The 144,179-nt window shown below is 41.3% G+C and overlaps 4 protein-coding genes and 1 pseudogene across 5 annotated transcripts; 2 read left to right on the plus strand and 3 right to left on the minus strand.

The window, feature by feature from the left end:
* Nucleotides 1-12,673: 12,673 nt before the first annotated feature.
* Nucleotides 12,674-57,355, minus strand: CUL4A (cullin 4A). Its single transcript, XM_075265239.1, has 21 exons — nt 57,296-57,355; nt 54,141-54,360; nt 53,449-53,564; nt 51,712-51,816; nt 51,395-51,463; nt 50,863-50,936; nt 48,317-48,479; nt 43,298-43,387; nt 41,965-42,047; nt 39,863-39,930; nt 37,901-38,019; nt 36,324-36,516; nt 33,201-33,305; nt 31,182-31,292; nt 29,497-29,582; nt 27,077-27,184; nt 26,443-26,556; nt 25,506-25,611; nt 18,012-18,184; nt 17,775-17,927; nt 12,674-13,914 (listed from the first exon to the last, which is right to left on the minus strand). Exons 2-21 carry the CDS (start codon nt 54,268-54,270, stop codon nt 13,819-13,821), a joined length of 2,262 nt encoding a protein of 753 aa, XP_075121340.1. The 5' UTR covers nt 54,271-54,360; nt 57,296-57,355; the 3' UTR covers nt 12,674-13,818.
* A 97-nt stretch (nt 57,356-57,452) lies between these two features.
* Nucleotides 57,453-84,882, plus strand: PCID2 (PCI domain containing 2). 2 transcript variants are annotated; one of them, XM_075265255.1, is made up of 15 exons: nt 57,453-57,469; nt 60,304-60,372; nt 62,113-62,202; nt 64,097-64,170; nt 65,869-65,934; nt 70,571-70,612; nt 73,385-73,439; nt 74,331-74,434; nt 76,654-76,729; nt 78,493-78,634; nt 79,329-79,429; nt 80,090-80,163; nt 82,097-82,222; nt 82,871-82,994; nt 84,728-84,882. In XM_075265255.1, the coding sequence occupies exons 2-15, from the start codon at nt 60,337-60,339 to the stop codon at nt 84,815-84,817; spliced, it is 1,200 nt and encodes a 399-aa protein (XP_075121356.1). In that variant the 5' UTR covers nt 57,453-57,469; nt 60,304-60,336; the 3' UTR covers nt 84,818-84,882. The 2 variants fall into 2 exon arrangements, with proteins under 2 accessions (XP_075121356.1, XP_075121355.1); XM_075265254.1 differs by having other exon boundaries at nt 65,869-65,929; nt 70,566-70,612.
* LOC142196373 (U6 spliceosomal RNA) lies at nt 59,570-59,682 on the plus strand (annotated as a pseudogene).
* Nucleotides 84,883-89,466: 4,584 nt separating the features above from the next.
* On the minus strand, nt 89,467-121,028 carry PROZ (protein Z, vitamin K dependent plasma glycoprotein). Its single transcript, XM_075262824.1, has 8 exons — nt 120,959-121,028; nt 115,691-115,854; nt 112,333-112,357; nt 98,755-98,868; nt 96,600-96,737; nt 94,747-94,835; nt 92,117-92,234; nt 89,467-89,981 (listed from the first exon to the last, which is right to left on the minus strand). The coding sequence occupies exons 1-8, from the start codon at nt 121,026-121,028 to the stop codon at nt 89,467-89,469; spliced, it is 1,233 nt and encodes a 410-aa protein (XP_075118925.1).
* A 7,197-nt stretch (nt 121,029-128,225) lies between these two features.
* On the minus strand, nt 128,226-141,625 carry F10 (coagulation factor X). Its single transcript, XM_075265214.1, has 8 exons — nt 141,417-141,625; nt 139,512-139,672; nt 136,177-136,201; nt 134,052-134,165; nt 131,706-131,837; nt 130,470-130,711; nt 130,096-130,213; nt 128,226-129,202 (listed from the first exon to the last, which is right to left on the minus strand). The coding sequence occupies exons 1-8, from the start codon at nt 141,484-141,486 to the stop codon at nt 128,655-128,657; spliced, it is 1,410 nt and encodes a 469-aa protein (XP_075121315.1). The 5' UTR covers nt 141,487-141,625; the 3' UTR covers nt 128,226-128,654.
* Between the last annotated feature and the right edge of the window lie 2,554 nt (nt 141,626-144,179).

Raw genomic sequence — 144,179 nt, forward strand, 5'->3', positions numbered from 1 at the left:
GCAGTGCACGACATTATATTATATAGCCATAGACTGCAATGCATGCAACTCTATATCATATAGCCATATAGTGTGTGTGTGTATATATGTATAGACAGTATATAGCCACACAGAAATCAATAGGTTCTAAAAAATTTAATGTGGAAACTGTTACATGGCCATTTGTAGGAGTGAGTCAAATATTCTGGCTCATTTCGGTGTAATATAGCTTACATACACATATGAAAGTTTTATACATGAAATCAAGTAAATATACATACTATCCATGTATCTTTGGCTTAAACCCCCTTTGACTTTTTATTACACTAGGGGCTTTGTGGGTCATTTGATGTGCTGACTTTGTATGCTAATGTTTGATGCTTCTTTTGTTTGGGGATGTCCTATCTATTTACCATCCTTGGGCCACTGAAGTGTATGTTTAGTGGCCCATTAAGGTGTGTAGTCGCCCTCCTTTGGTACAATAGAAATGTTTATTAACCTTTGAAGTGTCCCATTGAAATGTCTAGTGAGGTGTTGATTAACCCACCTTGGGACAATTGCAGGATTTATTCCATTGTCCATTGTGTAGCTGAAGGGAGACACTTGCTCAAACTAGTGGGAATGAGATCATTGTCTGCCCCCATCTAACAAGATATAAGAGCTGACATCTGACATGGGGTAGCTTCAATCTGGGACAGAAGCAAGACATCAAAGCTGTGTCCAAATATTGCTGATTTTGGGATTGTCTTTATTTATTATGCAAGTATTGTATGTGGTGTATCATATGCGCTGCGTTGCAGTACTTTGCAATACTTTGCTTGACGACTGATTGTGAATAAAAGTTATTTTCAATCAAAAAATATTGCTGATTTTTCATATTTCTGGGCCATAAGGAGATGGGCAGGGCTCCCCAGAGAACTGTGATGTGAACATATTTCTTCACCGAAGCTAAGTATAATAAAATTTTCTACTTTTCTTTTAAGTGTGTGACTTTCATTATAAAGTAATTCCCTTATTAAAAATCCTATTCATATGTGGATACATATATTCATATATTCACAATTTTTCACTGCTCAGACCTATTACATGGCCTGATTGTCACGCCAATTTTTGAGAACAAGCATTGATAGGAATGTTCATCCCAATCATTGGCCTGTGAAACTATTATTCTGATTTGCCAAAAATGGAACAAACTCTCATTTTGATGGCTGGTTCTTTCTTTTTTTTATGCAACATAAAAGAAGCAAGATTATTGGTAGCACTATACTATTCCAACAGTTTCCTAAAAAAAAAACATGGTAAAAGTATATATATATTTTTTTTATGGGATCCAAAGAGCGAGGAATGCCTCTGATTGTAAGACTCCTACAGAAGCGTCCATTTAACAGATATACCTTACCATATATGTTAAGTGAAGGCCATAACGTGTGATGTGAACAGACCCTAAGACATCTCTTTATTACTGCATGGTCGGTATGGCATGGATGGAGGGCAGGCAAATGAGCGCACAACAACACTAAGCAAACATTTAGTGGAATGTAACATATTTTAGATATTGCTCTTAACACCCATGTATAGAATTCTGAAAACATAAGCTATGTAAATAATATTTGTTTGGATAGGATGGGTGCAAATTGGTCTCCCTTTACCCTTTGTGAAATGTATTTGCATTTAAATTGAGTCAAATTCAGATTCAGACCTGGACATTTTAAGATTCTTATAGTCATGTAATGCAAACCATAACTGCAACAAGTTAGCTGAATAGCCTTACATCTCAATGCGATCCTTGTCCCTGAAAATGATGTGTATTTGAGTTGAACATGGGGCTAAATCTGCAATAAGCCTGTTTGTGGGGAGGCAGAGGATGCCCGTTACACAGCTCAGTCTTTTTGTTGAAGAGATTCCAGTTATTTTAATCCAAATATTTCCAGTCTTATTGAAATGTGTGAAGCCAAGTTTAGGTAATTGCTGTCCTCTGACTAGGCTACAGGCCTGGACAATTGGACATGTGGACAACTGGACAATTGGTCTCACGTTCTCTCCCACCCCCCAGTCCATCTTCCTCTATGATTGTATTTACATAGTCAATTAGAAAGAGATTGCCACAAGGAGCAGCAATGTGTTTAAAATATCAGAGAGAGTCCTGTACCAGGTAAATATGCCTTGGTTACCAACTTGGTCCCTGATCCCTGATCTAGTCCCTAACATTTGTAGTTGACTCTCATGAGAAATCTTGTAAAGGCCTAGGGAATAAAGCATCTTATGAAAGCACCCTTAGATGGCTTGCATTCATTGCTCTGCAACATGCTTGCTTTCACCAGTGTTTTGATTGTGCTGTCCTAATATGATCACTGATGGAGGGTCACAGCAGTGTTATTCAATGAAGGCTGCTGATGGATGGGTGGCGTCATATTGTCCTCCAGCAGCTCTACTGAGACCACAAGACTGCACCATTGCACAGTACATCCTGAATACTGAGGTCGTTGAGTGATAAATACAAGCCATCAGCCCTGATTGCGAAATGACCACTTAGCAGAAATCCCTTCCTGTGATGATTTCGGAAATTCACTTTTTTTTTAAGTACTTATTGCCAGTCCTTGAAGAGTGGCAAACCCCTTAACAACTAGTTAGAGCTATATACAGCGTTGCAGCATATGCTTTTATGTTCTTTGGATGATATCTGCGTGTTTTGAATAAAATTATTGTTTTCAATTTTACAGGCACTTTTAGTTTTTTTAAATGGGGCTAATAATGTAGCAGAGAGGTCACAAAAAAAGTCTCATCCAAAAGTGAATGAGGCCTTTAAAAAATTTGTGAACCACTGCTCTATGTAATATTATTGTCAGGATCATCTTTGCACACTTTATAATACAGGTAAGTGACATTATTGCTGTTGAACTATGTCTACACTCACCGGCCACTTTATTAGGTACACCTGTCCAACTGCTCGTTAACACTTAATTTCTAATCAGCCAATCACATGGCGGCAACTCAGTGCATTTAGGCATGTAGACATGGTCAAGACAATCTCCTGCAGTTCAAACCGAGCATCAGTATGGGGAAGAAAGGTGATTTGAGTGCCTTTGAACGTGGCATGGTTGTTGGTGCCAGAAGGGCTGGTCTGAGTATTTCAGAAACTGCTGATCTACTGGGATTTTCACGCACAACCATCTCTAGGGTTTACAGAGAATGGTCCGAAAAAGAAAAAACATCCAGTGAGCGGCAGTTCTGTGGGCGGAAATGCGTTGTTGATGCCAGAGGTCAGAGGAGAATGGCCAGACTGGTTCGAGCTGATAGAAAGGCAACAGTGACTCAAATAGCCACCCGTTACAACCAAGGTAGCCAGAAGAGCATCTCTGAATGCACAGTACGTCGAACTTTGAGGCAGATGGGCTACAGCAGCAGAAGACCACACCGGGTGCCACTCCTTTCAGCTAAGAACAGGAAACTGAGGCTACAATTTGCACAAGCTCATCGAAATTGGACAATTGAAGATTGGAAAAACTTTGCCTGGTCTGATGAGTCTCGATTTCTGCTGCGACATTCGGATGGTAGGGTCAGAATTTGGCGTCAACAACATGAAAGCATGGATCCATCCTGCCTTGTATCAACGGTTCAGGCTGGTGGTGGTGGTGTCATGGTGTGGGGAATATTTTCTTGGCACTCTTTGGGCCCCTTGGTACCAATTGAGCATCGTTGCAACGCCAAAGCCTACCTGAGTATTGTTGCTGACCATGTCCATCCCTTTATGACCACAATGTACCCAACATCTGATGGCTACTTTCAGAAGGATAATGCACCATGTCATAAAGCTGGAATCATCTCAGACTGGTTTCTTGAACATGACAATGAGTTCACTGTACTCCAATGGCCTCCACAGTCACCAGATCTCAATCCAATAGAGCATCTTTGGGATGTGGTGGAACGGGAGATTCGCATCATGGATGTGCAGCCGACAAATCTGCGGCAACTGTGTGATGCCATCATGTCAATATGGACCAAAATCTCTGAGGAATGCTTCCAGCACCTTGTTGAATCTATGCCACGAAGAATTGAGGCAGTTCTGAAGGCAAAAGGAGGTCCAACCCGTTACTAGCATGGTGTACCTAATAAAGTGGCCGGTGAGTGTATTATTGCAGTGGGTGTGGTTTTGCAACCTGGGAAACATAACTTAAGGCTAAAGCCCCACGAAGAGAAGCACAGCTAAAAAAAAAAAACGCTGCAGAAAAACCATGGCAGATACACATCACATTTTTTTCAGCAGTTTTTCATTGCAATTTCGCAGGGTATTCCTCTTAGGACATTCTGCCCCTATGATATCTAGACTTAAAATGCCGGTGTTTTCGCAGGTATAATTGACATGGTGCGATTTTCAAAACGATTTTTTTCTGCAGTGTGTGGATGGGATTAACCAGAATCCCATCTACTTTCAGCTACTGTAAAACGAAACATTTTTTGCAACATGGACCCCAGCCTAAAACTTTGGCAAAAAAACAGCAAATTTTCAGTAGTAGTTTTTTTTTTTTTTGCTGAGGCCATGTCTGCTGTGGTTTGCCCGCTATAGACATTCAGCAGTGAACCTGTGGCTGTGGCCCCATTTTGTAAAAATATAGTGCTCTGAATGCTGCCGAAAAAAAAAAAAAGCGTTTAACAGTACCTAAAAACGGATGGGATTCTGGCTATTCCCATCCACACATTGCATACAAATTCTGCAGTGGAAAAACTGTGTTTTAAAGAAAAAAAAAAGCCAGGCCATTTTCTGCTGTGTCTGTATGGGAGCAGGAAATGGAGCACAGGGAACAGGGACTGTTGGAGCTGCAGGGGCAACTGAAATATGAAATGAGTAAGGCTGGTCTTACACGACCGTAGTGGTTTTTGCGGTCCGCAATTTGCGGATCCGCAACACAAATTTCACTTTAAAAATTAATTCCGCAGACATCCTCAAAGTGCATCTGCAACGTTCCGTGTGTATCAGTATTATGCGGATTCGCAAAAAACAAAACACACCACAAAACACATATGTTGACATCCGCAATTGCGGATATACACTGATGTATGTTTAGTGTATATCCGCAAAAATGCACGTGCCCGTAGACTTCTATTGGACCTTCCGTGCTGTGCCGTAAATGCACGGCCATTACGGACATGCGGTATACTGTCCGGACCACGGTTGTGGCGCGCCACACCACTGACAAAATCTACGGTTGTGTAAGAGGCCTCATAGAGAACTATGGGACCGTAAATGGTCCGCAATTCTGAACCCACAATTGCGGACCATTTGCGGTGCAAAACTACGGTCGTGTAAGACCAGCCAAAAAGCAATTTTTTTTTAACCAATACATAGTACAGTACCGCACATATACACAATACTGGGGAAATCTGCCAACGTGTCGACAAACCTGCAAAACTAGATCTAGATTGTGAAATTTTTTTGAAAATATTGTGGTTTATAAACCACAAATTGTATTGTTAACAGCGAAACATACAATAGTGTCTAGTGAATGGAATGAACATGTTCAATATCATTTATTCTTACTTGCCATTCTTGTATTTCTTAACTTTATCTATAACAGTAGGACAGCCCAGTCAGCCTTGACTTGCAGTGTAAGGATCTGTTCATTGTAACCATGGTATAACCTGGAGCAAAGTCCAAATTCTGTCACCAGAAGTAAACATCAACGATTTAGCCATCTGTCATTCTACACTACTTGTATGTTGGCAGGATCTCTTTCTGTTAGGTATATTCAGCTTGTGAAAGCAGACATCACAGCTTCCAAGTAGGCAAATATGACTGTTTTATTATAGAAAATGTTATAAAACTTCCTGCAGTAAAATATATTTGCAAGAAGACTACAATCGGGAGTGAGACACCATGCTTATATATATAAGTGTAAATAATAAGGCCTCATACACAAACATGAAAGACACGGCTGTGGAAATCAGATGCAACATCCTTGTTTTTCACATCTGCTTGGCATTCGTGAAGCATCCATTTTCATGGATTCCTCATTGATTCGAGTCTATTGATGGATCTGTAAAACAAAAAAAATTAGGACTTGCCCTATTTAAAGCAGATTGTCAAAAAATGAATGGACCCAATGAAATCAAAGGGTGATATTTATGAAAAGTGGTGTATTTAACACAAGTCTCCATATCGCTGGTGCTCGTCTCTTCATGTGAAGGCTCTTCTGCCGAGGCATTCTGCCGAGCCATTCACCTGTGCTGATATCTACACCAGTTTGTCAATGCAACTCCCACATCGCTTTCCCCCTTGATAAAAGTGTTATGGGATGCACAAAATTTTGACAGTTATTGATTCTGGGAGCCCACCCATACAGGCCCAGTCTATTCAAAAGTATGGCATTTTGGTATGTACTAGGTGAAAAAGGACTATAAATATGTTCAGTGTATGTATCTGGAATTTATCCAGTGCACATGTGGATTGTAGTTTGCAAACACTAAATTAACATAAAGTCTTATTGAGGGCCTCGTCCCCCACTACTCATACGTTTACTAAGGGATCCTTCCCCAGTCACTCATACATATACTAAGGCACCCCTCTCCCAATCACTCATATATTTACTAAAGAACCCTCCCCAAGTCAATCATACATTCACTAAAATATGAAGGAGCTGCAATAAGGGCCCTTACTTTATGGGGGGCCTGTAACATGGGCCCTTACAGTATAATAACCTGTAATTGGGAGCCCTTACTGTATGGAGACCTGTAACAGGGGCCTTTACTGTGTGGAGATGTGTAACTGGAGCCCTTATTATATGGGGGCCTGTAACAGAAGCCCTTACTGTATAAGGGCCTAAAACATGGATCGGCAATGAAAGGGCCCAAGTTTCAGGTCACCATACAGTAAGGGCTTGTAATTCAGACCCCATACAGTAAGGGTTCCTGTTATAAGCCCCACGTCATTACTTTTTTTTTTTTTTACTATGTAGATTGTGAGCCCCATATAGAGATCACAATGTACATTTTTTTTCCCTATCAGTATGTCTTTGTAGAATGGGACCCAGAACCCAGGACTCCAGCGTTTCAATATATATTATGTCTGGACGCTCAGTGTTATGACTCGATAAAAGGCGATAGTGGACGGGGAGCAGGGAAAGGTAAAAGTAATCCAGCGGGTAACGGCCTATTAACATAAAAAAAATTCAAACCTTCTAAGTTCATGGGTCTCCCATACGGGTGAATGGAAAGTACAGACGAAGTATAGCTAAATGTGGTGTTCTGTTTTTGTAGCTCCTATTCACTTCTATTGGATTGACTGAAACAGCATAGAACAGCACAGCTTGACTCTTTATGTAAGTCTCAGCCTGGTGGTCAGGACACACAGCCATTTATACCTATCTCAGTCATGATTGGCCCAAATGAGAATATTTTTTTTAATACCTCTGAGCTCATATTCACCTGAATGGGAACTGAACTGTAGTAACCCAGCACTCCTACTACACAGTGAACGGAGCTGTGTATTTCCAGACCTGTACACTGTTACCTCCAACACTGCAGACCTTCCAACGATCTAAGGGTAGGTCGTCATCACTGAAATCCTTGAAACTCCCTTTAGCAGCTCCTTTATCCTGTGTTTGTCTGAAGGGAAGGGTACAAAGTGCAGAAAAACTTCTTATAAGAAACTGGTCATAATATCAGTAAGTTCTGCATGACGCTTCCCCACCAATGATGATAGACAGGAAATGAAGCAATGCATGCTGGCAGAGTGAATAACAATAGATAATAACATTTGGCTAAGTTGGCCGCTTACCCAGACATTTTCTTAGAACAGAACCCATTCTTATCAACTCTAATTTTCGATGATCTTTCTGATGAAGTTTACGCCCTACATCAGAGTAACTGGTAGATTTTCAGGAATGACAGATCAGTGCAGGCTTTTAGCTGATAACATAGATTTCAGTCATGTGAATTGACAATTTACATGTATCATTTATTCATCATCGGCTGCTACTTACTACTGGCCACATGGCAACTGGCAAAACTGAACAGCCAATAAGTGAGCTGCTGCACAATGTACAATGTAGCGCACTCCATGACGGAGTTGTTCATGCTTTCAGTAAGTAATAGCAGTAAGCGGTTATGGGCTTATACTGGCTGTGCAAAACCCTATAACCAGAAATGAAGAAAATATAATTGATCAGAGATCAATGAGCGCTGTATACACACCTATAGGCACCACCATGATGTGGCTTCCATCTAACCTGGCAGTCATGTGATCTGCCCGGATCAGAGTTTGTTAGAGCTGCTGCATCCTACAGGACCTAGATCAGCTCTATAGTAACAGGCAGGAGGCTGTATTCCTCCTGCAACTGGGGCTAAATGTACAGGGGAAATCAGCCTCCCCCCACCAAAAAATTGTTATCAGATGTCCTCAAAGGACATAATGCAAAAAAATAAAAAGAATAGAAAGTAAAAAAAAGTAAAAATAATTTAAAAAATAAATAAAATAATATGTCAATAACACGCCCTTATTACAGGTTCTAGCCTCACCCCCGACGACACCATGCAAAATAAAAAAATACCATAATGGAGAGGAAAGACTATTTTATAAAGTTGTTCATATGTTCCCGGATATATAAAAAATTTAAATACATGCAAAAATAAAATAAAGCCCTATGTTTTTTTTATGTAAATTTGAGCCCTATATAGGGATCACAATGTACATTTTATTTCCTATCAGTATATCTTTGTAGTATGGGAGGAAATCCACACAAACATGTGGAGAACATACAAACTCCTTACAGATGTTGTTCCTGGTCGGGATTCGAACCCAGGACTCCAGAGCTGCAAGGCTGTAGTGCTAACCACTGAGCCACCGTGTTGCCCCTTAAAGCCCTGTGTGTCACTGAAAAAAAAAAGATGCAGAAATTAGTTGAATACCCAAATGATAAAAATGTTATAGTTCTCAAATCCACACATACAAAAGCCCCCCCAAAATGTGTTTGGCCCTGTGACCACAAATTGGCCTGGTACAGAAGTGGTTAAGTGAAAGCACCAGCAGTTATTTATACACCAGACACGGCTTATACTTCACCTTCCAAAGTGTAATTTATCTTGGACTTTTGATGGAAAAATTTTAATCTCTTGGGTTCTTCCTCTGTGTGCAGATGTCCTGAAGGCCTCATGAAAATGCTGCTCTGTAGTTATACACTAACCTGTCAGAACCCATCTTGAGAGCTCTTGAGAGTTATCTTTCCTTTGTAACATAACAGACAAGACAAACTATTATGGGTACAGCATGATATAACATTCTGAATTACAGTACATTACAGACATTTAGATCCATCTTTATAAACTCTTCCATTGTAATATTAAGCCTAGCTTGTGGATTTGTACATATCTGGTCTAGGTTTTATAACTATTGAATAGCTTGCACAGCTATTAATCCATTTATTGCGTCTGTTTTCATTTACTGTATGTTAACATGAAATCCTCCAGGCCACAGAGCTGAGTCATGGGAGTCAAGTGCAGGGTGGAGATCAAAATGATACGGAAGTAAATAGAAAGAAAGAAAGGTAACAACAATGTTACACACTATTTATTTATGTTCGATCCTAATGGATCTAGTAGAGAGAGTGTACATAGCTGTAAGATGACCATTCATTTGAGTGCTGAAGCTACAGCTTTTCCATCAATTGCTATTTATTCCATGCACCTCATACACGTGAAAACTTGCCTTAGCTGTGCATATATTCTGAATCGAGAGAGATGCTACCAGTCAACTCTGGCAATGACTTAGTTTCAATTGAGAGCAAAAGTTAGGATTTCCTAAACATGTTAGGTTGGCCAGTCCTCCCAAAATTGTTGGGTTAGTGCAACATTAATGTAACATGTATACCACCCTCTCTCTCCATATTCATTATAACTTGTGCCAGTTTTCTGGTGTGAATTATAATGGCAATCTATGCTATTTCCTAACTATTGTATTTCCATTCTGGCACTGTGCCGTGCGGGTGATTTCAGAAGAGGCCACAACCTCCTCATAATCACTTGTTCCCTGCAATGGTCAGGGCCTTTATTAAGATTGGCATATGATATCCCATTGTGTCGGAAAGCTTTTATTCAAAAAAATTTTTTGTACTAAACATGAAATCCTTTTCTCGTTATACTCATTGGTGGACACCATAGGTATAGACCTGGCCACTAGGAGTACTAAAAGATGTTGGCTCCGCCTCTAGGCTATACCGTCTCCACATGCATTGTACTAACCAGATTGTACAGAGGCAGTAGGAGAAGACGATAAATAAACAAAAAAGAACACGAAACCAATAACCATGTCCTGAACACAAAAAGGAGCCAAAACAGCTTGGGGAAGGAACAACAAGAAAGCAAGGGTGGGATCATGTGTCCCCAATGAATACAACGAGAAAAGGATTGTACGGTGAGTACAAAAATCCAATTTTCTCGCTTATTTCATTGGGGGAGACAGCACCATTGCAGGGTGATAAGTGTAGGGTGGGAATACATGGCCATGGAAGCACCCTAGAGCACAGCCGCTTGCAGAATCCTGCAACCCAAACTGGCATAGGAAGAGGCCACAGAATGGATTTGGTAGAACCTGGTGAAAGTGTTGACAGAGGCTCAGGCGGCAGCCTTGCAGATCTGGATGGTGGATGCCTGATGCTGAACAGCCCAGGAGGCCCTAGCGGTCTTCGTGGAATGAGCAGTCCCAAGGAAAGGTGGTGGCCTGTCCTTGAGTCGATAGGTCTCCCAGATAGCAGACCCAATCCACCTGGAGATGGAAGAATTGAAAGCAGCCAAGCCTTTGCGGGGGGCCCCCAGGAGGAATGAACAAGGCATCCAAATGACGGAAAAAGTCTGTAAGAGACAAATAGACCTAGATTGCCTGCACCACATTCAGGCAGTGAAGAGAACGCTGATATAGGTGCTTGGGATCTGAGCAGAAAGATGGTAAGACAATGTCCTCATTTATATGGAAGAAAAGACCACCTTAGGCAAAAAAGAAGGTGGCGGATGAAAGACAACCTTGTCCTTGTGGAGAACAAGAAAAGGAGGCTTCCGGGACAAAGCAACTAGTTCGTAGACCCTGCGGATGGAAGTAATGGCCACAAGGAAGGCAACCTTCCAGGACAGAAGGCGAATATAGATCTCAACGCAAAGGCTTAAAAAAGGGAGCCTGAAGCACCTCAAATACAAGAATACCCCCCTTAGTGACCCAGGGCGTAATAGTACATCGTGGATCGCATGGGGATGTATACAGCCGGCACCCACCTCTAACAGCAATGGTAGTTCTTTTCAGACTAGGGTTTCTGGGCCTTGTGAGGGGCTGAATAACAGGCTCTGAAAAACCGCAATGTGTCAGAACCTCGGTTTCAATAGACAAACCATTAAACGCAGCTGATGTAAGGTCACGAACCCTCCATGAAACAAAGAAAACACTGATGGCACAGCGCAATGGGAATATGGAGGGAAATGTCAATGGTCGACAGGAATTCACCAGATTCCACCGAACTACTAATCACAAGGACTCCATGTGGAACCTGCAGACACAAGATGCTCTGAAGCAGGGATGGGGACAATAACGCTCTGCCAATGAAGAGTGGAGATGGCCTAAAGAAAGTTGGCTGCTCAGCAGGGAAAGAAGGCCACGTGGATGGAAAAAATATCTTGTTTGAAAGAGAGGTTGGAGTAGCCAGTCGACGCCACCTTTCAGACTTGGGCATCAGCATCATTGCCAAACCAGATCTACCGAAAGGTGAGTAGCCGTCCCCCACCCGAAAATCTCTAAGTGTTGGAAGACCTTCATGCAGAGGAGGGTTTGGAAGATGAAGGCTTGGCAGACTTGGTTTGTGACTGAGCTGAGAGAAAGTGTATTATAAAGTTACATAACTTAATACAGTATTATACAATGTTTAAGCTTTTTTGTTTTCCCTAGAAGACTAGAAATTTGCTGTAGGTTGACAAATTATTGAATCCATCAGATAACCCTTGCAGACATTTTATAGCTGGTAGATGCAGTCCAAAAGGGGTTCCCCTATTAGGGGATATATAGACTACTAGTTAACTCAATTTTGCAATGATACTGTTCCAATGTAATATCAAATTCTACAACACTGGCATTAAGCGCCCATGCTCTTGACCATATGGTAATAAATTGATAACTGCCATGGATATATATATTTATTAGCCTAGCCTAAGCTCAGTACTAAAGCAACGGCACCTTGTCAGTAGAACTTCATAGCCAATGCCTGTTATAGGTACAAAAATATCCTACAACTGAAACCACATAAAAGGTAGCAGTGGTTGAGCAATACACTCTAAGGCTCCATGTATGTAACCATATTGTTTTATCCATGTGTTATCCTTTCTTTTTTACAGATAGCACACAGACTCATGACAGGCCCCATGTACATGACTGTCTCACTGGTCTGTGTGGTTGGCCCATAAGCCTCGACTGCAAAACTCAGGACAAGTCCTATTCCTGACCAATTTGTAGTCCGGGCTCATTCATTAAAGTGTAAGTGTGCATGTTATGCATGGACGGCACACAGATGCTGTCCGTTCCATTGTTTTCACCAACCTGTACATGCACATGGACATGTACATGTAGCCCTATTACAATAAAATGTAAAAGTGGAATGGGAATACTATTGTCTTCCACCTGACAGTATACATATTCATTACATTCTATATAAATATAGACAGACAATCGTGCCTTAAATAATTTTATTAGCAAATGCAAATACCCATATCTTTTTACATTGTTTACAGTGTACAAATGTCCTCATTCAAATGTCATTTACGCTTAGAAATTGCATATTGAAAGCTCTTCTGAGAACGGCAGCAATAACTTATTTGTGGTGAGGCTTTTCTTTCAGAAACCCACCTAAGTGCTCCGACAGGAATGATTAATTAAGGTCAATTACATCTCAAGGCAGCAATAACGTCACTACATTGTATGTGCAATGGTAAGAGACCTGTAAGACGAGCAGCCAGAATGCTCTAGTGCAGTAATAGGAGTGACCTTGATTAATCACCCACCCTAGTAATCTTTACCAATGGCTATTTGCAGTGTTATGACATCAGAATGAGACAATGGCAAGTCAGTTGCTGTCCCAGGTGCGGATGTTTCGATTCGACCAGAGAAAAGAAATCATTACATTTTACATTACAAATGAAAGTTGGGCAGAATCACTGGTTTATATGTTTATCAGCACACAGACATGGAAAAGTTATGTCACATGTCAGAGATTGTCCAGAAATAAAGTAACTGACATTGAAAGCCGAAATGGTTCACCCTACATGAAACATGGAGTAAACGCGAGCAGCACTGCGCCACATAATGGCTTTATTATGCCAACAGTCTCCCAAATTTCTCATATACTTTTGAGGATTAGACTATAAGGTAGGTGCTCAGCATTACAGCCAAGATATACAGTTGCTAGATAACTTGTAGGTCTGTATTTAAGAATACAAAGTATATAATCGCTGGGTCTCCTGCACTGTAATTCTTCTACAGCCGGTACTAAGGATTGCAGCATTCAGGGCCTATCTGTTGTTGCAGTGGTGATGTGTGTGACAAGCCAAAACAATATGGTAGAGTATGAAAGGAATAAAGTATGTCACTGCAGTCTGGGGAAACCAAAGTCTACATGTTATTATGCTTTTATGCCACAACTCATAAAACATCCTTTAAACAGTCACACAAACAAAAACATTATTATCTAAAATGCTAGTTGAATATTACTAAGGTTTATTGATACGGGGGTGTCAAACAACTGCTGTGTTAAGCTTGCCAATAAACCTTAGGTGAGCACTCTACTTCTTTATCACACTACAGCCGCTGCATTAGGTTCCTCATGCCAGGTAATGGTACTGCTTTGAGTTTTCTTTGTCCCTTTCCATGTAGTCTCGATCAATTAATGATTCAATCCTCTTCTTCAGGTCTCCAGGCTGGAAAAGCAATGTAAAAAAGAAGATTCAGTTTCTTCCCTTTTTTAATTTTTTTTTCTTTTTAACAGCACCCCTTTTTGCGTGACCGCCCATAACAAAGTGTCAGCCACAGACATTCTATAAGAGCATTCTTGTGGATTTGGGAAATACAGATGAAAGAAATTTAGTTAAAAAAAAAAAATACTGAATTTTCTTAAAACATGACATGGGAAAAGTATTTTTTAACTAAGCACATCCTTGCGTAGCCTTTAGAAAGTCTATTCCACACCTACCTTTTGTATGTAAATCACCTCAGTGGTTTTTGAATGAGCCTGGTTTTATTCATATGCTAATTAGCCTGTCGGTGCACCCCGGAAGTCTCATTGTGCACCCTCTGCCTATGGTTTCCTATGTATGTGTACAGCACAGGTGGCTGCTAATGATGACTTCCTGTTTCCTGCTTGCACACACACATAGCAGATAATAGCAGAGAGGAGTGCTGCTGGGAAATTCCTGTGCTGGCTGAAAGCTCATTAGAATATGAATAAAAAAGGGCTCATTCAAAAACCACTGAGGCAATTTACAAAGAAAAAGTGAGTGTGGAATAGCCTTTCTAAAGCCTATGCAAGGATGTGATTAGTTAAAAATGACTTTTCCCAATGATAGACCCCCTTTAACTCACTGTTTATAATTTCATGTTCCTAATCTGTTCCCACTCTGTGCCATACATACAGTTAACACTCAGCACCGTAATAAAAGTAGATACAGAATAATAATACAGTAATACAGAAGCTGTACCTGCAGCATTACATCCTGCTCTTGGCTGTGTTATACTGCCAAGGGCTGGGACTAGCCGCCGGAGTCGAAAGATACTCGGATTAACTCCCTGGATGCTGTGATCATTAGCTATCACGGCATCCAGGGGGCAAGATTGTCCCCCGTCACCCCTCAGACTCCCCATGACTGCCTATAAATAGTTCCCATAGGAACTAATGTGCAATGTTCTGAAATCCTATGTATTGCAGGATATTGCACTGAGGATCTGAGATTCCATCTTCAAGTCCTCTTGTGGGATATGTAAAAAAAACCCACAAACACATAGTAAATACACACAAAAATAAAAAACACAAAGTTAAAAAAACCCACCCTTATATTTTTTTAAAAAATACATATAATATAAACAAAAGAAAATGCGCAAGCATGTTAGGTATCCCCACATGTTAAGTCCCCGCTATCCGAAAACAGTGTTATCTATCCCATATGATGTATATACCGCATAGTGCAAAACTTAGGTATTTTGGTCAAAAAGTAACAATAAAAAGTGATCAGAAAGTCATGCATACCAAACATTGGTACCATTATAAAGTACAACTTGCCCTGCAAATTAAGAGCCCTGACATATTTCCATTAACAGTACAGTAAAAAAAAAAAGTTATAGGTGTCCGAATACGATGAACCCAGGAAAATAGTTCATTTTCAGAAAGTGACATTATATTTGTAAAAGCAGTAAAACGTAATAAAATTCAATATAAATATGGTTTAATTGTAACGACCCGCTGGACAAAGCCACCATGTCTTTTTTTATTGCAGAGATAATGCAATAATTGTGTATTTCCCATGTTCCCCCCCAAAAAGTAACTAAATGCTAAACGAAAAATTATATGTATCCCAAAATGGTGACAAATGAAGGTACAACTTGCCATGCAAAGAATAAGCCCTCAAATAGCTATGTCCACAGAAAAATGAAAAAGTTATAACTTTTTGAAGACGGGGAGGGGAAATCTGAAAACAGTCACCGAGCATTAACGTGCTAACTACCCTGCGTCCTTAAGGGGTTAATCTATGGACTGATGCATCTTCTGCCTGGTCAATTCCCTTGTCCTTTCTGGAGTTGACTGTACGATACAGCTGTTGGTCAAACGCTCTTTTGGCTTACAGTTATCTTGCCAGACTTCCAAATTATAATCTAAACATGAATGCTCAGTGTGGCAAATTCTATAGAATCGGGCAACTGAAATCCTACTGTGTTATACTAATTTACCATCAGACATCTATCATCACAGCAGAGCCCGGTCTCAGCCAAAACTTTCAACGTGTTGTAGTCTACAGTTTTTTTCCATTATCAAGACTTATCCTCTATGTGATTGTAGCTGTGATGCATATGCTTAACCATTACTGCATGGACCCGTAGGGGGCTAATGGAAATAGCTGAGTCCAGCACTCTCCTAATAGGAAATAGACCGGTGATCACATGCACCATTTCATAAGGGATCCTGTTATCATGAGCTATGAAGGTTCAAGTAGTTGGAAATACAACTATTTGTGGGGAAACCCTTTAAAGTGTCAATTTCAGACTGCAAATCTCTGTAATTTAATATGCCGTATTTTCCGGCGTATAAGACGACTGGGCGTATAAGACAACCCCCAACTTTCCAGTTAAAATATAGAGATTGGGTTGGGATATACTCACTGTATAAGACTACTCCTCTTCTGTGGGGTACCTCTTTTTAATGCATACTTACCCCTTGGCATACTCTTTAATGTTTTTTTATTTGCTTTCCAGTCCCAAATAGAGATCAGCGAATAGGAATGAATGGAAGCGGCCGAACACCAAGTGGCGCCGGTCGCCTCCATTCATTCCTATGGAGCGAGGTATTCGAAACTATAGTTTTGAATACTATTTGCTCATCTCTAGTCCTGAACCATCTTCTAGTCCTGAACCATCTTTTATGTAAAGGAGGGTTCACACTACCACCACTGTCCACCCTGGGATTTCCGCTCTAAACCCTGGAGAAACTGGACAGGCGGCGGCTTGCCAGCGGTCTGCTTTACAAGCCATTTATTTGAATGGGTTGTATAGCAAACCGCCGATGTCCGTATGCGTCCTCTCCGCCTGGATAACCGTTTTTTTTTTGTTTTTTTTTTTGCACGGACAATCTGGCGGGGCCAGATTTACCATAGATATACCATTTTGGGGAATGTCTATTGCTTAGATCACCTTTTATTTAAATTAGAGGCGAAACAGTGAAAGTAAAAGGGGTTTGGCACTTCTGATTTTGACGTTCAAAGTAGAGGAAAAATATTTTATTAGTAGACCGGGCATTTTCAGACATAGGGGTAACTAATATGTATATGTATTATAGTAGTTTTCTGCTTTTATCTGTATTCTAGGGAAAGGAGGTGATTTAGAACTTTTTTAAAATCTTATTTTTTTTTATTTTTTGTAACTATTTTTATTTGCCCCCACCTAGGGGGCTTGAACCTGCAATCATTTGATTGTAAGTCCACATACTTGTATGTACACTTGTATTGCCGTCTATGGGAGATTCTGTATCATAGACCAGCCGCGATAGTAATATTGCTATGACAGGCCTGGGAGCCTTCAGTAGGCTCCCGGCTGTCACCGGAACAGGTCGGCTCCTGCGACCTCGACGCGCAGGAGCCAGCCTGCAATTTTAAAGGTATGGGGTGGGGGGGACCCGCTCCAGGGGGTGTTTTTACACTTTGTGGACGGGAGGGGGGGTTAAGTTTTAATGCCTGGAATCAGAGTGCATTCTGATTGCGAGCATTAACATCGGGCCTCCACGTATAGCGGAGACCCGGTTACTATGGCGACCGCTCTGTAGCAGAGCTCCTCCAGCCCCTGCCCCACCGAATACCCGGCGTATAAGATGACACCTAACTTTTCAAAAAAGTTTTGGGGGTTAAAAGATCGTTTTATACGCTGGAAAACACAGGCATGTTACTAAGGACAAGTTACTAAGGACAAGCTGCCAGACATTTCACCATGTTGCTACCAACTAGAGAGGTATAACAACTAATGAGATGAAATAGCTAACAAAGAAGAATAGCAAGGAAACTTAATACGCAGCTTTATTTACCTTCACAGGGAATTTCAGCTGATTATATAACTCTGAAACCAGGAGGTTGTGTGTGAGGGTTTTTCTCATTTTCATAATGCGTACAATTGCTGCATCAATCTGGTACTGTCTGTCTTGGAAGACTCTTTCTGTTGTGGTAACCTGTTCTTCCACCTGCAAGGACATCATGGACAATAGTGATCTGCCTTATTTGTTGAGAAAATGGAGGTAAAAAACCCCAAAAAAGATAATGCTTACTGTTTCCTTCATCTGAATTTGGTTGATCTTAATTCGATATAACTTGTGCTTAAAGTCTCCATTAAAGATAAACTTGTCGCCATCTTCTACATCCTTACTCTTTGGTGTTTTGTTTAGAACTCTTGCTTTTCCACATGCGAGTGACTGTAGGGTCCGTCTCAGCTCACTATCCTCTGTCACCATAACATTAGAGAAAGGAGTAACCATGTAACTCTGCAGTATTAATAACGGTGTACTGAAGACTGTATAGGACGGACACATCCTCTCTATCTACGTTGTATCAGACTGTGTTATATACTTCCTACTATGCATTAAAGGGATCCTATCACTCAGACACAATTTTTTCTAGGTACCATGTCATCTTCTCTGCACCACCGTCCGCCTACAAGCCCAGTTTTTCTGGGTATGCAAATTAGCTCTCTTGCAGCACTAGGGGCGGGCCCCAGCACTCAAACAGCACTGGGGGCGTCCCCAATGCTGCGACAGAACTCTCTCCAGCGCTGCCTCCATCTTCGTCAGCAGCGTCCTCTACTTCCGGTGGTGGCTTGTAACTTCTAGGCCTTGGGGCTTGGGCAGAGCAGACTGCGCATGCCCACAGGCCACGAGAAAATGGCCGCTTGCACAGTATTATAAGCGGCCATTTTCTTGTAGCCTGTGGGCATGCGCAGTTTGCTCTGCCCAAGGCCTAGAAGTTACAAGTCACCGCCGGAAGTAGAGGACGCTACTGACGAAGATGGAGGCGGCGCTGGAGAGAGTTCTGTCGCAGCATTGGGGATGCCCCCAGTGCTGTTTGAGCACTGGGGCCCGCCCCTAGTGCTGCGAGAGAGCTAAATTGTATACCGAGAAAAAAATGGGCTTGCAGGCAAACGGCGACGTGGAGAAGGCGATGAAAGGTAGGAGAAGAATAGCTTTTCTTAAGGCTATTCCGACATGGTACCTAGAAAAAATTGTGTCTGGATTGATAGGATCCCTTTAAAGCTAAATAATGTGCATAACTGCACAGTTAAAGGAATAATAAAACTAGATATGAATACTAAAACAGGCAAAAGAATCTGTCAGTCTGTAGGATGACCCTAACAAAAAGAAATCCTGCAGAGAACAAAGGGGTTGTATACTTCACCCAGAGTAACCCCCAAAGAAGATTCTAAAATTCTGCATAAGAGAGGGAAACTTCATCAAAAAATGTGTTTGGGTCACTGATTATAAAATTGCAATAAATATGTAACCTGTGCTATTACTGCTAAAAACAGACAACAGCTGAAGGACACTTGCTTATACAATATATGCGTTCCTAAGATAACACATAAAAATTGAGAGTCTTCAGTAGTTGATTCCTTTTAATTGCTGACTAAAAAGATGATGACAAATAGCAAGCTTTCCAGACTACGTAGGTGTCGTCATCAGGCATGTTATAACACAGAATCTGAAGAGTCATATTTTCATACACAAAAGGGCATAAGAACATATTAAACCAAAAGGGGTGTGGTCCAAAACAAAAATGTGTAGGTTAACCGGTTAAGGACCGCCGTACGTAAATTTACGGCCTGCGGTCCAGGTACCTAAAGACCGGACTATTGTAAAAATACGTCCTGTCTTTAGGTACCTATTTCACGGGGGGAGGGGTGCGGGGGGGACAGGGGTTAGGTGTTACTAACACCTAACCCCTTCCTCAATAACGTCCAGTCGGAACTGAGTCCGACTGGACGTTTTAACCCTTTCGATCGCGCCGTGAAACATCACGGCGCGATCGAAAGGCATCCGCCAGCAATTGAATCAGATCGGCACCCCCCGCGGCGAGATCGGAGGGTGCCGATAGCAGTAAAAGGTAGTCTGGGGTCTGGCCAGTGACCCCAGACTGCCCGAAGCCCCCACATACCTGGTGATCCTGCCAGAACTTCTGATGTCAGGCTGTGCGTCTACACAGCCTGACATCCTGCTACGGAATGCCATGTGGGACACCTGCATGCTGTGTCTCACATGGCATTCTATATCAGCAAAGTATTGCTGATTGAAGTGTCCTAAATGGACACATGAAAAAGTAAAAAAAAATGAAAAAAAAAATAAAATGAAGTGTATGAAAAAAATTAATAAAGTTATAAAGCTCAAAAATCCCTTTTTCTCAATAGAAAATGAATTATATAAAAAAAAAAAAACTAAAAAGTAATAAAAACAATGCATATTTGGTATTGTCGCGTCCGTAACAATCTGTACAATAAAACTGAAATAATACTTAATGTACACGGCGAACGCCGGAAAAAAAACCCGGAAAAAACTCGCCGGAAGTAATGATTTTTCGCCATCTCTCCATACAAAATATGCTATAAAAAGTGATTAAAAAGTCATATGCATCCGACAACAGTACCAATAAAAAGCGCAGGTTGTCCCGCAAAAAATAAGCCCTCAACTAACTCTGTCAACCGAAAAATAAAAATGTTACGCCTCTTAGAAGATGCGATGCAAAAAACATTGATTTATGTCCCCAAATGTGTTTTTCCTCTGCAGAACTAGTAACACATAAAAAAAATAATATAAATGAGGTATCGCCGTAACCGTACCGACCCGCAGAATAAAGGGAACATGTTACTTATACTGTACGCTGCATGGTGTAAAATTAAAAAAGTAAAATTCAATGCCAGGATTGATTTTTTTTTTTTTTAAATCCAGCAAAAAAGGGTTAATAAAATGTATTCAATAAGATATAGACACCCAAAAATGGTGTCATTACGAAATGCATCTCATCCCGCAAAGAATAAGCCCTTATATGGCCACGTCACCAGAAAAATAAAGAAAATATAGCATCTCACAAAGTGAAGACAAAAACGCTCAAAAATTGCCAAATTATTAGAACACAACTGGCTGCGTCAGGAAGGGAATATATAAGCTGTGTGAGCGAATGTCAGGGGACATCCCAGATTTACAGCTTATGAGGGAAAAGACACCAGAAGTGACCCCCAGAGTGACCCCCAGAGTGACTCCCCCAATCATAGGAGCTACGGGGACATAGTAGGGAATTTGGTGTCCCCAATGCCCTCCGCACCGCTTATACATTCCCTCTTCGCCATCCGCTGTGCAGTCACGTCCGGGATACTAATACTCACTACACCCACTGATAAATTCTTTGAGGGGTGCAGTTTTCAAAATGGGGTCACTCCTGGTACCCCATGGAATCCACTTTTCTGGTACCTTACAGGCTCTACAAACATGACATGGCGTCCAGATACCAAACATCTGACTCTGTATTCCAAAAGCCGCATAGCGCTCCTTCCCTTCTGCGCCCTGCTGTGCCCAAACTGCAGTTTATGACACATGTATGACACATGTATGACACTGGTGTACCCCGGATAACGGACATAATGTCATATGTGGGTATAAACTGATATTAGGACACAGCCGGACACAGAAGGGAAGAAGGGTCATTTGGTTTTTGGAGCGCAGACGGTTTGGTTTTTGGATGCCATGACACTTTTGTAGAGCTGAAACGCTAGTAAAGTGGAATCCCCTGATATGAGACGTTATTTTGGAAACTACACCCCTGAAGGATTTCTCCAGGGGTACAGAGAGCATTTTTAACCCCCAAGTGTTGCTATAACTTATTATCCATAAATGAATACGAAGCTGATTGTGAGAGGTGAAAATGACCATTTTTCCAGGAATACGTCCTTTCAGTGCGTAATATGTTGTGCCCACCTTGTATCAGAGATGAACGCTCTAAAAGCTGTTGTGCCTGGGATACCCGTTTAACAGTTTTTGGAGTGTCTCTGCTGACATAAGTCGGGCACAACATGTTGCACACTGAAATGGCAAATCTGTAAAATTTTCATTTTTAACTTCTCTATCAGTTGCGATTTCATTTCTGGAAACTAAATAAATGCAACACTCAAGGGTTAAAAATTCTCGCTACACCACTTGATAAATCCCATCAGTGGGGTAGTGTCCAAAATGGGGTGACATGTCTGCGGATTCCACTTTATTGGCAATTCAGGGGCTTTGCAAAAGTGGCATGACGTCCAAAAACCAAACTGTGCTCCAAAAACCAAAATAGCGCTCCTTCCCTTCTGTCCCCGGCTGTGTCCAAACAGCCATTTCTACCCACATATGGTATTAAGTCCGTTATCCGGGGTACACCAGTGTCATACATGTGGGCATACACTGCTATTTGGGTACCCAGCAGGGTGCAGATGTGAAGGAGCGATATGTGCTTTTGGAGTGCAGATTTAGATTCTTCGTTTTTGGACACCATGTCACATTTGCAGAGACCCTAAAATTGCCCCTACAAAATGGGGTCACTTCTTGGTGAATTCCAGTTTACTGGAACCTCCAGGGCTCTGCAAAAACATCATGGCGCCCAGAGGGTCCCTCTAAATCTGTACCCCAAAAGCTAAAACGCACAGTGGTCCTTCCCTTCTGAGCCCTGCTGTGTGCCCAAGCAGCAGTTTACACCCACATATATAATTTTTTGACCCCCGGGATGGCCCACTTAATAGTTTTAGGAGTGCAGGTCTCTGACAACACAAAGTGGGTGCAACGTATTGGGCACCGAAATGGCATATTTTTAAAAATTTCAATTTTCATTTTGTACATTAATTTTTGGGAAGCATTTTAGGCTCAAAATGATAATACCCCTTGATACATTCCTTGACAGGTGTAGTTTCTAAAATGGGGTCACTTTTGAGGGGTTTCCATTGTATTGATACTTTAGGGGCTCTGCAAATGCGACATGGCCCCTGAAAACTATTCCAGCAACATCTGCCCTCCAAAATCCAAATAGCGTCCTTTCCATTCTGAGCCCCACCATGTACCCATACAGCAGATTATGGCCACATATGGGATATTGCCGTGTTCAGAAGAAATTGTGTAACAAACTGTGGGGGGCTTTTAATTCTTAAACTATTTACAAAATTAAAACTATGGCGCTAAATGGACGATTTATTGTGAAAAAAAAGTAATTTTTTATTTTCACGTCCCAATGTTAATAAAATCTGTGAAACACCTGTGAGGCCAAAATACTCACTCTACCCCTAGACAAATTCTATGAGGGGTGTAGTTTCCAAAATGGGGTCACTTATAGGGGGTTTCCACTGTATTGGTACTTTAGGGGCTCTGCAAATGCGACATGGGACCTGAAAAATATTCCAGCAAAATCTGCCCTCCAAAAGCCAAATAGCCCTCTTTCCATTCTGAGCCCCGCCATGTTCCCATACAGCAGATTATGACCACATATGGGGCATTTCTGTGTTCAGGAGAATTTGTGTAACGAACTTTATGGAGCTTTTTCTCCTTTATCCTCTTGTGAAAATTAAAAATTTGGGGCTAAATTGACAGTTTGTTGGAAAAAAAGTAATTTTTCATTTTCATGGCCCAATGTTAATAAAATCTGTGAAACAGCTGTAGGGTCAAAATGCTCACTCTACCCTTTAATATGTTCTGTGGGGGGTATAGTTTCCCAAATGGGGTCACTTTTAGGGGGTTTCCACTGTATTGGTACTCTAGGGGCTCTGCTAATGCGACATGGCACCTAAAATTATTCCAGCAAAATCTGCCATCCAAAAGCCAAATAGCGCTCCTTCCATTCTGAGCCCCGCCATGTTCCCATACAGCAGATTATAGCCACATATGGGGTATTGCCGTGTTCAGGAGAAATTGTTTAACAAACTGTGGGGGGCTTTTACTCCTTTAACCCCTTGTGAAAATGAAAACTTTGGAGATAAAGTGACATTTTAGTAATTTTTCATTTACACATCCCAATGTTAGTAAAATCTGTGAAACAACTGTAGGGTCTAAATGCTGACTATACCCCTTGATGAATTCTGTGAGGGGTGTGGATTCTAAAATGGGGTCACTTTTGGGGGGTTTCCATTGTTTTGGTACTCTAGGGTCTCTGCAAATAAGGCATGGCGCTGAAAATTATTCCAGAAAAATCTGCTGTTCAAACACCCAGTGTCGCTCCTTCCCTTCCATGCACTGCCGTGTGCCCAAAAATCAGTTTACACCCACATGTGGGGTATTTCTGTGCACGGGAGAAATTGCACAATAAACTGTCAGATGCATTTTCTCCTTTAACCCTTTGTGAATGTGTTAATTTTGGGTCTAAATGAATGTATTAGTGAAAAATAATGAAATGTCTAAATTTCACTGCCATATTATTTTTATTCTTATGAAATGCTTAAAGGGTTAACAAACATCCCAAATGCTGTTTTGAATAATTTGAGGGGTGCAGTTTTGAAAATGGGGTAATTTATGGGGGTTTCTATTATACAGGCCTTTATAATTACTTTCAGAACTGAAGTGGTCCCTAAAAAATTGGTTTGGAGAATTTTCTTGTAAATCTGGAAAATTGCTGTTACACTTGTAAGCCTTGTGACGTCCAAAATAAATTAAAAGACAATCAAAAGATGATGCCAATATAAAGCAGAGATATGGGAGATAATATTTTTTCATGTATTTGGATGGTATGACTATCTGCCTGAAAAGCAGAGAATTTCACATTTTGAAAATTGCAATTTTTTTCAAATTTCCATCAAATTTCCTAGTTTTTTTTTATAAATAAATGAAAAAATATTGATTAGTGTTTACCACTAACATGAAGTATAATGTGTTACGAGAAAACAATCTCAAATTCATTTGTGTAAGTTAAAGCGTCTCAAAGTTATTGCCATTTAAAGTGACACATGTCAGTTTTGAAAAAAGAGGCCTGGTCTTTAACATACTTTTGGGCCTGGTCCTTAACCGGTTAAAAACTTTTATTGGAACCTTATGAATGGATATATATATGGCTTGCATCCTCTTCCTAGTTGGGAATTGATACTTACTTACCTTACATCTAAGGAAGTCCATTTAGAACTGAAACAACCTAGATTGCTAACTAGATGACTCCAGCCCCGTCATACTCCTTGTCTGGAGCAGCGGTGCCCGCTGAGTGTGCTGGTTGGTCACCACTGACAGGGGGCAGAGCCTGATATGTGTCAGCCTTTAAAAAGACCGGCTCATGCAGCTGACAAGCGTCGGCCACACTAAGTACTGGAGGCTACCACACGGCCTCCAGGAACTGTGGTTGTAACCGCAACTCCATCTGTTAAGGTTCCAATAAAAGTTATATTTTAACCTGCACATTTTTGTTTTGGACTACACCCCCTTTGGTTTAATTTAAAATGATTCTGGTGTTTCAGTTAACACCTCTGAAGGGCATAAGAACATAGTGGTAAATGACACAAGTGATGTAAAACAGTGCTATTACTAGAAGGAGTAATCATCTATAGAAGGAAAGATTGTAGCTGTTCTTACATAAAGAGAGTGGAAATTTTATTGCCCCCCCCCGGTTGTGATACCCTCACTAGATCTTATGTCCTTTTGTGTACAGATACGTGACTCTTCAGATACTGTGTTATAACATATCCTAGGACCTAAGTAGCCTTTAAAGCAGATGGCCATTAGAACCCTTTAATGGCTCATATGGGACAAAGATACATTTTTTTTTACTCAGAAACTGTCTCTCACCTATTCCTGTAGCCAGTTTAATTTCTTCAAAGCTGAATTCATCTCCTTCATTGAACATGAGTAGCACCAGCGTTTGAAACAAAGAAACCTGAAGCTCTTTTTTCTCCTACAAATTCCCCAATCCCCCAAAAGAAAAGAAAAAGAAAAAGAAGAAATAGAAGTAATTAAAGAGGTTTTCAGGACATTAAATTTGATGACTATCCATCTGACTCCTAGCACCCACATGACTAGTTCATTAAAAGGGTGATGGAGCTCCAGAATTGGCAAGTTGTATACGCTGTTTAGTGGACATGAACCATTCTGAATTCTTCGCTTTGCCTGTTCTGGATTGCCAAGGCATCTTCAATCAGCTGAGCGTGGGCTTCCAAGAGTGAGACATCCCCTAATCTGAATATATTCAAATCCCAGTAAACCATTTTAAATTGTCAATTGCTGTTTACAACCAGCAAAATGTCTGCCAGTGGAAAAAAGGCTCTTCTTAGCATTAGCAGATTTATAGTGTTAACAACTAATTTCAGAAAGGATGTCTGCTACGGCAACTTCATGAAATCTTTTCGTACAAATTTATTTTTAGATAGCTCAGCTTGAGAAACTTGTTTGACCAATCGTATGACTAAGCTGTGGTTAAACCAACAAGATGCAATAAGCGTCATGTGACATGACTTTTACTCTGAATTCAGTCGCTGGTAAAAATGGAGCCTGTTCATTTATGTAGCAATAGCACTTTGACTTCTACTACCTCTAAACGCCCCTTTAACAAGTCAGATACACATTTATCCTGCTGAAACCTTTACCACAGCAGCATAAAGAATCATATAATAAAAAAAGCCAAGCAAATTGCAGGCAAGTTCATTTGTGCAGGAGGATACCAACACAAAACCTAAAAAACCCACATGAAACCATGAAGCAAGCATATACAAGAAAAGCAAACACTAACTTGTTTAAACTCTGCCTTTAATACTGCGTGCCCCAGGGTGGACTGCCACTGAAGTCTTCTGCCACTGTGTTTTCCAAGATAAAAGGTCTTAAATATTTCCTGAAGTTTTACCATCTGAAAGAAGAAAATGTACAGAATAAACTATAGACTTGACAATGTGAATAAACAATGAGTTTTATAAGAAACTTTTACAGAACTACAAATACAGTTTCTACAAGCAGATGTATAAAAGGTGTAAATGAGAAGTACCGACAACTCGTATATTAGGGCATGTTCACACTATTTATCATCAATGTGGCTTTTGGTGTGTATTGTGTGCCAAAATGCAATCTACATCAGTGCTGTAGTTTGTAGATGAATATGTACATTATGGGGAAAAAAAGGTACCAAACTTGATAAAGTTTCTGCAAATAGCCACATGTGGGTTATCTCCATGCATGGGGGTGACCAGCATGTAGATGTGCACCAGGCAAGCCGCAGCATTTCTTTCGCTGTCTGAACATGCCCTTAGAAACTTGGTTCTCTATCTTAGAAATGATTCATTCAAACAGGAAGGTTTAACATATCATATGAAAATACTGTATATACAAGAGAAAAAGTTGTTTATAATAGAGAAATCTTTATGCTTGCTTACCTCTGCTGGTAAGTGGACATCCATTGGTGTATAGGTTGGCCAGTAACCCATTGTTAGAATATTGACTGTCAAGTCTATATTGCCGGGGTCACTGTGATTCTGCATATACTGTAGACAAAATACCACATCATTTATCTCTCATTCTTCTTATGCTTATATTTAGTACTGTAATGGCATAATGGCTCTACAAGGCCCCTTAACACTAAGCTGCAACATATTAAAGGAACACGATCCGAGACAGAATAAAGGTTTCCAGGTACTAAGAGATTTCATTTTAGAACACACATGCTAAAATAAACAGAGAAGCCAATGAAAACTTACACACATGCTGGATTTCACATCTGCTAACTGTACAGACAGTGTGCACTAAAAGTTGACCATCACTTTAACCCATTAACAACCAGGTTTGTGTGAACCTTAAAGGAGCAGGTATTATTATTATTATTATTGTTTTTCAAATCACTGCTTTCAAAGAGCCTTAAGGTTTTATTTTTCCGTCCACATATTGTACGACGTTATGAAAGAGGACCTTTCATCACTTGGGGCAAACGCGGTTTTATATACCGCTAGAAAGTCGACAGTGCACTGAATTCAGCGCACTGTCGGCTTTGAAGATCAGTGCCGGTACCGTAGCTGTTCACAGTCAGAAGGGACATTCCTCCTCACCGCTCTCACAGTACAGCGCCATAAACGCTGCTGTGAGGTAGGGCGTTCCTGACTGTCAGGAACGCCCTTCTGACGGTGAAGAGCTACGGTACCGGCACTGATCGTGAAAACCGACAGTGCACTGAATTCAGCGCACTTTCAACTTTCTAGCAGTATATAAAACCGCATGTGCCCCAAGTGATGAAAGGTCCTCTTTAACTCAGTTATAGCGTACTATAAATATTCCTTGGGAGCAGCCAGAGAAGGGACAGAGGTTGGAGCGGTAGTCAGCAGAGAGGGAGTTGCTGATGGATGACATCAAGTTTAGCAAGGGAAGAAACTGACTAAAAGTCTATTTTGTTAATAAAGCATATGTTGTCTGTTCCCAGTTTAGCACTGGGCCTGGTGTCTGCCCGGGTTTGCCAGGTGCTGACGCCTGCGCTGCCCAAAAATCTTCAACTGATAATCTATCCTAATGAGAGGACATCTCTTTATAAGTCCCAGAAAACCCCTTTAAAGGGGCTCTATCAGCAAAATCATGTTGCTAGAGCCCCACATATGCGTGAATAGCCTTTAAAAAGGCTATTCAGGCACCGTAAATGTTATATTAAACTACTCCCCCCCCCCGTTTTAAAATAATAACCTAAAAAAGAATGTGCTCTACTTACGGATCGTGCACGCTGGGCGGGCATTCAGGGTGTGTCTTCATCTTCGTCCACACCTCTTCTTCCTCCGATGTCTTCGGGTCCCGTCCTCCTCCGGCGCTTGCTCGCGGACACTGATAAAAAAAAAAAATAGCCTGGGTGCATGCGCAGTAGCTGTAGTAGAAGCCGCGTGCTACTGCGCATGCGCCCAAGCTATTTTTTTTTTTATCAGTGTCCGCGAGCAAGCGCCGGAGGAGGACGGGACCCGAAGACATCGGAGGAAGAAGAGGCAGGGAAGAAGATGAAGACACACCCTGAATACCCGCCCAGGGTGCACGTTCAGTAAGTAGAGCACATTCTTTTTTAGGTTATTATTTTAAAACGGGGGGGTTGTTTAATATAACTTTACCGATGCCTGAATAGCCTTTTTAAAGGCTATGCACGCATATGTGGGGCTCTAGCAGCATGATTTTGCTGATAGAGTCCCTTTAAGCTCAGGCAGAGCATAATAGTAATTTTAAAATTGCACACTAAGGAGCCTTTACAAGGCTTATACCTGCCAGAGCAACTGAACAGCTCCTGCAATTTTGTTTTGGGGAGGCTGCTATGTGATAATGCCCAAAGTGACAACTCTATTACCATTTGTGTTTCTTTCTGTATCTATGTTATGTTTCTCCCTTTTTAATAATCTTTAGCAAAATCTGCATATACCAAGCATGAGCGCAGCTGTCTACTTTCTCATGTAAGGCAAAGGATCTATCAGAAATCGCTGGATAAAAAAGTCCTGCAAGTCCACCCATTTCAGTTTAAAGAATGGACATCCGACAGTCCCCACAATAGTCAATACAGCTCTGTTCTTTTAGTCTGTCTATGTGGGACAGGTCAGCCTTGTAAAGTAGCATAAACAAAATAATAACAGGATTTAGATTTGACTATAGTTATTAAGTCTCTGCATTGATATTCTGTTAAACCATGTAATACTTTGATACTGTCCTCAAAATATAAAGCTCAGTTAAAGAAAAAAAATTGCTAAAAAGTTATTATCATTTACAGTTTATTATGATGCCTATACAATATTCTATGCAGATTACTAACTATTTGGAAAAAGTTTTAAAAAACACTTGAGTTTACCTGCTTGAATTGTATCATAACATCTTTTGATAGTTCCATGTCTTTAAACATCCCCTCCAATTTACTAGTAAATGCTGCGCCGCACTCTACAAGTAGAAGAATAACAGGAAGGAAAATAACAATAAATTCTTAAGATAGGTATATCCTTGTCGGTCACATTAAAAAGTTTGGGTATCAGGGCTTAGAAATTTTGATTCAAAGTAAAATTTCATTTCACAACAAACTCAAATCTATTAAGGAAAAATATAATCGATCCCAACCACTCCCTGTGTGCACATATTATCATATAAGTCTTCTCTTAGCCGAAACGCCACATGTAATGTGCTTTTTGGGACAGAATAGTCTTTCTTCTTTACAACATTGTGACAATATGCACCGACTGCCTCATTTGCATATCGATTCTATGGTCTCATACCCCCCCCCCCCCCCACACACACACATCTTCAGCAGTCACATATATAACAGTGGAAGGACATACACTATAATGGTATACTGTTTATCACAGTATAGCACTCACTAAAGTGGTGATGTCAGTTGAATATGCTTGGTATGGTGGTAGACTCCCTTATAACAATCTTATTGATGGCAGTCAGCTGTAAGGACATAGTGGAGACTCTTGATACAGTATGTTTCACATGACTACAGTTTTAGGCATATTGCACATGGTATTGTTATCAGTAAGTGTACTCGTATATGTAACTGTTCTAGGAGTAACAAATTAGATCTGCATTGGAAAAGTAGGGCATAAGAGGTGTAGCCAAGCTTGTCATTAATTTTAAGCGCACTTCAGATTATAAAACCATTTTTCTTACATGAATAATATTTGTGAATATAAAGAAACTTTGTTATCTTAATCCGTTTCCTTTTTCCACATATTAAGCAGCTCTTTTCCTCTATATCTTTACAGTAGTCTTATCTGGAAGGCAGAGCTGTGTCAAAATGGTTCCCTCACAAGGTACAAGAGTGTATCAGCTGTACCAATAAATGTGCCTTTTCCGGCCGATTCCTCTTCAATCTCCCTAATATGTAAAAACTAATTCCACTAGATAAATGGAGAAGGAAACATATCTCTTAAATATGATATATTAAGAATAGAGATGAGCGAGTACTATTCGAAACGGCCGTTTCAAATAGCACGCACCCATAAGAATGAATGGAAGCGGCCGGCACGCAGACTTTGCTGCCGGCCAGCCACTTAACCCCCTGCGTGCCGCTGTGCCCATTCATTCCTATGGGTGCGTGCTATTCGAAATGAGAGTTTCGAACAGTACTCGCTCATCCCTAATTAAGAACTTTCTTGTAACATGACCATTTCTAAAACTATACTCAACCACACAGACAAAAGAACAAAAAAAATTACCCTGCATACAGTTTAGATGTGTCCCACAATAAAACCTTTAATCCAGCTGCACACAGACTTCCAGAAAATATGGTCCGTATATTGGCCGTATTTCATGAACTTGTAGTATCTACGTATGTCATGACTTCACCGAAGGACTACTGTCCTTTCATGTGTCATGAATAAATTATTGTGCATTAGTCCCTAGTTAAAGCAGTGACTCACAGCATCATAGATAACCAGGATACTGTGAGTCTGGGTAAAGTGCTGTCATGGAAATACAACCAATGTACAGACCGGATTTCTTGGATTGAAAAATCTTGTGCACAGCTGACTTTATACATACCATGTTTAAGTTTAGATAACATTGATTTCTCAGAGTCAACAGATGCACTTTTTCCCACCAACAGTCTTTTAGCGAGGTCTTTCTTATAAAATGCCTCAAACACATCTTTACCTGCAAGATAAATGAAAAGAATAACCTGTAATTGAAGGATAGCGCTAAATAAGATTTTGGTTATGTCACAGATACTTTTCGGTACTTTTCACATTTGTCTTATGCGTCTACAGGAGAATCCTTAAGGGCTAGTTCACACGTGAATAGGGTGTGGCGGAATTTGGTCCGGAAAAAAAAACGCATCAAGAATTAGGAAGCAGATTTTGACATTGAGGCGGTTTTTGGCAAAAACTGCCTCAAAAACCACCAGGCGGTTTTCCCCTCCAGCACAGTGAATGGACCTGAAAAAAACTTGACGGTTCTTGGCACAAACCGCGACATGGTTTTTTGCATTCCCATTCACTTGTATTGATTTCCTGAGTTGGAATCCATCTCAAGAAAGGGCATTTCGCTTCTTTTTTCCGTTAGCGGAAAAAAACCTGCTAGCGGTTTACATAGACCTCTATTGTGAGGAGGTGGATTTTGAGGAGGATTCCGTGCCAAAATCCGCCCCCTCTTGCCCCATGTGAACGGGGCCTTATAGTCAATGATGCCCTGACTTTCAACATTTCCAGCAGTCTGAATGTTAGGGCATGCTTACAAAACAGTGTTCTATTCAGTATTGTTATCCCAAAACCAGGAAAGGAATGGTAAAATTTGCACCTCATCTGTGTTTTAAATACACTGGCTTTGAGGAAATGGCCGCATTTTTTGTCTCTTGATAAAAATTATTTGGTAGGGGTGCCCTGAGGAATTTTTTTCCCCAGGATCTTAGCTTTTACACTTCTTGATATCGAAATTGCAAAATTTGTTGGAAAAGTCTTGAAATTATGAGAATCATGGATAGTTATGCCAATAATATGCAAATTATCAAAAAATACAAAGTATTCAAAGCATTGTGATTTATTCAGCATGGAGTATGAAATCCATGTGCAGAAATCCACAAAATTGCATGCTATCAGCGACATAGCTATAAGGGGTGGAAAGGCAGCAGTCTGAGTCCCGTCTCTGAGGAGGTCGGAAAGGTCCCTCTGTCATATAAAATATACCACTATTCTAAACTGTACATGGTAGGTAGATTTAAAGATCTTGCATTAGGACCCAGAAGCTTCAAGTTAACCTCACTGATGAAATGCAGAGGCTATTAATGGTTGTCTGAGGAATGTTATGTCACCCTAAATGCACTTGGGCACAGCAAACCATCAAGATTAGCTGCTGGCAGCTCCCTTTACAAATGAAAACAATGATGTCCTTAAATGTGCTAGATGGGAGAAAAGTTCAGAGAGCTGCAGGCCATCGTAGAACATTTCAGGCATGTAGGCTGCTCACTGGAACATGAGCAATATGCAGTCTGTGTGTACCTGTTGAAAACTGGATCCTGGCACACTTTGGGAGAAATGGCCGTACCACTGGTTCCACATCCAAATCAATGAAACATTACAGCAGAGATCATTATTACAGACCCGGCATCCGACATAATAGCACAGCGAATGCTGGGATGGATTGACACCGCCATGAATACGTCTCTTCCAAGCCCAGGGTTCGCATATTGTCCTACTCCTTCCGCTACAGGAAGCCGGCGGCGGCAAGAGTGGGGCGATGCTAAAACCGCGCTTCTCTGCTCCCTCCACATTTGGACTGTAAGATGCACCTCCCATTCTCCTCCCAAATTTTTTTTTTTTTTTTTTTTTTTGGGGGGGGGGGGGAGAAGTGTGTCTTATAGTCCGAAAAATACGGTATCTTATCAGTCACATTATACCATTCACGGAAAATATGTGCCACTTGTCCTTCTGTTTGGCAGGGAGCTCTTCTTCTCTACAACAGGAGTGAGAAAATGAGCAGTTCCACATCTAACTTATACTTTGTACCTAATCTGGACGTTTGTCAACTCAAAAAACTGTTAACTGTATAAAAAAAAAAACAACATACCATGGATGAATCTAAAAATGATCATAATTTTATCAAGGCATCGCTCCAGTTCTTCATCTGTAGCCTCCTTGTTTCCAGACCGTAGTTTAGAATCAACATATTTAGCTGCAATTAAAAAAAGAAATGGACATATAACAACTTGTATAATATGACATCAGGCAGACAAACTGTAGCAAGTTTATGTTATGATAACAGTATGTGGTCACTACACGACTATGTATACTTTAGTTTTCGCTCTACATCAATGTTTTGCCCACACAGCCCCTGCATAGTGTAATATTTTTAAAGAAATAAAGGCATATCTACAAAGTAGCACCTATTAACATTCACGACCACTATAAAAGACATAAGGAGAGATTAAGCACTTGCAATAAAGAAAAAAAAGTTGCACATTTTAGCGCAAGTCTACATTTTACTTGCCTCTTCTTTCTACTCTGTGTTTCTAGCGTTCATCAAGAACCCCCCCATCTCAACATGGTTGGGCCCTTTGTGTGTTTTAAGAGTCAGTGGGACTGTGTTGTGTTGTAAGACAAGTCCTTCCATTACCACATATTTTCACATTTCATCTAAAATTACTAGAAGCCACAACTTCAAATGTGAGCTTGAAAGACCCAACAACAGATCTTAGTCGATTATACATTTTTACATAGGGCCATCGACTATTCCGCCTCTGCGTGCTCCCTCTGATATTAAAGGCTGTAACTCATTTGCTACCTTACCTTCGGCTTGCTTCACAAATGTATCTATAAATATGCCACTGCTCCTATGTCACCCCATGTAGAGGTCATAAGATGGGGATATACAACACACCCCATTGTAAGAGATGTCAGGCCTCCGATGATGGACTCTGTGGGACTGCTCCATGGTACAACAGTTGTGGAATAGGATAATATCCTTCTCAACCACCCAACTGATAACCTATTTCATGAAGACTTGTGCACCACACCACCTCGCATCTTACCACTTTATGTTTGTTGTCCCAACCCCCACTTGAACTTTAAGCTATTTGTAACCCTCAACAAGATTCCATTGTGTAAAGGCTCAGATGTCTTAGAGTTTGTTACTGACCATACTTGATATTTAGACACCTATTTTTTTCCCCTTTTTTTGTAAAAAGCGGCAACGCTAAGAGTGTTTTTTGCATAGCTAATCCTGTATATTTTCTGTTATGTCATGTACCAATGACTCAATTTATAAATAGTATACTCTGTTATATGTATGCTTATTGAAAACCTCAACAAAACAATTTAAAATTATTTTTACTTGCCACTATAAATACAGACACCTCCCTGTGAGCACCGTTTGTTACTGTTGTTGCTCAGCAATCTAGAGGTGTGTTTGTTGTCAGAGCATCCTGCTAAGACTACATGGTAAGCCGGGCGCAGTGTTGTCTCTGGCCTGCTCACAACTCCTGCATGTTACAGTGAACAACCCTCTCTGCTGATCCACTAAAGACAGACATGAATAGTAATAAGACAACGGTTCTCTCCCACCTCTCAAGGCTGCTGCTTCACCTCCCTTCCTGCATTTCCAGGCCAACCTCCCCATGGCACTTATCTCACCATGCTTACCTGTTTTCTGTTGGGAGGAACCAGGGAAGTGAAGGCAGGGAAAGGTGTAGGTACACCAGACAGGCTTAGGGCTAGTTCACACGTGGGCAAAGGGGAGTTTTTTGACAGCGGATTTCGCTTCAAAATCAGCCCCTTTACAATGGAGCCCTATGTGAACAGCTAGCTTTTTTTTCCCGCTAGTTATTTTTCAGCTAGCAGAAAAAAGAAGCGACATGACCTTTCTTCAGGCATTTTCCGCCTGAAGAAAGCAATAGAAGTGAATGGGAGGCAAAAACCGCGTGTTTTTTTTCCACGCGTTTTTTTGCAAAAATAAGCAACGCGTTTTTTAAAAAAAAAACAAAAAACCGCTAGCGGTTTTTTCAGCCCATTCACTTTATGGGAGGGGAAAACAGCCTGGCTTTTTTTGGAAGCGGTTTTTACAAAAAAAAAAAAAAGCTCCAAAAAAAGCTTGGCAATGTCAAAAAAAAGCTTCCTAATTAGGAAGCGTTTTTTTTCAGGACCAAAATAAGCCAGGAGGTTTTTACGTGTGAACTAGCCCTTAAAGGGAACCAGGTGGTTTTTCTACTATAATCTAACCCCATTATGTGCCTGCCTGTAATCTTTATATTGTAGCAAAATCAAGTTAAAAATGTTTGAAAACATAAAAAGTCAGATGCAAATTAATATAAGTTGCCATGGTGGGTGAGAAGCAGCTTCAGCCAAGCCACACTGTCCCCTTGCTAGTCACACGTCCTGGGCGTGATCAATATCTCCCTCACAGTCCCCTCAATGTATGACGTCATGTGGGAAATGACAATCATGTCCAGGAGGTGTTATTAGTAAGGGGACAGAATGACTAGGCTGAAGACGCTCCCCACCCACCATGACTACTTAGGATAACTTACATGTAACTTTTTATGCTTTCAAACACTTCTAACTTCAAATAAAAGGGAATTAATTCATCCTGCACATTACAGGGACAGTTTATGATGGAAAAACACCTGACAGGTTCCATTCCAGTAACAAAGAGTCCATCCTTGGCACTTTTAGTCTTTGGGTGTATCATTAGGATTTATGGGGGATGAGCTCAACCCAGATATTCTCAATGTCCAGGATCTTACATAGCTGTCTTGCAGAGTGGGGGATTGTGCAAGGTTGTGTCTTTTTTATTGGTTTCTGTATTGGATTCTTAGAAAAAGTCTTTCTGAAAATAATCTGATTAAAAAGAAAAAAAGGAAATGTTGTAAACTGACTCTGAAGGAAAAGATACAGTGGTGGGATCTGGCAATGAATCTGTGGAGGCAGGTGCTGCATATGTCGATGGAAGACATGAACTCAACTCCAACAATATCACCACTGAAAGAAGGGATTCCAAGAACCAAGACTAATTGGTGGAGAAATTATATGTTAAAGGTTCCTGGTACAACTTTCTTACGTACAGCAACACTTTGCCACCCTGTTCAGCTGCATGGAGCAGCCACAGATAGCCTTTTCAATTTTAGCTCCAAGATATTTTGCATATATAGTATAGGAGTTTGATATTACTGAATAAATATAAGAACACATTGAGTACCTATCAATTCTGCTGGTTTATTTGCTCTCCTGTTGATAAATGTTTCAAATGACTCCTTCATCACATTGACAAACTTCTCATTTTTCAGGAAGCAGACATCAATGATACAGTCCACCTTATCCTTGAAATCCAGTAACTCCTGCACCATGTCCTTATCCTTTTCTGGATTGATAACTATCGAGCTGCCAAAATTCTATAAAATAGACAACAAATACATATCACAATAATAGAAATATCACACCAAATCTAATGCTACATAAAACAAATACCTATATGGTTTACATAACTGATTAGTATTCACTGAACCAACACACCATATCCAGATGTGCATTAGGACTTATGTCCAGCCTCTGCCAGTTGGTTTGCAGACCTGCTCTCTCTTTGCAGGACTTTGCTTGTCTGTTCATTTAGGAGGTAGTGAGAGGAGGTACTAAACTGTTACTAACTGGGGAGTAGGGGGAACTTTACATCTGAGACATACAGGACAGTGCTATGAGAACATTGGTGGAGACGGTATTGACTAATTTACAGATCAATATCTGGTTTCTGAGATGTTCTTGCACCTTTTTAGACGGAACACTATTGCGACAATTTGAAAAAAGGAGGTTGATACTGTGATTTCTCTTGTAATGGAGGACAAGCACATTTACTTGTTGTTCACAAAGCTAAACACGTACGTCAACTAATAAAACAACATTTCATAAATGATTAATTAATGATAATTAAATGATAAAAAATTAATGAATTCAATTTAGCCAATTGCAGAAGTTTGGGTTAACTCTGCTACATCTGTTTATGCAAGGTTCCTCCATACCTCACTTTGTATTCAGATAATGTTTTAGGGGGAAAGAGGTGCACATTTTTTAGTTCTATCTGTCCTAGCGAAATACACAATAGTCTATATTTGATCCATATACTTATTTTATCCATTGTGTGAATACCATATAACATAGAACTATGTGGCTTGTTAAAGGAAGTCTATCTGGCTATAGTGATTTTTACCTAAGCATGTATTTGCATAGCCTTTAGAAAGGCTATTCTAGACATACCTTTTATTCATTAATCCTCCCAGTCATGTTTGAATTAGCCCGCTTTTATAAATATGCTAATTATCCATTACGGAGCACTGGATGTTCACTGCGCAGTGTATATGTGTAAACATGGGGAGGTGAGAGCAGGGAAGGCTGCTGCCTCATCAGACTCCCCTGCACTCACCTCCCACTGTTTACACACATCACACAGTGAACATCCGTTGCTCCGTGGTGGATAATTAGCATATCAATAAAAGCGGGCTAATTCAAAAACATCTGGGAGGATTAATGAATAAAAGGTATGTCTAGAATAGCCTTTCTAAAGGCCATGCATATCTAAGCTTAGGTAAAAAGCACTATAGCCAATAATAGTTTCCTTTTAAATTACTGTAAAAAACAACCTAAAATACCATTTACAAGATGGCATATCATACAGTGCATTGAACTATCCATTTGTGGAAATATATTTAGATGCATTTAGAAGACATGACATACATATTTGGTGGAATTTTGATGGTAAATATGATAAAAAAATAGTTTTCATACTTTAATGTACTCCCCCCAGTGCTGCAATAGGATTGACTGACCACCTCGGACTCGACTGAAGAGTTGATACATAAGAGTCAGATCTGGAATTCTGTTCTCATCCAGCATGCTCTTCAGACCTGTGTGTAAGAAACAATACACAGCTATTACAATCAAGCTATAATATACAGGTATACTTTCCAAAGAGTTATGTGTGCAAATGTTACTATATACAAACTAGAATCGCAACACATTTATGGAGTGCGACCTAAAAGGCGTATTGTAAAAGGAGTAAACAACTGAAATAAAATATATGTTCTTGGTGGTATTTAGGGCATGTTCACACTGTAGAAACTTGAAGTTGATTTGGGGGTGGATTCCTCCCATAGTTTTCAAAGCAAAACGTTGAATCTCATCAATCTTGCCGCAGCGTCCGGTCCATTCATTTGAGGAGCCCACAACCAAAAATGGAAAAGGAATTCCTCTTCATTGTCCACCCTGTGAACAGCCCCTTAAAGTGCCACTATGTTAAGAGAGAAGGACTTTGCCCAGGAACAGTCTCTCAGCCAAGGACAGCGGTTTCGATGTGTTTCATCTCATCAGCTTGGCGCAGAGAGGACTGATCTGGCAGAGGTGAGAGGCTTAGACAGGGTTGAGGGGATATCATCACTCCATAGGAAGAGAACCACCATTTAGGTGTGTGGAGTCTTATTAAGCCATGAGCGCTCACCTGTGCAAAGGAACATGGGAAGAATATGGAAATCTGACTTCAATGATGTAATTAGGAAGCCAGTGCCTGGTAAAATCCCAACATCATTGCAAACAAAGGCCTCTGAGAAGGTCGGAATGATGTTAAAGGGAGCGCCTTCTATTGGTTTGCTTGACTGTGACTCTGTCTTCCTAATTACATCATGGAAGAGAGACTTGCACATTCTCAGTGAGCGCCCTCTCTTGGTGTGCATTCTTGGCACTGGCTTCCTAATTGCATCATGGAAGTCAGATTTGCATATTCTTCCCATGTTCCTTTGCACAGTGGAGCGCTCATGGCTTAATAAGACTCCACACACCTAAATGGTGGTTCTCTCCCTATGGAGTGACGATATCCCCTCATCCATGTTACAAGGGAGATACTCTTCTGTTTTTGTATACTGAGTGATAGTGCATTGCTGTCTGATGTAACATAATATTTACAGAACAATTGATGCGATTGTGTCATTATACTTAAGCCTTCAATAACTTTTTTCTGTTTGGCGCTAATTAGTCATACATATGAGAGAGGAGAACAATAATATTGCACTCAAAGGGGTTGTCCAGGATAAGAGGTTTTTTTTTTTTGCAAGGGGGCTGGGGGAAGGTGAATAAAAACCCCCACACTCACCTGTCCCCGATGCTCCTGTGTCTTCCACCACAGTCTTATCCTGTTGGTCTGGTGTATTGTTTTGAGGGAAGACCCCACTGCATGTGACCACTGAGGCCAATCAGCGGTCTCAGCTGCCTGAGCACTGCTTACGATATTCCATGTCCTTTCCTTAGGCTCTGACTGGCCTGAGAGGACATGTGTGGTTGGGACTCCTGCTGAAAGACGACCCTGGAGCAGCAGGACCAGACCGCAGTGTGAGACACCAGAGCAAAGGGGACAGGAGAGGATGTTTCTTTTTTACCTTTCCCCAACCCCCTTGCAATAAAACTATAGCTAATAGAAAGTTTTGTACTTTGTGTTTTATTCACATGACTAAGCTTATAATGCTACTGCTTCTGAATAAGTGAATGAAAAAATTAGGAATCAGAATTCCCTATTTCCTACATGACCTGTACATGTAAGATATTACATCTTACAGTCTAGTCCACCCACTAGTCTGCAGAGGGGAAAACTGATAAAAATACAGATACACATAACAGCTTATCCTTAAAAAAAAAGTCATCTGAAATATTGAATATACTTTAAGAGATGACACATGAAACACATAAAAAAATAAGGATTACCTTTTTGTAAGATGGCAACCAAGTGCTCTCCCAAGAGCTGTTTCTCCACACAAGCTATCAAAGGTTTACTGCATGATAAAATATAGGACATCACTTCTTTAAATGTATACAAACGATTCAACGCCAGTAGATAAAGTGTGTAATCCTGAGCCAACAATTTTGGTGTGAAGATGACATAGCAAACTCTTGGGTCTAATCACACATTACAAGGCAGCTCACAGGTAACAATACTTTAAGGCTGGGTTTGCGTATACGGTAGTAGCATGCCATGTGGGCAAGAGCCACTTGAGGTTTGCACAAGATCTGTAGCAAATACATGACGAACACGTAAAATAATGCGTTTTACCTGCACTTGATGTAAATTTGTGGCAAAGTACATGCAGATGCCGTACAATACAAACCCAACCTAGAAGGGTTTTATGAACAACTTGATTTCTTAAATTTATCTCTTAAGATATATTGGTTATGAGAGCAGTGGATGAGAGTGGGGTTGATATTTCCTGGCTCATAAATGAAAAGCCCTAAAAAAAAAATTGTATGGACAATCCATTTGCTCAAATGGTCATTAAAGGGATTCTACCATTAAAACCCTTTTTTTTTTGTGGATAAGATGTCGGAATAGCCTTTAGAAAGGCTATTTGTCTCTTACCTTTAGATGTGATCTCCGCCGCGCCGTTCCTTAGAAATACCGCTTTGCAAATTAGTTCTCTCGCAGCAATGGGGGCGGGCCCCAGCGCTGGAAATGCAATGGGGGCGTCCCACTGCTGCTCGAGAACAGGCCGACTGCATATGCCGGCCGGCGGCCATAGTTCCAAGGCCGCAATTGCGCACATGCGCAGTCAGCTCTACTAGTGTCTCACTGGAAGAGCCAACTGCGCAGGCGTCGGAGGTGACGCCGAAGAAAGACGACGAAAGAAGGGGAGGATCCAGCCAAAGATAGAGGCATCGCTGGAGCCTGTTCTCGAGCAGCAGTAGGGACGCCCCCATCGCATTTCCAGTGCTGGGGCCCGCCCCCATTGCTGCGAGAGAACTAATTTGCATACCGGTAAAAACCGGTATTTCTAAGGAACGGCGCAGCGGCGATCACATCTAAAGGTAAGAGACGAATAACCTTTCTAAAGGCTATTCCGACGTCTTATCCACATAAAAAGGGGTTTTAATGGTAGAATCCCTTTAACTTTTCAACAAAGTTTGCACAAATCATTAGTTTTGGCGAAGATAAACCTTGTATTTTATCTTATCAGAGAAAAATGTTCTTACAAGGCTATTTTCTTGCTCCCCCTTCCCTCTGCTATATCAGTCTCAAGATGAACTACAGGTCACATGACTCAGACTACACAGGTCTATAGAAGCCGATGGAGAGGGAAGGAAGAGAAAGAGCCACAGAAACACAAAAATATGCTTTCTATAACAACCAGAATACTTTATTCAGTACATATCTATATATGTCCTCCATAATTCTTTGTTTCTGGGTGACAGAAAGTTATAGAGCAGTTTATCCTTTAGTTATTGTGTGCAGTGTATGGCAGCAGCAGTTTATCCTTTAGTTATTGTGTGCAGTGTATGGCAGCAAGTCTTCACCCACCAGCTCAGAGAGAGAAACACAAACTACAGATAAAGCTTGCACAGGAAAAAAGCAACTCAATAATGCAAAAACAAGTCATAAAATGGCCAGAAGAAGTTTTAAACCCCATGTAAACTGAGCTACAGCCTTATGCAAAGGTTAATCATCTACTGGCCCAAAAGGCCGTATTTATACATCAGTGATTTGCATCTGTCATTGTGAGCAAAAATCAGAAAGGTAGAGACTACACAGAGGTAGAGTTTGATGGAAATATTTGGAACTATCCTGTGCTTTCAATCTGCTTTTTCCAACAATCACTGGTGCAGATCACTGATGTGTGAATAAGGTCTAATTATCCATACTTCTACATCAAGTACTGTATGGTACACACATCATAGAGCTATTCATGTAAAGTAGAAAAGAGGGGAGTCTTCAAGATGGAAGACAAGTAGCTAACAAGGGGCCCCTATTAGAATTTGTTCTAACAGGGCATATAAATAGAGGTCATCTAAGGTAGATAATAATTTACACAACTTACTGTGTCCCATGGTCCAAATATGTAATAACTCTATCTGATTCTTCTTCTAAGCGCCTATTTACATGATGTAAATATTCAGGAACCTAAAAACAAAAAAACATGGCAAGAACTCTAATCAGGCGAATTGTTTACATGCAACACAAACACCCAAACTTGTTTCTAGCAGTAAGGTTTTCATCATTTGTGCATGTTTAGTGTGTATGCTGGGAAAGCTGACAACATACACCCTAATAATGTCCAAAGAGTTACATTACCCAGACCGAGCCCATAAGAGGGCCAAAAAATTTATTCCATTTCATTCATAAAATACTCAACGGTCAATCTGTCAACTAAGCAGAGGGTGAGTTGCAAATGGCTGTATTCTGAGGAGGGTCCAGGCAGCTTGAGCTTAGCCTTCTGTTTAGGGGCAGATTATTTATCTTCGAAATAAATCACATGGATGATTTTATAAGAAGTTATATAAATAAAAACCAGAGCAGTGGAGTCGGGGCCAGAAAAAAAAAAGTTATTGACTCCAGCTTCAAAATAAAATGATTCATTATTATAAACAATACTACACAGTCATTAATATTGTATAATTAGTTAGATACATAGTTTGCTGCAGATTTAATGTAGCTTTTTCATGGAACAGAATCTTACTGCGTCTGGCTGACCAATCTCTGCACAATGCTCAACAGTAAATGACAAGTTCTGGACTTTAAATCTTGAGCTGCAGATCAAGTTTCACCCCAAAGTCCACAGAACATGGTTGAGAGATGTAAAATCTCATCCACATCGATTTTGATCGCAGACATATTCTTACAGAGCTCTTACTTAAAGAATTTGCGTTGTTAAGGACACTTATTCCCTATCGGCAGAACAGGGGAGAGTGTCTGATGGCTAGGAGCCAGACCCTCAAGAGCTCCAGCGATCAGGAGGATGGAGGAGCGAATGTCACTTTATGGCCTCTTTGTGAATGGAACATCAGTGCACTTGAGTGAGCGGTGATCCATTCACTTGTATAAGGCTACCAGGACTGTGATCTCAGACAGAACCTTCAGCCCTATAGAGGTGAATGTAACACACTATTCACAAGGGGAATGGAATACACTTTAAGGGGACTTTTGGTCACCCATCCTCCTGGTCGTTGGGAAACCCAGGGGTCAGGCACCCAGCATTCATACACCATCCTGTGGATACGGGATAAGTGTCCATAACATTACAACCGCTATCTGTGAGAGCCTTGTCACCAGAATCCAGCATATCAACAAAGTAACATGCCAGCATCTTAGAAAAGGCTTATGGTTCCTCTGTTAAAGAAAACCATACAAAATAATAAAAGATATATATGTACCTCTCTTTCCTGCATTAACCTCTGGCCTTCAGCTGCATACAAGCAATTTGTTTCCTCCAAAAACCTTCCTTCAAAAGAATCTTTATACACCTATACAAGCCAAATACAATAGTTAGAGGTAAGGAAAAAATAAACTCAATATGAAAATTGGTTCAGCAACAAGATAAGATATAGGCTTAATATGAAATATTTACACCCGTTCTAAGGCCCAATTCACATCTGCGTTTGGTATTCCATTCAGGGAGTCCACTTGGGACCCCCCAAATCGAATACCAAATGCATTAAAAAGTGGTGTGCATTTTGATGATTCCTGTGCAGACAGGAGTGCATCTGGGCATGTTCAGGGTTGGCTGAGCATCGCCAGATCTTCCTCTTTCTTATTCTTTGGATATGTCATCACAATTAAAAATCAATTTGAGCTGGAAAATTCCTTTATCCCCTTAGTGCATTTCCACATACATGTACATGATAATGATCTTGTAGGCTCAGATGTAGAGGGAGACAGCAAGGCGCCCATTGCAACAGCTGAATACCCCTAAAGATGTAGAACAGTACCATAGGATCTTAGGTGTCTGTTATTGAAACTAACACCTCCCATTGTTCCCCCACAATGTGATCAAGATGGATTGCTATGCAATCAGAGCCCTAACAATGGCCTCCAAGGCTGCCATCGTAACCTATTAGGACCTACCACAGGCATGACCTATACAGGGGTAGGCCACCTTTTTTGTTCAGCGTGCCGATTTAAATAAAAAAAAATTCAAAGATGAGGGACTCTGAGTGCCAGTCAAGAATTGTAAGGCTGACATCCCCTACACTAAAGTCATATACCACAACCATAACACAGAAGTGCTGCCACCAGATGCTTCAGGACACATGCCCTTACTGCTATTTCCTGAGACGCATCTGTACTTTCCCATTAGAAGCAATGAAAGTACAACACTATATATCTGGATGCAGCTATGTTCTTAGGCTACTAGAACTTTTACTGTGATGTAAAACTACATTCGTATGGTGCGTTATTGCACAAAAAAAAAAAGAAAAAAAAAGCATTTGCATTTTTTGTGCCCAAACACACAGTTAAAGATAATGATGTGCCATAACGGCTCCCGCACCCAGTATTACCTCCCATAGTGGCTCCTGCACCCGGTATTATGTCTCATAGCGGCCCCTGTACATGGTATGTCCAATAGGAGCCCCTGCACACGGTATTATGTCCCATAGTGGACCCTGCACATGGTATTATGTCTCATAGTGGCCCCTGTACACAGCATTATGTCCCATAGTGGACCCTGCACACGGTATTATGTCCCATAGTGGACCCTGCACACGGTATTATGTCCCATAGTGGACCCTGCACACGGTATTATGTCCCATAGTGGACCCTGCACACGGTATTATGTCCCATAGTGGACCCTGCACACAGTATTATGTCTCATAGCGGCCCCTGCACACAGCATTATGTCCCATAGTGGCTCCTGTACACGGTGTTATGTCCCATAGTGGACCCTGCACACGGTTTTATGTCTCATAGTGGCCCCTGCACACAGCATTATGTCCCATAGTGGACCCTGCACATGGTATTATGTCTCATAGTGGCCCCTGCACACGGCATTATGTCCCATAGTGGACCCTGCACACGGTATTATTTTCCATAGTGGACCCTGCACACGGTATAATATTCCAACTTTTATAGTATTCCAATTTTCACCACTCACTAGCTATTATTATAATTTCTCCATACCCCAGAGTATAGTAAACAGAGGGCCAAGAGAGGTAACAAACACTTCCCCGCACTCCTTAGCGGCTCTCTGTTCTCTTCAGCGCTTCTGCCTGATGTCAGCTGATTGGATCTCACGGGTCACGTCAGCATTATTATGCTGACGCTTATGTGACCTCTGAGGCTCTATCAGCAGTCCCTTCAGACAGAAGCGCCGAAGAGAACAGAGCCGTTGTGTAATGCAGGTAAGGTGAGTGACCTTATTTTTTATATTTGTCATCTCTCCTGAAGAGACCCCACAGTATAATGATAGCAGTTTTGTTTTGGCCATGTTTGATCCAATCAAAACAACTGGGCAAGGACTCGGGCTGCCCGATCCAGGAAAATAAGCCCGAGACCTAATAGAATACCTGTTACAGTTCAGTAACAGGCACAACACACTACAACACATGTATTGTAGTATATTGTACAGGTCATCGAGCCCCCTAGTGGTAAAGTATCCTTACAAGATACAAAAAAAAAAAAGTAAAAATAAGATTAGTAAAATTTTAAAAAAATAAAATAAACTTTACACGTGAAATAACCATGTCCTTATCAATCTCACACAGTATATAATATAATATACTATTTTACCTTTATGATGAATGGAAAATAAAAAAAAATATGCCAAAAATCTGCATTTTTGTTTATCCCACTACACAAAAAAAGGAATGCAAATCAAATCAAAAAGTTGCTTCAATCCCAAAATAATACCACACATATTTGGCATCGTCATAATTGTACAAACCCGAAGAAAAAAATTAAGAATGTTATTTATAAAATACAATGAATAGCGCAAAACTAGAATAGTGCAAAAATCAAATGGCAGAATTGCTAATAATTTTTCCCCTATGCTCTTCTAAAACTGTTAAAAAAAAAAAGTTACGTATTGAATTACTTATGTTGTAACAATTGCCACATAATTATGAAAATAAAGTTACTGCTCTACGAATAGGATGATGAAAAAAATGGCCTTAAGGACAAAACATGGATTTTGTACTCACTGTAAAATCTTTTTCTCATTGTATTTATTCACAAAAAATAACACGGAACCAAAACCACCACCATGTCCTGAAACCATTTCTCTCGTTTATTTCATTGGGGGGTGGAGATAGCACCATGGGATGTCCTAAAGCAGCCCCAGAGGCCACAGAATGGACCTGGTAGAGCCTGATGAAAGTGTGGACAGAGACCCAGGTGGTAGCCTGCCAAATAGCCAAGGAGACTCCGACAATTCTCGTGGAATAATCAGTCACCCAGAGAGAAGACGATCGATCTTTGAGCTGATAGTAGATGGAATTCATCCGGAGATGGAAGCAGCCATGCCATTACAGGGCCCTCAGGGAGAACAAACAGGGCACCCTAACTACGGAAAGGGTCAGTGAGAGACAAATAGATGTGGAGTGCCTCGACCACATACAAGTAGTGAAGAGAGAGCGTTCTCATGGGTGCTTGGGGTCCAGGCAGAAACATTTTAAGACAATACCCTGTGGATGGAAGTAATGGCCACCAGGAAGGCAATCTTCCAGGACAGAAGATGAACAGAGAGATCACGCAAAGTCTCAAAAGTGGGAGCCAGAAGCACCTCAAGGACAAGATTAAGGTCCCACAGTTCCATGGGAGAACGGTAGGGAGGAACACACTGTGCCACTCCCTGCAGTAAAGTCTTCATCTCAGGCCAGAAGGCCAGGGTCTTCTGAAAAAGTATGAAAAGGACAAAAAGCTACCCCTTAAGAGAAGAAAGACCAAGTCCTTTGTCCAGAAAGGAAAAAAGCCAGATCCTGGGAAGAGAAAAGGAGAGTGAATGGAAGTCATTACTCTCACACGACTGTACGTAGGCCTTCCACATGCGATGATAGATTTTTGCAGACTGGGGTTTCCAGGCCTTGAGCATGGTTTGGATAACAGACTATGAAAAACTGCAACGCCTCAGGACCTTGGCTTCAATAGCCACACTAGCTGAGGTAAAGTAGCATGGAACAGCAGTAGTTGAGATAGAAGTTTGACATGCAGAAAAAGAGGTCAAGGAGCATTCGCCAGCAGGAACATGAAATCCATGTAGCAGGACTGGTGGAGCCAATCTGGAGCGGCCAGGATGGCTGGAACCCCCTCGATCTTGAGTTTTTTGAGAACCAGAGGGAGAAGAGGAAGAGGACGGAACAAGTACAGAAGGCAGAAGATTGAGGGTCCTGGGACTTGGCCACATAGTGGGGAGAGCATGTGGTTCAGGCAGGACACAAAGAGGTCAACATTGGGCATGCCCCACCAGGAACAAAACTGCAGAAAGATCTTCTAATAAAGCAACCACTTCCTCGGGTCAAGCTTTTCTCGGCTTAGATACTCTGACGCCCAGTTATTCACGCCTGGAATGTGGACCGCTGACAGGGCTGGAACATTACGCTCAGCCCAAAGAAGAGAGCGGGAGGCTTCTTGCATGGCCACATCTCCTAGTGCCTTCCCTGATGGTTCAAGTAGACAACCACGGTGGAGTTGTCGGTATGTGCTCTAACCGCACACCTTTTGGAGGAAAATGCTCTAATGAGAAAGGGTTAATAAGTTGGCTTTCAGTTCCAGTAGGTTTATATGGAGGGAATTTTTGGCTTTGTACCTCAAGCCCTGAATGGTCAAGGCACTGAAGACCGCTCCTAAGCTGGAAAGACTGGTGACAGTGGAGATCACATGCCAATGGAAGGTAAGATAGGACTTCCCTTGTGAGATTCCTGGGGAAGAGAGCCTCCAAAGAAGTTCTCAGTGAGAGGCAGGAGAATCAGGCGCTGGAAGCTGGACAGAGACTTGTCCCAGCAGGACAGAATCACCAATTGCAAAGGACACAAGTGCAACTGAGCAAAAGTTTCCACCACACACTGGTTAAGTCTGGCAAGGTCGCCTAACGCCCGGATAAGGAAAGACGCCCAAATCCTGGGGAAAATCCATTGGTGAGGAGCAGGGAGGGTCCTGAACTTGCTTAAGGCGTAAGGCAGAGAAACAGAGGTAACTTTTTAATACAGCGGGCACGTGAATAAAATATGGCCAGGGGGTGGGGATGGACATTTCTTGGGACAGCAATGGATGTATTTATTTACCAGTACTTATTTTTTTTTTTTTTCACCTGAACCCTATACAAATAAATGCCTTTCTGTTAGCATCCATTTGTATGTGTTTTTATTGGATCCATGAAACAGACCTGCTTAAGGGATACAAAAAATATAAAGTGACGTGAATACACACTTAAAACAAATCCGTCTATTTAAGAGACTTACTTGTAAGTCAGAGAGCATGCCAAGTAAACTTCTCAACAAGCTTCGGTCCACAGCCTCTCCAGAGCGTTCTTTCTCAATCAGAAGAAGAATGCCATCTATTGTTTTTGTCTGAACCAACTTATCACTTACAACATGGCAACGGAATAACTCTAAGCCCATATCCCTACATGGGAAGAAAGAATAAAAGCAAGCTTTACTTCAAGCAAGCCATATGGTTTCTCAGTTTAACAGTGTGTTCAGTAGTTCTCACAGCCCCTCATAATGGCAACTCGTGGCGTTCATCACCCCACAAACAACTATTATACTCTGGGGTCTCTTCAAACATTATTCAGGACGCCAGGGATCCATGCTGGAGCCCAGGAAAGTGAGTAAAACTGTATATTAAATAATAGTAGTCCTTCTGTGGAAAATTCTTAACGAGAAGCGGCTCAGCCTATGTATGTGGGATTTTTTTTTTCATGTTATTAGTGATAAGGTCACTGTGAGACATTATACTGCGTGGAGGGGCCACTGTGTGATATTATTCTATGTGGAGGTACCAGGTACCACCTGCCTGGTGGTAGTAAAGGCAGCTTACCACTCACTCCTTAAACACTACTGAACATGGGGCAGAGTTTGCAATAATGCCTGTAAAAGCAAATTTTACACATTGAAAATAAAAGTACCCTTATGGGAGATGTTGTAACTTTAAACATAGCGCCATAGCCATCGGGTCTCCACTGTTTTACTTTGATTGTGGGCATTTTATACATCTAAAGCACCTTCTCTCCCAGTCCCTATCCAAAACCCTCCTCTTACATTTAGATGCTGGACCGAAGGAGATTGCAGGAGCTACCTAGTATGTAGGACAACAAGAAAAAGAAAACTGTGGGCACCATTACATTAGCCATCATTACTTCAGCAATCTTTTTTGGTGTAGCCTGCTGGGGGAGCAGAATATCAACCAAGGACAGAAACAGACTTGACAGGCTGATCAGAAGGGCCAGCTCTGTCCTGGGGAGCCCCCTGGACCCATGACACGTGGTGGGTGACAGAAGGATACTGTCAGTGATGAGCTCCATGTTGGAGAACAAATCCCACCCCATGTATTAGACCTTGACGACACTTGGCAGCACGGTCAGTGACCGACTGCTTCACCTCAAGTGTGAGAAGGAGCACTATCGGAGGTCCTTCCTTCCAACCGTGATCAGGCTGTATAATCTACATCAGACCAAGCGAAGATCACTCTGCACAGAGAATTAAGTGACCCTGAAGTCTTCCTTCTCTTACTTAGCTGCTATGGACTCCTAGTATATCTTCTTTTACTCAGTATATGTGTGTCTACTTCCGTAATATATTACTGTTTTATTATCCTGTATCTGTATTACTATGATGCTATAACATACTGAAATTTCCCCAGTGTGGGACTATTAAAGGACCTTATTTTATCTTATTACATGTGTAGGTATTGTGTGGGCCATTATATTACATGTGGGGGCCATTACATAACAGCTCAAGACAAAGCCTGATTTTGTTAACATTTAGAAGTGATCACTGATAGGTTGGGATGTTTTCTCACCAGGGGGTATGTTACCAGAAAAGGTCAAGAAACACTGGTGTATTACATATGCTACTATTTCAGCGGATGCACAGTTCAGTACATGGAAAGAATGATTTCTGTGTTATAGTTGCACCTTATCACTTCATCTTACACTAGGTTCAAACCTACGCCTGGGTTTCCGTTCTTCGGATCGGATTTGGGACTCAAGAATGGAACCCTATAATCTGCTTAAAAAGCGGTTCCCCAAGGGCCCCGTAGACTATACTGGGGTCAGCTGTGTTTCTGAGCGAAAAATGCAGAAAGAAAAGTCCTTCTTGCAGGATTTTTCTCTCTGCATTTTATTGAGCGGATTCAAGGATGGAAACCCCAAACGGAATCCAGGCGCAGGTGTAAACGTAGCCTTACATTGATCAGGACATAAAGAAAGAGAAAAGGCTTTTGACAATAATTTGCTTTGATTTTTTTGATATATTCACTTGAACAGTTCCCAAACTATTTTTTTTTAAACAGTATCCTTATACAGGGCTTACACATGAGGGCGACCCTATTGCCCAATCCCTCTACCCTTCCCTCCCTGTTATAACGGACATGTACACTTTCTGGCCTTGCCAATGATAGCATTATGGAGGGCATCGTCATTGCACTAAATAGTTCATTAGTATATCAAGAAACAAAGCTAACACATCAGCAATGGAAGCATCAATCAGGTAGTGGGAAAAAGCCCACTCTGCTGTAGGACTGCAGGAAAATTTAAATCAGCATTTAAAGTAATACTTGTGAAAGATACCCATCTCCATGAAGTGGGCACCTGCTGACAAGTTCCTCAATTTCCCTGTTCTCCTCTACAAAGCTACTAGCTGGCATAGATCTGATGTATAGTTTCATCTATTTCTAGACGCTGTTGTGGATTCTGACACTTTGAAAAAATGTAATTTCTGAACCTATGCTTCAGTCCTGTATGTAGTCAAATAACATCAGGGGATGGGGTGGTGAAACGTGCTCTTACCAAATAGAAGGCAGCATAGAGTTTTGCAAGACGTAGGTTCGATCCAAGAATAAAAAAATGCTTCGAATCATGATCTAAAAAATTAAAGAAAGGCCTTTTTTTAAGCTCTTCATCATACTGAATTGCTCTACAAGTAAAAGACTGCTTCTGAGACAAACCCTTTAGCCACCAGGAATGAGTGACAGTCTACCAGATCACTACCTACTTGGGAGAATCATTGGGACAGATTTATAAAAACTGTCTACAAGAAAAACTGACTTAGTTGCTAAAAGCAAACAATCACAGCGCAGCTTTAACTTAGGCCTCTGCTCCGTAAAAGTAAAAGAGGAGTTGTGACTGGTTGCTATGGGATATATATATATATATATATATATATATATATATATATACACACACACACACGACTATCTTTTTTTTTTTTTTTTTTTTTTTTTTTTTATAAGTGAGTGTAAGTCATTCAAACATCTTGATATACTTCACAACAAGAGGTGGTGTGGATAAACCCTTCACATCAGCAGTGAGGTAAACTTACCATTTGTCTACAGTGATCCTTCCAGCACATATTGACTTTTTTTAAAAACAGAAAGCTGTCAAGAGATTCTGTACACAATCACATGTGTTAAGGAAATGCAGTGATACGATTTGGTCATTCAGCTAGGAAACACAGAATTTAACATTATGGGTTCTTAGGAGCAGAAAATACAATAATGGAAAAGAATTCAACATTGTTTTATTTACTACAACATGCAGTGACAGACCAATGCATGCTGATAGAGAAAAGCTACAAAAGGCATAATCTGTATCTGTAGAGGCATGTACTGTATACATGTAATAAAGGAGTAAAGGATATTCTCTGAACTGGTGGATTTGAGACTTCATATGTTCCTCACATACTTGGCGGAGCTGTTTATATAGGGTGTGTGAAACTTTATATGAGCATAAGTTTTCCACGGCCTCAGAAAGAAAAACAGATATAGAATTAGTAATGCAGTGAGACTACAAATGCTTTCAGGACAGAGTATACAGAAACAGACAGCATCCAAACAACCATAATTTAATATTACACAGCCCTTATTAAAGAGGACCTTTCATGGTTTGAGGCACAGGCAGTTCTATATACCGCTGAATTCAGTGCACTGTCGGCTTTCCAGCAGTATATAGAACTGCCTGTGCCCCAAACCATGAAAGGTCCTCTTTAAGACCACAAATCCTGTCTCTTCCATGCTTCTAATGACTCTAATTAGATGCATCAAAGATTCCTATGAGACTGCTTAGTGCAGTTCATTAGACCCAAGGTTACAGTTGTGTGAATAAAACCTAACCTATTCACATGGCTTCTTAAAGGGATTGGCAACTTTCAGATTAATATTAAGAAAGAAATGTTAATGTTTGTCTAATCAAAATCTCTAAAATTTACCAATATACTTTCTGTATAAATTCCTTAGTTTTCTAGATCTCTGCTTGCTGTCATTCATTCTGGAAAAAAAAAATCAGTCAATGGCAACAGCTAGTCATAGACGCACGGCTAGTTATAGTCACAGCACAGTAATCAGACATCTGCCTGGTAACGAGCTGTGCACCTGTGTGTACGTCACATGACCATGGACTGATTTTTATCCACTAGAGGTAAGCAAAATGAATGACAGCAAGCAGAGAACTAGAAAACCATGAGGAATTGATACATGAATATATTGGAAAATTGTATACATTTTCAATATACAAACAATAACATTTGTCTCAATATTGGCCTGAAAGTGGACAACCCCTTTAAAGAGGACATTTCATGGTTCCTCCCCGCTCACACTGTACAGCGCTATTGGCGCTGCTTGTACAGAAGGACGTTCCTGACAGAGTGTCAGAAACGCCATTCTGACTGTGAAGAGCTACAGTATCGGGACCGCTAGCTCTTCACCCAGGGCACAGATCGGGAAAGCCGACGGCTTTCCAGCAGTATATAGAACTGCATATGCCCAAACCCATGAAAGGTCCTCTTTAAGCCTTATGGGACAAAAAGGGAAAAAAAAAAAAAAGTAGTTAGCGAATCTCATGAGCCACATTTAAGTGTAGCTTACTTAAACTGTCAACTTCCTGAGCAAACTTTGCACACGAGGTGTCAGTATGTGACAGTTGTCTTCCCTACAATCTTCCACACCTTTGCTGCAGTATGTCCTGAAATCAGTTCTAAGACTTATTCAGGAGAGAGAGCTGGTATTGTAAACAATCATGATACAGTATAAATTGTGAGCCATTATCGGGTATTGGAAGGCATCACAGTTTCCTTGCTTTTTCCTGCTGTATGAACCTAAAATATTGATTTCAGCATGGCCAATGGGAGGAAACACTTCAAAAAGAGGGACAAGGCTTGAGTTCACTGCTCCTGTTAGCTATCCACAAAGTCACTATAGTCATTTGTGGGAAATATCTCAAATACTCCTTGAGGACCATTGACCAGCCTCAAGTTCCCCACAGCCAGCAAGTAGGGGGCCACTGATTTATCCAGATTATTTTTATTGGTCATAACCAAGTATAACTGAAGCAGCAGCCACATGAAAGGCCTGCTGACAGTGTTCTAGAGCAATGTCACACCTGATAAAGTTCCTCCAGGTTGTACTTTATGGAAGTGCTGCTTTCTATGGCGTTTACGGCTTCGTGAAGCTTCTGCCACGTGTCCTGAGTGTAATTATCGGGCAGCTTTGGTTTATCTAGAAAAACAAACATTGTACTAAATGTACAAGCCACTAGAGGCAGGAGACAGTCAGCACAGAGTAAAGGGAAATCTGCAGTGGACAAGCATGCTGCGGATTTTCTACGCAGACTTATGCAGAGAAAATACAAAGCAGAATACAATAGCAGGCAAGTGGATGAGATTTTTTTAAAAAGCAGACATTTTTCCAAATGGAGGTGTCTGGCCCCAAAAAGATTTTTCATACTGCTGACACATCCACAGGATAGGTCATTACTATGTGATCTGTGTGGCATTGGACACATGAACCACACACAATCCTGCTGTTCTGACATTATAGCAGTAGATGAGGAGTGTGGAGTCCTGAAACCACCACTATACAGCGGACAGAACTCCATCGTCACCTTTATTACATGAATAGGAGCAGCAGAAGGCACTTCCCGTTCAGTGACTTAACTTCTGGCGCCTTGATGCTGCAGGAGTAGCTGATCTGTGCGGAGTTTGGATTGTCAGACCCCCTCAGGTCACATAGTGATGATGCAGAAAAATCCTTTTGGGGCCAGAAAATCACTGTAAGAGAAAACCAAAATCTTACCTTTAAAATTTTTAATTATCAATTTTTTCGAAGCTGAGGGTTTGGCAGCTAGGGCAGAATTTTTAGTCAGCCCATTGGTATGGCTAACTAGTGTTGAAAAGTTTGCTTTTCTCTGAGAGTCTTGTTCCATGGCAGCGCAGTTCGGCACACCACACAGTAGAAGATTTCAAGTAGATGTCTTCAAAGGCGGGATTATTTTTATTAACCACTCATTTAGAGTCTAGTGCATAAAAAAAGAAGAATAGAACAATATTAATATATCTGTTTTCTTGATGCTTGTTACTAAATCGGTTTCATAGTCACTGTGACCCTAGACATCTATCAATAAAGTCTATGAGAGAAGTTTTTTTTAAGACTAGCATTCAGTCTCTGCAAGTCTCTATTTGCTTAATAATTCTGGTTCCCCATGGAAAGTGCTGCGTAGATTTCAGGTATAACAACACTTTTTTTTTTTTTTTATCCCGGCCCAACAGAACAGAAAAAAGCTGTGTGCCAAAGACACCTCACATCTAGGTGGAATAGTAAATCCCAAGCCCATGTAGCAGAAGTATCAGCAGGAAAACAAACCTACAAAGGGAGGTTTCAGTTGGCAACTACGTGTACCACACAAAAGGTATATAAAAGTTTCGCTTTAGAGTCTCTCTTATTTTAGTAACTTGGAGGTAAACAAAGTCTAAACTGCAAAAAAAAAAAAAAGTTGCGTAGGTTAATATTAAATCCCGGGCAAAGTGCAATAACAAACAGGACAGAATACGGCTTGGAGATATATCTCCCTCTAACACAAGAAGCAGATTTGATTACAAATCGCACAATATGAAAATACCTGCTCCCCCTTCAGCTGACTGACAGGTGTCCTGGGTGTAGGAATCTTTGAGATGGATGATCTATCTTATGCCCCGTTCACGTCTGCGTTTGGTAATCTGTTTGGGGAGTCTGCATGGGGACCCCCCCCCCCCTCGAACGGACTACTGAACACAATGGCAAGTGGTGTGCAGTGAAAGCACACAAACCCCATAGACTATAATGGGGTCCGTGTGCTCTCCGCATGAACCATGTGGACATGAAAGTAGATCACAAAGTACTTTTCTGTCTACATGTTCAATGGAGACTCTGTGCGGAGAGCACATGGGCTCCATTATAGTCTATGGGGACCATGTGTTTCCACTGCTCACCGCTTGCCAATGCGTTTGGTATTCCGTTCGGGGGGGTTCCTATGCGGACTCCCCTAACGGATTACCAAACGCAGATGTGAACGAGGCATTAAGCATACTGTTTGCCCAGGAAATCACTTTAGGCTAATGCCGCACGTAGTGGACCGCAGAAAATAAGCACTGCGGGAAAAACTGTGGCTGCAACACACTGTAGTTTTTCCTGCAGCATTTCTCACAGGTTTCCTCTGCGGACTTTCTGCTTCCATAATACCTATAAGGAAACCGCCTGCATTTCTGTAGATATACTTGACATGCTACGATTTTCAAAACCACAACGGTTTTGGAGAACGCAGTGTGTCTGCTATACATAATTTTCTGCAATGTGTGGATGGGATTTGCAAGAATTGCAAAATGTTGCAGCATTTACACCACCTGGGGCACCATGTTGAAAATCCCAAAATTCTGCATATTAAAGTTCTTGAAAAGTGGATAAGATACCTCCTGGTGCTTCCAGAACGTTTCTGACACCGGGTTGCTCTGCCTCCCCCTGTTTCCACAGGTAGTTAGCTGTGCTATAGGGACTAGCTTTACTAAAGTTAGCCAGGCCCCATACCACAGATAACTACAGTTGAAAATAGGATAGAATAGAGCAAGTGGAGAAGGGGGGGGGGTTTTGGGGTCTGATTACGTGACCTAGGGATTGCCACCAGCCCTATACCCCCAGGTCCAGCTTCATAAAAATGCAGAAGATAGTAAGATGAATTAAACTCACTGGACAGCCCTTTTAAGCCATAATTGTAATGTCACAATACCACATTACACCTAAATTAAATGTGGTCATGTTGTGACCTGCAACACAATAGTCAGCAGAGATCCAAATCTGCAGGATTTCTGAACAACTATTTATTATTCATTTCAGAGAGCCATTAATTCCACAGTGGTGTACACAGGTTTGCATACACAGTACAAAGAACAAGTACAATAATCATGAACTAACTTAGTGTCTGACAGGTACATAGGGAAAGGACCCTGCCCCCGAGGGCTTACAATGTTATCATTACTCAGGACAGCATAACATTTGCAATCTCTCTGTTATGTGGCCACAAGTCACGATGCTACACAGAGGAAACAGAAGATTAATATCACAATTTTGTCCTGTTAAATCACACCTTATGAGCCACCGAAGTCCCCATTCACTATTACGGTAGCTATGATTTAGCAGTACAACATTGCAATCTTACTGTAGCATGATTAAAGTGGTCATGTAGCCCAAGCCTAAAAGCAAAGCTTTCTATGATGTACGCAGGCTGTGTACCACATGTAGCTAACCTCTGACTTTGAGTAGGAGGGTCACTTAACCCAGAATCAACAAAAGGTGGATCCAATATTGAGAAAATCGGAGTGGTCCTGTGTACAAGGATATCATATGTGTATAATACTAGGAAAAGTGAGGTGATCTATCAGAACTAGAGGAAAGGGAAAGTGCTGCAGTTGTCCATAGCAACTGATCATGTTCCTGCTTTCAGTTTCCAATCTACCCTGAGAACTGGTTGCTAGGGGCAACTGCACCACATTTTAATAAGCTCCACCATTTCCTGTGCAGAAGTGGTAAGCAGGTCACTACTGACCCTATGGGGTGCCCAATTCTGTGTATTAGTTTGTTACCATGCCATAGGCACGACCTGACTCCATTACAGCATGCCGTAAGTGCTTCCTCTGTTTACACACAATACCACCTATTTACACAGGACAAGCCAGGGCAGCGTGTGGCACCAGGTTACCCTACTAGTACCCAGCCTGTGTGCGCTGTCATCTAGTCCACAGCGTAGTACCTGAGCACAACATTCTCACAGGCCAGGCCTCATGTCCGGGAGCCTTGGCACATTAATGCCAAGCACACCACTGCTGAGATATCTGAGTATCTCCAGCCTACGGTGACTATGCTCAGCGCCCCACTTTTCCGGTAACACCGGGACCAAACACCACTACATCCCGGGAACTCACCAAGCAGGCATCGCGCATGCGCCATGAAGTCTCTCACCCCCAGACATAACTAATGACGCGTGGGTTCTACGCGCAGGCGTACTTCGGTGACAGCGACTTGTAACTGGTTGGGAGGTCGCTACGTCATTAGTAGTCGCCGGCGGTGGGTATTTGGGGCATGCGTGGTCCTATAGGGTGAGTACTGCAGAATGGGTCAGTGATGATCTAGTATTAATGTTCTCTCTGCGGCCTGCACATGGGCAGAGGGTGTTTTTGTGGATCTGGGTTCATTCATTGCTCTTATGTGTCTCGTAGTATCTTCTTGCGCTGGGTGATTGTTTTGGGCAGTGGTACAAATCCCTTCAGCTGCGCCCTCTTCAGCCTGCACTCCCACTTCCATCAAAAATGTCTTGTTGACACCGAACACCCAGCTGTCCCAAGCTAAACTCCTGATCAGCATGCTAGGGCTCACAGTGCAGCCTGGCTCAGTGGTTAGTACTGTTACCTTACAGCGCTGAGCTTCTGGGTTCCATCAGCAACATCTGCATGGAGTTTGTGTGATCTCCCTGTGTTTGTGTGGGGTTCCTCACACATGCCACTGATACTGGCAAAATTGTCTTCCTGTAAAACACCTGACCTCTGTGGCAGCCACTACAACACATTACAAGGACATTACAAATGTTTGTCATTGGTCCAGGGTTCTCAACCTGATTTTGTCCACTTTCCAGGGTTTTCCAGTGGGGAAAAAAAAAGCTGGTGTCCCTTGGCTCCTAGAAAAAAAATTCACAGTTCCTGTTCTGAGGCTCAGATCGCATCTGCATTCAGGGAGTACGGTTGGGTACCCCCCGAACAGAATACTGAATTCATTAAAAAGCGGTGAGCAATGAAAGTACTCGGGCCCCATAGACTATAATGGGATCCCTGTGTTTTCCATGCGATGTCCGCACAAGTCATGCAGAGAGAAAAGTACTTCAAGCAGTACTTTTCTCTCCACATAATTTGTATGGAAAACACACGGACCCCATTATAGTCTATGGGGTCCTTGTGCTTTCATTGCTCACTGCTTTTTAATGCATTCAGTATTCCGTTCAGGGAGTCCCCAAACGGACTCCCCGAACTTAATACAAATGCAGATGTGAATCGGGCCTGAGGCAGCCTATGTTACCCACAGGTCTTTGTTTCCAAGTCCCATCTCAACACAGGAAATTCCCACTTTGCCAGTTACTGAAAAATAGAGACCAACAGAAGATTGGTTCTTTCATTTATTTAACCCAGATTGAACCTTTCACTATCAACTTTTTTTTTTCATCTCGTAAACCCCTTTCGGTTGTTGCCCAACGTGGCAGAAACGCTGAAGAAAAAGATGCAGATTCTAGCGAATCCCATCCCCACTTTGTGATAAAACACTTGCAGCGGATATGCTGCAAACACCAAAACCATTGTGGTTTTTGAAATTGCAGCATGTCAATTATACTTATGGAAACACTGGCAGTTTCCCTATAAGCATAATTGAAACAAAATCGTTGCGTTGCCCCACAGTTTTTCCTGCAGTGCTTTTTACTGCGGGATGCCACATAGGTCCTTAGCCTTATAGAATTATCAGCCAACATCTTTTTATAGACAGATTAGTAAATCATAATGAATGCTAAAGATAACTATATATATATATATGTATATAGCTCATCATGCCAGTATATACACATTAGCAGCAATCACTGTGAGTGGTAAAATGATGAGAATTACTCAAACTGCTGCAGCTAAAAGATGACATCCGTGTTCCACCTGCGCCTCCATGGCCCTGAGGTCAGTGAGCACAGGGCGGAAAATGGACAGGAATCGTACCTGTCCTAAATTTTGTTCCGGGATCACCTCACTATACACGGGACCGTGAAAATACACAAGCATAAGTATACAGCAATAGAAATGATTAGGTCCCACTCTTAGCTACACCGTGGAGGCTTTCCAATAAATCTGGTCGCCATGGGATGTATATATATAATACATAGTATCCTTCATGGTCTGTGATCCCTCTTTCCCTGCCTTTCCTCTTTGTTGTCTACCTCTCATATAAATTATGCTTTGTGTCCTATGTGATGGTTACCCATGTTTGGGGAACTTCTTGGTTGATTCCTAATTGCTTATCCCTTGTTTTTTGTTTTTTTTTTAATTAATTTATTTATTTTTTTCTTCTTTTTTCTTGTGGTTCTCTCTTTTTGTTTCTTTGTACATTTTTGTGAAGATTTATGAAAATTCAATAAAAATTACAGTTTAAAAAAAAAAAAAAAAAAAAAGGAAATGATTCAGTCGGCAGCACATATACTAAAATTGGAACAATACATACTTGTAGGAGATTAGCATGGCCCCTGTTCAAGGATGAAACACAAATTTGTGAAGTGTTCCGTTAAAAAAAAATAAAAATATTGGGTCAGTGTGCTAGCCAGGTTAAACACAGCTAACACACTGCCAATGTGTGCACAATGCCAGGTGTGTATGAGCCTAAGTCTGTAAAACAGATTGGCACAAGGCTGTGGATTCAGTGGGCTGAGCCTCCAACAATTCTATTTTTCACCAGTCTGACACCAGCTCCTGCTTGGACTCCTTAATTGACTGACAGCCATGGTCAGACAGAAGCAGTAAACCTCCTCTAACTTATTCAAAGATAGTGATTGAATTCCTATTAAAGATAAATGTGTAACAAACTATACGTCTAATTAAAGAGGACCTTTCATGTCCTCAGAGATGTACACACTATCAGCTTTCCTGATATGCACCCTGGTGTTGGAGATATCAATACTGTCAGTTTCGGCATCAATATCTCACATTGTTAGCTGGACTGCACATCTCGGCATCATCACTGGTCTGTGAGGAACGCTTATGACTGATAAGTGCCAGATGGTCTCATTTAGAAACACATATGCATCCAATGCTGCATAAGAATTTAGTGACTATTTTGTATGGTTGGGCATTTCTGTGCAATTTCATACACATCTTCATCTGCTATGTTTCTGTTTCTTTTTTTTTTCTTACAGGACTTTTGTTTTTTTTTTATTTGAAAGAGGAAAATGGCGCATATTACCATCAATCAATATTTACAACAGGTACTAGCATTGTACTACCTTTATGGAAATGTTCCCGGTGGCCCCCACTTGTTTACCATGTGATTTCATTATTAATGTAGCATAAAAGATTGTAGCTTGTTGGCAGCACATTGTAGTTAGAGAAGATGTAATGCAAACTGTATGTGGATGAATAATTCCATCATCCCCATGCAGTAGTAATAATTGAAAACAATTGTCATGTACAAGAATTATAATCCACACCTAGAGCTATTGTTCCTTTGACACAGTAGCATCTCATTATCTCTTGATACTATGGTTTATGTAGTCTGTTGTCTAGACAATTATCACTTTGTTACTCTAACTTAAAGAAAAACAAAAATCCCACCCTCGCCTCTGCTACTCTGATGCACATATTGGCCCAAATTTACTTATAATTCAAAAATGCAGACTTAGACAGGCAGTACAAAAAATTCTCTAAATTTACCACAGTGGCTGATGCTGGATGATAACTCTGGCGTAGCTCTAGACTGTCATGTATATGTCTACTGCCATGGCTTATTTTGAGCCACAATTTTATAACACAATTATGGCGCACATAAGACACGTCTAGTTTTTGAGAGAAACTAAACCCACATGTCTGGCAAGTTGAAAAATTTATGACAGTTTCTATATGTCACAGAATAGTCAGTCTGGGCCAGTGTTTCATGTGTGAATGGACTCTAATAGATTTGTGGTGTGAGTCTGACCTCCTGTTCATACAGAAAACTGTGTTTCAAGGCACATCACAGGACCAGAGCTGAGGTCATTTCTGCAGTGGCGAACACATATTTTACAATAAAGCTATTCTTTCTGATAACTATTCAGGATTAGCTGACGTGTGTCTTTACTACCAGCTTTCTCATTTGCTGTCTGCATCTCTTATTCTCAGTTGCTCTAGTTCTGGTAGGTGTAGACTAGCCACTGTGATGTCTCCCATACACAGAATATGGACTAGCTGGGGGGCAACACGGTGGCTTAGTGGTTAGCACTGAAGCCTTGCTGCGCTGGCGTCCTGGATTCGAATCCCGCCAAGAACAACATTTGCAAGGAGTTTGTATGTTCTCCCCGTTTTTGCATGGATTTCCTCCCATACAGCAAAGACATACTGATAGGAAAAAAAAAGTACATTGTGAGCTCTATATGGGGCTCACAATCTAAAAAAAAAAAAAGCAAAAAAAGAATATGGACTAGCTAGGAGGCCGCGCTGCTTGAGCCTCTTTCAGTTGATCAAACATCGTAGAAGACATCTTGGAGGCATACTAAACAATATTAATATGTATAAGACAAATGCTCGTATCACATTGAAAGCAATAGGGGAAAAAAGCCTCCCATTAATTTCAATGGGGAGCGCACGTATGCCGGCTCCCATAGAAATGAATGGGATCTGCTTTGTACGCGCTCATTCTGAACGTGTTTTACATTCAGAATCAGCTGAGCGTAGACTCAGTGTGAATGAGCCCTATCTGATCAGGGGACTGAAGAGATGAGTGTCTTTGTTGTTTTAATGAATAGCATTAGCTAGGTTTTTATTTATTTTTCAGAAATTGGATGACCCCTTTAATTGTTTTTGCGACTGAATCATTTGACAATATAATATATTTCTTCTTTATATTATAGCCTATCGGCTGCCTTTGTGTATCATAGAACATCCAGATTTTAACCATTTGTGTCATATTTATTTTGGTATTCAATGTTGTGTACAACATAGAACTAATGTCTATGTATTTTGCAATAAAATAGGTGGCAGAGGTCATTGAGGAGAAAAATGGCAATGCTTGTTCTGAGCTTATTTCATTTAGACATGCACATATTGCAAACCCAAGGCTACAGGTAGGAATTTGTCACGGTTGTACTTGCCACTTTATAATATTTAATTATTTTGGAATTTCATTTCTTTATTTCATATCAGGGACACTACATGTATCAGAAGATATTCCAGCCACAATAAGGAAATCAATGCTGGGTTTTTGACTTTAGAAAAGTCCTGCATTCATGGTCGTATCCACTGGCAACCGGTTGAGACAACTTGTGACCACAAGCTATTTAGAGAAAATCTTTAAAACTCTGCAAAATGTTTAATTACTTATATTTGCAAAAATGTTTAACTTTTAATTATCTACAAATTTAAAAATAATCATGTTCATTGGAATACCCCTTTAAGTGTTGTGCAAACCTTGTGATTTTATTTGGATGAAACGGGGCCAAACCGAAACTGCTATTATACTCTGTGGTCTCTTCACATTCCAGACTATAATAAGCAACGGACAAGGGGAGGGGAGAAAACATAAAAAACAGTGCTACTCACCGCTCTGGTGCGACTCCCTGCTGCCTTTGTCACTTCGAATGGACGTTAGGGTCTGCTGATTGGGCATTTTGATGCATAGACACAAGAGTCACAACGCCACATGATGTCAGTGATAAGCACTGGGGACAGCAGGGAATTTCATAGGAGAGATGAGTAATGCTTGGTTCACATCTGCGTTGGTATTCCATCCGGGGGAGTCCGCATGGGACAGAATAACAAACGCAACTGCAAGCGCTGTGCAGTGACATCACACGGACCCCATAGACTATAATGGGGTCCGTGTGCTTACCGCGCGCTGCCTGCACGAATCATGCGGGCAGGAAAGTAGATTGTGAACTACTTTCCTAACTGCATGATCCCTGTGGAGATTTAGCGGCAATCACAAAGACCCCATTATAGTCTATGGGGTCCGTGTGCTTTCTCTTGCATACTGCTTGCAGTTGCATTCGGTATTCTGTTTGGGTGGGGGTCCTCATGCGGACTCCCCCGGATGGAAATCAAGCGCTGATGTGAACGAGCCCTTACTCTGTTTTTATGTTTCCTCACCTCCCCTGTCCCTCCACTTATACTCTAGGGCCTGAAGAGACCCCACAGTATAATAATAGCGGTTTTGGGTCAGACGTATTTGGTAATTGAACAAAATCACGTTGGTTATTCTGGTTGATGTTGGTTTTGGTTATCTTTTGATTGAACGCCTGGCACTAAATCTTGTTGTACATTTCGGAATAATGGTGGAGTTTCCTATTAGCAATGGATTCATTGACCAGCCAATCCAGGAATTCAATGAAGTTTTGAAAGTACATTGCAAGTATTTACCGTCACTAACATCTGAGGTGTTTCACCTCTTATTATCTATATTGTAGAAGTGAATGTCTGTCCTCTACAGGTTTCCAACACCATTTGACCCCATATTTGGCTGATACGTAAATTGGGTGTCCAGGAAGATTTTAGTAATGGTTTTGACTTTGGTGCTCATCACCGTACCATGGTAGAAGTGACAGGAGGGTCTCCAGTCACCATTACAATGATATATAAAGTTACTTTGGGTCATTGCTCCATATATTGGCCTATCTGGGAAGCCTTAAAAACTAAAACCAAGTGCAGTGGAGGCTTAAAGCCACAATGGCCACAATCAAATTTTAATTTGATGTTTGCAAAGTGTATTTGACTTGTATTGGGGTATGGGTTGGTCCTCTGGGCACAAAATCCAATAAATACACAAACAGACTTTATACCAGGAGAGCAGTGAGAACTTTTCTTAGTCCTTGTATAAATGTAGAGCTGTGTAAGATATATCTGCTGATAGTTGTATTACTGTTCTGTTTTTTTCTTTGTTGTTAGATATGTAACACAATGAAGTGTATATTATGTTATACTACACACCAACAATTCAGTACTGTTACATTTTTTATCATTCAGCTGTCTGCCCCAGAAGACAAATGTCAGCAGATGTTGGAAGTTCCCTATGATGAGATGTTTGCAGCTCACTTAAGGTATTTAACTTAGTGTCAGACAGAGGCGTTAAAACTATGGGTGCATGTTTTAGGGAAAGTTCACATATAATCAGAGCACTGTCAGAGCACTGCCAAATTAGCTGCTGAATCCCCAGCAAGATCAAGCCAGACGCTTACTCTTTCAACATCCTTCTCTAATCTCTGACTCCCATTGAATACAATGGGAGACAGAACCAGGGTGGAACCTGTCGCCATTTCCAGGATGGAATCCGCCTCAAAATCAATGGCTGTTTATGCTGTGTGAACTTACACTTAAGCTCCATTTGCATCTCTGATTGTGGACCATAGTTAGGAGTGGAGACTACTTAGAGATAATGTATTGCAAAAAAAAAAATTTGCATGTGTTCTGTGTTTTTGACCCTTCATCTGCTTTTTACTCACAATCATTGATATAAATCGCTGACCAAAACACTAATGTGTGCATAAGGTATCAATGACCGAGTGTTATGACACATCTGCAGCTAAGCTACAGTGCCTACAGGGAGATGATGTAGTCTAAGACACACCTTCTTCCTTATCACTGGTCAGGCTTGCTGGCTGTTGCCGGCGCCTCTGTCTTCTTAGATTACCTGCACTATTTTCACACAAGTAAATCACAGACTCACTGGAAAGTCAGTGCATGAAGAATTTACTTTTTTACAGCAAGTACAGTATGATTTATTACATAATACTAAGCCAACTGTAAGAAAAGGGTAATTGCCATTCATGTTTTGAGGCAAATACTTTGTGGTAAGGATTATCTATTACTCATGAATTGAGGCAGATAATGCTGTGGCAGGAGATCCTAAATATTTGCGGTGGCTGAGCGTTTGTATTTCTTAGTGCACTTAATGGTCATTTGGACAAATAAGCATAGAGGAAAGACATAATAGTGTGCATGTTGTCCAAGTGTGTTGATCTGCAGTTCGTAAAGACAACAACTTCTTAAAGTGAGTCTATCATTGGCAATAGCCATTTTTAACTAAACATATCTTTGCATAGCCTTTAGAAAGGCTATTCCAGGCATACCTTTTATTCTTTCATCAGCGTCGGCATTTTTGAATTAGCCTGGTTTTAGTAATATGCTAATTAACCAGCATGGAGCACCAGAAGCCTTCTAACTATTCCTTCAGCACTGCATCATCATCAACCTTCCCTTCTCACCGCCTCCTTTACTCAGGATCCCTCTTTCTACAGTTCTTCACTGCTTCCAGAGGGCAGTGAGAAGGGAAAGGCTGATGATGCTGCGGTGCTCAAAGAATAGTTAGAAGGCTTCCGGTGCTCTGTGCTGGTTAATTAGCATATCACTAAAACCAGGCTAATTCAAAAACGCTGACGCTGATGAAAAAATAAAAGGTATGCCTGGAATAGCCTTTCTAAAGGCTATGCAAAGATATGTTTAGTTAAAAATGGCTAATGTCAATCATAGAGCCCCTTTAAGAAACAACATGGTGAAGCAGATTTTACTAGTTGGTTTCTACTGGAATTGCACTTGTTATCAGTTTTCATTGACCACTAACGAGAAAGGCAGTAGTCAGAGACAGGACGTTTCTTGCAGTGACTGCTTCAGTATAGTGAAATCAACACACCTGCTGTTGTCACACAACTGTGAAAGTTTTCCATCTGTTTCATTGATATAGCATATGATGATAAATTGTTATATATTATTGTTAATATCTTGCCACCTCTTTATTTTAGGTGTACTTACGCTGTTTCCAACCATGATTTTGTGGAGGCATACAAATTCCAGACTATTGTTGTTCAATATCCTTTTTATGTGATAGAAATATATTATGGTTTGGGGGCAACACGGATGCTCGGTGGTTAGCACTGTAGCCTTGCAGTGCTGGAGTCCTGGGTTCGAGTCCCGCCAGGAACAACATCTGTAAAGAGTTTGTATATTCTCCCCGTGTTTGCGTAGATTTCCTCCCATTCTACAAAAGACATACTGATAGGACAGAAAAAAAGAAAATGTACATTGTGAGCCCCATATGGCACTCACAATCTACAAAAAAAAAATAATATATATATATATATATATATATATATATATATATATATATATATATATATATATTTGTATCATACACTGAATGACCACTTTATTAGGGACCCCTTCACAGTGGTATCTTCCTTGTTTAGAAATTAGACATGTAACCTCTGAGTGTAGCATAAAATGAAGTATGTTTTTTTATCACTTTTAGTGTGAATCCACTTTAGAATAGGAAAATCAAGCAAACTGAGTGACTTTGAGCATGGCACAGTCTTTGGTGTTAGTGCCAGTAGTTCAAAAATTGCCAACTCTGGTGTGATCGGGGAAAAATGTAGTGAAAGGGTATTCTGCCGATGTGAAGATCTCATCGACAAGGGGTCCAAGGAGGATGTCAGAAATTGATCTGATGAACAGACAGTATGCAGTGCAGCTTAACATATCCCTTGTACAGCAAGTAACGTGCCTGCATGCAAAACTGAAATGTCATTCTTTAGCAAAGACGGGCTAACAGTAGCAACCAAGATTCACTGAGCAGTGGAAAAACATTGCTTGGTCAGATGAATCCAGACCTTGATGGGAGGCTCCGAGTGTGACTCAAGAAGTATGAGCAGACGAACCTTTCTTGTTGGATATTAAAAGTTCAGGCTGGTGTTGTTTTCTTGGTATACTTTAGGACCTCTAATACCTATGGATGGTACCTGTGTACTTTCTGTGGTACTGAAGGCCAAAAGGGGCCACATAAGGTTCAAATTGCTACTGCAACATGGGTGTCTCTAATGAAGTGACTGTTTATTATTTATTTATTTCTTGGCTTACTTATATAGCGCCATCATATTCCGCAGCGCTTTACAGATATTGACAGTCACTGTCCCATATAGGGCTCACAATCTACATTCCCTTTCAGTATGTATGGGAGGAAACCTGAGTACCCAGAGGAAACCCACGCAAACACGGGGAGAACATACAAACTCCTTGCAGATGTTGTCCTTGGCAGGATTTAGATAAGATAAGATAAGATAATCCTTTAATAGTCCCACCTTGGGGAAATTTCAGCGTGTTACAGCAGCATAGTAATACAGGTACAGGATAATACAGAGTAATATGTTACAGACGTAGACACAGATAAGCTGAGAAGAGAAGATATACTAGGAGTCTATGGCAGCTAAGGAAAAACAGAAGAGAAAGAGGAAGACCTCATGGTCATCCTCATAATCATTAGTTCTCTGTGCGGAGTGCTCTTCGTTTGGTCTGATGTAGATTATACAGCCTGGTCGCAGTTGGAAGGAAGGACCTGCGATAGCGCTCCTTCTCACACTTGGGGTGAAGCAGACGGTCGCTTACAGTGCTGCCAAGTCCCATCAGGGTCCCATACATGGGGTGGGATTTGTTCTCCCGCATGGAGGTCACCACAGACAGTATCCTTCTGTCACCCACCACCTGTACTGGGTCCAAGGGGCTCCCCAGGACAGAGCTGGCCCTCCTGATCAGCCTGTCAAGTCTATTTCTGTCCCTGGTTGATATACTGCTTCCCCAGCAGGCCACACCGAAAAAGATGGCTGAGGCAACCACAGAGTTGAAGAAGGCCCTAAGAAGTGTCCCCCGGACTCCGAAGGCCCTCAGCCTCCTGAGCAGGTAGAGTCTGCTGTGGCCCTTTCTGTGCAGCGCCTCCAGGTGATCAGCCCAGTCTAGTTTATTATTGAGGAGCACGCCCAGGTACTTATAGGTCCTGACTATCTCAATACATGTTCCTTGGATCTCCACCGGGGTCGGAGCACCTCTCCGTTTACTAAAGTCCACCACCATCTCCTTGGTCTTCCCAGCATTAATCCTGAGCTGGTTCTGCTGGCACCATTCAACAAAATCCCGGTTTAAGTCTCTGTATTCCCTATCATCGCCATCAGTGATAAGACCGACTATAGCAGAGTCATCGGAGTACTTCTGTAAGTAACAGCTGGATGAGTTGTGCCTGAAGTCAGCAGTGTACAGTGTGAAGAGGAAAGGGGCAAAAACTGTACCTTGTGGTGCCCCCGTACTACAGATCACAGTGTCAGACACACAGTCCTGGGCTCTCACATTCTGAGGGCGGTTTGTCAGGTAGTCTAGGATCCAGTTGGACAGGTGATGGTCCACACCACCAAGGTTCAGCTTCTCCCTCAGTAGCCCTGGCTGAATGGTGTTGAACGCACTGGAGAAATCAAAGAACATTATTCTCACAGTGTTCCCGGGTTTCTCCAGGTGAGAGAGAGCTCTATGAAGAAGGTGGATGATGGCATCATCTACCCCAATGCCTGGCCGGTAGGCAAACTGGAGGGGGTCCAGAGCGAAGCTCACTAGGGGGCGTAGGTGTGTCAGGACCAGTCTCTCTAGGACCTTCATCAGGTGGGATGTCAGTGCTACAGGTCGGTAGTCATTGTAGCCCATCGGGTTGGGTTTCTTTGGGACTGGTACCACGCAAGATGTTTTCCACAGTTGAGGTACTACCCCCAGCTTCAGGCTCATATTGTACATGTGCGTTATAATACCACACAGCTGGTCACTGCACATTTTAAGAACTCTTGCGCTTATACCATCTGGTCCCCCCGCTTTGTTCGCTCTAATGTTCTTCATTTCCTTACACACCTGAGACTCCTGCAGGATCAGATAGTCAGATTGCAGTTGACCGCAGGTCGGTGGGGGTTGGGTCTTGGTGTGTGAGGGGAGGGCGGTTGGCTGACATGCTGGTGGAGGGAGCATTTGCTTGGAGTCGAATCTATTGAAGAATAGATTAAGCTCGTTAAGCCACTTCCTGTCCCCTACTGTTCGGCGCCCTGTCTTTTCCTTGTGTCCTGAAATTGCCTTAAGGCTGTCCCACACCTCAGAGATTCTACCCTCCCCCATCTGTAGCTCCATCTTCCGTCTGTAGTTGGCTTTCCCTTCCCTGATCAATTGTCTCAGCTGTTTCTGAACCGCCCCCAGGCCATCTTTGTCCCCAGACCTAAAAATTCTCTTTTTTTGCTTGAGGAGAGTTTTAATCTCAGAGTTAATCCATGGTTTGTTATTGGAGAAACACCTCACCTTCCTAGTTGGTACCGTGCTGTCCACACAGAAATTAATGTAGTCCGTTATGCAATGTGTGAGTCCCTCAATGTCCTCTGGAAATGAGTCTTGAAACACTTCCCATAAAGTTATATCAAAGCAGTCCCTTAGAGACTCGACACTTCCCTCTGACCAAATCTTCACGGTACGGGTAACCGCCGGTTCTCTGCGCACCAGTGGAATGTATGTGGGTCGCAGATGTACCAGGTTGTGATCTGATCTGCCTAGGGGTGGTAGGGCAGATGAGTTATATGCATCCCTTACATTGGCAAAGAGCAAGTCCAGCGTCTTGTTGTCTCTTGTATGGCAGGTTACATACTGTGTGAAGCCTGGTAGAGTGGATGCTGAGACATGGTTGAAGTCTCCAGACACTAGGAGCAGAGCATGGGGGTGAGATGATTGCAGCTCACTCACAACAGCATGGAGGACTTCACAGGCAGCGTCAGCTTTAGCAGAGGGGGGGACATATGCAGCTAGTACGATAACATGTGATAGTTCCCTTGGCAGGTAAAAAGGTCTCATGCCCACGGCTAGCAGTTCAATATCCTTTCCACACGATTGTTTCTTAACCACAATATGTCCTGGATTACACCATCTCTCATTGACAAATATTGCAATTCCTCCGCCTATTCGCTTACCGCTCTCCAGTGTTCTGTCCGCCCGAAGAAGTTTGAAGCCCTCCACGGAGGCAAGTATGTCCGGAGTGATTTCAGTAAGCCAAGTCTCTGTAAACAGCATCATACTGCACTCACGAAACTCCTGTTGATGTCTGGTCAGTGCTGTCAGTTCATCCATCTTATTCACAATTGATCTCACATTCCCCATAATGATGGACGGGATCACATGCTTTTTGCGTTTTCTTCCTTCGCGTCTCAGTATGCCGGCTCGTTTTCCGCGTTTTCTGCGTTTTCTAAGTCTCCTTATTAGTTCGTGGGGGATGGTAAGAGCATGCTTGTCCTGTAGCTTGTCCAGCTTGTCCTGCAGCATGCTTCTAAGGTGTAATAGTGTCTCCTTAGTGTAAACCAGTCTTCCTTGTCTGTGTGGAGGCATGCTTCAGACAAAAAGGCTCAAAAAGGATTTCTTTATAAGAGTATAGTAATAGAAAAAAGTGAAGAAAAAAAGGACGGGATAGAGAAAGATCAGTTTAGTTTCAGCAGCTGTAAACACATGCAGCCACACACTAGGCAGGCGCAGGCCCAACCCAGGACTCCAGCGCTGCAAGGCTGCAGTGCTAACCACTGAGCCACCGTGCTGCCCAGTTCATTGTATATCTGCCTAAAAAGCCTTATTTCCTTTCACTGTTCTTAATGTTTGCCTTAACATACAGTTAACATCATTTTTAAAAATCTTTCAAGCTCATAAAGAGGAAAATTGGTGAGTATAATGTTTCTGCGATGATGGCAGAGCAACTGGAAAAATTGCTTCTGCTCTTGAGTACTCCGCATTACATTGTATTACATTGTCATCCTTTCAGTGACTTTGTAGAGTAAATGCATGGCTGCTCAAATAAACCATTACGTTACATACACATAAGGATTATGTGTAAAGTGTAAAGTATTCCGAAGTGTTGCAGTGTTTTGTACAAGTAAATTTTTAGGGATTTTTAGGCACTTGGTGCCTCACTGCCCCCAGACCCCTTCCACTAATGTGTTACAAAAACTTAAAATTAAAAGAAAAAAAATAATAATAATCACAAATATTGCATTTTAACAGTTCAAAACACTTTTACTATAAAAAATATAAACAATAAGAGATAAACATAATTGGTATTTACATATCCATAAAAGTCTGAGCTGTTAAAATATTATTTATCTCTCCTAATGAATATGCAAAAAAGTGCCAAAAGTTTTTTTTTCTTACATAAACCCTCAAACACAACAACAATAGTTTGGATTTCTGAGTTTGATCGAGGAGACCTTATGGACGGCACAGAAAGTAAATTATGTAATTGGATGCAAACTATTTCTACACGTGTCTCAACTTTCGAGGATTAAATTCATACCTTCTGATTCTGTATAACCATTGTTGGAACAGACTGAATTACAACAAGCATTGTGTAAATGGAAAAATCAAACATATTGTGGCTTTTGGAAGCTGGAAGAAAATAGCATAAAAACTAAAACATTGCCCTGAAGAAACATCCTATTTAATTATGTTATTTGGCCATATGAGCAACACAGAGGTTCAGTGTGGTGTCTCCTGCACAGGGTCTCACTGTTAGTCAGATTGCAGACCTGCTGCAGATAACTCCTCACAGTTTAGGGGCTATTATATGTAGGGACCAGATGCCAATGCAATCCAAAACTTTTAGTTTTTTTGCCCCACTGCAACTTTAAAAAACAAACAAAAAAAAAAAAACTGCTTTCGCCTGGTTAGGGATGCCAGGTGAAAGCCCACCCATCATGCTGCCCAGGCAAATGAACCCTTGCTCAGTGTTGTAAGTAAAGTCTTCTGGGCCCGGGTGCAAACTTTTGTCACAAATTCTTGATAGTGGCTGATATGGGTGCTGCAGCGGTAAGTCTGATACTTGAAAGGGATACAACTTTAGTACCCACAACTGCAGTTATCAAGAATACGGTTAGTGAGCAGTGCGACAGTATTACGTGCTCCACAGCGCCCCCCCCCCCCCCCACTGCATTATGAGCTCCACTGCGCCCCCCCACTGCATTATGAGCTCCACTGCGCCCCTCCCCCCCCACAGCATTATGCACTCCACAGCGGCCCACACACACAGTATTATGCTACCCCTTCCTCCTAGAGCCGGTGCTATTATTATACTTTGGGCTCTCCTCTGACCCCAGAGTATAATAAGTAAAGGCTAAGGGAAAGTGATTAAAAATAATAAACACTTATACTCACCTTACCTTTCCTGTGTATCCTCACTCCTCTTCTGTCTTGACTGAGATCCTGCGCTCCCGACGTCACTGCTAGGGCCTGTGAGTAACCTCAGAAGCCAACCAGAAGAATCCCAGAGTGAGCCCAGGACAGGTGAGTATAAATAATTATTTATTTATTTATTTTTTTTAGTCACCTACTCTGAGCTGGCATTAACTGGAAAGGGGCCCTACGGGGCCCCTTTCTGTTAACATGTATAGCAGTCGGGGAAAGCCTGGACCACTGTCATGAACCTTTACGAGAGATAGTGCCCCTGGAATTGTATGCAACTACAAAGTGAGGTATTACTGAGAGAGTACTGTACAGTGGAGTACTGTAGGTACGGCTGGTCGCATAGTGGAATGTGAGAACGATAACCTCCAAAGTAAAAGGTGTGGACCCTGGCATTAGAGTTGTGAACTGTGGTGTATGTACTGTGCTGCCCAGTATATAAGATGTGCTCCCCAATATATGTGACCCATATGTGTATGAACTGTGCCCTTGTACTCTGCTGACTTTTTTCCAGATTTGTGCTTCCCTGTAAAGAGATCAAAACAACTACGATTACCCAAAATGTTACAAAAGACCCATTACACAGCTTTGTTTACAGTATAAAATACAAAAATAGAAAACATAAAAAATACAAATGTAAAGAAATGTATTTTCAAAGTTTACATTTTTCTGAATTACATAGCATTTCACTTTAACTGCACAATAAATGCCATAAAGAACCATAATAATAACATAGCATGACTTTTATTTTGCAATTCCAACCCCATAAAATTTTTTTTCCAGGTCTGCAAGCAGTGAAACATTTGAAAATAAATAACTATATAGGCCTAGATTAAAATAATTCCTGTATAAAATACAATAGTAATGTCTTATATTGGCACTCTGCCATGACATTGTGTGATAGAAATAATCATCTAACAATAGGCCATTGTTCTTGGTAAAAATTCATTATTTTTTTTATTTATTTTTTTTTGTTCAGATTTTTAAGAAATGTTTATACATTACACTTCAGATACAGTATTGCAAAAAAAGCAGATTTATGAAACGTTCTAAAAGAAAATCTGTTGCCTATAACAACCAACCACAGCATAGATTTCATTTTTTAAGTGCAGAATATGAAATGAAGCTGAGCTATGATAGGTTATTATGACCAACAAAGACACTTTTGACAGTCTCTTGTAGTGTATACTAATGGATAACAGATGATGTGTATTTGGATATGTATACCTATTAGTTTTTATGTTTTTCCTCTTGTTACAGGGCATTGCCAATTATGTATGCTATTACTCTGGATTTAAGATATTTTGCCAACAGTGTAAGTTAAAGAGAATGTATTTTGCTTCATTTAAACATCTTTCTAATAATGCCAATAATTAACATGACACTCTAGTAATGGATTTTGTTTTGTGACATGCCTATTCCCACACTATGCATAATTCAGACATTACCTTATTAAGGGGAATAGGGCAGGACGGCGCTCACAGGTCCAATAGATTTTATTAATAAGAAGAATTGCACCTTATTAAAGGGACATTCATACTTGCGCCCCTGTGTCAGTCTGACGGGGAAACCGCATAGGGGACGGCTTCCTGGCGGTCAGTTTTAAAACCCATTTGGGTTGCCATAGCTGCTAGGTCTCTCCTGTATTATAGAGGGTTGTAAAAATTACAGTAAAAAAAAATACAAACTTCTAAAAAATATTTTGCCCATATAGTGAGTACCTTAAAGGGAGAAAGAAAAAATGAAAAGAGCCGAAAGATATTTTTTTTCGCTGTTTCATGTCTCATAAAAATTTTAATGAAAAGCAGTAACATACAAAAATCCTAAGAATAAAAAGTGCATCTGGCCCCGCAAAAAAGCCAATGCTTTATTCCTTGAAAATATCAAAGTTATGGATGTCAGAATATTTTATTTTGTAAAAGCCAGTTAGTTCTGCTAAGAAATTCAACTTTTTTTTATATATCCAAACAAGCTGTTCAGTACCCTATATTGCTTATTTCTGGGTGGAGGTGGTTTCACTGCTCATAGATGTTTTGGGGAACCCTATCTGATCTACCCTGGAGGTTTGTCTTTTTGGTTGTATGGAGGGAAGCAAATTGACATATCTCTTTATGACATAGCCTGGACAGATACAGCGACTTAGATATAAATGTTTGCAATTTTTTTCTCTCCTTCTTATTATTCTTAAATCATATTGCATCTGTAGGCCGATCAACAGCTAGCAAAAAAAGGAAAAGGAAAAATTGGAGATATGCTGGAAAAAGCTGCTGAACTGCTGATGAGCTGTTTTAGGGTGTGTGCTAGTGATACGTGAGTATTTCCTTTACTGAAAAATAATCTCAAAATGTAGTTCTGTATTTCCAATTACATTTTTCTTAAAATCACATATTTATGAATATATTAGTACTGCGCACATAATAAAACTTTGCTGCACTTCCCACTCTAGCTAGCAGCTGGGAGTACGACTGTGATGTTTAAGGCCAAAGATCCACATTGCAGAAACCCAGCTTTTTTTTGTTGCAGATTTTTTTGCGTTAGGTAGGCTTCCAGGACTGCAATGTTGGTGACTTCTCCTTAGGGTAGTCTGCTCTTTACTTTTAGTAGTTGCTGTTTCTGGTATTTCACGTCACAACTGCTCTGTCTGATTCAAGTGAGTGCTGATGAGCTCCAGTACCAGACACAGCCATGATGTACTTGTTTTGATGTTGGCGGAGGTGACCTACCACCAATCTGATAATGAGTACTTGAAAATACTTTTAACCCCTTCCCAACATTCGCCTTAATGGTACAGCGGATGCCAGGTCTTTAAAGATGGTGGCCGCCATAGCTACTAGGTCCACGCTGTAATGTACAGAGGATACCAAGAGCTAATGGTGACAAATCTACTTTAATTGCGAGCGTTGCAGTCCAGGATCAGTAGTAACATAGCAAAAATTCCATAGACTGCAGTACAATTACATTGCAGTTTATGGGACTTGCAATCAAACAATTGCAGGTTCAAGCCTCCTAGGGGGTTAATAAAATTGTTATAAAAGAAAAAAAAAAAAGTTCAAATCACCCTCCTTTCCCTAGAATACAATATAATACAAATTAGGCATTCATGTGTCCAAAAACATCCGATCAACAAACTTCTAAAAATATTAAATATTCTGTATTTAAAGTGTAAATAAAACTATATAAATTTGGTATCCCAGAATTGTACCAAAACATAAAATACAGGTAAGGGAGCGTTCACACTACCGTCGGTGTCCGACATGTAGTGTCCACTCAAAATCTGTCACGGACACTAGGAGCGGACACTAGATGTGTCTGTGACATCTGTCATTCACTTGAATGGGCATTGGGTGCGTTCTTTTGCACTCCGTGCCCGTCCTTCCCTGTCCGCAAGAGAAGATGTCCGACTTCTCAAGCGGACAGAGGAACCCTGCATGCAGGGTTTTTCTGTCCGCTTGAGAAGTCGGACATCTTCTCTTGCGGACAGGGAAGGACGGGCACGGAGTGCAAAAGAACGCACCCGATGCCCATTCAAGTGAATGACAGATGTCACAGACACATCTAGTGTCCGCTCCTAGTGTCCGTGACAGATTTTGAGCGGACACTAGGAGCGGACACTACCTTTCGGACACCGACGGTAGTGTGAACGCCCCCTAACATGTCATTTTGGCTGCAGATTGAACATGGTAAAAACTAAGCCCATAAGAAAGTTGCACACATGCATTTTTTCTCCAATTCTACCCTATTCTATTTTTTTCCAGCTAAATTGCCGATTTACACTGGATGCCGGGTCTATAATTATAATGGTGGCCACTCTGCTGCAGAGCGGCAGCCATAGCAACCGGGTCTAAGTTACAGCGGAGATGCTGGAGCTAATGCTTGCGATCTCTGATCGCAGGCATCAAAGACCTCCCCTCCCCCCAAAAAAATAAAAAAGTTGCTTGACTCGAGTATAAGCACATATAGCACAAGAACTGTGCTGAAAAACTCGGCTTATACTCGAGTATATACAGTAGTTCCCAGTATTCCTCCATTGTGTCACTTAGTTTTGCTTACCTTGTCAATATTCTTTTTTTTTTTTTTTAAATAATGTTTTATTATTAAAGTTTTCATAACAATACAAACGTACATACAGCAATGAAAACAACACTCATAGCATCAATGCCACAAAGAAAGTAACAAAAAATATATGAAGATAGCTTCACCGCAATTAGCGAAGGAGAAATGAGGGTATGTAATACAGGGAGGTAGAGGCATGGAACACTAGGGTGAGGGTCGATGGGTCTTTGAGAAGAACATAATTAGACGGGGTTCCCACAAGTGGGTCCAGGCAGTGTTTTTAGTGAAAGAATACCAGGGCGCCCATCTAGAACTGAACTTTTGGTGAGTGCAAAGTTCCAAGTGAGAAAGTTCCTCCAGACGGGCTACTTGAGAAACTTTCCTAAGGAAATGAGACCGTTGAGGGGAGAAGGGGATTCGGATGCCCAGTGTAACCTTGTGAATACTTTTAATTCTTGTTTTTTTTCTTATAACAGCCGTGCAGCCTTTGAGGACTCGAAAAAATGGGGAATGTTGTTTTTGGTAAACCAGCTTTTCAAGATTTATTTTAAGGTAAGTTTCTGTAGAGTTTTCTTGTCCTTTCTCAAAAGGATGTTTCCTGCTAATACAATTTATTATGTATGAGATTTCCTCAGGTTCCAGCTACAACAGAGAGATTTTGTCTTTCTTTACCAGGATAGGTCATGAATATTCAAAGAGGACCTTTTACCACCTTCAACTCTTAGCATCTGTTAAAAGGCCCTTTTCACTGATTTCAGTGCAATTGGAATTTTTTTCACTACGTCCCACTATTCCCAAGCAATAAGTGCTGTCCGTGCTGGTGCCTAATGTGTTAGTTGGGCTCTGTACTACTAGGTGGACAGTGTCAGGCAGGAGCAGACAGTGGTGTGATTGAGCTCTCCGATCAGATGCTGACAGTGTCAGAGCTCAGAATCAAACCTTTCGCCCGCTCCTGCCTGACACCACCTAAAGCCTAATTTACTTATCAGGGACCAAAACTTTTTGTGTCTTCTGTGATACATAGGTCTTCTTTAGTTTTATATTGCTTTTCTCTTTGCATTTTTTTTTCTTTTAAATATCCAGATACATGTAAAAAAATTTAAAAAAATGTGACTTTTTCCGAATCTTTTTCTTAGTTTGTTTTTTAATAGCTCAAAATGCTTCAAATATTTTTTTTTTTTTTTATGACTTTTCAGAAAAAATATATATATTTTTTGATACATTGTCCACAGTGACAGGAGGTCTACAGACTCCTAGTACACATTTCTGAACCATTCCGGGTGTTCTAGCACCCAGAAACTCATGCATTTCCACTCTCTGGCCATAAGGGAACAGCATGATGGCAGCTCATTGAGCACAGTGTATAAAGCCATCAGGGAGGCAGGGACAGTAATACATTGTCTCTTCCTTCTCTTTGGGGAGTCATGCTCAAATCCTGTGTAGCTACTAATCCTGCAAAGAAATACTAGTACATTGTTGCTGAGTTATATGCAGGCTCCTGGACATATATATACTCAGTAGGTAATTGAAGTGGTTATAATTGCCAGTGATTTGCCTTGTCCACATGCACCCACTGCTCATAAAAATACTTAAAGAGGTTTACCTATCCATGGAAAATACGAAAACCTTTGAGTTCTTAGTGGGTTTTGACACCGGGCACCCACACTTCTGTTGTTTGAAGAGGCTGCAACTTTCATATGAATGCTGAGGCCTCTTTACTTCTTACCAAGCATAATGCTGTACCCTGTATAGCAACTCAGTCCTATTCACTTGAACAGGATGACCTTCAAACAGGCTATGTAACCAGTGAACGTGACATCACATGGCCCTACCCTTGAACTGTTTTAAACAGTTGTTTGGTATGCTGTTAGAACCTATATTGATAACATGGCTTAAGCATAGGTCATCAGTATTTAAGTCTGGGAAATCCTCTCCAGGCTATGGCCCCACATTGCGGAAATGCAGCTTTTTTGTTGCAGATTTTGCTAGATTTTTTTGAGCCAAAGCCAAGAAGGGCTACAATGGGAGTTGAAAATATATAGGAAGTACTGTACTTATACTTCTACTTTTTGATCAATCCACTCCTGACTTTTGTTCAAGAAAATGCAGCAGAATCTGCACCACAAAAAATCTGCACTTCTGCAATGTGGGTCTTCAGTTTTAATGTTACCTTATTTGCATTCAAACAGGATCTGTCCCAGGGACTCTTTCTGCGTAGGATTATTCCATAAGATGTAGAAGGACACTTGGCTGGCTAACCGATGACCTTCCCTTCTCCTGATGAAGGCTTTTTTTTTTTTTTATTCCCTTTATAGATCAGTAAACTTCACTTATGCAAGCCTTTGATCAGAGCAATTGAAAGTTCCAACTTTAAGGAAGATTATACCATTTCACAAAGAGTCACTTACAAATATTATGTGGGTCGGAAAGCCATGTTTGACAGTGATTTCAAAAAAGGTATGTTATCTGCAAGTAATTCTCCATCATTGACTGCACTGTACTAAAATGATAAGGGGAGCAGTGGGTAAGACCTGTCATACATATTAGATTGCTCTTGGCTGAATGCTTGTTTCTATGACAGTTATATCTCCCAATATCCTCTCTGTTCTCTCTGAGAACAAAAAGAAGAGGCAGTGTAAGTCCAAGTGTCTGACCTTTCTCTTCCTTATCTGTCATTGAGGAAGCATCGAGAGAACACCATACACATCACAGTTCATGTTTCACCATCCCAACAAAATTGATGGGTGGACATCTAAGGTGTATGGTTAGTTTATGTTTCTTAGGAGTGAAATAATGGAGCAGTTATATACCATACAGGCATAATTCTGTACTTTTATTCTGTGTCTACGCGCATTCTGCCATTTTCATGTACAGGTCCATGAAAAATGTAACAAATTGCACAAGGATGAGGCCAGATAGTATGACCTTCACTGAATTTTTCGGCTCCACAACAAACTGTGAAAGTCACAGTTGTCTGTATAAAGCTGTAGAAAGAAATGGATCCGTGTGCTAACAATTCAAAAACATATAGCAAACCGGCAGTGGTCCCAGAGGAGCATGACCAACTATTTTTCTTTTGTTGGCTTGTAAAACAAATGCCTGTATTAAACTTGGTTCCATTTACAGATTATTATTTTTTGTGTCTCCATAGCTGAGGAATATCTATCGTTTGCCTTTAGGAATTGTCTCCGCTCCTGCCAGAAAAATAAAAGGATGATTCTCATATATCTGTTGCCTGTAAAAATGCTCCTGGTGAGTGCCTTTTATGTTTGTAGCCTAACATATTAGGTTAGGGCTCAATAATGAATTTGACAGCAGAACACTTTGTAGGATCAAAGATTGTAGCATCGCACTGCTTGCATCACAAGTTATGCAAGTGAATATAGTTGCATTGCACCTCACAAGTTACTACAACATGTCAGTAACCAGAAGTCCAGCAGGTTTGGTTTTCTGGCAATAGCAATGTACTGGTTGCAGCGAGTCACAACAATAAAAACAGTCACAATGCAGTTACCTATAATGTGGTGGATAATCTGGCATTTATACACTCTGCAAACACATTGCGCCTACGTTGGGGCACAGGTGACACTCTGCAGTCAGTCTAGGCTGTGGTTGCACGGACCAACAGCATGCGTGCTATAGGTTCGCCATCGTAGGGTTATGTGTTACAGATATAGCAAAGCTGTACTTAAGATAATTCATTGAATTTAACTGTGGCCCTAAAGAAAACCAGACAATGAGCATTGTTAAGCTACAAACTAAGTCTGCTATTATTTACAATCTCAGGCCTGCTGTATTTGTATATGATTAGTTAAGATGTATTAATGTATGATAAAATCTTTTCTAAACCTATTGTATGTTCTGCATTGCTTTTAATATGAACTATGTTACTGGTTTTCCTTGAACTCATAGGGTCACATGCCAACCCTCCAGCTCCTGAGGAAATATGACCTGATGCAATTTGCAGAAGTGACAAAGGCTGTCTGGTATGTCCACCTCAGTTACCTTTTCATGTATCATAAATTTATTTTGAAATGCATAGGTCAGTGTATGGCCGGGCAATTCAACAAAAATTAACCAAAATCGACTGTCAGTCTGGATAACCAATGTGATATTGTGGGGTCTGAGGGGACCACAGAGTATAACAGCAGATTTAGTGCTGACATGTTTGGTTGGAACTTGCCAGGTGAACCTTGAAAGATTCCCTTAACATATAATTCTACTTTAAAAGGGTGTGTTTTAAAGGGGAAGGCCATTAATCCAGGTAAAATGTCTGATTTGAGCTGGTGGGGAGAGACTAGCTACCGTAAACTGCTCACTTAGGGTTCAAGATAATCTGTTCTGTAACCGTCTCGGTCTCTTTTCTGGAGCGTGCAGGGCATACAAATGTAGAACTGTTCAACTTAACTTTCCGCAGCATGATATCCTATCTCAGAAGACAACAAAAGACATTTTTCCCATTCTCTATATTGTCGTCGTCCCCTTTGTGTCTTTTGTATTTTGTGCTAACTCGCATCTTGATTTATATCTGTACTTAAATTATGACGGCACTTGTTACACTATCCCATTGTACATGTTGCTGTTTTTTCTTGTTTAACTTTTCTTGAAAAACTGTAAAAATTACAGTTTTAAAAAAAAATTAAAAAGTTAAAATTTCATTATGTGTCCCCCTTTACAAATATTAAATCATCCCACAACATAAGCTGCAATTACATCAGTGAAAGAAATTACATATTACAGGTCTTGGGACTAAAAAACTAAATATCGCTGCATCATGTAGGCCTAAACAGGCTACAGCCCCAAAGGTTAAAGGAGTTGTCGACTTTCAGACCAATATTGAGAGACAAATGTTATTGTCTGTATAATAATAAGTTGTACATTTTTCCAATACACTTTATGCATCAATTCCTCACAGTTTTCTGGATCTTCTTTCTTTCATTCATTCATTCTGCTTATTTTGAGTGGATAAAAATCAGTCCATGGTCATGTGATGGGCACACAGCTGTGCATCTGTGTGTACATCACATGACCATGGACTGATTTTTATCCACTGAAAGTAAGTAGAATGAATAACAACAAGCAGAGATCTAGAAAACAGTGAAGAATTGATACAGAATATATATTGGAAAATTGTACAACTTTTTATCATACAAACAATAACATTGGTCTCTCAATAAAGGGTTTGACCACTTTCAGAGTAATAATGTGCTGATTTGGTTGGCCTTGCATGCTTCTTTCTTTCAGAACATATCATTAGAGACGAGCGAGTAGTACTCGGTCGAGTAGGTATTCGATCGAATACTACGGTATTCGAAATACTCGATTGAGTACCACTCGCTATTCGAATGTAAAAGTTCGGTGCAGAACCAGCATTGATTGGCCGAATGCTATACAGTCAGCCAATCACGCTGGTTCTTCTCCTACCTTTAGAAGTCTTCTCCGTGCAACTTCCCCGCGGCGTCTTCCGGCTCTTCATTCACTCTGCCAGGCATCGGGCCTGGGCAGAGCCGACTGCGCATGTCAGCTTGAAGTGCGGGCATGCGCAGTCGGCTCTGCCCAGGCCCGATGCCTGGCAGAGTGAATTCAAAGCCGGAAGATGCCGCGGGGACGCCGCAAGGAGAAGACTGCTCGGAGGATCCAGCCCGACCCTCACTCGTGGACTTGGTAAGTATAATTTGATCGAATGTTGCCTACCCCTGAAACGAGCATTTTCCCCCATAGACTATAATAGGGTTCGATATTCGATTCAAATAGTCGAATATTGAGGGGCTACTCGAAACGAATATCGAACGTTTTACTGTTCGCTCATCTCTACATATCATTCCTCTTCCTAGGCAGGATACTGTATTGAGAATGTGTTCTTTGAAGTGATTTAGGAAGACACAAGTAACCTTTTATATTGTAATGTTATTTTTTCAGTGAGGGGAATCTTTTACTGCTGACTGATGCTTTAACTAAACATGAAACTTTTTTCAACCGTTGTGGCATCTTCTTGATCTTGGAGAAGCTAAGGATAATCACATACAGGAATCTTTTCAAGAAAGTGTAAGTTTTCTTTGCCATTGTTAAGATCTGTGTCATGTTATGCATAAGACCACAGCTTGATTGAGCCCCATACACCATGCAGCTCCATGCAATCTAGTAGTTCTGGCGTCAATATAGAAGTCGCTCAACATGAGAAGATGAGTCATTTGCTGTAACCAGTTTACATAGTTTTAGTTCTGTGTTGAAATCTTCCATATTTAGAAAGCTGACTATGGGTTTGGAGAGAAGCTTCTTCATTACCGTGTATTAAACTTCAAGCCACACAAATAAGACGTAAAGACAGGAAAAATACTTTAAAGACACAGACACTTTTCTTTAGTGAAGTAAATTACAAAGTTTGTTCCTTTCACCTGCACTATTGGTCTATAAAAATACTTAAAAGTTTACTTATGCTTTAAGACAACCATAGAAAGGTCCATGTGGGGTACCATCAAGTATAATAGTATTTTCCATAATGTAAACCGTTTCTGTGCAAAAGAATTGAAGTGCACAAAATATTGGGATCTATAGTCCTAAATTGTTTTGTTTCAGTCCGATCCCAATTGTAGAATTATTCTTTATGGTACATATTAATTATTTTCTTTTGTGGGTATTTATTTATGTATGTATGTATATTTTTATACTTGACAAAGTGCATTTCTTCTGCAGATATTTGCTACTCCGGACACACCAACTTTCTCTGGATGCCTTTCTGGTTGCTCTCAAATTTATGAAAGTGGAAGATGTGGATATCGATGAAGTGAATTGCATCATTGCTAATCTGATCTACATGGTAAATGAAAACATTATTAACATATCTTTAGTAGAGATGAGCGAGTACTATTCAAAACGGTAGTTTCGAATAGCACGCTCTCATAGGAATGAATGGGAGCGGCCGGCGCGCAGGGGGTTAAGCGTCAGGACGCCGGCGGCGTCCATTCATTCCTATGGGAGCGTGCCATTCGAAACTGCCGTTTCGAATAGTACTCGCTCATCTCTAATCTTTAGTTTTCAGTCATTAGCAATTTAGTAGATACCTTTCAGTTGGTCCAAAAAAAATTACTCCAACAAACTTTGTTTTAAGACTGGCATAATAAAAAAAACAACAAAACAACAAAATATGGGGAGGAATTTAAGGAGGTCTTTTGAATTTTCCACCCCCTGCATTTTGCAGTCAAAAACCAAAGTAGACATAATGGGGCTAAGCAGCCTGAGCCTTGCACCACAGATTCAGCCACAGAATCCCAGGGAAGGTCAAGCAGGGGACATCTTATTTCAACGTCCTGAAAAAAGAAACATCTATTACTGCTTTCTATTGAAAACAATGAAAGGCAGATTATGCCCAGGATTTGGAGCTGATTTCTAGGCACAGTCCATCTCAGAATCCGCTTCCGTCATGTGAACGTAAGGCTGAGGCCACATATTGTGGAAGAGAGTGTTTTGGGGGGGTTTTCGTATTACCATATTTTTTATTTATTTTTTTGTTGCAAATTTTGCTGCAGTTTTTTGAGCCAAAGACGAGTGGTTTTGAAAGGAATGGGAAATAAATAGGAAGCTCTTATACTTCTCCCTTCTGCTCAATCCCCTTCTGGCAAAATCTGCAACAAAAACTGTAGCCTGGTGCCAGGTTCACACTAGCACTGTGGGCTGTGTTATTCTGGAACCTAAACAATGGAGAACCGGACTACTAAGACAGCGGTTAACCACGGACACCAGCAGACCACATTGACTATAAATGCAAGAAAAATAAAATTTCAGCTCACCATTCACAGTTGAAAATTTGGAATCCCAGGAGCACGGAGCCCACATGGACTAAAGGCAGCAGTAGACAAATATCAATAAAATCCAGCTTCAACCAGGAAACACAAAACTTTTATAACTACCACGTATTATTGGAAAAGTGTTTCCTGGTTGAAGCTGGATTTTATTGATATTTGTCACATTGACTATAATTGGGTTTGCCGTGTTAAAACTGAATATGTCTCTGTGCAGGACTATTCTCTCTGCCAATTTTTGTCGGTTTCTTCTATGGAGTCTCCAGTATTAGTCTCAATAAATCTCTCTGTGTGTTATAACCTGCAGAACTGATCACTGTGCTCTATCCAATTATTTTTGAAGGACTTAAAAATATAGTACCATACTTTTGTGTCTGAAAATAAAAAAATGGGAAAGGTACCCTAAGGGCTCATTCACATAACAGAATTCCACTGCTGTGTGCTGGGTGTTGTATTAATGGCCAATCCATGGTTCCAGCAACTTTAATGGACCTATTAACATCACTGTTGTTTAAATGGTCCATGTGAACGACCCAAGAAAAAGAATAACTTGCTGTTTCTCTGACCATTTTCACTGATCCATCAATAGACTCATGTATATAAGAGATCCAAGAAAATGGATTACCTTCAGGTTTACACTGGGTACTCTTTCCTGGCCGAGTACACACCACTATCATTATGTAGTCTAACTCTATTTTAGTTTAGCACGGTATACTTTTGCAATATGTGACCTGTCCTATTCTCTTTCTAGGGACACATTAAAGGCTACATCTCTCATCAGCATCAAAAACTTGTGGTCAGCAGGCAAAATCCCTTTCCTCCTCTGTCAACAATCAGTTAACAATACCCAGGCGCTGGTTTTCTTTTTTTTTTTTTTTTTTTTTTCTTAACTTTTTTATAAGTAAATTACAGGTTGTTAATATTATAAACTTGAATGTTTTTGTTCAGTTTTACATCTTTTTTTTTTCTCTCAATGTATTTTTTTTTCTCTCAATGTATAGTGTTCAATAAAGCAAGTTTTTGTATTACCAGTTTCAGATTCTGTACTTATCAGTGGCACCCCTAATAATTACTACAATAATGGGGGCTACAGCATTAGGTGAAGCAAAGTGGTCCTTTAAGACTTAACTTCTCAGCACATTGCTACTATTGTGCAGAAACTGACATTTGGATTTGCTGGGTCCTGATCCTGGTGAAATACCATAATTTTAGTATGGTGAAAATTGCATTTTTTGAGGGAAAAAAAAAAAAAAAAGCAAACATCGGCACTAATGTACTTTCTACAAAAAAAACCCATAGGGATACTTTCAAGAGCTATATCTTTAACTAAAAATAAAATCAATCCCACAATCTAATCAAAAACAAATGTGAAACCTGTGTATGAATGCAATAAACACTAAAGAGGCTATCTCTCCTGTTGATGTTCGGCCACATGACCAATTCTACTGAGTCAAAGTGGCTGCAGAGGAGACAGAGGAATGAGAACTCTGGCCTCCCCAACTTTCCTCTGCAAAAGCAATATATGGGAAAACTAGGTGCATGTTAGTTATAACGTTTAATCAGTGCAGTTAATGAACTACTCCATGGAAATCCCCTATAAAGAGAGTGAACCTTGCAAGGATTAATTTATACAATACTGGATTTAGGCCTTAGGAGATAATAGGTAAAAATCATCTGCCATTGTTAAAGGGGTTTTCCGGGGTGTATACAAATCCTACAAATGGATGTTTGGATGTTTGATCCTCAATCACAGCCAAACGGCTGAATGGATTGGTCTGAAATTTCACACATCCCTACAGATTGTGCAGGAAGGAAACATAGGCTACTTGCCATCTTGCTCAGTCCACCGAAATCGCCACCGTGAATGGGTAAAATCAACACCGTGAAGGGCTAAAGTTGTGGCCGCCTCTGCTGCAGGAGCTGACATGACGTCAGCGCAGCAAGTCGGCGGCCCTCCTATTGGTTCTCGCCGGTGTGTGGGAGGGCCGCAGGGACAGCAGCGCGGCCCAATACGTTGCCGGGGATGAGTGGGCGGGGAGAGTCATCCCGTGCGCGGCCAAGCAACATGGCGGCTGCCCGTAGCTCCGGCCTGCTGCTGACATGCCAGCAGGGAGAGCGGGGCCTGAGCCCAACATAAGCCGCCGCAGTGCTAGCATCTGTGCCGCGGCGACTGATCGCAACTCCGGACTGCCGCTCCCGTGCCAGCCGGGAGAGCGGGGCCCGATGCGGACGTCTGACGCCGCCGCGCTCCCTCCTGTACAGCGGCGAATAATGACTAGCCTGCGGAAGAGCCAGCTGCGGAGGGAGAAGTCCTGGCGGCTGCAGTGACTGACACGCCACCCATCCCGCGCCGGCATGTACATGGTAAGTCACCCTGGCGGGTGGGGGGTTAATGTAAGGGTGGTCACGGGGGGAGGGGGGGTGACTGTAAACGTGGTCCGGGGGGGGGGGGGGGGTTTCTCTGCTGCACAGAGGGTCACAGAGATGGGGGGGAAGGAAGGGGTGCTGTGAAGGGGCCCAGGGTTTTAGGAAGTGGAAAGGGGGCCCGGGTTGTGGGGGTTAAGAGGAGGTCGCGGGGGTAGGTGGGGAAAGAGTGCTGTAAAGGGGGCCGGGGTATGGGGAAGAGGAGAGGGAGGCAGGGTCATTGTGGGGGGGTTCGGGGTAGCAGAAGAGGGTGGAAAGGGGGCCGGGTTCGCAGGGTGGGGGGGAGCACGGGGTCGCGGGTAGTGGTGGGTGGTGAAAAGGGGGCCGTGGTCAGCGGAAAGAGGGTCAGTCAAAGTCACGCCGGACAATGGGAGGGCCGCCGAGCTGCACTGCAGGAGGGTCGTGCAACGTGACAACGTTGCCGTGGACGAAGTCGCGGGTACTGCTAATAAATATATATATATATATATATATATATATATATATATATATATATATATATATTTAAAAAAGGTCTGTTAGTGTTATTAATGGGTTAATAAGTGCACCCATATAACGTTAACAGTGTTTTGAGTGATTTCTGGGTTTCTCTGGGAAGGCCTATCATATTCTGTATTTGTTCACATGGTGTATAGCTTCCTGCTGCAATGCATTCTGGTAGATGTATGCTCTCACACTATCTCCAGCTCACTGTTTCCCCCCTCCCTAATACCCTCTCCCTGTCTTCCTAGCTATTCTTCCCACTGCTAGCCTTTCCAATCTCACTCAATCCAACCCCTCTTTCCCCTTCCTACTTCCCACTCTCTACTCTCCACTCTTTTATGATAAGATAATCCTTTAATAATCCAACCGTGGGGAAATTTCAGTATGTTACAGCAGCATGGTAATACAGATACAGGATGATAAATAGTAATATGTTACAGAAGTAGACACATAAACTGAAAAAGAAAAAAAAAATACTAGGAATCCATAGCAGCTAAGGAAGACAAAGAAAGAATGAAGACTTCAGAGTCATTTAGTTCTCTGTGCGGAGTAATCTTGCTTGGTCAGATGTAGATTATGTAACTTGACCACAGATGTGAGGAAGGACCTCCGATAGCGCTCCTTCTCACACTTGGGGTGAAGCAGACAGTCACTTACAGTGCTGCCAAGTGCCATCAAGGTCTCATACATGGGGTGGGATTTATTCTCTCTCCAGCATGGAGCTCACCACGGACAGTATCCTTTTGTTACCCACCACCTGTACTGGGTGCAAGGGGCTCCCCAGGACAGAGCTGGCCCTCCTGATCAGCATGTCAAGTCTATTTCTGTTCCTGGTTGATACACTACTCCCCCAGCAGGCCACACCGAAAAAGATGGTTGAAGCAACCTCAGAGGTGAAAAAGGCCCAAAGAGGCCCTTTTATACTTTACTTATCTTCTTTCTTCTGCCAGGAACGTGTAGTGCTGTGTCCGAAGCCTTCAATACTTTTCTATTGCGCATACTCCCAGCTTGCACAATAGACATGTATTGTCAGCTTCAGTGCTACTATTGCGCGTGCACGTGGCAACGTCATCGGAGGAGTCCTCCCGGGGAAGGAAGCCCAGACAGGGAAGAAGATGGGTAAGTATGATGGTGTGGATGGTAGGGGGAGTAGGAGTGACGATCCATTTATGGAAATGGGGAAACAGATCGTCACCAGATAGTCAAAAAATGTCCCTGAGGCGGTCATGTGACCATATAGGTAAATAGGCATTTTTGATTAATAATATTATTTAGAAAGTAGGAGGGGGGAAGGTATTTAGATTAATGAAGGGTTTTAGGGATATCTCGGACAACCCCTTTATGTTTCTACCCGTCTTGATCTATTCTGACAACATAAGAATATGAACCAGAACATCATCTAGCATCCTATGCAGCCTTCCATGCCTGTTCTCTCACTAGTTAGAAAGCCCAAATACATCTTGTACAGCGAAGTACAATCTTTTTGACAAAGGCATGTAATAACATAATATAGGCTTATTTCACCAGTGCTTCACCACTCCTGTTCTATTGCTTACTGGTCAACCTCTAGTGTCTGTACTTTCTGATACAAATGTGTCCATTACAGATAGTCACTTGCTGTAGTGGTTTATGCCCTTCCATGACTGTACCGGGAAACATTTTACTTAGCCAGACAATTTCTTTAAATTTCTTAATGATCCTATCTATACTGGTATCTTATGTAAATTGAAGACTTTTCCTAAATATATTGCTTTAGAAATGCTGCTTTGTTTGCCTGCTATGTGAACTTATTCCTCCCATTGTTTAAACAGCGTTGCTATAACCATGGACCTGTTGGACAAGTGACGTCACTCACTCACTGCTCTTGCCGGCAGGACAATCAGCTCAGCTAATTGCAGTTTGCTGATACAGCCAAGTCTGTCATCTCTCTATGTAAACACACAGTGAACACAGAGTCCATTTTCTACAAGAATGTGCCTATTATCTGAGCTGTCTGACACATGTCTACTGTACTCCTAGGAAAATACATTTATATAATGGGGATATATATATAGAGGTATTAAATATCTGCACAAGCAATACAAGAAGAGTGCAGTGGTGTTTCCTCATGTCTGAGTTGTGGTCAGCAGCCATACCACTTCTATCTCATCTTACCAATCTTGAGTGCAACACTACCATCTTGACTGACATTGGATGTTAACTGCAATTGCATTTGAACTGGACCCACACACAATGCATGATTGGTATTGGACAGTTGCCTGAGCGATGGATTCCCAGTATGCTGTTATGCAGTTGCGTCTTTTCACCCCCAATATCACACTGTGCCATGGTGAGTGTTATTGAACTGCTGCTTAAAAAATTAAATGTTCCGTAAATTTTTGTAGAAAATGAAATTTATTTCAATTCATGGTGTTTACTCACACAAGTCACTTATTTACATAGAACTATTCTATTATGTTACAGATATGAAATGATTTCTTTTGTATGCCAAGAACAGTACGGTAAATATATTTATATATATATATAATACACAACTTAAAAATGGTCTAAAATATATGTATTTGCATTATTAACAGTAAAACATTAACTACTGTTCTGCCTTAACCACATGATATATCTGGATATTTTGGTGAATGTGAACACATCTGATTTCCTTAATTCCTGATTTATTGATCCCATGAGTCCAGTTAAGAACCATGCACCATTGTGTTCAATGGCAAAATGGCTCCCAGCATACAGGGCAAATTCTATGTTCCTGTCTGATGTCCCACAGAACATTCTGTTGGTTTGTGTTACGTTGAAAGCAGTTTCACATGTTATTTTGTCAGCTTCTCTTGCTTGAAATTGTGTAGGCCTCATTCCCCTGTCGTCCGAGTCTAGAGTCCACCCACTCACTCGGCCTGGGACACGTGGCATCAGCACATTCTCTGCAAAGTCTTTCTGGGGGATGCAGATGGGTAGTATATGTTTGTGGAACTTAATACTATCTTCAAGTTGAAGTAAGGCAATGTCATTCTCTCCAGTGTCCTTGGAATATTTTGTGTGACTACGATAACTTCCTACTTTGATCTTTTGCGTGTCCCCAGTGCCTTTGTTTCCTGAAAAAATTTACACAGATCTTAGTTATATGTCTATCAAGTATAATATTATGAAGAGGTACATGGCCACTAAATTTTCAACAAATTTTGCATAAATCAGTAGTACAGGCTATTTTGACGAACTTGGTATTGTCCAAGAAAAATGTTTCTTTCTGCTCTTTTAATGCTGTTTCCGTGTCCCCCCTAGCAAACTGACTTTTACTCTGAAAATTCTACACTCTGATAAAAATAATGCACCAAGGAGTTGAAATCAAATGTGTGTATGTAAGTATGATATGTGTAAGTGATTACAATAGTAGAGTGAAAGTATATGTTGTGGGGAAAACTGTACAAATGAGCGGAGGCTTTAGTACCCCGGTGGGCTTCCTCTTGCCTGGATACAAGATGGCCAAAGAGACATATAGGTTATGTTTGGTATCTTGCAACACATTTACCCACAGATGTTGCAGACTTGCAGAACTGTTAATGGTCCTCATATCACTACTAAAGGTGACTGACTGTCATATGCAATAGCTCCCAAGATTAACATAGCAGCAGTTGGGTAGTGTATTGCTCCACAGCAAAGGCAGACTAGAAGCACTCACTACAAGACCTCCATACTCCAAACCAACGATAGTTGGATGCCAAACAGAACCTGGATTAGGGCGGTTCCAGTCTGTAGCAATTCAGGTTTCTTATTCATGAAAGCACTCCAAAAAAAAAGTTTGGTTGTGGCTACTTGAGTTTGCTGGCTGATCAACAATCCTCTCCATCGGTTGCTGCGTGGCCTTCCGGAGGCTGTTTGCCATGTGGGTGCACTGTCACATAACTACTGCTCTCAACACTTCCTAACAGCAACCATCCTGCTTCTCTCAGTCTAATAATGTGCCCCATTCTCAGTCTCTTAACTGGGCAAAATGTCTTCAAAATCATTGTAGACGTATGTCTAACAGTCAATGATCTCTAACCAAGAAGTACACTACCCAAATGCAGCCTCTGAGAGCCTTTTTTATAGGAGACTGGGTGAGCAACTTTTAATCCTTAGACACCCAGTGTCAGTGTCAGACCACACCTGTAATCATTTGCATATCTGCATGAGATATAACTATATGCCAGGGGTCAGCAACCTTCAGCACTCCAGTTACCGTGAAACTACAGCTCCCAACATGCTCCATTCATTTCCATGGCAGTTCCAAAAACAGTAGAACCTGCATGCATGCTGAGAGTTGTAGTTTTGCAACAGCTGGAGTGTCAAAGTTTGCCTTCCCCTGCTATATGCTGAGTGTTTCAGCAATCCACAAATTTTTGTTGATGAGTGTATATCTGAAGTTTATGAAGAGGGGAGTAGGAAAAGTGAGCAGAGGGAGAGAGAGAAGCAGAAATACAGTTTTAGACTGGGGCCACATGTTGTGAAATTGCAGTATTTTGGCTATGGTGGAAATGCTGCAGGCAAAAATGCTGTGTTTTGCATTACCTGCAAAGTGGAAGACAAATCTTATTCACACATTGCAGAAAAAAGTTTTTGTAAAAAATGCATGTCAATTATACAGAAAATGACATCATTTCTGCAGGTATAGGTATAACAGAGGCAGAAAGTCTATAGGAAAACTCTACTGACTTTCTGTGAAAAACACTGTGGAAAAAAACGTAATGCGTTTCCGCTTCAATCTTTTCCATAGCTTTTTATGGCTGCAGCTCTCTATATGGGGCCTTAGTCAGTATGATTGATTGAGCTAAATAGAAGCTTTCTATCACAGTCAAAGCACTTTATTTACTTCCATACAGGACAATACTTCTCTGGATATGCCCTGCATGATTTTAGGTCTATTCTAAGTGAGAGAGTTATTCATCAGATTCCCCTTTACTCACTGTGAGCAGTGTATATACAGCTAGTCTCCAGCCACCAGTTCACGGAGAACTGCAAACTACAGACAGAGCCTGCAGAGGGCAAAGTGCTAAATAATACAGAATGCAAATCATAATGATATTATATTACTCTCTATGCACACTGTACTATTGACTTATGCAAAATTTGTTTATGTTTAGGTATGCTATACAAAACTGAAATAACTGTGGTTGCATAAATATGCTATAACTTTAGTATTAAAGTAATTAGTAACATCCATTCAGCATTCACAAATATAGTTTCTCTTTACCTGCAAGGATGAAAATAGGACCCTGCTGACTACTGCACATTGCAGTTGTTAGTACCAAAGCCTGGTTGAGTATGACTCCACTGCAGTAAGGGGTCCCTTCCGAATTTAATAGTAGTACCTTAAAGAAGAATAAGATGCTTAATTACCATAATTTTGTGTGAGACTTCATTGTAACAATGGAAACAATTTTACTACCGTCTTGTAGTTTTTATAAATTAAGCTTAAAGGGGTTGTCCAGCCCCAAACTGACTTTTAAACTGATGACCTATCCAACGCTGGAAGTTACAGAAGTGAATGGGGAGTGCTATTTAAGTAACCGAAGTACTGTAGTTAAGTTTAGGGCAGCTATAAAGGGGTGCTCTGATTCTAGGACATAGCTATGTGGGACGGATTCTTTATTTACATATCAATTTATTTTTATGTACTTATAGGTTTATTTATATATCAATACATACATTTGTCTTCATTACAGCTTTGCAATCACATGGAAGTATGAAAAAAGCTCCATTCAGATCACATATTTTTTTTACATTTGTTTATTGTATGCAAAAAATTCACACATCCTTGCAGATGTTTGTACTCTATGGGCGGTCCAAACGTTTTTTTTTTATTCTTTCACATGTTAGAAAGGCAAATGCTGTTGTAATCTTTTTACTGGTGGCTGTATTTGTGAGTATCTACTCTTTTCTGGTCGATAGCTGTGTCATGTGACCAACAATCAGACTCTCCAACTGACACATCTCACATGGAGAAAAGGCCAGTCTGTTCCTATGACAGCCTCAATGGGAGCTTCATAGAAATGAATGGGGAAACTGAATTCCTGTCCGCACAGAAGAAGCTGTGCCAGTGAAAGAGTCTGATTGTTGGCCACATGACACAGCTATGGACCAGAAAAGAGTGGATAACTCACAAATAGGAAGATTACTTCCACTACAATTTACAGCATCTGCCTTTTTAACACACCAGAGTATAAAACATTTTGTGGAAGCTCAACTTTAATGGATGAAACATAATGTGGTTATACAAGTTTCTAATATAGGGGGGCGTTCACACTTTCGCCTGGTGTCCATCTCTCGTGAATCCTCCTTAATATCAGAAAAATAGATTGGGAACGGTTTGCAAATGGTCCATTTAAAAACCCAGTCGCTTCAATGGGTTTTTAAAACAATCTGCAGGTGTCTGTTTGCAGCCTCTCCGCCATGAATCCACTCTTTTGGATGGAGACCAAAGTCGGACATGTAGGACTTTGTGTCCATCCAAAAAATGTGGATTCATGGCATAGAGGCTGTAAAGGGAAACCTGCAGATTGTTTTAAAAACCCATTGAAGCGACTGCGTTTTTAAATGGACCATTTGCAAACCGTTCCCAATCTATTTTTCTGATATTAAGGCGGATTCATGACGGACAGACAACAGGCGCAAGTGTGAATTAAGCATTACGTGTACTTTTGTTATTTACTATTTTTAAAGGGATCCTATCATACAAACACTTTTTTTTTCAGAGTAACACATCGGAATAACCTTAAGAAAAACTATTCTTCTCCTACCTTTCGTTGTCTTCTCTGCGCCACCATTCGCTTGAAATCCCATTTTTTGTCGGTATGCAAATGAGTTCTCTCACAGCACTGGGGGCGTCCACAATGCTGCGAGGGAACTCTCTCCAGCGTCGCCTCCATCTTCATAAGCAATGTCCTCTTCATCCTGTTCTTCCGGCGCAGGTTTCAGACTTCTAGACCTCGGGCAGAGCAGACTGCGCATACCCACAGGACACGAGAAAATGTCATAGGCCACAGTATTGTAAGCGGCCATTTTCTCGAGGCCTGTGGGCATGTACAGTCTGCTCTGCCCCAGGCTTAGAAGTCTGAAACCTGCGCCGGAAGAAGAGGACGTTGTTGATGAAGATGGAGGCGGCACTGGAGAGAGTTCTCTCGCAGCATTGGGGACACCCCCAGTGCTGTTTGAGTGCTGGGGCCTGCCCCCAGTGCTGCGAGAGAACTCATTTGCATACCGACGAAAAACAAGATTTCAGGCAAACGGCGGTTCGGAGAAGACGACGAAAGGTAGGAGAAGAATAGCTCTTCTTAAGGCTATTCCTACGTGTTACTCAGAAAAAAAAGCATTTGTATGATAGGTTCCCTTTAAGATCCCTATTTCCTATCAGTGACTGGAAAAATTCTTGTGCACTTTTATAGAATGAAAACTTATTTGAACCAGTTTTGCTAACATAGCTTTGTCTACCTACTGGTCTTACTTATAGAGGAGGTCCTGAGTTTGGGACTGCCGTGTGACATTTTTGTGCTCTAGTAGGGCATATTGGTAGATGTTGTATTGGTGGGTGAAACTCTATTAAAGACTAGAGATGAGCGAACACTATTCGAAACTGCCGTTTCGAATAGCACGCTCCCATAGGAATGAATGGAAGTGGCTGTGTCCATTCATTCCTATGGGTGCGTGCTATTCGAAACGGCAGTTTGAATAGTGTTCACTCATCTCTATAATAAAGACATTTGAAGACATAACTAACATCTCTTAGAAACAGTTCATACTTACTTTTGTTACCTTGATTAAGTTTTCATAAATTCCCTGTTTAAGCTGAATAAAAAGATGTAGCGATGTTTCATTAAGCTTTACCTGCCAAGGGAACGGATTGGTGTTGTTGTCACGTATTTCCAGCAATGTAGTGTTTTCATCATTCAGCAATTGTCCACAAGCATAAGGATCTGACAATGGAGGGACAAAACAACAATTTTAAAGAATATCAGATGATATTTTTCCTGATCATTTTTTCATTGCATTACAATATAATTTAAATGACCACATTGTGCAAATGTTACAGTTTCCAGATACAGTAATGCAGATGAGGTATGTAGCAGTGTTGATAGGTGCTCTCCCTAAGCCTAATTCTTCAGTTATATAGTCCTCTATTGTCCCACTCTGAATCCTAGTGTCTTCTCTGTGGTCTGTACATCAGTTCATCTATGCATTTCTGTGAGAGCATCAATAGAAGTGTGTAGCGAAATTGAATTTAGATCCACATATACACATCTGAGTGCTAGTCATGTTGGACAAATGAGGAACAAACTGTATCATCTAGTCAGAAAACAGACTATATCACTACTAACACCATCTAGTCGTGTGGGACAATAGAGGAACAAACTGTATCATCTAGTCAGAAAACAGACTATATCACTACTAACACCATCTAGTCATGTGGGACAATAGAGGAACAAACTGTATCATCTAGTCAGAAAACTGACTATAACATTACTAACACCCAGTGGCGTAACTATCATGGTAGCAGTTGCCACAGGGCCTGACCCCCTCACTAGTTAATATGCCAAAAAAGAAATAAAAAGTAAATTTTACTTTTTTAAGGCCCTTATTAAGTACGCTGCCTGGAGAAAAAGGGGTTACAAGTGCCACATTCAATGTCTGTGAAGAGTGTGTTAAGTGAGAACACTCTTCACTGACACTGAATGCGGCACTTGTAACCCCTTCTTCCCCAGGCAGCAAACTTATTACAATAAGTTTGCTGCCTGGGGAATAAGGGGTTACAAGTGCCGGATTATGTATTACAGTACATAATACTGTGTGCAGGGGCCACTATGGGGTATAATAGTGCGTGCAGGAATGCGGGGGGGGGGGGAGCATGTCAAAAGTTCGCCACGGGGCCCCGCCATTCCTAGTTACGCCACTGCTAACGCCATTTAGTCATGAGGGACAACAGAGGACCAAACTTTATCATCTAATCAGAAAACCAACTATATTGCTACTAAAACCATCTGAATAACTTTCCGATGGAACAATAACATTTTTGATGGAGTGCCCCTTTTAGATTATTGTTCATTGAACTGTTCATGTATCTTTAGTAATGGCACAGTAGATGTTGTTATAGAAATGAACATTGACAAATGTTTCTTAAGACAACCCTTATTCATGTAAGCTACTGAAATTTAGTGGATAGTAAATAGGAGGTGGGGGTCCTGCTTGGAACTCTTTTACTAACTAAAGTCAAAAGCCTTTTTCAGTCTTAGGGTTTGTTCACACTTGTGCTCGGTGTCTGGTGTGTGCATTCTGCCATGTTTCCGTCCTCAGCCCCGGCGAAACTGGACAGGGGACGGAAACCCGTCGGCCAGCTTTAAAACCCATTCACTTGAATGGGTTTGTAAAGGTGACCGCCATTGTCCACCTACTGCCTGTCTGCGGGGAAACCACTTTTTTTTTTTAGCTAGACACAAAGTTGAACATGCCGGACCCGAGCGCAAGTGTGAACGAACCCTTACCCTGAAGAGATTAGTTGTGCGCAAAGTAGGGTAGTGATGTAAAGGAGATGTGATGAATATACAAGATGGTTAGTATAATAAAAAAAAAAAATTCAATATTATACAGTTTTTATTCTTATTTTGATAAATGCACTATTCAATAAATGGGTATAACCAATGAAAAAGATCCAGTTGGGGATTGTTATCATAATTCTCACTTACCTGTTGGGTGACATGACTTTTCATCTTCACCAAGTGTGTAGCCAGAGGCACAAGAACAAGTATAAAAGTCATGTCCATATACAGGTTCACAGAAGTGTTTGCATCCATCTTCTGCATCAGGGTGGCATTCATTTGAGGCTGCCAAAATACAGGATTACAAAGAATTATGGCTAAAGAGAAAAAATGTTTAGACTACACACATACAAGACCACAGGCTATTCATAGTCCAGCGGTTAGTGCAACCTTTCACCCCAATTCCTAGGTTTATGATTTTGTGTCTTCAACGAGAATACTTTGGATTTAATGGGGTGGACATTACATAATTGCAACATACAGTGAAGACAATTTAAGACCAATCTTTTCAGTGACAGATTTTTCTCCCATTATACTCTATGAAAGCTGCCTCTATAACAGACCACCCCTTATCCAACCAAAAAACACTTTTTTAGCAGATCAGTGAGTACCCCTTCGAAAGGATGATGCGATGGACTTCCATACAAGGAAAACAATATTGATTCAAATTTGTTTTGCGCCACATCACTGGATGCAGCAAGAAACTTGCAAAGGATATCAGGGGAAAATTTGCTAGCATTACTGGAGCAGAGTGGCTATGTCATGCCCAATACATGATCGCTGATCAATGGAGATTACATTCTATATCTGAGGTGCTAAGCATACAGCACAGCAGTACCAGGTTTGCAGGAACAATCCCGGGAGCTGGGCTATAAAAAGGACAGGTTTTATATATACACACCAAAATGTGGATAATTACATGGGTGCGTAATATTAGCACAATTTCAAGGGATACCATGCTGGTGACCACGAATGAGAAGAAAACATACTGGGGACCAAAAATGATTATACCATCTTGAAATAGGAAATGTGCAGGTCACCAAGGGGATAAAAAGGAGGTGGAACCCTCTCTGGTTATATGTGTGGGTTGGGGCAACTTGTATACAGTACCATGGTTGTTTTATTAATTCTAGTCTAGACCTCATTCTGTGTAACATGCTGATGTGATACCAAGCATAAAATACAGGATATTTTTCTCTTTCATCACTACTTGGAAGGCTGTACCCGTTTTCTGACTCCATTGGACTAGCTTGCATTCTGTACACTTTTTCTTTGAGAGGACCACATCTATATATATATATATATATATATATATATATATATAATTATTTTTTTTTTTTTGTGCAAATTTGGGTGGGCTTCTCAAAGAGGTTTCACTATAATATAAATTTTATATGTGGTCATAGACATTAGATAACTGGCATTCATTTCCTATTTTGTCTATAAGGGTATGTTCACATAAAGTTTTATGGAGGGGGGTTTTGAGGCAGAATCCGCTTAAAAAAAAACGCAGCCAACAATCCCATTCATTTCAACAGACATCAATGGTGTCATGACCTGTCTTCATGTGGATGCCGCCTTGCAAAACCCATGGAAAGGAAATGGAGGTGAAAAAAAAAAGCTAGCATTTTTGTTTTGAAGTTTTTTTTCTTTTTCAAAAACTGCTAAGATTTTTTTTTATCTATCACCTATTGATTTCAAATGGCTTTGAAGGGCGGAATCCACTTGAATACAGATCATGATACTCTTTTTCGTAACTCCCATTGAAATGAATGGTAGATTTGGGAGACAGTTTTTGTGGCGGATTCAATCTGAGGGAGCCTTCACACAGAGTTACGCTCTGCTCATTCTGAACGTAAAACTCGTTCAGAATGAGCGCGTAAAAACCAGCTCCCATTGACTTGAATGGGTGCCAGCATACGCGCACTACCCATTGAAATCAATGGGAGGCTTTTTTTCCCCCCTATTGTTTTTAATGTGATACGCGCGTATGCCGGCACCCATTCAAGTCAATGGGAGCTGGTTTTTACGCGCTCATTCTGAACGAGTTTTACGTTCAGAATGAGTGGAGCGTAACTCCGTGTGAAGGCTCCAACTAACCCATCATACATGTAGCTACAGCAGGGATTAGGATAGGAAACTGTCTAACCCTTATAGCAACATTTATCTTCTGGGTAAAGAAAAGATTAAGGTATGGCTGTAATATGAGGGGAATCCAAAATAGCTAATTTACATTTTGACAAATAAAGCAATATCTTGGCACATTTGCATCAGATTTACACATACAGATCCCTGTTCTCACCAAACTGGCAATTTTTTCCAGCGTAGCCTTTAGGACACGTGCAGGTGTAACTTCGAATAGAGTCTGTGCACACTCCGTCATTCTTACATGGGCTGGAGGAGCATGGTTTGCCTTCTGTGGATTTGAGTAAAATTGCATTATGAGCTTCTTCCATACCAGACTGTACATAAGAGGTGTCCAATCTTTCAGACTTTGCAAACCACATTTAAATGTAAGATATAGTCGGAAGCCACATAGAGTCAAATATATTAACATGGAGAAACACAAAATCATGAAGCTTTAATTTGCAGATTGGTATTTCAGTTTGACATACCAATCTGCAAAATACACTAGTCTACGGGACCACAGGCATAACTTGAATAGAATAACTTCATTAATTGGGGATGGGGGGAGGCTTTGGTTTAGTGACATCTAAGCACAATATGAGGCAAAATAGGGAGGGATGTGCAATGAATCTGCTGATTCTTTGTTATGAACAGTGATATTGATATGAGTGCAACCAGGATGGGCCATACTGGGTTGTGAGGTGATGATTTTTAACCTCCGTGTGCCTGGGTCTTTCCATGGTACTCCTCCCTATTCACCATATGCTGTGATGGTGGGAGCATGAGCCTTGCAGCTTCTTTTGATTTTCTCTGTCCACCCGCTGATCCATGAAGACAGTTCTAAGTGGCCACCATATTTAAATACTCAACATCCAGCATATAATTACGGTGGATGTTGGGAAAGGGTTAAGTACCTCAAACGTATATAGTACATGATCTTGTCTAGCAGAAATCAAATAGGGACTTGTGTAACCAGGCTAATAGGAAAGGCACGGAATAATAATTAATGTTAGACCTATTAGTTAATTACTAGAGATGAGCGAACAGTGTTCTATCGAACTCATGTTCGATCGGATATTAGGCTGTTCGGCATGTTCGAATCGAATCGAACACCGCGTGGTAAAGTGCGCCATTACTCGATTCCCCTCCCACCTTCCCTGGCGCCTTTTTTGCTCCAATAACAGCACAGGGTAGGTGGGACAGGAACTACGACACCGGTGACGTTGAAAAAAGTAGGCAAAACCCATTGGCTGCCGAAAACATGTGACCTCTAATTTAAAAGAACAGCGCCGCCCAGCTTCGCGTCATTCTGAGCTTGCAATTCACCGAGGACGGAGGTTTCCGTCCAGTTAGCTAGGGGTTAGATTCTGGGTAGGCAGGGACAGGCTAGGATAGGAAGGAGAAGACAACCAACAGCTCTTATAAGAGCTAAATTCCAGGGAGAAGCTTGTCAGTGTAACGTGGCACTGACGGGCTCAATCGCCGCAACCCAGCTTTCCCAGGATCCTGAATGGAATACACTGTCAGTGTATTCCCGTATACCCGATATATACCCCCGATACCCGTTCCAACGGTGTGCCCCCCCACCTTCACCCCAGAAATACCCTGCAAGTCCCCTAGCAATAGGATTGGGGCTATATACACCCACTATTTTTGCTACTGCCATATAGTGCCATTGTCTCACTGGGAATTCAAAGAATATATTGGGCTTACATATAACTTCAATTCCAGGGAGAAGCTTGTCAGTGTAACGTGGCACTGACGGGCTCAATCGCCGCAACCCAGCTTTCCCAGGATCCTGAATGGAACACACTGACAGTGTATTCCCGTATACCCCATATATACACCCCAAATCCCCGTTCCAACGGTGTGCCCCCCCACCTTCACCTCAGAAATACCCTGCAAGTCCCCTAGCAATAGAATTGGGGCTATATACACCCACAATTTTTGCTACTGGTATATAGTGCCATTGTCTGACTGGGAATTCAAAGAATATATTGGGGTGACGTGCACCCACAATTTTTGCTACTGCTATACAGTGCCATTGTCTCACTGGGAATTCAAAGAATATATTGGGGTTATGTGCACCCACAATTTTTACTACTGGTATATAGTGCCATTGTCTGACTGGGAATTCAAAGAATATATGGGGGTTATGTGCACCCACAATTTTTAATACTGGTATACAGTGCCATTGTCTGACTGGGAATTCAAAGAATATATGGGGGTTATGTGCACCCACAATTTTTAATACTGGTATACAGTGCCATTGTCTGACTGGGAATTCAAAGAATATATTGGGGTTATGTGCACCCACAATTTTTACTACTGGTATATAGTGCCATTGTCTGACTGGGAATTCAAAGAATATATGGGGGTTATGTGCACCCACAATTTTTAATACTGGTATACAGTGCCATTGTCTGACTGGGAATTCAAAGAATATATGGGGGTTATGTGCACCCACAATTTTTAATACTGGTATACAGTGCCATTGTCTGACTGGGAATTCAAAGAATATATTGGGGTTATGTGCACCCACAATTTTTACTACTGGTATACAGTGCCATTGTCTGACTGGGAATTCAAAGAATATATGGGGGTTATGTGCACCCACAATTTTTAATACTGGTATATAGTGCCATTGTCTGACTGGGAATTCAAAGAATATATGGGGGTTACGTGCACCCACAATTTTTGCTACTGCTATACAGTTCCATTGTCTCACTGGGAATTCAAAGAATATATGGGGGTTATGTGCACCCACAATTTTTAATACTGGTATACAGTGCCATTGTCTGACTGGGAATTCAAAGAATATATGGGGGTTATGTGCACCCACAATTTTTACTACTGGTATACAGTGCCATTGTCTGACTGGGAATTCAAAGAATATATGGGGGTTATGTGCACCCACAATTTTTAATACTGGTATATAGTGCCATTGTCTGACTGGGAATTCAAAGAATATATGGGGGTTACGTGCACCCACAATTTTTGCTACTGCTATACAGTTCCATTGTCTCACTGGGAATTCAAAGAATATATGGGGGTTATGTGCACCCACAATTTTTAATACTGGTATACAGTGCCATTGTCTGACTGGGAATTCAAAGAATATATGGGGGTTATGTGCACCCACAATTTTTAATACTGGTATATAGTGCCATTGTCTGACTGGGAATTCAAAGAATATATGGGGGTTACGTGCACCCACAATTTTTGCTACTGCTATACAGTTCCATTGTCTCACTGGGAATTCAAAAAATATATGGGGGTTATGTGCACCCACAATTTTTAATACTGGTATACAGTGCCATTGTCTGACTGGGAATTCAAAGAATATATGGGGGTTATGTGCACCCACAATTTTTAATACTGGTATACAGTGCCATTGTCTGACTGGGAATTCAAAGAATATATTGGGGTTATGTGCACCCACAATTTTTACTACTGGTATATAGTGCCATTGTCTGACTGGGAATTCAAAGAATATATGGGGGTTACGTGCACCCACAATTTTTGCTACTGCTATACAGTTCCATTGTCTCACTGGGAATTCAAAGAATATATGGGGGTTATGTGCACCCACAATTTTTAATACTGGTATACAGTGCCATTGTCTGACTGGGAATTCAAAGAATATATGGGGGTTATGTGCACCCACAATTTTTACTACTGGTATACAGTGCCATTGTCTGACTGGGAATTCAAAGAATATATGGGGGTTATGTGCACCCACAATTTTTAATACTGGTATATAGTGCCATTGTCTGACTGGGAATTCAAAGAATATATGGGGGTTACGTGCACCCACAATTTTTGCTACTGCTATACAGTTCCATTGTCTCACTGGGAATTCAAAGAATATATGGGGGTTATGTGCACCCACAATTTTTAATACTGGTATACAGTGCCATTGTCTGACTGGGAATTCAAAGAATATATGGGGGTTATGTGCACCCACAATTTTTACTACTGGTATACAGTGCCATTGTCTGACTGGGAATTCAAAGAATATATGGGGGTTATGTGCACCCACAATTTTTAATACTGGTATATAGTGCCATTGTCTGACTAGGAATTCAAAGAATATATGGGGGTTACGTGCACCCACAATTTTTGCTACTGCTATACAGTTCCATTGTCTCACTGGGAATTCAAAGAATATATGGGGGTTATGTGCACCCACAATTTTTAATACTGGTATACAGTGCCATTGTCTGACTGGGAATTCAAAGAATATATGGGGGTTATGTGCACCCACAATTTTTACTACTGGTATACAGTGCCATTGTCTGACTGGGAATTCAAAGAATATATGGGGGTTATGTGCACCCACAATTTTTAATACTGGTATATAGTGCCATTGTCTGACTGGGAATTCAAAGAATATATGGGGGTTATGTGCACCCACAATTTTTAATACTGGTATATAGTGCCATTGTCTGACTGGGAATTCAAAGAATATATGGGGGTTACGTGCACCCACAATTTTTGCTACTGCTATACAGTTCCATTGTCTCACTGGGAATTCAAAGAATATATGGGGGTTATGTGCACCCACAATTTTTAATACTGGTATACAGTGCCATTGTCTGACTGGGAATTCAAAGAATATATGGGGGTTATGTGCACCCACAATTTTTACTACTGGTATACAGTGCCATTGTCTGACTGGGAATTCAAAGAATATATGGGGGTTATGTGCACCCACAATTTTTAATACTGGTATATAGTGCCATTGTCTGACTGGGAATTCAAAGAATATATGGGGGTTACGTGCACCCACAATTTTTGCTACTGCTATACAGTTCCATTGTCTCACTGGGAATTCAAAGAATATATGGGGGTTATGTGCACCCACAATTTTTAATACTGGTATACAGTGCCATTGTCTGACTGGGAATTCAAAGAATATATGGGGGTTATGTGCACCCACAATTTTTACTACTGGTATACAGTGCCATTGTCTGACTGGGAATTCAAAGAATATATGGGGGTTATGTGCACCCACAATTTTTAATACTGGTATATAGTGCCATTGTCTGACTGGGAATTCAAAGAATATATGGGGGTTACGTGCACCCACAATTTTTGCTACTGCTATACAGTTCCATTGTCTCACTGGGAATTCAAAGAATATATGGGGGTTATGTGCACCCACAATTTTTAATACTGGTATACAGTGCCATTGTCTGACTGGGAATTCAAAGAATATATGGGGGTTATGTGCACCCACAATTTTTACTACTGGTATACAGTGCCATTGTCTGACTGGGAATTCAAAGAATATATGGGGGTTATGTGCACCCACAATTTTTACTACTGGTATACAGTGCCATTGTCTGACTGGGAATTCAAAGAATATATTGGGGTGACGTGCACCCACAATTTTTGCTACTGCTATACAGTGCCATTGTCTGACTGGGAATTCAAAGAATATATGGGGGTTACGTGCACCCACAATTTTTCATACTGTTATACAGTTCCATTGTCTCACTGGGAATTCAAAGAATATATGGGGGTTATGTGCACCCACAATTTTTAATACTGGTATACAGTGCCATTGTCTCACTGGGAATTCCACAAATAATTTGGGGATTCATTCACCCTACATCTCAGGCTCTTGCCATATTCACCCAGGTTGTCAGTGCTGCACCAGCTCGTTCCCAGACAGCTCGGCCCGAAAAACACGTTACCTATATAGAGGATTTGGACAATGAAGACAACATGTTCTAAATCTAATGTCTGCACCTTCTCCAGAATTAAAATAAAGGCAGCGTTTAACTTTCAAATAGCACTGCACAAAGGAAGAGCTTATCAGCTTGTCTCATGACATGCTACTGAAAAGTTTCATTTGTGTATCTTAATGTAAATATAGTTGTATAAGCTTTTTGGGTTTTAGGCACTGCCAAGTTATTTATTACCACCCGCTCCCTTATAATGATGATGACGCCAAAGTCACTGTGGGTGTTCAGAGCTCACAGCTTTGGGTGACATTTGTCTTGCTCTCTGTCGGTACCAGCTGTCTTTTTGGATACCGTAAAGTTATGTTGACTTTATTAACAGCTATAGAAGCTTTAGCCAGGTTGTGACGGTGTGTAACCCTAACAACACTAAGTGGGATACACATTAATAGTCAGTCTATGTACGCTAAACGTATCACTGAAGTAATTTTTTTTCCCTCTCCCCTAATATAAGAAAGGAACAGACATTAGACCTAGACCGGGGTTCGAGGCTTGAAAAAATCCAGTATTATTTGTTCTTCATGATGTGAAATATGTGTTGAAAAGCAACCCAAGATGAAGTCAGCCATGTGTGCCAGTGTGTTACTTGGCATGCCTTTGCTGGCCCCAACTGTAAGGGTCACTCTCCATTTCCTCCATTTTCCACTCCCCTTCACACCATTTGTGGTGAAGCAATGGGATGCACTGAAGTGCACCCTCTAGCCTCGTGTGGGATAGGGACATCAGATGCCACTCCAACCCCCTCGTCTTCCTCCGCCAGCCAACGGTGCGAAGATGAGAGGAGTGTGCTCTGAATGTTTTCTGCCTAGCAGAGGCTAGTTCTCACTTACGAAAATGGCCCCACTTTGACCTGTATATCAGGCACAATGGTGTAGGTTTCAAAGAAACATGGCACCAACAAGTTGGAAAACGTGGGCCATGCGTGGACCGTGTTTGAGTCTGGCAAGCTCCAGATCTGCTACCAGGTTCCAGCCATTATCACAGGCGCAAAAATGCCAGGCCCCAGGTGTAGCAGGGAAAAAAAAATGCCATCTCAGCCAGGATGGCATCCCTGACCTCGGAGGCACTGTGCTGTCTGTCCCCCAAGCTGATCAGTTTCAGCACGGCCTGCTGACATCTCCCCATGCCAGTGTTACAGTGTTTTCCGCTAGTAGCTGGGGTGGAGGTTGCAGCTTCGTAGGGTTTCAGTCTACTCCTGCCATGAATTTTGGCCTGGGAGAGGAGATAGGCCACCCCAGTTTGCACCCGGGGAACAGACTCCACCACATTCACCCTGCCTGTCATTAAAGATAAGCACTGCAGCATCCCTGACCACAGGCGCTTGTCCATGTGTCGGTGGTCAAGTGGACCTTGCAGCAAAGCGCAGAGCTCTGGGCCCGACTGATGTTATGGGACACATGCCGGCGCAAGGCAGAGACAGCACACCAAGAGAAGTAGTAACGGCTAGGCCCAGCATAGGGAGGTGCCCCAGCTGCCATCTGCTGACGGAAGGCCTGGGTCTCCAGAAGCATAAACAAACACCAACATCTCCAGGGCCAGCAGTTTATCGATGAGGCTGTTACAGGCTTGGGCATGGGGGTGGGTTGTATTGTACTTCTGCCTGCAATGAAAAGCTTGGGAAATGTGGAGTGGCTGGGAAGAGGCGCATGATGGTGCAGGCCAAAAGGGCGCATGAGGGTGAACTCCCCAATGTGTCAGAGATAGGTGTGTAGGTGTCCTTGCATCATATACTTGCACCATATTTGGCTTTGGAAGTTAATTTTGTGCCAAAAAGTGGTTAAGACAGCGATCCCTCAGCTACTCCCGTTACACTGTCTATTGAAGTTACCATCTGTGGAAGTGGACCACCATTTCTAAGATCCCAAAGGAAGCAGGCAAGAGATGTGCAGTTCAGAAAAAAAGATGAGAAAATAAGTTTAGGCTGTAGAGCACAGAGGGATCGGAGAGGACAGAGCTGGTGTCGGCCAGGTATTCCCACAACATGCGCCTATACTTGTCCCTCCTGGTGACACTAGGCCCCTGAGTGGCAGTAATTTGTCCAGGGGGGCCATTAACGTGTTCCAGACCTAGGAATAAGTCTTCCAACAGGGTAGAGTTTTGCATGCCTTTGCTTCTACCCACTGTTTTTGCTGCTTAGCTTCCCTCCACATCTACTCTGCTTTCACCCCTAAACATCACCCCAGTTTATGCCTTTGCTTCTACCCAGGTTTTTTGTTGATTTAGCTTCCCTCTACATCTACACTGCTTTAGCCCCTAGACATCACCCCTGTCCATGTGGGGTCGGTGGCCTCGTCATCCACCAACTCCTCTTCCAATTGCGCACTGCCCCCTTACTGCAAACCGCACATGACCACAGCTTGCCTTGATGGCAACTGTGTCTCATGATCCCCACTTAGGTCCAGACAAGTCGGTGGCAGGTCCAAAACCCCAAAATTGGAAGGAAATGGCAGATGCTGCAGTATTTCTAACACCTGTTCCTGGTGCTCGGGCCTGGTCTGTGTTGTACCCTGCACCCTGCTTAACGCATCTGCCATATCCGAAGTTGTGCTGAGCGCATGCTAATGTTTCGTGTCCAGTGCAATGGATGGGATGGGATTTCACATAAGTCTGCCACCCATGGCCACTCATGGTTGAGCAACTGAGGGAGTTGACTTTGACGAACCCGAGGGTTTTGGAGTTGGAACTACATCAAAGGTCTGTGCTGCTCACACACTCTGCTCAACACATGATATGTTTAGTGCCAGCAGTGTGGAGACGTCGCACAACAGCCGTTGTTCCAGCAGGTACAGGCGTTGTAGGAGTGCATAGAGGCTAGCAGCGGCAACTATACACTTTAAAAACTATCCGCACAAGCGCCACACTTTCACCAGTAGCTCAGGAACATTGGGGTACCTTTTTCAAAAGATTAGCAGCAATGAGTTAAAAACGTGGCCCAGGCATGGAATATGTTGCAGGCTGCCAAGCTACAGAGCCAATCCCAGGTTACGGCCATTATCACACATGACAACATGCCTGGGCCCAGGTGCAGTGGCAAAAACCACATTGCCGTCTCATCGAGGATGGCATGACTCACTTTGTAGGCAGTGTGCTGTCTGGCCCCCAAGCTGATGAGCTTCAGCACGGCCCGCTGACGTCTCCCCACACCAGTGTTGCAGCGTTTCCAGCTCGTAGCTGGGGTCAATTTAACAGCGGAGGAGGGTGGTGTTTCAGCCCTCCTCCCAGGAATGTTGTGTGGGGAGACAAGTCAGGCCACCACATTTTGCGACCCGGTCCACGCCTCAACTACATTCAACCACTGTGCCCAAATTGAAAGGTAGCGTCCCTGTCCGCATGCACTTGTCCATTCGTAACTGGTCACATGGAACTTTAGGGCTAAGCGCTGAATTTAGGGACCGCCTCATGTTTGGGGGAAAGTGCTGGTGTGGACGGCACAGTGCGGTGGCGCAGTAGACACTCTGCCCAAAAAGGGCAGAGTGTCCCCCAGCCGGGATTCCAACATCTCCTGGGCCAGATTTCTTGAGATGAGGCCGTTGAAGCCTTGGGCATGTGGGTGGGTTGCGCTGTACTTTAGCATGAAATGAAAGGCTTGGGAGATGGGGAGTTGCTGGGAAGAGGCGCATGATGGCGCGGGCAAAAGGAGAAATGGCAGGAAAAGGTGAGGATAAGGGTGAACTCCCCAAAGTGTCAGAGGCAGATGTGGAGGTGTCCTGGCTCCTGGTCTGGACTGCAGCGCCAGCCCTGTCAACAGTGGAAGAGGCAGTGGCCGCCAGGCCAAACGACGATTATCCTGCGCTTGCTCTCACCCACTGAGCCCAGGGCTTGCCTTCCAAATGATGGCACCCGCAAGAGGTGGTGAGATTCCTCTCCGCAGATCTCCAAACCATCTTGGACTTGCAAATTGCACTAAATTTGTCATGTAACTGACATGTATATGATGAGTCTATCCATTGTCTGTTCATTTTGGTGAAAGTCAGCCTGTCAGCTGACAGACAGCTGTGCTTGTCAGTGATGATGTCACCGGCTGCTTGTACCCCCAGTTTTTGCTGCTTAGCTTGCCTCCACATCCACACTGCTTTTGCCCCTACACATCACCCCTATCCATGCCTGTGCCTCTAGCCATAAGTCTGCCACCCATGGAAACTCATGGTGCAGAAAGTGAGGGAGCTGACTCTGAGGAACCCTTGGGTTTTGTAGCTGGTACTCCATCAAAGGTCTCTGCTGCTCACACACCCTGCTGAACATACGGTATCTAGGGTTAGAGCGTGTGGTGACCTCGCACAACAGTAGGTGCTTCAGGCAGATGTAGGCCTTGCTGGAGTGTATTGCGGCTAGCTCCAGGTACTGTAGACTTGGGAAAGTGGGTGTCCAAGTGCCGCACTTTCACCCTTAGCTCAGCTAATTTGGGGTATGTTTTTAAAAATCATTGCACCACTACATTGAACATGTGGGCCAGGCATGGAACGTGTTGGAGGCTGGCAAGCTCCAGAGCCCTCCAACAAGCTAAAAAACCTGGCCCCAGGGGCAGCGGGGATAAACAAATTGCCATCTCATCCAGGATGGCATCCCTGACCTCAGAGGCAGTGTGCTGTCCGTCTCCCAAGCTGATGAGCTTCAGCCCAGCCTGCTGACGTCTCCCCACACCAGTGTTGCAGCGTTTTCAGCTCGTAGCTGGGGTAAATCTAACAGCGGAGGAGGAGGAGAGTGGTGTTTCAGCCCTCCTCCCAGGAATGTTTTGTGGGGAAACAAGTCAGGAAAATTCTTGAAACGGGAGAGTTTTGCATCTTTGCCCTTGCTGCCTATGGACATCCCTTTGCCTCTAGCCACCATTTTCCCTGCTTTGCTTGCCTCCACATCCACACTGCTTTTGCCCCTAGACATCACCCCAGTCCATGCCTTAGCTTGTACCCCCAGTTTTTCCTGCTTAGCTTGCCTCCACATCCACACTGCTTTTGCCCCTAGACATCACCCCAGTCCATGCCTTAGCTTGTACCCCCAGTTTTTCCTGCTTAGCTTGCCTCCACATCCACACTGCTTTTGCCCCTAGACATCATCCCTATCCATGCCTCTTCCCCTAGCCATAACTCTGCCACCCCTGGAAACTCATGGTGCAGAAACTTTGGTTGCTGACTTTGAGGAACCCTTGGGTTTTGTAGATGGAACTCCATCAAAGGTCTGTGCAGCTCACACACCCTGCTCAAGATATGGTATTGTAGGGTTTCAGCGTGTGTGAATGACGGACAACAGCCTGTGTTTGGACAGATGTAGGCCTTGCTAGAGTGTTTTTAGGCTAGCAGCGACTCCTGTGCACTTGCAAAAGTGGGCGCACAAGCGCCGCATTTTCAACAGTAGCTTCGGTACATTTGGGTATGTTTTTAAAAAACTTTGCACCACTAGGTTAGACGTGGGCCAAACATGGAACGTGTTGGAGGCTGGCAAGCTCCAGAGCCGCTACCAGGTTCCAGCCATTATCACAGGCGTAAAAATGCCAGGCCCCAGGTGTAGCAGGGAAAAAAAAATGCCATCTCAGCCAGGATGGCATCCCTGACCTCGGAGGCACTGTGCTGTCTGTCCCCCAAGCTGATGAGCTTCAGCACCGCCTGCTGACGTCTCCCCACACCAGTGTTTTAGCGTTTGCCGCTAGTAGCTGTGGTGGAGGTTGCAGCGTCGTAGGGTTTCAGTCTACTCCTGCCATGAATTTTGGCCTGGGAGAGGAGATAGGCCACCCCAGTTTGCACCCGGGGAACAGACTCCACCACATTCACCCTGCCTGTCATTAAAGATAAGCACTGCAGCATCCCTGACCACAGGCGCTTGTCCAAGTGTCGGTGGTCAAGTGGACCTTGCAGCAAAGCGCGGAACTAAGGGCCCACCTGATGTTGAGTGACACGTGCTGGTGCAAGGCGGGGACGCCACACCGGGAGAAGTTGAGACAGCTAGGGACGGCATAGTGAGGTGCCACAGTTGCCATCAGGTCCGGGAAGGCGGGAGTTTCAACAAGCCGGAACGCCAACCTCTCCTGGGCCAGCAGTTTAGCGATGTTGGCGTTCTAGGCTTGCGTGGGTGGGTGGTTAGCGGTGTATTTCTGCCGGCGCTCCAATGTCTGAGAGATGGTGGGTTGTTGTAAAGAAGCGCCTGATGGTGCCTTTGATGGTGCAGGAGAAGGAGATAAGACAGAAACAGGGGAGGATGAGGGAGAAGTCAACAAAGTGGCGGAGGCAGATGAAGTGATGTCCTGGCTCGTCCTCTGGAGTGCATCGCCAGCACTGTGAGCAGAGGCAGTGGCATGAACGGCGGGCGACGTTTGTCCTGCCGTTGCTGCCTGCCACTGATTCCATTGCTTGGATTCCAAATGACGGTGCATTGAAGTGGTGGACAGGTTGCTCTTCTCAGGGCCCCTACTCGATTTCGAGAGGCAAATTGTGTAGACGACACTATATCTGTCCTCGGCGCATTCCTTGAAAAAACTCTACACCTTCAAGAAACGTGCCCTCGATGGGGGAGTTTTTCTGGGCTGGGTACAAAAGGGAACATCTTCGGACATTCCGGGTCTGGCCTGGCTTCGGCAAAGCAGCTGACCTCTGCCTCTGGACATGTCTCTGCCTCTAGCTACCCTTTTTGGTGCTGCACCTGCCTCAACATCCACACTACTTTCCCAGCTTGACATCTGCCTTGTCCAGGTGGGGTCGGTGTCCTCGTCGTCCACCACCTCCTCTTCCAACTCCTGTCTCGCCTCCTCCTCCTGCACAATGCGCATGTCAACTGGCTGCCCTGACAGCAACTGCGTCTCATCGTCGTCGATGAGGGTGGGTTGCTGGTCATCCGCCACCAAATCGACCGGAGATGGAATGGAGGAGACTCTAGTGTTTGAGCATCTGGACACAGATACTCGTCTGTTAGGTCCGTGGAATCGCGAAATGGAGGGGCAGGTTGCGGTACAGTCAAAGGAAGGGAGAACAGCTCTGGGGAGCAGGGACAGTTGGGGTTATTGTTCTGGGAAGATTGGGAATTTTGGGTGGAAGGAGGACAAGACTGTTGGGTAAGAGGAGGTAGAGGCTGACTGGCTGGTGGACAATGTGCTTTAAGCGTTATCCGACAGCCATTGCAAGACCTGTTCCTGGTTCTCGGGCCTACTAATCTTTGTACCATTCAGCCTAGTTAATGTGGAACTTTTGTGCAAAGCGCAGAACTTAGGGCCCGCCTGATGTTAAGGGACACACGCTGGTACAAGGCTCAACTCACCCTAAGTGCCAAAAACACTGCTGGTGCAAGGCTCTACTCATGCCAAGGGCCTCAATCTCTGCTGGTAGCTCAGCTTAAGGTCATGTAACTTTGTTTGGAAGGGCTCATGTTAAGGGCTAGAAAAGTGAATTTTGGAAGGTCTTACCACATCACACACACACACACACACACACACACACTCAAAATGACAGTTAAGGGTGAGGGCTTTTGGAATTCCCATTGCCTATTCCATTTGTGATTGTCATGGGGAACGTGATTTAAAGGGGTGGTTGTTACTGTTTGTTGAGCTTAAATTGGGGTTTGTGTCCATCCATTTGGGGAGTAAAGAAGGTTTCCAGGTATTTTCCCACTTTGATAGAGGTTTTTTTGAATGTGGAAAGTGTGTAGTTGTTAGGCAGTGATGTTGGGGTAATAGAGGGTCTTTGGTGTGTTAGATGCCCCCAGGCATGCTTCCCCTGCTGTCCCAGTGTCATTCCAGAGGTGTTGGCATCATTTCCTGGGGTGTCATAGTGGACTTGGTGACCCTCCAGACACGGATTTGGGTTTCCCCCTTAACGAGTATCTGTTCCCCATAGACTATAATGGGGTTCGAAACCCGTTCGAACACACGAACATTGAGCGGCTGTTCGAATCGAATTTCGAACCTCGAACATTTTAGTGTTCGCTCATCTCTATTAATTACCCAGGATGCTAATTTGAAAAACATCCTATAGACCATATGTGTCATTTTTAATTCAATAAAGTCAATAGGCCTTGCAACTTACCATAATAAGTCTTCCAAAATGCGTCCTGTTGAAACATAAATACAGTAAAAGTTAGGTTGACCATAGTGTGAATCTTACCTTGGATTGAATTTAGAAAGCTATCACCTCATAGTATCTGTGGGTTGCCGCAGGGCATAGAGCAGATTATCTGACACAGACCTGCCAGTAACTGATCCCCTGCCATGTACAGTAGCTGCAATCTAAATACAATTTACCAAATCTAATCCTCATGCTGCACAAAAGACCAGGTTTACCTACAGCTTGCAGTTGGTGAAAATACAGGAATGCTGGCAGCCATTAGCAAAGAAATTTTTTTCTGAAAACCAACCCATTTGGGGTCCTTTTTGCTGTAGTGCTATCCGTAATGGCTGGGATACAGTTGGTTCTCCTCAGTTCTGGTGACCCTGTTAAAATTAAGGAAGGCTCGCAAGACTAGGGACAAAAGGTGCCCTGACTCTCCAACTTGTAGGCTAAAAGTGCCATAGGCCTTTGGCCTGCTTCAGTGGTAGGCAACCTTTTTGTTTGGCTTGCTGATTTAAATTGAAAAATCAAAGATGAGGTTCTTGGAGTGCTGAGCAATAATGGTAACGCAAACCATAACACAGGGGTGCTGTCATACTGTGCTCCCAGCCACATGCATTTACCGCTATTTGCCTAGATATACCTGTAGTTTTCCATTAGAAGCAATGTAAGAACATGTGTAATCCACAATTAAGTGGTAAATGTATATGACTGGGAGCAGAGTGAGTAGGGGGTGACACATTATGTATCTGTGTGCCGCATCCATTCCCCGGCCGCCAATAATTTCACTTTTGTGTAAGTGAAACACAATAATTTCAGCCACATTTAAAGGGGTTTTTCGGGCAGAAAATCTTTTTTATTTATTTATTTTTCTATAAAGGACTGTTAGTGCTAGGGATGGTTTAATAAGTACATTCATATACAGTGGCGTAACTAGGAATGGCGGGGCCCAGTGGCGAACTTTTGACAAGGCCCCCCCCCCCCAGCAACACCAACGCCGAAGACCTTGACCGACACCCTCCTACACATTCCTGCGCACTCTATAATGCCCCATAGTGGCCCCTGCACACAGTATTATTCACCATAGTGGCCCTTGCACATAGTATTATCCCCCATAGTAGCCCCTGCACACAGTATTATGCCCCATAGTGGCCCCTCCACACAGTATTATCCCCCATAGTGGCCCCTGCACACAGTATTATGTCCCACTGTGGACACCCATAAACAATTATTATACTCTGGGGTCTTTTCAGACCCCAGAATATAATAATTGGAGACCCAGGGGGAGAAAAACATAAAAAAAACTCTGTTACTCACCTATCTCCCGGCTCCTATGCTGTCGGCCTCCGAAGTAGTCCATCTTCAATGACGTCAGACGTCACATGACCCGGGACGCAGGCCGGGGTCATGAGATGTCAGACAACTAGGCCGAAGCCTGCCCGGATCGTGGAGAGGTAAGTAACAGTGGTTTTTATGCTTCTTACCTCTCCCGGGCCGCCGATCATTATACTCGGGGGTCCGAAAAGACCCCCCAAGTATAATGATAGCAGCAGTAGCGGCTGTCAACGGGCCCCTAAAGTCCCGGGCCCTGTGGCAGCTGCCTCTGCTGCTACAGCGGTAGTTACGCCACTGCGCATATACCTTTAGCAGTTATTGGAGTGATTTCTGTGTGTGTCTGGCAGCTGCTGCATCCTCTGTATTTGTTTACATGCTGTTACCTTCCTGTATAACTGCTGCACTAACTCCCTCTCACTCAGCAAACCCCTCCTCCTCTCTCGCCCCATTACAAGACCCTGCCTCTCACAAGCTTAGCCCCCTAGTGATGATGCTGAGCTGTGAGGAACGTTCCCCCCCCCCCCAAGTACAAGTCCATGGACGAGTACTGTCAAGAAGGATGTTCCTTGCCGCCCAGTGATAATACTGGGTGGTAAGGAATGTCCTTCTGACAGTGGGGATATTTTGAGGAATATGATAGGGTTATTTGCTATTAATATGAGGCACATGGAGTTACTAAAACAAAAGTAATAACCCCAAATGCCTGATATTAATAGGAATAGAAACTCCAGCTTGTACCTGTTTTTGATTTTTTTTCTCCTTCTCCTCTTCTTTTCAGGGAGGCAGACAGCAAGAGCTCATCACTGTAGAAGGCGGGGTCCTTGTGCTGTGCTCGGATGAGCTCCGCCTCCTGGGCACATTGGTGGGCGAGGGGGCAGAAAAAGAAGGGGGAGCGTCCTATATCTCAGCTCTAGCAGAGCACTGAAGGGACGCTCTCTCTTCATTTGATTCATGCAGGTCCTTTGCGTGCTGCTGTGCCAGCAAAATATGCCACACATGCCAAGAGTTGCAAGCGTACCAGTTGCCAACCCCTGGCCTACATCATCTTAGGCAGAGGCACGATATCTATGTCCCTGTGCAGGCAGCACAAATCCTAACAGTGGTTCCAGCTCCTTTAGGAAAAAGAAATAGTCACCACTTGGGGTCTGGAAGAATAGGCTGTGGCTGGGAGTGTCAGTGGAGCAGTGGCATGTGAGTATCATTTTTATTGTTTTTTGCTACGTTAACATAAGAGGACATTGGAGGAAATAATATACAAGAGCATCAGGGCATGTTGGGGGAGTAACTATATTTATGGGACATTAATAATAATAATAACTTTTTACATAGCGCCAACATATTCCGCAGCACTTTACAAATCAGAAAACTCATGATAAGATAATTTTTGACAATGTATTACAATGTAACCAATAAATTAACATAACAAACAATAGGAGTGAAGACCCTGCTTGCCAGAGCTTACAATAGGGGCTGTAGGGAAATATTAATAAAATGGAATATCAAGTGACATTAGAGGGATAATAATATAAGAGGGGGAATCAGGGAAATATTAATACAAAGGGGCATAATTTATATAAGGGGAAAATTAATGTGAGGGACACAGGACACCCTGTGAGACTGGCACCTTGTGCTTCCATGTCGCCGTAGCAAGGTGTGGGCACCTGGAAAGTTTTCACAGAGTGTTTTTCACGCCGATCAAAAATGCCAAGCAGAACCTGCTGTTAAAAAATGTAATCCCACCCCTAGGTGCGAAATGGATAGAACCACTGCTGATTTTCTGATGAAATATATGAGGCGGACCCACCTTGTGGAAACCCAGCCTCATAGTCAAATGATTTTGGATATTTTCTTTTGTGTGTTCTTTGCTTTGATGTATGTAGAAACTCTTTAGCCCTTGGAAACTTATATTTTTTTTTACAAATTTCATGAGGAAAGTTTTATTTTTAAAAATTTGCATGCCAAATAATCGTAAAAGAAATAGTGGCCCACAGTAAGAACTCACAGTTTTATCTGTGTCCTCAAATGTTTCTCTCGCTTCTTCATATTTACATATTTCCTCTAGGCATTCTCTTTCTAAATCTCCTTTCCGAAGTTCCTCTATAAACATGAAATTGGCCCTCTTGGCTCTTTGTATCACCTGGTTAGCATTTTCACTGGATATGAAAACTGTATAGAGAAAGCATTATTGTTACGTTAGGTATTTCTGCATTACAGCGTTATACAATAACACTAAGCAAATAATATATTCATTAAAGGGGTTGTCCAGGTAAAACAATTATATTTAAAATAGACTGGGAGAGGTAAAAAAAATAAAATCATACTAAGGAGGCGTTCACACTACCGTCATTGTCCGACAGGTAGTGTCCGCTGCTAATGTCTGTTCAAAATCTTGCACGGACATTAGCAGCGGACACTAGCTGTGTCCGTGACATTTTTCATTCATTGAAATGGCGATCGGGTGCGTTGTTTTACACTCCGTGCCTGTCCTTAACTGTCCGTTCCTAAAGATGTCCGACTTTTCCAGCGGACAGAAAAACCCGACATGTAGGTTTTTTCTGTCTCTATTATACCTATGAAGAAAACACCAGCATTTCCGCAGGTATAATTGACATGCTGCGATTTACAAAACTGCAAGTGTTTACGAAATTGCAGCATTTCCACTGCAGATATTTTTCTGTAACATGTGGATGGGATTAGCCAGAATCCTATTCACTTTGCAGGTACTATAAAACGCTGTGGCCAAAATCTCCTGCTTTTGTACAGCACCATGGAATTAATATAATGTACAGCACCATGGAATTAATATAATGTACATCGCCATGGAATTAATATAATGTACAGCACCATGGAATTAATATAATGTACTGCACCATGGAATTAATATAATGTACAGCGCCATGGAATTAATATAATGTACAGCACCATGGAATTAATATAATGTACTGTACCATAGAATTAATATAATGTACAGCACCATGGAATTAATATAATGTACAGCGCCATGGAATTAATATAATGTACAGCATCATGGAATTAATATAATGTACAGCACCATGGAATTAATATAATGTACAGCACCATGGAATTAATATAATGTACTGTACCATAGAATTAATATAATGTACAGCACCACGGAATTAATATAATGTACTGTACCATAGAATTAATATAACGTACAGCACCATGGAATTAATATAACGTACAGCACCATGGAATTAATATAACGTACAGCACCATGGAATTAATATAATGTACAGCACCATGGAATTAATATAATGTACTGTACCATAGAATTAATATAATGTACCGCACCATGGAATTAATATAGTGTACAGCGCCATGGAATTAATATAGTGTACAGCGCCATGGAATTAATATAATGTACAGCGCCATGGAATTAATATAATGTACAGCACCATGGAATTAATATAATAATGTACCGCACCATGGAATTAATATAATGTACAGCACCACGGAATTAATATAATGTACAGCGCCATGGAATTAATATAATGTACCACACTATGGAATTAATATAATATACAGCATCATGGAATTAATATAATGTACAGCACCATGGAATTAATATAATAATGTACAGCACCATGGAATTAATATTATAATGTACAGCACCATGGAATTAATATAATGTACAGCACCATAGAATTAATATAATAATGTACAGCACCATGGAATTAATATAATGTACCACACCATGGAATTAATATAATGTACAGCACCATGGAATTAATATAATGTACCACACCATGGAATTAATATAATGTACAGCGCCATGGAATTAATATAATGTACAGCACCATGGAATATAATGTACAGCGCCATGGAATTAATATAATGTACAGCACCATGGAATTAATATAATGTACAGCACCATGGAGTTAATATAATGTACAGCACCATGGAGTTAATATAATGTACAGCACCATGGAATTAATATAATAATGTACAGCACCATGGAATTAATATAATGTACTGCACCATGGAATTAATATAATGTACCGCACCATGGAATTAATATAATGTACAGAGCCATGGAATTAATATAATGTACAGCACCATAGAATTAATATAATGTACAGCATCATGGAATTAATATAATGTACAGAGCCATGGAATTAATATAATGTACAGCGCCATGGAAGTAATATAATGTACAGCGCCATGGAATTAATATAATGTACAGCGCCATGGAATTAATATAATGTACAGCATCATGGAATTAATATAATGTACTGCACCATGGAATTAATATAATGTACAGCACCATGGAATTAATATAGTGTACAGCACCATGGAATTAATATAGTGTACAGCACCATGGAATTAATATAATGTACCGCACCATGGAATTAATATAGTGTACAGCACCATGGAATTAATATAATGTACAGCACCATGGAATTAATATAGCGTACAGGACCATGGAATTAATATAGCGTACAGCACCATGGAATTAATATAGCGTACAGCACCATGGAATTAATATAGTGTACAGCACCATGGAATTAATATAGTGTACAGCACCATGGAATTAATATAATGTACAGCGCCATGGAATTAATATAATGTTCAGCGCCATGGAATTAATATAATGTACTGCACCATGGAATTAATATAATGTACCGCACCATGGAATTAATATAGTGTACAGCGCCATGGAATTAATATAATGTACAGCGCCATGGAATTAATATAATGTACAGCACCATGGAATTAATATAATAATGTACCGCACCATGGAATTAATATAGTGTACAGCGCCATGGAATTAATATAATGTACCACACTATGGAATTAATATAATATACAGCATCATGGAATTAATATAATGTACAGCACCATGGAATTAATATAATAATGTACAGCACCATGGAATTAATATTATAATGTACAGCACCATGGAATTAATATAATGTACAGCACCATAGAATTAATATAATAATGTACAGCACCATGGAATTAATATAATGTACAGCCCCATGGAATTAATATAATGTACCACACCATGGAATTAATATAATGTACAGCGCCATGGAATTAATATAATGTACAGCACCATGGAATATAATGTACAGCGCCATGGAATATAATGTACAGCACCATGGAATTAATATAATGTACAGCACCATGGAGTTAATATAATGTACAGCACCATGGAATTAATATAATGTACCGCACCATGGAATTAATATAATGTACAGAGCCATGGAATTAATATAATGTACAGCACCATAGAATTAATATAATGTACAGCATCATGGAATTAATATAATGTACAGAGCCATGGAATTAATATAATGTACAGCGCCATGGAAGTAATATAATGTACAGCGCCATGGAATTAATATAATGTACAGCGCCATGGAATTAATATAATGTACAGCATCATGGAATTAATATAATGTACTGCACCATGGAATTAATATAATGTACAGCACCATGGAATTAATATAGTGTACAGCACCATGGAATTAATATAGTGTACAGCACCATGGAATTAATATAATGTACCGCACCATGGAATTAATATAGTGTACAGCACCATGGAATTAATATAATGTACAGCACCATGGAATTAATATAGCGTACAGCACCATGGAATTAATATAGCGTACAGCACCATGGAATTAATATAGCGTACAGCACCATGGAATTAATATAGTGTACAGCACCATGGAATTAATATAGTGTACAGCACCATGGAATTAATATAATGTACAGCGCCATGGAATTAATATAATGTTCAGCGCCATGGAATTAATATAATGTACTGCACCATGGAATTAATATAATGTACCGCACCATGGAATTAATATAGTGTACAGCGCCATGGAATTAATATAATGTACAGCGCCATGGAATTAATATAATGTACAGCACCATGGAATTAATATAATAATGTACCGCACCATGGAATTAATATAATGTACAGCACCACGGAATTAATATAATGTACAGCGCCATGGAATTAATATAATATACAGCATCATGGAATTAATATAATGTACAGCACCATGGAATTAATATAATAATGTACAGCACCATGGAATTAATATAATAATGTACAGCACCATGGAATTAATATTATAATGTACAGCACCATGGAATTAATATAATGTACAGCACCATAGAATTAATATAATAATGTACAGCACCATGGAATTAATATAATGTACAGCCCCATGGAATTAATATAATGTACCACACCATGGAATTAATATAATGTACAGCGCCATGGAATTAATATAATGTACAGCACCATGGAATATAATGTACAGCGCCATGGAATATAATGTACAGCACCATGGAATTAATATAATGTACAGCACCATGGAGTTAATATAATGTACAGCACCATGGAGTTAATATAATGTACAGCACCATGGAATTAATATAATAATGTACAGCACCATGGAATTAATATAATGTACTGCACCATGGAATTAATATAATGTACTGCACCATGGAATTAATATAATGTACTGCACCATGGAATTAATATAATAATGTACCGCAACATGGAATTAATATAATGTACCATACCATGGAATTAATATAATGTACTGCACCATGGAATTAATATAATGTACTGCACCATGGAATTAATATAATGTACAGCACCATGGAATTAATATAATGTACCATACCATGGAATTAATATAATGTACAGCACCATGGAATTAATATAATGTACAGCACCATGGAATTAATATAATAATGTACCGCACCATGGAATTAATATAATGTACCGCACCATGGAATTAATATAATGTACCGCACCATGGAATTAATGGTGCTCTATAAATAAATAATAATAATGATAAAAAGACTTAAAAGAGTCCTTAAAAAATATATATAATTAAGCTAGCCACAGATGTAAAGATTCTCCTAAAGATTTAGTGAGCTTTGATTATTAGTCAGGGAAGGTCTAAAGAGATATTATCATTGATTTAGACAATTGTCCTTGTCACTTTATTTATATTGTGTGAAATATTGAATTTTTGTTTTTACTACAGTATATTTAGCAATAAAAACTACAACCATAGTTTTTACTATTAATGACCAAGAAAAATGCTAAAGCACAAATGATAAATTTCCTGAGCAATCAGACAGATTTACATTGTTGAAATCAATTGCTTTTTTTTCAATAGCTGCAATTACTATTTGTACTTTTTATTACATGTCATTTTCATATAATATTCTTCTTGAAATCAAGATAAATAAATAAATAAAATAAATAAAATCGTACCTGTTTGTTCAGTCTGCTGGATGAGGAGTATTAGGAAGGAGATGCACAATGTCTGCACAGAATTTGCCATTTTGCTCTCTTGGTAAAATTGGAATGTTGTTTTAAGAGCTGATAAATGGCAGGTTTTTTTTTTTTTTTTTTGTAAAGTTCGAAGATCAGGGTCCAGTGAATGTACACGAACAGGGCAAGAACTTTGCCTAGTGGGAAGGACACTAACATATTTGTGATCAGAGAAAACATATAATGGTACACATGTAGTTAACGTGATGTCTGCTGTTAGGGGGGATTTTCTAGAGCGGAAAGCAAAGCCCTGGCAGCAGCAAAAACTGCTCTAAGGCCGGGGCCCCACGGGACATAAACGCCGTGATTTGTGTGGGAAAAATCGTGGTGTTTTATAGTGCAAGCATGCGAATCCCATGCCCACTTTGCGGAAAAAAAATGCAGTGCGGACACGCACCGATTTGTAAAGCCATTGCGGCTTTGCAAATCGCAGCATGTCAATTATATCTACGGAAACGGCGGCGGCTTTCCCATAGATATAATTGTAACAGAAAGTCCGCGGAGGAAAACTCTGCAAACTTACTGTTGAAAGCGCTGCGGAAAGAACCGCAGTGCGTTCATGCCGTGGTTCTTTCCGCAGCGCTTTAGAGCTGCGATTATGGCCCGTGACCTTTTCAGCTAATTTGCAAAAGGATAAAACACTGATTTCCATGAATATGGAGCTGCAATACAGAATAAGAATGGCATTTTTGGAAAGTGTAGAAGCTGCCCTACAAGTTGCGATCATCAGTTTGATACCAATTTTCCTGCTAACAGATCCCTGTAATAAACATACAAATATTTCATACCTATCAAACACCCTTGGCCTTTCTTGATATTTGAATCATTCAATCACAGAGGATTTATGTTTTTTTTATACTGATGAAAAAAGATATTCTAATGTCAAAGTAAAATATATCAACTAGATATCAGATTATTAGTGAAATGACAGCAGCATAATATAAAAGTACAGTATAAAACCAAACATATAAAGAATAACTGATATCTACAAGTACCAGTCAGGATAAGGTTATTTTTTATTTTTTAGGCAGTACATGACAACTGCTCAGGATCTGAACATGCAGCTATGGTGGAGTAGCCATTGTTCTGCAGACATGTAATGGAACTTGTGGAACTTGCTAAGTACATGCCTTAAATTAGAGGGATTCTATCATTAAAAAAAAGTTTTTAAACTTATAGCATGTAGGAATAGTCTTTACAAAGGCTATTCATCTCTTACCTTTATTTTGCAGGCCCTGGCCACCGTTTTTTAATTTTTCTCTTTTCTTTATTATGCTAATTGTGCTCAGAGCACAGCTTCGTCATCAATTCCAGCGCCCCCTCTGTCTTCTGTTCCTGACATGTCTCCTCCTCTTTGCTCCTCTTAGATGAAACCACCACAAAATGGCTAGCGGAGCAGCAGACCTTGCATGTTCCATCGGCCATTTTACTATGGTCTCTTACATGAGACCACCACAGAATGGGCAATGGAACATGTACAGTTGGCTCTGTCCAAACCAAAGAGGTGGAGACGCGTCACAAACAGAAGAAAGAGGTGGCACCGGAATCGACGACGAAGCTGTGCTCTGAACACAATTAGCATAATGGAGAAAAGAAGAAAAATTCAAAACCGGTGGCGAGAACCTGTAAAATAAAGGTAAGAGATGAATAGACTTTCTAAAGGGTATTCCTATGTGCTTTTAGTTTAAAAAAGTTTTTCTTTGATGATAGAATCCCTTTAAGGCTACTAAAGCCATCAATATTCATACAATAATATTTCATACTTTGTGATCAGCAGTGATCAATTTTCTTTCTTAATACCCTAAAACATCACATGGTTTGATATGTAAATATTGTTATAGTTATGAAGTATAGGTCTAAAGGTGTTGTAAGGTAGTATTAGGTATTTTGCAGTAGAGATTCACCTGGAATTTAGCACACAACACTGTCCTTTTCACCTATTATCAGTTTTCTTTCCTTTCTAATAATCCAGCCCATATAAAAGATTAGTAAATCTAGTACATACAATGAGGCACAAAAGTAGGAACTGAAGCAGAAATCTAACAAGACCAAAAACATTTCACTCTTTGTCCCTGGTTGCATATTGATCTGACTCTGTTTACTTGTGTACCTAGCTAATGTCCTTAGTCAGTCCATGACCTTAGCTTGCATTACATTATTTGAGTAGGGGGTTACTATCACAGTTTCTTAATGTTTGCCAACTGTTATTCACAATTTCCTCTAGAGCTGTGTCTCTTAGTGCACAATTAAAACATTTTATTAAAACTGCACATCTTACTCTAGGTTCATACCTGCACTTGAGTTTCTGTTCTTTGGGTCGCTTGAGAACGCAAAAAACGGAAACCCAATCCGCTTAAAAAGCAGGTAACTACGGAAACCCATAGAGTATAATGGGGTCAGCCAGATTTCCACCCGAAAAATGAAGAGAGAAGTTGCAATCTGACATTCTTTAAGCTGATTTGTGGATGGAAACACCGAATGTAGATCAGGCGCAGGTGTGAACCTAGTCTTAGATGTGCAGTTTTCCTCATCCATCAGTTTATATCACCTAAATCATAACAGTAATTAAAGGAGTTTTTCAGGACTTAAAGGGGCTGTCTGGGGAGTATTAATTTAATTGCATTGTCCTGTGGATGTTAAGGATGGACTCAGGGGTCGTGAAGTCACTGGATTCCCCAATCTCAGTGGAAATTATTTACTGGTGCTATTGGGGCTGGATCTACTATAGTCAGTCAGCCCACATGACACAGGTAATTACCTGCGAGATCAGGAATCAGGTTGATCTTATGACCTGGGAGTTGTGAGATTGCTGGGTCCATCATCAGCATCCTCAGACACAGGCAATTAAATTAATAGATCCCAGACAACCTCTCTATATATTGATGTCCTCTCCTTAGGATGACTGCTGATCAGATATTGATGACCCACTCCTTTGAATTGTAGCAATTGCTTGTGTCTGTGGGGTTACCATGGAGGAAAATTGCTTGTCTAATAGGTTATTACAGAGTTGGAGAAGAATTACTTTTGTGTGAGGGGTTATTGCAGGGAAGGTGGGGATTTGCTCATATCTGAGGAGCTATTGCAGGTTTTTAAGGGAATTACTTATGCCTGAGCATACCTCCCAACTTTTAAAGGACAGAAAGATTGAAAAAATGGGGGTGTGCTATGCGCACCATGACAAATTGACTCCACCCATTCCCTTCCATTTCTCTTTGGGTACACCCTGCACTCCACATCTCTTCCCCCATAGTACACCTTACAACCCACATCTCCACCCACAGTACAATCATGCACCCCAGATCTCTCCCCCCACAGTACACCTCACAGCCCACATCTCTTCCCGCCACACAGTACACCATGTACCCCACATCTCTCACCCCACACAATACACCCCGCACCCAAATTCTCCCACACACACAGTACACCATGCACCCCACATCTCTCCCACCACAGTACACCCTGCACCCCACATCTTCCCCTACACATACAGTACACCCTGCACCCCATATCTCTCCCCCACAGTACACTCTGCACCCCACATCTCCCCCCCACACATGGTACTTGCTGCACCCCACATCTCTGCCCCCACACAGTACACCCTGTACCCCATATATATCTCTCAGTACATCATCTTTCCCCACCTGTCTCTCCCCCACAATACACCTTACATTCCACATCCCCCTCTCACACAGTCCACCCTGCACCCCACATTTCTCCCATCACATCTCCCCCCCACAGTTCACCCTGCCCACCCATTTCTTCCCTCTCCACACTACACCCTGACCCTCACATCTCTCTCCCCCACAGTATGCCAGGCACCCAACACCTCTCTGTCTTCCTCCACTGCACGGGATACAACTTTTCTTCATGTGGAAGGACCTTCCTACAATCAAAGACATGCCTACCCAGTCACATGACTGTGACCATTTGATGTCAGAAAGTCCTTACAGCAGTGTAAAATCAGGAATTGTCCAGCCGGATCCGGGACGGTTAGGAGCTATGCCTAAGGGGTACTGTTTACTTTAAAGGAAGCAATTGTTGGGACTGAAGTCAGATGTAAAATATATATACAGTGCAGAAAAAAAGTTTGGACACACCTTCTCATTCAAAGAGATTTCTGTATTTTCATGATTATGAAAATTGTAGATTCACACTGAAGGCATCAAAACTATGAATTAACACATGTGGAATTATATATTTAACAAAAAAGTGTGAAACAACTAAAAATATGTCTTATATTTTAGGTTCTTCAAAATATCCACCTTTTGCTTTGATTACTGCGTTACACAGTCTTGGCATTCTCTTGAGCTTAAAGAGGTAGTCACCTGAAATGGTCTTCCAACAGTCTTGAAGGAGTTCCTAGAGATGCTTAGCACTTGTTGGCCCTTTTGCCTTCACTCTGCGGTCCAGCTCACCCCAAACCATCTCGATTGGGTTCAGGTCTGCTGACTGTGGAGGCCAGGTCATCTGGCGTAGCACCCCATCAATCTCCTTCTTGGTCAAACAGCCCTTACACAGCCTGGAGGTGTGTTTGGGGTCATTGCCCTGTTGAAAAATAAACGATGGTCCAACTATACGCAAATCAGATGGAATAGCATGCTGCTGCAAGATGCTGTGGTAGCCATGCTGGTTCAGTATGCATTAGATTTTGAATAAATTCCCAACAGTGTCACCAGCAAAGCACCCCCACACCATCACACCTCCTCCTCCATGCTTCCATTGTCCATTTGTTTAGCTAAAAGAATCCTCTTATAGCTATCCTCCAGTTCATTCAATCCTTTGACGTTTTTGCTAACGTATCAGGACAAAGACGCTGCCACCCTAGGTTGGGTTATAGGTGCTTTAAGTGGTTGTGACATTTCACAACCATCTAAGGTAAAAGGCCAATCAGGACCTATCAAGAATCCACAGATGTGTTATACAAATTTACACTATTGTGCCGATCGGCGTTTCTCTTTTTTTTTTTTTTTTTTTTTTTTGAGCTTACTCTGACCATTCTCACTGATCCATCAATAGAATCATGCCTATAAGAGATCCAATAAAATGGATTACCTTCAGGTTTACACTGGGTACTCTTTCCTGGCCGAGTACACACCACTATCATTATGTAGTCTAACTCTATTTTAGCTTGGAAAGGATATATAGAAAAAGCGGGAAAGGACAGAGCGCTAATGGCAGCAAATTCTAAATAGACTTGAGTAAAAAATCACAATGTGGATGGTTAAGATGAAATGGTTCTGTTTATTGCTCTAAGGACATGAACAACAGTTTAAAATGGCTACATGTTTCGACACCGGGCGGGTGTCTTCTTCAGGCCAAGCAGGAGGTGTCCAGCAATAGCCTAAGAACCAAATTCTGTGGACTGTATATATATATATATATATATATATATATATATATATATATATATATACAGTATATATGGACACACCTTCTCATTCAAAGTTTTCTGTATTTTTATGACTATGAAAATTGTAGATTCACACTGAAGGCATCAAAACTATGAATTAACACGTGGAATTATATACTTAACAAAAAAGTGTGAAACAACTGAAAATATGTCTTATAGGTTTCAAAGTAGCCACCTATTACTTTGATTACTGCTTTGCACAGTCTTGGCATTCTCTTAACATAGTCTGCCCAATAAAGACAAGGTACTGAGCCCTTCTGACTGCTGTTGCCTCGCCTCTGGCTGTAGCTGTCACTTTGATCGATGGTGCTCTGCTCCATAACTATGCTGGCTGCGGGTAGTAGATGTGGCCTGTGCATCCAGCATTTTGTGTTGTACTGTCACTGCTACCCTCCAGAGAAGCAGCAGCTGATAATGGCAGCCCCAATGTGCCCATATATAGGATAAGGTGCCAGTGTATTTATAGTTGTATGTATCAGGTTGTGAAATGATTCTGTATATTTCCATAGAAACTTTATATCATATGACTAACATTTTTTGCACTTATTAGGAGTAAAATCTAAATACATATGAAAAACTAGCTTTTTACAGCAAAATGTTATCAGGATTTAGCAAGTAACACATATATTGCAGAAATAAAACTTAGTTATACTTAGGCTACATTCACATCTGCATTGGAGTCTCCATCACAGTGTCCATCAGAAATCACTGGGTGAAAAAATTCTGCAAGCCCGACTTTTCATCTGTCACTTTAATTAAAAATAAAAAAACAAACGGCTGACAGACTCCATTATATTGAGGTCCTATGGGATCCATTGCTGTCCATTTTCCATAGGACAAGACAGATGTCAACATAGCATTATCTAAAGTGACAGATGTAGGCAATAAATATACTGTATATCACCTTAGTCCTGTTTCAGCTCATTTACTGATACAATTAGGTGTGACTTAAATGGTCACTAACTTTTCAGACTTTAGTATCATTTGATGCTATTTAAAAATGTTCTACATTTCTCTGGGCAGACCGATCTCCCTGGCTAAGTAGCAGATCATATGGTCTTGTGTGGCCAAATCATCAACATTCATAAAGTTTCATGAGACCCAGTATAAACTCCTGATGTATTGGTACCATACCCTGGTGCTGCTGCCCACCGTTAACTCACGGTCTGTTGGAGATGCCTCTCTGAGAAGGGCATGTTATATTACATTGCTCTTCAATCTACACTTTTTGGATAGAGGTTAAGGTGTTGATGCGTTTTTACTTCAGGGTGTTCCACTAGATCCTCTCATTTGCTTGTTTAATCTACTCCCCCCCCCCTCTCCTGACGCCTTGGCAAAACAAACCTCTAAACTTTTCTTATACTGTGCACCCACCCACAGGTCCTGCTCTTGTGGCTTGTATCAGCGATGTGCATTGCTTGAAATACCTCACCACCACACTTAACAACGCCATGGAGGCCTCCCAATCAATCTAGTCCTTGTGAGATACAAGTGATATCCTCCATGGTCTCTGATCGCTTTCTCCCCACCCTTCCTTTTTGTTGTCTCCCCCATGTCCGTAATGTTCTGTGTTATAGCTACCCAAGCAGCATTTTTCTCTCCACATGTGGAAACCAAGCAGAAACTACACGGACCCTATTATAGTCTATGGGGTCCATGTGGTTTCTTAGCTAACTGTTTTGTAATGCATATAGGTTTCCATTCAGGGGATCCCCAAGTGGACTCCCTGAACAGAATAACGAACACATATGTGAACCAGGCCTAAGAGACAAGCTAAGACACAAAAGACACATCACAAACCTTACTAAGTCAATTTTATTAATGCTGTACATATATATCAATATTCCTGAATTTCCAGGATGATGCTAAAGCAGTGATACATTATTATTAGTACTAATAACCAACCATAAAGTCTACGACTGATCATACATTGCTGCTTCTAATTCTTTCACAGTACATATACAAAGCATTGCATTATTTGGGATTTTGTGCTGTAGGCTTGAAGTATAAAATCTGAGCTAGCTTATTTGTTATTAGACATGCAAAGTCTTGAGATGTGATCACTAAAATAGGTGCAACCATGTTTAACACTTATAAATATTTCAAGACTTTAAAGTGAACCATCAAGAAACCTTTAGAGAAATTGGAACATCTCAAAATTTTATTTGGTGGAGTATAGTGGATAAAGCTTCGATGAAGTTGAGTCAGTTGGTGGGCTTTCCTGGATTACTGGTGTCTTTTTAATGTCACTTTAAGCCATTTATTTAATTTGGATACTTTTGTGTATACACCATATTTGCCTTCTTGTGCACAGCCCTCTCCCCAACTAACAACTCCAGTCACAAAATAAGTGTCTTTGAATGGGGTGACATGTGGACCGCCACTGTCTCCCTGACAAGCATCTTTCACTTCTTTGTCATAGCCAGCACAAAACATGTTTTCGGTGATTGTGAACTTACTGGATTCTTTGCAAGTTTGCCTACTAACATATGGTATATTAAGCATTTGAAGTTTTGTGGCCTGAGCCCCTCGCTCATGAAGGCGTCCAAAGCCGCTCACCATTGCCTGGCTCTCTTTCATCAGGACTTCGTCAGCAAAATCAGGATCGGGAATGCAGGCCGGAATAATATTATCGGTGAAGTTAATGGCTTCTCTCAGCTTTACCAAAGCTATGTCAAAGTCATAGGTTGCCTTGACAAATCTAGGGTGTACTATTATCTTTTCTACTTTGTGTATTGACTCGCCACCATCCTTCCTTTGAGTATTCATCTCCCCTGTAAAACGATACAAAATGGGCTTAGTCTTGGTTTGGGTACAAATGCAGAGGTAGACTTTTATCTATCATGTTCAGAGCTATAGTAGAATATACTGTATTTTTAGGTTGCCATTATTATCATTTTAGTTTTATGTAAGTGACTTATTGATCGGCTTTGTCTTGGGCATACAGCTATAACCAGTATTTTCCTAGGAATGTGTGCAGTGCCCATAAATGTGCCCTTCTTCATCTCTTGGCCATTGTGATACTCTGGAACCTTAATATTATTATTTTTATCATAAACTGTTACTTGCATCCCACCAAAATTTTGCACAGTTGTGGGATCATATTTATACCAATCTTTGCAGTTTTTTACAAAACCAGTTTAGTATAAAGAGTAAAAATTTGAAAGAGGTTTCCAGGCTTTACCATCTCCTTAGAATAGGTCATCAACTACACGTCAGCAGCCATCTGACACCTAGGACCCCATGGATTAGCTCTTTGAAGCAGTGGCAGCTATCCCTGAGTGCCACTTCTCTTTCAGGGACCATGTGTTGTCATGTTCATCTTTACGTGGCCTGTTCACAGCTCAGTCCCATTCAAGAGAATGGAGTTAAGTTGTGGTTATCAAGCGCAGTTGCTATACTCTATAGAGATGAGCGAACACTGTTCGGATCAGCCGATCCGAACAGCACGCTCCCATAGAAATGAATGGAAGCACCTGGCACGTACACTTTGCCGGCGGCCGGTCGATGTGCCAGGTGTTTCCATTCATTTCTATGGGAGCGTGCTGTTCAGATTGGCTGATCCGAACAGTGTTCGCTCATCTCTAAAATAGACCTAACCTGTGTGTTATATTGCTGCACATCAGGTTAACCCATTCATATTTAGCTTATTGACCAGGAAACTTACCTACGATAACTTTGAAGTACTTTGTCTGATTCATGCAGTGTGCTGCTGTCAGAATAAACTGCTTGGACAGGATCGTTCCTCCACAGAATGGTTCATCATCTTCACTGAATAAGACAGCCTGCATTGATTTACCACATTATATTTTACATGTGTTTTACAAAAGAGTATTATATGTTTTTGTAATATGCGGGTCTAAACCCAAGCAACATTTATTTACGGTATTTTATTATATATAATGATTTTTTTAATTAAATTAAATTAATTATTAAATAATTAATTAATAAATCTTTTCTCAGCACACAGCAGGTTGTTTACCCACAATCACTAGTTGTATAACTTCACATTTATTCCATTTCATATTGTATGTTAGTTACCTGCCATGGGCATTCTCCAAATTTGCAGTCTCTTCCTCCCACAATTCTCCCATAAGGGTCATCGTCAATATCTGATTCAGGAGAGGTAGGCTGGGTGTTTTCACCCTTGGGTTCAGAGTTGGTCTGACTGACAGTGGCATTGCTTTTCTCAGAAACATCTGTGTGGTTTGTAGGATTTTCCACTTCGTCGGGTATTGACCTCTTTTTTCGTAAGCCAGGTCTTTTCCCACAGGGATATGGGTCTGTAATACATATATACATTCAAAGATATATTATTTTTTACTGAAGTGTAAAAATTCTGACATTGGAAAACAGAGGAAATATCCACCCAACTACCAGAGGGTACCTCCCCAGTCTCCACATAGTGTAATGACTCCAACTCAGGCCAAGACCTGGGGAGTAAGCAGTGAGTACGCTCTTCAGTAATCATTACACTTTAAGACTCCCCTTTCCTTTTCAGCTGCTCGCTCCAAGTGAGAGCAACGCCAGGTAGAAGAAGTCCTAAGAGCAGCGAGTAATGAAGACTACTGACCACTCATTCCTTGCAGCCTATTGGTAACCAATGAACAATTCCTCTCTGCAGCTTTTATCTTAATAGTACATTTTGTCATCACATGTTTGCACCTATATAATTTACCATAAAGGAGTTATGTGAGGTTTTTCTGTAGAAACAATGTAATTCTTATAATTGGAAGATAAGATCCACTACCAAACACAACCCAAAAGCTAAGAGCAGCACTGTTTCTTTAAAAAAAATAAAAATAAAAAAAAAGAAACCAGACCATATTTCCCATTTCATGCAATCTCATACAGTGGACATCAATAGTAATAGATTGATAGATACAGGAGGAACAACAGCTATTTGCATTCACTCTAATGAAACTATTCCATCATGTTTGTTACTTTTCTGGCGGAAAAAGTTTGTGCACGCAGGACTTTATCTTATGTTACAAATGTAAACACACATGATGGAAGATTCTGTATTTATTTATTCATTCACTTTTACACTGGAGTCAATGGAAACGAAGGCCAGAAGGGGAAGGCTCTGTCTGCCTCTTACACTTTATTGCCATCTCTTATCATATGACTGATGAGCGCAATGGGCCTTTCTAACGGTAATGTGAACGGCCTCTTACTAAATGTTATAGCTGAATTTGTCAGTCTATTACTGTGAAATGTAGAATTAATAAATGAATTTACAATTCAAATTAGAAGAAGTAGATGAACATTTCTTACCATTTGAAACACAGGATTTCCCATCGTCTCCTAGCTTATATCCAGTGGTACAAGAACAGATAACATCTCTGTTTTCTACTTTGCAGTACTGGTCACAGTCACCATTGTTTAGACTGCACATCTTTTGTAAAACTAGAAAAGAATTAATAAACAAGTAAAGCCATGTTCACATATGCATCTGTTCTGTTATGAGCCTCTGTCGTAGATGTTGTCTAAAATTATAAACAAAATATTCCTACATGCTATTTATATTCTGGCAAAAAAGATGAACAACAATAATGGATACCTAACAGACCCCCAATAGAATCATTGCAGTCTATCAGTATTCATTTACTTCTATCATATGCCAGATGTGTCCTAGTTGGGGTTTTTGCTTTTCTGAAGAAGAAGCCAGTGCAGCAACTTGAGGATGTCCAGGAGGGGTAAGGCAAGCTGAGAATAACTGTTTGTAATTTTCCCCCACTTTTCCTGGGCCTCCAATACTCTGGGGTCTGAAGAGACCCCACAGTATAATAATATCACTGAAACGAACAGGCAACCCTCAAGAATATTCATTAAAATTAATTTTGAGGGATTTGTCTGAAGCAGCTCGAAGCTCTAGGGCAGGAGTCAGCAACCTTTGGTACTCCATCTGCTGTGAAACTACAACTCCCAACATGCTCCATTCACTTCCATGTGAGTAGCAAGAACAGTAGAGCAAGTATGCATGCTGGGAGATGTAGTTTAACAACAGCTGGATTGCCGAAGGTTGCTGACTCCTGCTCTAGCGAGTATATTATACTGAGTGGGGCCAGTGTTGAGCATTATAATGGGCTGGACAATCTGGGGAGCATATTATGTTGTGATGTCTGGAATGCGTGACATCAGCTACAGGCGAGAAGATGATGCTGGATTGCCTGGCGCCCAGAAGAGGTGACTAAAAATGTTTATTTTTCTAGACCTTTCCTGGACAGGCTTCTATTGGAAAGGGGCTCTGTGGCACATAACGACGCTGCCCTCCTCCTGCCGGCCCTGCCCAAAGGCATGGGGCCCGCTCAGGATTCACAAGAACCCCAGTGGGCTAGTTGAGTCATAGCTTAGGGGTATGTTCTGTTTTATGGAGATAGAGCCTTGTGGCAGTGGCATTGATCAGATATGTCTCTAATCACAGGCACTTAACATCTAAGACACCATGGTTAGATGTGTGGTCAGGTTGTCTCTAATCACAGGCACTTAACATCTAAGACACCATGGTTAGATGTGTGGTCAGGTTGTCTCTAATCACAGGCACTTAACATCTAAGACACCATGGTTAGATGTGTGGTCAGGTTGTTTTACTGTACTTTCACTTTTTGCAGGACCATATGTCTCCCACATGGTGAGATCACCAACAGGAATCTTATTAAGACTCCCAAGCCTGCCAATGCTAAAAAGGAAAATATAAATTTTACATCACTCTTAACTGTTAAAATATAAAAATATTTTTTTCTGTTTTGTGTCCCCCCAAAAAATGTAATAGAATGTGAACAAAATGTAAAACAATCCCCAAAATGGTATAAACAGAAACTACAACTTGCCCCGGAAAAAAAACATTCCTTACATGAAAATGTATAAAAGTTGGGTATGAGTATTTGGCAACAGGAAACACATTTTAAAAAAAAAATAAAATCTATATAAATTTTGTCTCGCCATGACGGTACTAAGCACCAGAATGCAGATAACTTGTTGGTCTTACAACATAGGGATTAACAACAAAACTCATAAGAAAATAGTATATTTGCTGATTTTTTTCACAATTTAGAAATTTTTCACTCTGAATTTTTTCATTCTGAATTTTTTTCCAGCTTCCCAGTACATCATACAGAATAATAAATTGTCATTGTAAAATTCATTTGGTCCACAAAAGTCAACATATATGGCTATGTAAAAAAAAAAAAAAAAAAGTTATGGACTTTGGATGGTTGGGAGCAAAATATGAAAACATAAAAATGAAAACTGGCTTGGTCCTGAAAGGGGTGACCTATATGAGGGACCTTTGAAATAAATATTGTAAAGTTAGGGGTCACACCATTCAAACTCGGGACTGGTGCAGCATTGGTACAAAATAATGGAATTGATTGAATGGACCGAGTATATAGTAGATTAATGGACAGTGCTAAGTAAATCCAGGTTCATACATAAAACAGCTGTGAAACTGAAAGGATAGAAAGGTGGAGATTGCAAATCAGTGTAGATGACATGAAAGGTGTATAACAAAGTATGGAAAAATAAAGTAAATAAGCATTCTGCAATATTTTTGCCATGCCTAGCAGTGGTGTACAACCCCTGATGGTATACATCTCAATCAAATACAGTCTTGATACCTACCATTTTCACAGGTTTTACCATCATAGCCAGAATTGCAGAAACATGTGAATTCACCAACTCCGTCTTGACACGAGCCACCATACTTACAAGGATTAGGTGTACACTGGTCACCATCTGAAATACAGATAAACAATTCATTGCAGAGTTAAGGAGTCATTTTATTACTTTTTAGAGCGAACCTTCGACCACTTTCAGCAACTTCTATTTTTTACATCCTTCAATAGGCACCTCTCTAATGATTCTGGCGTAGATTGAATTTTCTCTAGCCCCCACTGAGCAAACAGCACTGTTGATTTAAGCCCCCAATATACTACAGTAATTAGGCTCTCTGCTGTCAGATGGGTCATCCGAAATTGTCTGCCTCAGCTCAGGACCACCTAACAGTAGGCAGCCACATTAGTATATTGGGTGCTGAAACTAACAGCACCAATGGCTTAGGAATGGGCTATAGAAAAAATTCCAATTTCTCTGTAATCATTGGAACGGCACTTATTGGAGGATACAAAGGGTTGAGTTGCTGGAGTTGGTGAAAGGTCCCCTTTAAATGTTTGTATTATATAATTGCTGAAAACCCCAAAACACTACAGTATAATCTAATTAGAGATGAGCAAATTTTTTTAAATTTGATTAAGCAGCCTCATCGAATTTTCCAGTACTATTTGATTTGATCCAAATTTGTGGCAGATTATGTTAACCCCTTCCCAACATCCGCCCTTATAGTATGGCACTGCAGGAAAGGACTTCCCACAAACCATGTGGAATCATGGTGCGCACACACCAAACATGACTGCAGCAACTCAGGGGTTTTATTATATACTGGGGTCCCGATCGGCCCCCACAACATTTTCCGCAGGGTGTGCTACTCCTATTCAGCAGCCTGGGGTCTGACCAGTGACCCCGAGTCTGCCTCATCACTGTCCCGCCGCATACCTGGTTGATTCTGCCATGAATGGAGACTGTCAGCCTATGCATCTGCACGGGCTTACAGCCTCCTATACACTGCAATGCATGTGTTAATTTAGGGAACCTGTCAGCACTCTTGACATGTCTGTGATAATAAATAATGTGCAGCAGCCCTGTTCTCTGCATAGTGGTGCTCCTGGGGAATTGCTGTGCCACTCCTATCACTTGAATACAAGCAGTGCTGCACGTGCTGCCAGTCCACTAGCACCATCCAACTCCCAGAGGCTGCTTTGATAGTTGGTTTTGGACCCTGATAGATCACATCTTGGTGACCTGTTCTGTGGTACAAAACCACACATTGAGTTGCACCTTATGGCTGCAGCTGTTACTTCATCAAGACTATAAAAAGTCTCCATTTAGCCTTAGCCTAAGTTATAGATACCCAGTTATTAATTGTCACTATTCACCTTGAAAAGAGATAAGTGTCCCTAGTGGTAGTTTGTCCCCTTAGTGAGGATCGCTCCTACCCATTAAGGTTATAACTAGAGATGAGCGAACACTGTTCGGATCAGCCGATCCGAACAGCACGCACCCGTAGAAATGAATGGAAGCACCTGTGACGCTGGCCGGCTGCCAGCAAAGTCAGTGTCACAGGTGCTTCCATTCATTTCTATGGGTACGTGCTGTTCGGACGGCTGATCCGAACAGTGTTCGCTCATCTCTAGTTATAACGGTTTATATAGTAATTCAGCCAACTATAAAATCCTTAACTGAAGCTCTATCTATACCCTGTACACATAAAACATGTATAACCTTATACGTCTATGATTCATATTAGGATAAGGGCTTATTCAAAAAGCTCCAATGTGTCCTTGCTATATGGATCACATTACAGTCACAAGTTCTGTCCCAACCACTGGTATAATAAGCTAAACTAGCAGCATCTAAGACCATATTATGGCTGCAAATCCCATCACAAGCGTAAGTCCAATGACCTGAACTAACAGCCTCATAGAGATCTATGAAACGTTTTTGTATTTTGACTCGATAGATAGGATTTGCTACTGTAATACAGACTGTATAACACAGACGCATTAAAACTTTGTGAACAAGCCCTAAGAAATGAAATAAACTAAACGTAATATCAATATTGCACTACTTATTATTACAGAAAGTGCATCTATACAGTCTGCAGAACTATAGAACTATTCGGCATACTTACCAACATATACGTTCCAAAATTCTCTCTGTTAAAAAACACAATATAGAAAGTTAAGTATGTGAATATATTTTTTAAATTTACAACTAAATTAATTTATCGGGCGATTATGAATAACTAGCTGGTATCCGCGACTTCGTCTGCGGTGATTGTAGAAGTGGGTATATACAGGCGCGGGTAAGGTTTTCGTACTGTGTATAAGGTATGGGATATGAAATGTAACTTTGTATCTTGTTTTTGCTGTAATTCAGAGAATACGTGAGACATTTGTGTTGAATGTAATTTGTATTTCAGCTGCTGTACGGTGTTGTGAGAAACTGTACATAGTGACTTTGAGACAGAGGGATTTGAAGTTAATATATCTCGATATACCACATTGTATGATTTGGTATTTTCTGCCAGTAGTGTGTTGACATTTTTTTGTTTGTAAAAGTTGCCATATTCTGACAGCAGTCACTTTTTTATTTGTCTCTGTCGGCGGATGTCTTTTTTTGAGGGGCCGGGTGTAGTTTGTAGTTGTTGCATTTTCAGGAATTGCTATTGGTTTGATCACTTGTGATTGATATTTGTATGATAATGAAAATAGTGAAAAAACAGCGGTTTTGGACTTTTCAGTATGTTTGCGGCTACGGCGTTAAGCTTCCAGGCAAAATATTTGTATAGCTTTGTAGAGCGGGTGATTTCGGACACAGGGATATCTACCATGTATGTGTTTCACAGTATTTAACTACTTTTATATGTGTTCTAGGGAAATGGGGGGGGGGGGGATTTGATATTGTAATACTTTTTATTTTGTTTTTTGTTTTTTTCCTTTTTTTTTGTTTTGGTTTTTGCATTTATTAGACCACCTAGGGGTATTGACATGGGTGGGCGGTGTTATGGATTGTCAGAGCGGTGGGGGTCGGCAAACATGGCTGCTCCAGAGCGTTAAAGAGAGCCTCCTGGAGTATCGTTAAGGTGAGGGGCAAAGTGGTAAAGTATATGTATATGTGATTGTGTGGGGTTAGGGGCGAGGCTGTAGAGGGCAATATGAATTTTGTGGCTTGCTATGGTCCAAACTGTGTGAGATTGCAGAGATGGTGGTGTGAGTTTGGGTTTTGTTTTGTGGGGGTCCTGGCACAAACGTATGTGTGCTATTGTGACGAAAAGTAGCCTATTGCGCAATCGAGTGTAGTGACTATGTTTGTGGAAATTTTCAGCCAAATCGGTGAAGCAGATTTTGCGTGATTGAGGAACAAACATCAAAACATCCAAACATCCAAACACACAAACCCACAAACTCAAATATTAATAGGGTTGCTACTAAAGAGGTTTTCTATTGAAGATTGGCAGTCTTAAAAGATTAGGAAAAATAAATTGTAAACAGATATATATAGTTGTGAAAGCACCATACACATACCTCTATACTGGGAAGAATTCTTAGCAATATACAGACAATTACCAAACAATGCACATGCTATAAAGACCTCTATACTAGGCCCAGATAGCATACCACCTCAGTCACAGTCACCGTCAAGCATCAGATCAAGTATATGGGTTTTTCCGGCCAATTTTTAAAACTGATAATCTATTCAGAGGACAGCTCATCGATATGTCAGTAGGAATTCTGTGATGCGACACCTGAACCCCACACAGATCAGCTGTTTTAGCATCTTTTAGGTGCCAGACACTGCATGTGGACAAGTTTCTACGCCACTCCTATTCAAGCAATAGGAGCTGCGCTGTAATTACTCAGTGTAAACATTACCAAGGGGGCTATTTATAAGGAGGATATGTTATTAAAAAAGCTAGGGGAATTATTCCCCCCCCCCCATTAATAATAGTTCCCCCACTAGATTTACTATTAATAGTTCCTTTTTATAGATATATGGGAACTATAAGGCTGGGGGAACTATTATACAAGGGGAGTATTTATAAAAAGGAGCTATTAATAACTATGTGCCCCACTTTTTTAATAATGGCATTCTTTTAAGTCTCATAAATGAATAAAATGTTTACTCACCTTACCATACACCCTCGCTGACGCTGGGTTCACACTAGCACCCGGAGTCCATTCTGAGCTTTCCGTCTTCTGCATGCAGAAGACGGAAAGCTGTCAGATTGGGTCCGGCCGTGAGCGCCGGTGAGCGTTTTATGCTCTCCGCCGCGAAACCGTTTTTTTTAAACCGGACACAGAGTACTGCATGTCTGACTCTGTGTCCGGTTTAAAAAAACCAGTTTAGCGGCGGAGTGCGTAAAACGCTCACCAGCGCTCACGGCCGGACACCTTTCAAACCCATTCAAATGAGTGGGTATGAAAGAGTCCTGCAGCTTTCCGTCTCCTGCTCTGTTTTGTGCAGGAAACGGAAACCTGTATAAACGGAGACCGGGCGCAGATGTGAACGAGCCCTGAGTCCCGCTGCTTGAAGTCTCTACTTGCTTGTAGAATTCAGAGTAGGTCCGGTGCACAAGGCGCAATGCAATAACGTAATCGCGCCCCATACCGCCTTCCACATAGTCATCTATGTCAGCGCAGGGACTTTATAGCTCCCTACTCCAGCATAGCCCTCCATTGTTAAGGCTACCCTGATCCGGGTCACCCTGGGAATTTGCCCAGTTTGCCCCCCCCCAATGCGGCCCTGCCGCTACCACTTCAAATAGCTGAACTGCAGAGATTCTGGGTGCCTGATCCCTACTGATCCTCAATTTATGCCCTGTCATAAAGATGACTCATCAATTGATAAAGTCAATGTATAATAGGAAAAATTGGTATTTTTTTCTCTAGCCTCACTGTTTCTGAGCAAGTTCTGTTAGTTTTGGTTCCTGATATGCTATTTAGCTTCTGTACTGTCTGAAAGGCGGTGTCAGGCAGGAGCAGACAAGGGGTGAGATTTTGAGCTCTGACACTGGCTGCCTCTGATTGGTGCTGTGAATCACGCCCCCTACCTGACACCGCCCTACTGATATTACAGAGCATAATTGCACTTGTTACTCAGGAATGGTGGAGGCTAGAGAAAAAATTCCAACTGTTCTGGAATCAGTGGAGCAGTGCCTATTAATAGATGATAAGAACTAGAATTGGTGGAGGTGATGAAAGGTCCTCTTTAAAAGCATTCATATATTCCTTCTCAGCACAGAATCTGCAAGGTATTCAACATGCTCAAAAAAATCTTAGCAGCATTTAAATAAGTTTTCACATGAAAATAATTGGATCATAGAAGCTATACATCCTGGAGCTCACTGTCTCCCCATCTATATAGTATGGCATAGGAGACTTGTCGGAGCTACATTAAATAGAATGACAAAGCATGTCCCCATCTATACTTATAGATGCATTAAATCATTAAAGTTGCCCTTACAGTTTTTTCTTCATCCTCAAACACTTCCCGGGCTTCTTCACGGCTGCAACGTTCCTCAACGCACTCTCTTTCCAGGTTCCCTTTTTTGAACTCTTCAAATGCACTATTTGCACGTTTCCACCTCTTTAAAATACCATTTGCTTCATTATCGGTCACAAAAACTACAATTGAAGAAGGACAGTCAGTATCATTATGGTGCACATATACATTTCCTGCATTTCCTATTGCCAGCAGGGCTCTAGATAGATTACATTTGCTACATATACTTGTTCCAGCTGAAAAAGGCATATGGAATAATATCACTATTTGGCCATTTGGGGTATACTGTACCTGCTTGCTGAATCCATTAGACACTTTTTCCTGCATTCTGTAAACTTTTCTTTTGAAAGGACCACTTTTCTGTGCAGCTTTGGATGGTTGTCTCAAAGGGGTTTCACTGTACATGGTGTTGTCTGTGATCAGAACATCACCAGTCTGATTTTCTCACATTTATCTTTAAGGCTAGGTTCACAACAGTGCTTGAACGTCCCCAAATCCATTTAAAAAATGCGGAGAGAAAAGCGCTACAAGCATTACTTTTCTCTCTGCATTTTTTGTCCTTTTTGGGAAGAAACCCAGCGGACTCCATTATAGTCCATGTGGTCCACGGGTTTCTGCGGGTAACCAGTTTTTTAAGCAGATTAAGTTTTCATTTGGGGAGTCCCCATGCAGACCCCCTGAATGGAAACCCAAACGCAGGTATAAACCTAGTGTAACATATCAGGGGGTCGGCATAATAACAACATCTTTAGGGAACGTCACTCAGCTTCATCTGACTCCAGAATATCAAATTTGTTTTGATATGCAGTTATAATATTCAATGAGATATCCCTATATACCTAGATAAAACTGTCACTCCGGCTGCTGCTCTGGGAGCTAATAATGACAGATGTTATGCTGAGATCGTAGTCAATGTGAGAACCTGGTGATATACATGGTAGTGAACTGGACTGATAGCATAAACTATTACTTGCACAATAACAAAGTATCACTAGACAGAAATATATATATATATATATATATATATATATATATATATATATATATATATCTTACAACTCAGTCTAATGCACAGAATAGCAATTGGTGGTTGTTGAATGGACATTGTACAGAATTTGTACATTATATTATTCACATATTATAATCAAACATTCCCTTTAGTTCACTGAATTCTACTTGTATCTTCCCATACCAGATAATCATAACATTGGGGCCATCTATAAGTGCTGCGGCAAGTTTTCCTCTATACATAGTACAGATTTTTGTTTGTTTTCACTTGATCTGTGATTTGCTATTCTAAGGCACAACAGTACATTTAATGCGTACTCTAAGGATTTTATTATTCACTGTATGTAAGAATTAGAAGCTTTTCACATAGATTTCTTATTAACAGTAACATGTAAGTCCTACAATATAATAGCCACAGTGCCCCATGAAAGTGTCATCCCCCATAAATGTTTCACTGCTATTAATCACATTACAAAGGATTCCACTGCGAAGGGCCCAAAAGACTACAAAACTGTAAAAGCCAAACCTCATCTATTCTTTCATTTACTGATGCTGATATAGTCACTACTTATAAAGGCATCACAATGGCAGTATTATTTGATAATGTCACGTCCTGCTTAATAACTACCGTCCATACACAGGGTCTTAATTTAGAGCATTCATGCAAACAGCAAGCAGAATTGTATCATGCCCTAGCCAGTAACATTGTAATGATACGTATTTTACAAGACCACATAGATCTGCAGGACCATTCACAGAAGCACAGTACTCTGGAGTAGTCACTCTACCCAGGCAATCTAGAAATTATCTGAATTCAAAGCAACAAAAAAAGCTGATAACCAGATCTCATTGTCTTACCATTTTCTGCAGGTTTAAGAAGAACAACAGGTAGAGATATAAGAAGTAGGAGACACGTCTTGCCAGCCATGATGTGTTATTCAGTGAAATAGTCTTATTTCCTTTTGGGCGGCTAATGTGACAAAAAGAGTCAAGAGTTCAAGCTGCAGCTTGCAAGGAAAATTAGGAAATTCCTGCTTCAAGTACAAAATACTGGAAAGTAACATGGACAGTCCTGATCTATCGCTATGTCATTAAGAATTGTTTACTGGATATATACTTAACTAGCAAGAAATATATAACCACACTTTACAACAGATGTACCAGTGTGGACTGAAATTTACAAAAAAAAGTGTTTGCTAGCCTTATGCAATATGTCCCATGGAGTTCAGATACGCTGTATTTGCTTTGTTTACATATTAAAAGGACAAAGAACAGAATGTGTACTGACAAGGGAAATGGCTACTGGCCAGATTACCTTAAAAGCCAAGGAACTTCAACCGCGACACTGCCTTAAAAAAGGAAAGAGAAACCCCATTGGATGTACATATTCACATTATAATAATATGCTTAGTGCAACCTGCTTTAACATTACCAACAAATAGGTAAACTGCATAGCTTAACCCAAAGCATAAATTAAGGGACCCCAGAGTCGTATATTGTTTCTAAGTTCTAGGATGAGTTACTATTGCAGACCACTAGGTCTATAGAATATGTGGAAGTTCTGAGAACTTTTAGTTATGTGTGGGCCAAAGATGCCAAAAGTACACAGTCAAAAAAAAAAAAAAGAATGAAAAAGAAAGCTGTGCCTCTAGTGCCACTTGTTGCAAAATAGCTATCCTTGAAGTCAATGCCTGACCCTTTAAAGAAGCCCAACTAAAATGCAAATCAAACCTGACACCCATCTGCAGAGAGCTATTTCAGAGCACTTACCTCATTATTATCTCTTATGCTAAGGCTGGTCTTACACGGCCGTAATGATTTTACGGTCCGCAAATTTGCTGATCAGCAACATAGACGCCGCACAGTTCTATGGGTGAGTCCGTACAGTGCAGTGAATTCACGGCCTTTGTGGACCTGCTCTATTCAGTGCGGACCTCGGTTGCGGCCCGGCACACCACGGATAAAATATCCTGTGGTGTAAGAGGCTGCACCGAATATAATGTGTCCGCAAATGCGTATATACTCGAGTATAAGCCAAATTTTTCAGCACAGTTCTTGTGCTGAAAAAGCCCCCCTCGGCTTACACTCGAGTCAGCAAAAAAAAAAAAAATAATAATAATTTTTTTTTTTTTAGGGGGCGGTCTATGACCAGCCGCAATATTAATGTATAGAATCTCCCAGAAAATAGTGGGGGAAAAAAAGAAACTTTAAAAAAAATAAATAAAAGTTCTAAATCACTCCTTTCCCTAGAATACATACAACAGTAGAAAATGACTGTGAAACACATACACATTAGGTATCCATGTGTCTGAAAGTGCCTGGTCTACTGAATATAGGGGATCTGCAGTGCTCCTGATCCGTTAGGAAGGGGTTAATAGGAGCACTGCAGATCCCCTATATTCAGCCAGGCCGAATTCCAAGTGTGTGTGTGTGGGGGGGGAAACAGTCCTCAGGCTCAGGGAAGGGGCAGACAGACAACCAAAACACCCCGTCCCTTCTCCAGCACCCAAAACTCCGACCATTTTAATCTTTTAAATTTTCCAGTAGCTGCTGCAACTAACATCTAAGTGCCTGCTTATGAGTGCCAACCATAATGCCCAGCCCATTCCTTCCAGTCAGAGTTTCTCCAAATTATACAGGGTAGGCCATAAGTATGGATACACCCAGTTAAAATGGAAGCGGTTGCTGATATCACCTTACCATTTGTGGCATATTAGTACATGGACGGGGGGGGGGGGGGGGGGAAACATTTTAGGCCAGGTGACACCCATGGCAGCCATCTGCAAAGCTGAAATTTTGGATTCAACTTTACTTTTTTTAATGGAAGTTAATTATTCAGGAAGCATCTTTACAAAAAGGAGTTAAAAACTATGTGTAAGCCCATAACAGAAACTGGCATCTGGCTAATATGTTTCCCCCCCTCCCATGTACTAATATGCCATAAATGGTAAGGTGATAGCAGCAACCACTTCCATTTTATCTGGTTGTATCCATACTTATGCGCCAACCTTATAGACCAGAAGAGGGCAGAAATAAGCCCCAGTCAAAGGCCCCTCATTAGTGCCAGCCAAAATTAACCTAGTAGTAATTACTGTAGTGCCCCCCAGATTACCAGCCACAGTGACCCCTGAAAAGTCATGTCATAGTATACTTGCCTGCGTATCGTAGTTTTTATGATTTTCAATGACAAAAATGTAGGAGGGTGACAGTAGCCATCAGAGAGCTATGACTGGTCTCTACAAGGAACATGAAGAGCAGGCCCATCACTGTCTTTGGCAGATCAGCAGTAGCCATGTCTGAGTACAGCAGATGTTGAGTAGTCTTGTAATATCGCGTCAAGTAAGGAAGGCAGGTGACTGTCTCTCCTGCCTACTGTACTTCTTGTTTCATCCCTGGGCCATGATTACAAATACCCTCCTTATAAGATCAAGTAATCTGTAAGCGAACTCCAGATTTACAGTTATGCGCTTTTGAAGTTTTCCCACTGATTTCATCAATTGGGCCTTTCCATCAATTTAAGTCTTTGTTTGGTATGAATCATTGCTAAGGGCTGCTTTGATCTAGAAGTTCTTCATAACAATGTCATAATTTACTCTGGTGACCAATCCCTTAAGGGGGTTG

Source organism: Leptodactylus fuscus, chromosome 2, assembly GCF_031893055.1.
Source record: "Leptodactylus fuscus isolate aLepFus1 chromosome 2, aLepFus1.hap2, whole genome shotgun sequence".
Lineage (NCBI taxonomy): Eukaryota > Metazoa > Chordata > Amphibia > Anura > Leptodactylidae > Leptodactylus > Leptodactylus fuscus.

What these genes read in the sequence shown, in the direction of transcription:
- CUL4A (XM_075265239.1), bottom strand. Translation starts at nt 54,270, where the DNA reads ATGGAACAAGACTCTCAGAGAAAAGCAAACTTTTCAACACTAGTTAGC. An exon ending in TAAACCAGCAGAATTGATAG is followed by an intron (nt 33,306 to 36,323) that starts GTACTCAATGTG and finishes TTTTAATTGCAG; the next exon opens with CTAAATATGTTGATTCTAAA. An exon ending in TAAAGGCAGAGTTTAAACAA is followed by an intron (nt 25,612 to 26,442) that starts GTTAGTGTTTGC and finishes GGGAATTTGTAG; the next exon opens with GAGAAAAAAGAGCTTCAGGT.
- PCID2 (XM_075265255.1), top strand. Translation starts at nt 60,337, where the DNA reads ATGGCGCATATTACCATCAATCAATATTTACAACAG. An exon ending in TCAATCAATATTTACAACAG is followed by an intron (nt 60,373 to 62,112) that starts GTACTAGCATTG and finishes GCAATAAAATAG; the next exon opens with GTGGCAGAGGTCATTGAGGA. An exon ending in AGGGTGTGTGCTAGTGATAC is followed by an intron (nt 74,435 to 76,653) that starts GTGAGTATTTCC and finishes TTCTTATAACAG; the next exon opens with CCGTGCAGCCTTTGAGGACT.
- PROZ (XM_075262824.1), bottom strand. Translation starts at nt 121,028, where the DNA reads ATGGCAAATTCTGTGCAGACATTGTGCATCTCCTTCCTAATACTCCTC. An exon ending in TTGAGGACACAGATAAAACT is followed by an intron (nt 112,358 to 115,690) that starts GTGAGTTCTTAC and finishes ATGTTTCAACAG; the next exon opens with GACGCATTTTGGAAGACTTA. An exon ending in AAAGTCATGTCACCCAACAG is followed by an intron (nt 94,836 to 96,599) that starts GTAAGTGAGAAT and finishes CTCCATTGTCAG; the next exon opens with ATCCTTATGCTTGTGGACAA.
- F10 (XM_075265214.1), bottom strand. Translation starts at nt 141,486, where the DNA reads ATGGCTGGCAAGACGTGTCTCCTACTTCTTATATCTCTACCTGTTGTT. An exon ending in TCTTAAACCTGCAGAAAATG is followed by an intron (nt 139,673 to 141,416) that starts GTAAGACAATGA and finishes CTTCAATTGTAG; the next exon opens with TTTTTGTGACCGATAATGAA. An exon ending in TTGGAGAATGCCCATGGCAG is followed by an intron (nt 130,214 to 130,469) that starts GTAACTAACATA and finishes AAATCAATGCAG; the next exon opens with GCTGTCTTATTCAGTGAAGA.